The sequence below is a fragment of the Lepidochelys kempii genome, chromosome 2 (genome assembly GCF_965140285.1).
Source record: "Lepidochelys kempii isolate rLepKem1 chromosome 2, rLepKem1.hap1, whole genome shotgun sequence".
NCBI lineage: Eukaryota > Metazoa > Chordata > Testudines > Cheloniidae > Lepidochelys > Lepidochelys kempii.
This window is the reverse complement of record NC_136381.1, coordinates 92,754,313-92,898,491: the sequence shown is the minus strand read 5'-3', so window position 1 is coordinate 92,898,491 and position 144,179 is coordinate 92,754,313. Positions and strand designations below refer to the sequence as shown.

Here is a 144,179-nt window from a genome sequence, read left to right as displayed (position 1 = left end):
GAACCCCCATCCCCAGGCTCGAGTCAAAGCCCCAGCCTGAGCCGGAACTTAAAGTACCATCTACGCAGCTATTTTTAGAGCACAGCGCGATCCCCACTAGCCCAAGACTGTCAGGCCGGGTTGGGAGGCTCACTTCGGTGGGTTGTGTAGACATACCCACAGAGGTCAAAATGTTACCCTGCATATTGGAAGCAGAGGTCCCGCACTGCAGGGAAAGAGCATATATCTTCACTGCAGAGTTATCCTGAATGACTTCTCTTGAGCCAGTGAACAAGTGAGAGTGGCCACATTGAGAAATAACGCTTATGCTGGCACTGCATTCACTTGTGTATGATACTAAGACACCTGGGGGTACATCCCATGATTCTTTGTGCTGCAGTAAGCGAGCCACACTATACACTCTTTCTCTGTGTATTGTGGGAGAACATGTCTGCCCTTTCTGGACACTTGAGGAAATTGTGGGATGGCACTGGAGGATTAGTGGCACTTAAATAGAGCTAACCTGCATCCAAACAGCTGAGTGGTGATGTTATCAGCTGATGAGCTGTGCTAATGTAACACCAACAGACCCCGGTCGCCAGCGGGCAGGATTGAACCTGGGAGCTCAATGCATGAGCCTCTACCACATGAGTTAAAAGCCAACTGGCTGTTAGCTAAGGCTATGGAGCAGACTCATTTTATCTCTCTCTTTAAGTGGTCTCGGTGCCACTAGGTGGGACAGAACACCACACCCAGAACTTGTGTGGGTTACACTAACTTGAGCTTTAGTTTATATCCCCTTATTGGCCCATAAAAGGGCCACCACACTCAAGGGTTTTTATGACAGGACTTAAGTTAGGGGCAATACTTGAGTTATAACTCGAGCTAACTTTGCAGTGAAGGCAAGCCCAGAGTGATTTTCATGCTGTCCTGAACAGCAAGCTCTGGTTTCTGCAGTGTTAGTTATGCAGTTGTTCAATAAAATACTTTGGTTCTAATTGCCACTTCCCATTGCTTTAACAAGAAAAGCATAGCACAGATTGGTGCAAGAAAACAGAGAATCAAACTCAATGGTATTTCTAGCCTGAATGGATGAAGCAAATAAAAATCTCAAGAGAGACCCTGTTTTCTCAAGAAAAAAGAAAAGGAGTACTTGTGGCACCTTAGAAACTAACAAATCTATTTGAGCATAAGCTTTCGTGAGCTACAGCTCACTTCATCGGATGCATTCAGTGGAAAAAAAGCGGATACAGACTAACACGGCTGGTACTCTAAAACCTGTTTTCTCAAGGTATCTTCCCAATTTTTCAGACACTAGATAGTTGAGATAAAAATCCAGCATTTGGGTTCTGAACTAAGTCAGATCTCCTAAATCTGTTGGGCAAAATTTTCAAATTAACTACAACCCAGCCTATACTTGACAGTACAAACCACTGTAACGTGAATTGTATTGTCTACTGAGATGTGCTCACAAATGATAAAATATAAACAAGCTATGATTCATTTGGGCACAATTTGTGCTCAGTAAAGGTGTGTAAATAGAGTTTGTGGCAAATTCTATCAATAGTGTGCAAAAATGATAGTGTGTGATTGTTGTGCAACAGTCTCTTGCATGCAACAGAGACTATAAACCACATTCTCTTATGTAAATCAGGAATTACGCCATTAAGTAAATCGGGTTACTCTGGTGCAAAAAAGGTATAAGTGAGGGGAGAATCTGCCACCAGGTTTTGAAAATTTGGTCGTTGACAAATGTACATACTAATGTCGATAGCCCATAGCAAGCAAACATGTTATTTACTATGTAACTTAATATACTACCAGCTGGAGCTCTTCCTACTGTATACACACAAGCAGTGCTGGAAAGTCAGAAAGTCTGTTATCTCGGAAGTGAAGGAATGCTGAACTTTATTTAAAATGAACTTTTAAGAATTGGTTTTGGGATAACAAATGATTACTGCACATGTTAAAAAAACACTTGCCCTGCACTTGGTTAGAAGGGTATTCACGTGGGTGAAGATTGTCATCCTTACTGTGCATGTATGTCTCTGTGTACTTAGCAGCTGACACAAACGGCGTAGGGAGATAAAATTTAATGTACTTTAGAACATTTACATCTTTAGATGTTATAAAATAGGCTTTGTTTTCAGTAACCTTCACTATTACTTACATGTACTTTCCTACCCAGTGTTTTAAAAACCCTAAGGCTACCCAGCAACATTGTGTAATGTTCTTCACTTCAGTCAATGAACTTTAACAGAAACCTATGCATTTTAACTGAATTTTTGTTTATCTCAAGCAGCACACTTTAATGAAATCAATACATTCTTGCTGAAAGCCACATGAATCCATTGGAAAGAATACATTGTTACTGAAACCAATATACAGTGTTATAATGTCTGTATGTTTTAGTGAAAGCATGGCAATACATTTTAACTGAAACCAATATGTTTCTCCAGGGCTGATAGCAAAGAAACCTTATTTCATAGTGAAACCAATGCATTCTTACGGAAAATATTATTCTATATTCCTGAGCTCACCTTGTACAACTAAATGAAAACTATGTTTTATTTTTGCTGGAGAATTTACATACTTCCAAAATTATCGTAAAACGGAGAGTTTTGTAAAGTATATATTTTATGATGAAGATAAAATAAGAAGTAGATCATAAGAAGTGATTCTCAGATAGACCCATTTGCTAGGTTTTATATTTTATTTAGGACTGCAACAAATATGCACCTTGTTAAAGGATAATGATAGAAATAGGAGTTTACTTTCATTCCAAATCAACATTCACTTCATCTTCTTTCTACTTTATGTGCAAACTGACCTAAAATAAGTTGCATTATGGCTGATTTATTCTTCAGAGAAGAAGAACAGAACAGTGGTTAATGACTTTATTGTAGACTAGATGTGATTTATTATGCAAGATTTTTTTTTGTAAGAAGTGTTTTCAGTACATCATTTCTGCTGTTTTATCAGGACATTTTGACTAAATGTGTTGATCTGCATTACTTAGAAATATTTCAAGTAGTCTGGTTCATGCAGCTAATGATTTGTGATCCTTCTAAGTGTTTTAATCAATGCAATTAATGTGAATGAGAAGATTCTGTCTGAATTTCATCAGATCTACAGAAAGATGTAATCCCTTTTTAGTTTACACACAGCACTGCTTTCAATTACGGCAGCATACAGCAATGTGTCAGGCAATATAATATGTTACAACTAGCAATGGGGTGACATTCTACCAAACTCTTGGGGAAACAGGACCCATTTCAGTGTTATTGAAATGTATGTGGTGCAACACAAACCCACAGGTCTGTTGAGCAAGGAGGCACAATTTTTTACATTGTCACTTTTTTGACCAGAGCCACTTTTAACATATTATTACATGTGGAATGAACAATGTTCTGTTTATTTTCTACCGAACAGCCAAAGGTACAGAAGCATGGAAAACAAAGTTGTTACAGGAATTTTAGTTTTGTATGCTAAAAGACAGGTTTATAGACAGCAACTAAATATGTGCTAGCAATTCAGATCCCAAATCTGATCATTTGTGAATCATACCTTAGGAGAAGTGTTCTAATTCAGACCCTGATCCAATTCCCATTGAGGATCTACTGAAAGACTTCCATGGTAATTAGATCAGGACCTTATTTTTTTTCCTTGGGGTGTCTCTTTGAAAGAGGAAACATTGGGATCTTTCCATTTCAATGGCCATTTTTGAAGTCCCACATCCATGGGGATCCTTAATCAGACTGGTAAATCAGCCTTGAGGACCACAAAACTCTCCCCATAGGCTGAGCATGATGCTGTGTATTCATATGGAGGCCCTCCCAGCTCCATGATTGAGGAAAATATGTCAGGAATTTGAGTGCTAGTCTCCCCCGTGACAATGCAGAACACTATCACCAAGCCAGGCTGTAAAAAATGTTGACCTAGTTATAAACCTTATCAAAAGAAAATAGGCATAAATATGTCTATTCATTTCTGTTAAAAAAAATTCCGACTAATGGGATTTGTGAAATAATGAATAAAATGTAAATGCAATGGAAAGGTGAAAGGAAAACTACAACTTTCAGGAAAATCTATAGTCGAATTGAAATGATTAGCATAGAAAAGGGTTGTCTGTATTCCTAATGCAGCCACTCTCAGAATGGTTTTCTTCATGTACAGTGAGTTGCCTTGGAGGTAACTGATCCAGTTCCAGAAAGCATTATGATTGGTTTCCAAGAAATCTAAAAGACAAAGTGTAACAATACCATGCACTACACTAGTATCAGATTTTACCTCTCCTCATTATTTAGACCCCTCTAGCAATTTTCCCTTAACAAATGCATCCTATTGTGCTTTACTGCATTCCTTTTTATTTTAAACACGTTTTGTTCTTTCAGATGAATCTGGTCCACTTGTCTTGATGCTGACTTTATCACAGCTATTTCTAATCGCTGTTCTCTCTGCCATATCATTTCTGGCAGATTTGAAAGGTTAATCATCATTCCTATTTTTAGTTTAGAACTCATGCTTTTTGTAATAATAGTAATAATAATAATAATAATTAATAAAACAGTGTTTTCAGCTTTATCCACCTCTCTCATTGTTAGGAGATATTTTAATTTTAAAAGAAACTGAAGTTTAGGACTTTGAGCATAATCCTAGAGTAATATACTCATATACTACACTTTGTCTCTTAATTATTGAATAAAATAACTTGACTGGATTAAGGACTGTAAAAAGCATAAGAGTAAAGCACCTAAGATTCATATTAAGCACATTTAGGCCCTGATTCTGAAACAGGTTCCCTTATGTCCACAAGGACTGACTGAGTCATCTGAGATGACCTAAGGTGCCATGTTAGCAGATTTCCCCTGCACAATCAAGGCTTTAATTTCATTTTAAAAGACTCATGTGAACAGATTTATGAATGTTTGGGGAAAGTTCATTAATACAGAAATTAGTACATTGTGTCAAATCATAAATTGGTAATACAACCTAAAGGGACACTGTCAACTTGAAAACTAGACATGGTTTAAAAAACAAGTTCAGAGTAGTTTCAGATACTGCCCCCACTCCTGACTCCCTTTCCTATTTTTGTTTCTTTGGTTTTTATTCGTTTAAAAATATTTTTCTCCTGATAATGTGTGAAATCCCATAAAAACAAGAAAATTGGATGAGTAGCAGAAGACCTCAAATAATGTTTTAATGACTTCAAGGTACAGAGAAGCCACCATTTACATTAATTTAAACCTGAAAGTGACCCGTGACCCGTGTTGCAGAGGAAGGTGAACCCCTGACCCAAGGTCTCTGCCAATCTGACTCGGGGGAAATTTCTTTCCTGACCCCAAATGTGGTAATCAGTTAGACCCTGAGCATGTGGGCAAGACCCACAAGCCAGATGCCTGGGAAAGAATTCTCTGTAGTAACCCAGAGCCCTCCTCATCCAGCAGCCCATCACTGGCCAATGGAGATACTTGCTGTTAGCTCTTGCAGATCAGCTACATGTCATTGTAGGCAGTCTCATCATACCATCTGCTCCATGAATTTATCAAGCTCAGTCTTGAAGCCAGATAGGTTTTTTGCCCCCACTTCTCCCCTTGGAAGGCTGTTCCAGAACTTCACTCCTCTGATGGTTAGAATCTTTCATCTAATTTCAAGCCTAAACTTGTTGATGACCAGTTTATATCCATTTGGTTTTGTGTCCTCATTGGTGCTTCATTTAAATAACTTCTCTCCCTCCCTGATATTCATCCCTCTAATGTATTTATAGAGAGCAGTCATATCTCCCCTCAGCCTTCTTTTGGTTAGGCAAAACAAGTCAAGGTCTTTGAGTCTCTTCTCAGAAGGTAGGTTCTCTATTCCTCTGATCATCCTAGTAGCCCTCCTCTGCACCTGTTCCAGTTTGAATTCATCCTTCTTAAACATGGGAGACCTCCACCCCATCCTCAGTGCTTAAGGGTCCCACTTTTTCATTCCTTGTTTTCTTTTTACTTATATGGCGAAAGAATCTTTTACTGTTGGTTTTAATTTCCTTTGCAAGGTCCAATTCTGCTTGGATTTGGCAAAGACAGCAAATCCAAGACACAAGATATGTGACGCAAAATTCAAACCCATTATCAAAAGTGAAGGGAACGGTGCTAGCTCTGGTGTAAGCAAGTGGAATAGGTGGTACCTTCTGCCTAACAAGTTTTTCCAGCCTAGTCTTGACTGGCGTTGGGTGTCCCAGTTTAATAGTGATGATATTAATAGCATGAGATATCAGATAATCAGTCTAACTGGAATTATTTAATCAGAGATCATTACTCAAAGATTAATACAGCACAATAAAGAATACAGAAAATAAAAACATACTTTGCCAAATGCTCCGTAACTGGTGAAGCAATAGCAGCTTGTCCGTTTCCACTTCCGAATTAGCTTCCAAAAACTCTTCCCTTTTACCGGATATGAAACAAAGAAATTCTTTTGTGGAGAAGAGAAGCTATGTTCCCATAACTGATCCCACTATGTGTTCTGGTTTTGATAACTTAATTTACCTAATACCATAAATGAAGTTCCATAAATTATCTCCGTTTACATGATTGATAAGCTAGAGAGGTTTCTAACCCAGTCATTATTACTAAGAACATCTGTGGCAACAAGTAATTCCTAATAAATTAAAAACATTTTTCAGTGAGTCATTACTTTATAAGCCACAGAAAAACATCTGCAATAACAAATATCCCTTATCAATCACAGAACATATTTGGATTATAGGTACCCCTTATCTTGCACACCATCTTGTTCATTACAACACATATCTGTAGAAGCAGGCATCCTTTGTTAGTAGCCTCTGTGTAAACGTGGACACAATTTTCCATAGGGTTAGAGTAAAAGATTATACATATTCCATTTCTGACTACAAACATTTCTTCATTTGGACACCCACAATGGATACAACCTAAGAATTTTTCAGTTTGATAGGTACAGAGCACTAGATATTATAGACACAATACACTTTTGGTTCAGATACAGAAAGGAGTTTGGGTAACATATATATATAAAAAAAGAATTGTAGGAGCTTTAATATCTACTAACACTGGGTATATGATTATGGTTATGTTGTGTGGTTATGAGTGATTGAACTCTGATACAGGAAACCAACACCAGATTTATATACATTATGCGGACAACAGAGAATTGTAAGGCACTCCCAAAGGATGGCTGCAAACTTGGCAATGGGACAATTAGATGGTAGATGAATATAAAATAGGTAAATACAAACATAATTCCCATCAGAAGAAGCACCTTAAATTTTGCATAGTTTGTTTTAAATGAGCTACCACCTCTCTAGTGATGCTGGTCCAAGTTTGATAAGAAAATGCATTTAGTGCCGTATGCTCTGGGGTCCAACATTTAAATTGTAGCACTGCAAACACTACTGTTTCCCAAAAAGTTGGAGGATCATTTCATTTAAAAAAACATACTCAGATGTTGAAGCTTTACTCGAATACCAAGAATCCTTTGAAATGAATGGAATATCTGGAGATGACAGGGGTGTCTTCCTATCCTGGGTAATTATATGAATTGGATATTTCTTGGGGCCCAATTTTGAGACATGCTGAGTATCTGCACCTCCCATTTAACTTAAATTGAAGTTAATATGCTCCGCTTTTCTCATAAGCAAACAAATGTCGCTGCTGTTTCAGTCAGTCTGGCTGCAGACTCAAGACAGCATTGCAGTCTACATTCTAAAGGTCACCAGAAGGGGTGACAGCTTTTCTTTTCAAAATGAAAGCTTAGATTCTGAAAAGCATAACCTGTGGGAAATTCCTGCTTCTTTGGAATTTACAAATTGTACACTGAATACATTTTTATTGTTCCAGGTTATTCATTGATTCTAAGGCCAGAAAGAATCATTATGATCATGTAGTCTGACTTCTTGCAGAACACAGAACCTCACCAAACCATTTCTGTGTCAAACCCATAACTTGTATTTGAGCCACAGCATATCTGTTGGAAAGATAGCTAATCTTGATTTAAAGATTTTTGAGATGGAGAATCTACCACAGCCCTAGGTAAGTTGTTCCAATGAGTGATTATTAATGGGTCTTGAAGAAATCACTTGACTCATAGCCATATGGGGGTGAGGGAACAGGGGAGGTGGGAATCCCATGTCACTGGATGTCTGAGACTGATCTGATAAAATGATGTACAATCTTTTCATTGATATTGAAAACCTAGATTAAAGGCCCAGTCCAACTCCCTTTAAAATAATTGGAAATATTCCCGTTGACCTGACCCTGAGTGATTGACATTAGTCTGCTGTCTCTTGCTTTTTGGAGGACACTACATAATAATCTAGTAGCGTGGCATTGCACCCCATTTGATATATTTGCTACTCTCCGAGGTTTACAGTTTGTCCTATTGCAAGTATTCGGTCATGTTCTTCGTAAACAAGTACCTTTCTTGAAGTTCACCATTTAGTTATTTGGTCTCTTTATAATGTCATCTGTGTGCACCTCAGAGTCAACAAAATTTGCAAGCTGGCAAAATCTGGTGACAAACAAATCAATGGTTACATTTTGATTTTGGCGTGCCTGACAGAATACATGAATCTCAGATGTCACATTCTTCTTAGGCTGAATATATTGATCAAGTCTGTCCAGGGCTTTTAAAGTCTTCCCTTGGATTTTGAAGTATATGAAAAATTTCTTGCTTCTTCAAGGCTCCCTGATTTCTGCTTATCTTTAGTGATCCTAGTGACAACTGCATGGTAATCAGATCTTATTTTCCACTTCAACCAACTTCCATCAAATGTCCTTTTAGTGCCCATATATGTTAAAGGGATCTATGAGTGGTCACTCAACTGTTCTGAACATGTTGACTATAGTTGCTATTGTTGATTATCCTTTTGGGGACTTTCTGCTGCTATCTCAGCCACTGAGAACATGGAAAGCAAAGAAGAGAGAACCAGCAATCTTGTGTTCTCCAAAGAGTAGTAGTATTTTTTTGCTCTTTTACATGTGCTTGTTCTGATGCTTTGTTCTCTGCAGGATTTCATATTTTTGTCTCTGGAGAACAACCTCTGGAACGATTGAATCTGTGTTAAGTTTATATAACCAATGCTATGTCATCATTTTAGGAATCTGATGAGGCATAAATGTGGCAGCCTAGGCCACATCCTACAAAATAGCACTATACTTTATCTTTTACTTGCTTGGCTCAGCTTTACACAAAATGATCTAAGTCTACAGCAACCATCTCATGGTTACAGCATGTGCTTAACAGTAGGATACTGAAAGAGCAATTGATACCTTATATAAAAGTAATTGCATTCATGTTCCTGGGTGTGATAAGGTATTTGGATAATTTAACTGTATCTTTTGCAAGGTACTGTGAGGGGCTTGTGGATCACTGTCTCCCCAATGTGCTGAGAATGTCCTATTCCCATGTGAAATATATTATGTGCACTTCATGTATCGGTCTGTAACTTTTTGTCATCATCACAGTGTACAAAAAGGAGTTGTGTCTGTGCTATGAAAAGTATGGTCAAGTCTTGTCTGACTTGTTTTACTACTCACTTGCCAAGGCTGCAATGCATATAACTAACAAAGCTGTTCCAATTCTTAACCATCCTCATGTGCCTGTGTGTTCACATGCCCTAACTTTTGTCTGTTTATGTCTTTAGACTGTAAGCCCTACAGGGCAGAGCTTGTCTCTTTTCTTCATTCAGACAACACCAATCACAAGTTGGTTTAATCCCAGCTGGGGGCTTTGGGTACTACCATCATATAAATATGTTATGGTAATAATATAGAAGTGTTCAAAACTTGCTCGTCTCCATGGCAACCCATCTGGTGGGCTGCTGAGGAGCTTGGATTTCCAGGGTCCACAGCCCCAGGGCAGCCAACAAGGTGAACTTCCCCAGACTCCGGGACCCCAGGGCTTCCAGGGTCCACAACTCTAGGGCAACCAGCCAGGTGGAGCATTTGAGTCAGAACCCCACAGGCTTTCCCTTTCACAGAGAATTTCAAATTTTGGGGGGAAAGGGATTGTTCTGAATCAGAACATAACCAAATTTTGAAATATCAAACTTCTCTGTGAAACAATCACTTTTCTCCTCGCAGCTCTAGAAATGCTATTTGCTTTCTCCAAGCATTCATGAGAATAAAGAATAGTTGTCTGACTGTTCATGAAAGGCAAATATAAAGGCAGCATGACCAAAGCAGAATCACTTTTAGATTCAAGTGATTCTGCTTTGGTCATGCTGCCTTTCTATTTGCTTTCTGTGCAATTCACCTAGCTTCACTCTTCATTGCAACTATTCCCAATGATGGTTTCTTCACTCGGGGATGGAAATACTGTTGCAACAGCTTGAAAAAGAATAAGATAATCTGAGCTGACAACTGGCACCTTAATAACCCTTATTTTATGAGCCCAGTCCTGCTTCCATTGACGCTAATGGGAGTTCAGCCATCGTTTTCAACTGGAACAGGAATGAATGCTACGTGGGGGAGTGGCACGTTTGTAATCCATTTTGAAATGTTTGTAAGTAATTGGTATATCTTTTTTCATTACTCTTACACTTCATATCCTAGCAGAATGTTGAAAGGAGTAAATTATTACTTCTCTCTATATATACTAACTCGCCAATGAGAATTTCACAGACATTAATAGACTTAGGTTTCACTCCAGGAAAAGCATTGATTTCTGAGGCCTTCATTGGTAGAATCCTGATTCAAGTTAGTAATTATCTAATCCAAAATAACACTGCTGAAGTAGCTTGATAATGGAAGGCCTAGTTTCCTTCATTCCTTATAGTTACTATAAACATTTATTTTTCTGAGAACCACAAACTCCAAAATAGAAATTCCCCATTGAAAAACTTCATTGCATAGACAAAGGCACAGTTGTGTTACATATAACTCTCCCAGGCTGATCTCACCAAAAAGCTGGCCACTAAATGGAAGAGCTATTTAGAGACAGAAAAGTCAAAAACAAGAAAGGTGACTTTGCTCCCTCTGCCCTGCCTAGTGTAAAAAAATCTCCTATGTTTGAAGGCTACAGACCTGTATCTTACTTATACAAAAACCTCTTTACATTGTTCACATTAATGTAAATGAGAATCAGGTCCTTAGCTGTCAACCACAGGAGAACTTTTCCATTGTAAAGGGGCCTTTGTGTACATGAGAATCAGGCCTTAAGCATATATTTTCTGCTATCTCACCCAAAGTCCCACTATTTTCTACCTTTTTGTATTTCAGTTAGTAGCTCTGTTCTTCCAGTCTCTGCATTCATACCAGATTTATTCCAGCCACTGAAAATGAAGAAAATACATGGGTTTGTTGGAAACTGTATGAGCTGTCTACTTCCTCAGCCATTCCGTGACTTGGGGCCACTTAAATTCAGATAATTTTAAAAAGTTTTTGAGACCTATTAATTTTGTGTTGACTGAACTTGATAGATTCAGAACCAGAATCAACTGGTATATTTGTTGAGGAAAATTATGAACTGAGCCCTTAGTAATATCAATATCAGAAGAACACCTGACTTGGAGGAAGCAAAATATGGCAATCAAGCACTTGTGGCAATAGACTAAGTCTTTAATATCTAATTTGGGTGCACAATGGAAAAGGGAAACTTCTATTGATGCCACTTTTTTGTATGTCTCTGTTCCACCCTCTCTTAGTTTATTCTGACACTTGCTGATGCCTGCTTAGTTTATTCTGACACTCTGATGTATTGTATCTCTGAGAGACACGATTTTTTAGATCTAGTCCTGGTTCTGACCTTGACTCCCTGTGACTTTGGGGAGATGCCTTAGTTGTTTTGCATCTGTTAAATGGTGGTAATGATCATTACCCATCTCACATGTTTTTGTGAAGTTTAATTAGTAAATGTTTGTAAGGCAGTCTGAAAATGAAAAATGATAATAAATGTCCAGGATGTGTGAATGTGTGGGGTTTGGTGTTTTAGAAATACGCTGATTATTTTGAGTTCACAATACTATTTGAGTTTATTACTTTTATACTGTTAATTTATATGTGATTTGGGGGTTTGTTTTTTTTTAAAGGGGGGTTTTCAGTTGTTCAAAGGAACATTTTTTTTTTTTTGGTTAAAGGGAAGCCTGGTTATGAAATATTGATATAAATTAAGGATGAAACCCATCTATATCATTTCCCCAAAGCTAGACAGTGCATGTCAGTATAATATATGATGTATATACTGCACTTATCTTTCATTAGAATTTTTCTCCTTTAATAATCTTTGTACAGTTTAATATTATTAATTTTTGTAAGAAGCAGATCTGCCCCTACTGGTTGCTTATAGATTCCCCAGTAAAGAGATGACTGTATGTTGCATTTCTACAAACCGCCACTTCGCTGTACTCTCTGCTGTCATGAGTTCTGTGAATCCGACCCTCTGCTGTGTTGTGTAGCACCCATATACCCACGGTAGGGTAAAACCTGCTCGCTGAAATTTCATGTATATTTCCTGTAAAACAGCTTTCTAAATAAATATTGTAATTGAACTTTTTAAATCTTCCATGATCGTCATAAAGATTTCTGGAACAGCTGTGCATAGGCAGAGCAATGGTGACATCAAGTGGTAGTTTAGATTTATTCCCCATTACTATTTTTAGGACATTATTTGAACACAAGTTCAGAATAATTGGAATAAAGAACTTCGATCTTCCTCACTGTTTTTTCTCTGGTGATAAAGCTACCGCTCAGAACACCAGTTAAAATCACTGCCATCTGTATTTGGTTACTGTGTTAGAGAAGGGGACAGAAACAGCAGTTTTTCTCTTTGTACTTTCATCTTTAGCTGCAATGGGAACTTTCATTCTGGATCAGTCAGCCAAGGCCCCCAGATGCTCACCAGCCACAAAACTGACTCTACATGTCACAGGAGGTCACCTCAAACAGGTGAAATGTGTTTGAGTTCATTACTGTCATAGGTATGGAGGTATTTGATGGGGAGCCAGTCAGAGTGAGCAGAGGTCTGCATGTCAGTCTTTATACCATGGACCATGAATTAGAAGGCTGGAAACTTGTCTGTCTCTCTGTTATGTTGATAGGCACTCTACATAGGTGCCATTGTCCAAAGGCCACACACTCCTTGAAATCTCTCTGCACAGTTACTTTATGGCCTCTGAGTGCAATGGTTCTTCATAACTGGCTATAGAATTTGACCCATTAAAACATCAAAGAGAATCAAACTATTTCCAATCTAATCAGAACTGCATGTCCCACTGAACAATCAGACTTAAAATCAGCATACGGTATGTTCAAACATTTGCACCAATAAGAACAGTCTGTGGAATTTAACATGCAGACAAATGATCATTACACGCAGTGATCGTTAAAATCAAACTCCACTGCAACTGTTCTGTTCCATTCAGTTTCTTACCCAGTGGAATCTCGCTTGTTGTAAAAATGTATATAGGTGAAATGTACACATGATATGTTCTCTTTTTAGTTTGTACTGCCAAGCAGTGATGTGCCTTCAATAGTACAGCACAGATTATTTGGGTTTTGATCACTTATGCCAATATGTGGAAGGAGAAAATTGCCCTTTGCCTCGCTAACAAAAAACACAGTGAGCACTCCCAATGTTTATGATTAGCTACAAAAATGAACAATAGATCCCATTTTGTCTGGAAGGGCTGCCACAGCCCCTGTCTATTCTGCCTGTTGGCTTCTATGCTGCTGTTTATGTTGTGCAGCACTGGATTTCACACTCTCTATTTCTCTCAGCTCTCTGTTTATTATTAATAAAACTGTGAGATCTCTCCAGTAGCCTGAAAACGGCCTAGCTGTAAATAAATGTGATTTAAGCTGGTTACTGCCCAGAGGAAAGCTAGGGCCTAGCTCACAATACTTGGGATATACTCTGGGAATGGGCAAATACAACTTCTAGCCAGCAAGGTAAATGTTCCAATCCCTACAGCCAAAGGGCAGGTGAAGTCATTCCTGGGTTAGCAGGGTACTATAGGAGCTTTGTGCCTGGATTTTCCACTGTAACCACCCCGTAATGGACCTCCTGAAGAACAAGGCCCTGAGAAAGGGCCAGTGGACACTAATCCTGTGCCAATGGATTTGGCACAGTCAAGTGCATCCTGTGCAGTGAACCAGAGTTGCTGAGCCCAGGCTGTATGAAAGAATTCAGACTACAAACTGACACCTGTGAGGTGGGCTTTGGGCTGATTTTATCGCCTGTGGAGGAAGGTGGTGAACACCCCAGCCTATATCTCATTAGGAAGTTTCTCCCACAGGGAAAAACAATTCTGTGACAGAAAAAAGAGAATTTTGCAGTTAAGAGGGAATGGAGTCATTACAATACTACCTCCTGGGACCGCCCTTCGCTCTGGCCATGAACCACGCACCCATAAATGGCTGCTGACTATAAAAGATAATAATTTCAGATGCTTACACTGGTGTGGAGCCCTGCCACCATTCCCTTTTGTAGCACCATAGGCCTGGGACAGCACATGGAAAAACGTTTTTTTTCCCCTGGAAGGGCAAGTGTAGATGGCACAGTGTGTGCCCTCTGCCACACTCTCGGGGTTGGAGGAGTGGAGACAGGGTTCAAGGGCACTCCCTAGGCCAGATCCTAGAAGGTTAATGTGGCAGCCAATTAACCTTGACCTACAAAAGTCAAGGAAATATAAAGGGCTGCCTGGGTGGCAGCAAGAGGGAAACAGCTGGGTGTGTTGGAGTCCTGCCTTGAGGTTTGTACATGGAAACTGAGGGATTCAGTTGTTGTTTGTATTTTGTTACTACTGATTTTATTCTATTTGGTCTCTTTATAAGTTCTCACAAAGGTGTTTCTGGGAAGAAGGGACCATAACTAACTGAAGGCTGTCTGACTGTTTTATTTCATGGGCTGGGAAATCAGTGCACTAGCCACCACAGCCTCTCTGTGGCTTCCCCATCCTTTCTCTGGCTTCCCCTCTTCTCCACTATTCCATTCTAGCTCCTCAACCTAATTATAAAGACTCATGACAACTCTACCCCAACTAAATCACTGTTCTCATTTTTTTTCTGGGCTCCTCCTTGATCCCCAAGTTCTTCCATGCATTCTCCAAACTACCGTTTTGTGTTGTTCTCCCATTCTTCCCTTCGTGCCAATCCTTAACTTACAAACAGGCTTCTTCTGTCTGTATGCCAAGCACATTCCATTCATTGCTTTATATTTTTTACATCTATTTCCTTGGTAGCTTAGAGTCATACATTTTTAAGTCCAGAAGGAACCATTGTGACCATCTAGTGTGACCTCCTGCTTAACGCAGGCGATAAAACCTGACCCAGTCACTTCTGCATCAAGTCCATAATTTCTGTTTGATGTATGGCATATCTTTTTAAAAGATATCCAGCCCTGAAGTAAAGACTTAAAGAGAAAGAGAATCCATGCCATCCCTACATTAGTTATTCTAGTAGTTGAGTGTCCTCACTGTTAGACATTGGTACTTTATTTCTAGTCTGAATTTGTCTAGCTTCAGCTTCCAGCTATACGATCTTGTTACACATTTGTCTCCTAAATTAAAGAGCTGTTTACTAACAAAAAAATTTTCCCCATGTAGGTACTTGAATATGGTAATCAAGTCACCTCTAGTCTTAACCTTCTTTTGGATAACTAAATAGATTGAGCTCTTTCATAATAAGGCGTGTTTTCCAGACTTCAAATCATTCTTATCAAGCTTTCCAAATTAATGTTTCAGCAGCATTGTCTATGTCTACTTGCGCAGAGCTATTTGCATTCATATTTGTCTGAGAGAGGTTGTAAGTCCTATATAGTTTCAATAAAGTGTGTGTATACTTGTAGTACTTTATACATAATAAAAATCAACCTGGGAAAATTGGGTAACAATAACCAAAACAACTTAGCATTAAGTTTGCTACATTAATAGAAGATGACTCTGCAAGCTTCAACAGAAGTCTTCAAAACAATGTTTATTGCATAGTTAAAAGCAGGCTGAAATGCAAAAAGTGTCAAAAAAGTGTCAATCTCATTGGCTTTAAAAATGGATGAAATATTTGGGCAATCTATGTAAAGTGTAGTTCTAGTCTACAAAATGACAGCATGTGGTTCAATTTTTAATGTCTGTCAATTACTCTTGCATATTAAATGTGCTCAGTTTATAAGTAAAGAGGCTGCAGGCTAAATTCTGCCTCAGTGACACCTTTGCAGCCCCCATTGTCTGCAGATTATACCCTGGATGACAGCTGTTCATCTCTGTGCCTGTCAGTGGGTTTTCACAGATGTAACATTGGTTCTGTAACCAAAATTTAGTAAACAGAATTGTATGACACACAAGAGAGAAGAGAATCCAGCTCACTCTTCATTGCAAAAAAGGGGGTATTCTTAACTCGGGTTAGCTGTTAACATTATTATTATTGTTTAATTCAGTAGTGCCTAAGGCACAGCCAAGAATGGGGCCACATTGTGTTAGGCAATATACAGAATAGGAGATGGTCCATGTCCCAAACAGGCTATAATCCAAAATAGACAAGTCAGACACAGGGTTGAGTGAAGGGGTAGAACTCACCAGCAGAGCAAACAGTGTGATGGTAGCAAACATTATCCTTGTGCCATAATTTTTTTGGGTGGAGGAGGTTCAGGGGAAGTGGAATAGTGCTTACTTGGGAGGAAATCAGTAAATGGGAAGGGGACAGGGCAGGGGAGAAGATGGTATGGAATGAAGCTGAGATGCAGAGACTAAGGAGAAGGGTGGGTTCAAACAATCAGCCTAGGGCAGAGAAAGTCGGAAAACACTCTGCAGTTTTGACTGGGATGCTGAAAGGTGAAAAAGGTCCCTGCTTCAGCTGCTCCGACTGGTTGGACCCTCTGGTTGGCTCCTTTCTGAAGTTTTTCCCCAAGGCCGCATGCAGGGAAGGCACAGCCTGAGTCATAATACCCCCAGAGCGTGTGTGCAGGGGATCTCCCCCGCATAGTCTGGGGTGGCTGGAAGGAAAGGGGCCTCGGCTGGGCCCCATTTTAACTCCTTCTCCCCTACTGTAGCAGTTCCTATTTTGACTGCTTCCGTTCTTCCCAGCTGGAGTCTAACCCAAGCTCAAGCCTATTGAGGAGACTGGGGTTGAAGTTGAACTGCTAATCTGAGTTAAAACCAGAGTTGCCTTTTCTTTACTGCTATTTTAACCCAAGTTAGCTAACCAGAGTTAAGAACAGCCTTTTTTTAAAAAAAAATTTCCCAGTGAAGACGTGCCCTAAGTTGTGCTGGTTCTTCAGGGCTAAGAGGAGTAAGATGCAACATAAACTTTTTAGCCACTAAACTCAGCAGCTATGACTCAACATACAGTTGGGAATAAGATCTGAAAACACTACGGTGGTGCTTTTTTATCCTAGTACTCTTTCAAAGCAGACCTGTAATTTGAGCCGACACATATCTGACATCATCCAGTAACAGTCAAATATAAACCGCCATGATTTTATCAAGCAAATTGCAGCTCGCTTGGTGGGGTGAAACATTCATTAGCAAATGGTAGTTGTGCAAATTAATTGTGTATTGCTGTTACTTCTAACTGTCTTTAACTCTTGCGTTAAAATGATGAATAATGTCACTAAGTCATTCATATGGAATAGTAGAAAGCAGAGACTAGCATTAACAACAATATAGAAGCACTTCTTGATGGTGAGAGTTTCCTGATTTGGTAAACTGCTATCTAACAGCAATATTATGGAAGAGTACACAGTAGTGCCAGTAAGACAGAGGGAAACAGAAGCAAGACAGCTCAGCCATTCCCAGTAATTATAAAGTCCTCACAGATGGGTAAAGTCACCTGGATTAAAATATTCTTTGAATATCATTTCTTCAAGGAAAATGATTCTCCTCAATTTGAACAACTCTCGTGATAGAGTGAAAACTGTCTTCTGGCTCCTATACCTGAGACTGGCGCTCTTAGCTATGTCCCATATCAGGCAGCATAACAGCTATTATACCAAGAAAAGGAGTACTTGTGGCACCTTAGAGACTAACAAATTTATTTGAGCATAAGCTTTCGTGAGCTACAGCTCACTTCATCGGATGCATTCAGTGGAAAATACAGTGGGGAGATTTATATACACACAGAACATGAAACAATGGGTGTTATCATACACACTGTAAGGAGAGTGATCACTTAAGATGAGCTAATACCAGCAGGAGAGCGGGGGAGGGGGGCGTAGGGGGGAAGAAAACCTTTTGTAGTGATAATCAAGGTGGGCCATTTCCAGCAGTTGACAAGAACGTCTGAGGAACAGTGCGGGGGGGGGGGGAATAAACATGGGGAAATAGTTTTACTTTGTGTAATAACCCATCCACTCCCAGTGTCTATTCAAGCCTAAGTTAATTGTATCCAGTTTGCAAATTAATTCCAATTCAGCAGTCTCTCGTTAGAGTCTGTTTTTGAAGTCTTTTTGTTGTAATATTGCGACTTTTAGGTCTGTAATCGAGTGACCAGAGAGATTGAAGTGTTCTCCGACTGGTTTATGAATGTTATAATTCTTGACATCTGATTTGTGTCCATTTATTCTTTTATGTAGAGACTGTCCAGTTTGACCAATGTACATGGCAGAGGGGCATTGCTGGTACATGATGGCATATATCACATTGGTAGATGTGCAGGTGAACAAACCTCTGTTAGTGTGGCTGATGTGATTAGGCCCTATGATGGCATCCCCTGAATAGATATGTGGGCACAGTTGGCAACGAGCTTTGTTGCAAGGATAGGTTCCTGGGTTAGTGGTTCTGTTGTGTGGTATGTGGTTGCTGGTGAGTATTTGCTTCAGGTTGGGGGGCTGTCTGTAAGCAAGGACTGGCCTGTCTCCCAAGATCTGTGAGAGTGATGGGTCATCCTTCAGGATAGGTTATAGATCCTTGATGATGCGTTGGAGAGGTTTTAGTTGGGGGCTGAAGGTGATGGCTAGTGGCGTTCTGTTATTTTCTTTGGTGGGTCTGTCCTGTAGTAGGTGACTTCTGGGTACTCTTCTGGCTCTGTCAATCTGTTTCTTCACTTGAGCAGGTGGGTTTTGTAGTTGTAAGAATGCTTGATAGAGATCTTGTAGCTGTTTGTCTCTGTCTGAGGGGTTGGAGCTACTGCGGTTGTATCGTAGAGCTTGGCTGTAGACAATGGACCATGTGGTGTGGTGTGGGTGAAAGCTGGAGGCATGTAGGTAGGAATAGTGGTCAGTAGGTTTCCGGTATAGGGTGGTGTTTATGTGACCATCGCTTATTTAGCACCGTAGTGTCCAGGAAGTGGATCTCTTGTGTGGACTGGTCCAGGCTGAGGTTGATGGTGGCATGGAAATTGTTGAAATCATGCTGGAATTCCTCAAGGGCTTCTTTTCCATGGGTCCAGATGATGAAGATGTCATCAATATAGCGCAAGTAGAGTAGGGGCATTAGGGGACGAGAGCTGAGGAAGCGTTGTTCTAAGTCAGCCATAAAAATGTTGGCATACTGTGAGGCCTTGCGGGTACCCATAGCAGTGCCGCTGGTTTGAAGGTATACATTGTCCCCAAATGTGAAATAGTTATGGGTGAGGACAAAGTCACAAAGTTCATCCACCAGGTTTGCCGTGACATTATCGGGGATACTGTTCCTGATGGCTTCTTTTCCATCTTTGTGTGGCATGTTGGTGTAGAGGGCTTCTACATCCATAGTGGCCAGGATGGTGTTTTCAGGAAGATCACCGATGGATTGTATTTTCCTCAGGAAGTCAGTGGTGTCTTGAAGATAGCTGTGAGTGCTGGTAGCGTAGGGCCTGAGGAGAGGGAGTCTACATAGCCAGACAATCCTGCTGTCAGGGTGCCAATGCCTGAGATGACGGGGTGTCCAGGATTTCCAGGTTTATGTATCTTGGGTAGCAGATAGAATACCCCAGGTCGGGGTTCCAGGGGTGTGTCTGTGCGGATTTGTTCTTGTGCTTTTGACTGGGAGTGGATTGGTCTTTACACAAAGTAAAACTATTTCCCCATGTTTATACCTCCCCCAACCCCACACACACTGTTCCTCAGACATTCTTGTCAACTGCTGGAAATGGCCCACCTTGATTATCACTACAAAAGGTTTTCTCCGCACCCTCCCCCCAGCTCTCCTGATGGTATTAGCTCATCTTAAGTGATCACTCTCCTTACAGTGTGTACGATAACACCCATTGTTTCATGTTCTGTGTGTATATAAATCTCCCCACTGTATTTTCCACTGAATGCATCCGATGAAGTGAGTTGTAGCTCATGAAAGCTTATGCTCAAATAAATTTGTTAGTCTCTAGGGTGCCACAAGTACTCCTTTTCTTTTTGCGAATACAGACTAACATGGCTGCTACTCTGAAACCAGCTATTATACTAACATCCTGCTGTAAATAGCTTGCAATACAGGGAAAATGAAATGACACACTCAGTTTCTGGCTCTGCCTCCTCTTCCAATATGCAGAAGGTTGCATATTGGATTACTTTCACCCCTGTGCAGAGGGTCATCACACTTCAGTCCTGTCTTGAAGGTTAAGGATGGGATTTTCGTGCATAAGCCTCTTTGCACATGGGAGAATTTTGATCCTTGTGAAGAATTCACAACATAGAGGTGGCAGTTCTAGAAAAGACTGATGAATTCATTGTGTGGACTGCGGGGGGGAAAGGTGCCTTGACCTTGGTGAAAGTAGTATTATAAAGTTTAGGACAAACCAATGGGACTACTTTAAGTGCTACTGGGTGTGAGTAGTGGTTGTAGCCTATGGAAGGAAGGATCACATGAAAGACCGAAGTGAATAGTGACATGTAGACATGCACAGACTGGAGTTTTTAGGCTGAAGCATACTTTTAGCCCAGGAGAAGTACTTCACCTCTTGATCTCCTGGCTAGAACAGCACTTTTAAAAACATTAAATGTGCTGAAAAAAGGCACAATGATAAAATGTGTCCTGGAGATATGCCTGATTTGCAGCTGACACTGTCATGTTTCAACAACCCTTCAAACGATGGTAGGAGAATAGAACGTAAAAGTAAGGGAAATTCATATCACTACTTTAATATTTTAAATATTTTTAGAAAAAAGTGTAGATATTTTTGTACACTATAGACAACATATAGCCCAGTATATGAAACTTTCAAGAAATCCTGGTTTTGTAATGTAAACATATAGGCTGTCATAAGTAGATTGGATCAATTTATGGGAGACATAAAATTTTTTTATATGTGGTTATATGACTCACTATTTTATTGCCTTTATGTTTTTCCAATAACCCTGTGTCCTCTTCTCTTGTTGAATGCCTGCTATAGACATTATTAATATGTCATAGCAGCAGGAGTTATTGGAAAAAAATATTCTTCCGTCAGTAAATCCCTTGTGTCTATTAAATTGTTGTCTGAGACAGAAAATCTTGCAAGCTGCCATATGTGCTGAAAAATTAAATAGCGCAGAAGCCAGTCACACAGGAGATTGCTTAAGGTATGTTAAGTATAGTAGTACACTGAGAGTAGAAATAATAACTTGGGACCAGATTCTGATTCCTCTACTCATGCTGAATATATCTAATTCCAGATAAAGTCCTATTAAAGTCAGTGAGACTACCTGTGAGGTAAGGTTCTACTCAAAGTGTGTGACAATTTCAGAATCTGTACCTACATGAAAATGTATGTTATTTTATACTGTATACATGTAGAAGTTCTTATCTATTTATTTCCACAAGGGGGCATCAGTGAACTGTAAATATATGTACTTTTGCCTGAGCATTTAACGCAAAGATATTGATTTTCTCATCTGAGCAAGCAAACGCAGAACTGCTGTAACTCCTGATTATTCAGTGAAATTAACAAAATTTGCTAAAACAAGAGTGGCTGATCGGTGAAGTGTTGTATGTACAAAGAAAAGATTTCCAGTCCTAATGAACTGAAAATGAAAATATATCGGTTTTAGCGTTAGGGGCCCAGATGTGGTCAGAGCAAGAGTCCGGGTCAGGGAATAGAATTGAAGGTCAGCTCACAGTCAACGAGCAATTACAAGAGGCAGGGGTTGAGTCAGAGTTATGAATCAAAGCTAAGGGTCGGAGCCAGAGTCAGATACCAAATGTCAGAGCTATGGATCAAGCCAGAGTTGCAGTCAGAAGTAGGGGCCAGGGTCAGATCCGGGACTGGTAATCAGTGGTTGGAAGCAAGGTGTAAGGGAGGAGAACAGGAGGAGAGGCAAGGAGATCAAGATGGGAACTAGTGGTGAAGTCAGTGGCAAGGCATGAGCTAGGAGCAGGTCAGGAGTGGAGCAAGAATCAAGAACAGGATTGGGTACAGAATGCAGGGAGCAGGGTCCGATGCAGCAGCAACAGGGAATCACCTTGTTGCTCAGACAATTTCCTGTGCCTCCTTCTGGCTTAAACAGCATGGCTGGATCTAATGGTAGAGCCAGACAATCCTCCAGTCAGGGTTCCCGTGAGCAGCATCTTGACAAAGGCTGTAGTCCTGCTAGCTCCTCAGCCCACCACGTTTCAGCAGACATTGGGTGTTGGCCAGGATGAAAGGGCTCTCTGGGAACTCTCAGACCTGAAATCAAGACCTGGGGACATCAACGTTTAGTGAGATGGGCCAGAATCTGGCCCAAATTGACATTTCTCCATTGAGTTCTGTAGAACTAACCCAATTTACATTACCTGAGGATCTAGCTGTCATTTTATTTTTCCTGTGTTCGTCCACAGTGGGGTTTTGTAGTTTCATATTCTCCATGTGATGTTCAAGGTTTTTCCCTTGTAATATTTTCATTGATCAGTTATTTTTATTTGATATGTGTTTCCAGTCTCAGTTTCTACTCTTTGTATAATTGCCAGCCTCAAAATGGGTGACAGGTTAACCATCCTTGTTTCTGGCTTTATGGCTTTCTTGAAACAATTGACTTTTACATTGCAACATTTGTCACAAATATAGCTGAGTGAAATTTTTTAGCTGAAACTTTTTTAGCAGAAAATACAGTCAAGTCAACTGAAACATTTTGTGAATGTGTCAATTTTGGCAAATTGTTTTGGCAAAAAACCCCGTAAAAAACAATTCCAAAAGAGTCGACATATTTCATTATGAACATTTTGAAATGTTTCAAATTTTCAATGTCAAACAGCATTTTATGTTGGAATTTCCTTCAGTTCTACCATTGTAAAATACAAAAACCAGTGGGGGGAAAGTGCCCAACATTTAAATGAAAGTTTCATTTCAGGTCAAAAAACTGTTTCTTTCAACCTGAAACAAATTTGTTTTTACTTCACAGTTCACTGAAAAAATTATCAAGTCAATCCAAAATGAATTTTTTATTTTATTTTTCTGAACTGCCAGAAAGCTGGAAGACTCTGTTATTCACACAGCCCTAGTCACAAACACAGGGGAAGGAGACTACATAACTGCTTACAGCTAACTGCAACTTTTATTCTAATTATATGCAATGCCATTTTGATTTTTTATCCTTCTTAGTCTTACAGAGCTAAAATACTAAGTCATTGTTTCCACTTAGCAGCTATGGAATGAGAAGGGCATCTCTTTGGTGCCACTGCCCTATAGTTCAACATTTCTGTGGAAAAATGAATGACCTAATAAAAAAAATGACAGCATTCTCCCTTCCATTAGATCCAAAGACCTGTGTGTTTAGCAAGCGTCTACATATCTCATTGATATCCTATAATAAGGGTTCTGCTCCTACTTTAAATTAGCAGATGAAAGGGTATGAATCAGCAAATGAATGCTTTATTGTTTACAACCTTCCTTTTCAGGCAAGAGTGGCCTCAAAGACAGTAGAAAATTATCCATAAAGTAGTTTTAGATATTCAGCCTTGGATTTTCAAAGCTGCCCAAGAGTTTTAAACACCCAATGCCCTTAGGCAGCTTTAAAAACCCCAGCCTCTGAGCATGTGTCCATGGGATCTGCATTCCATGAATACATGAAGAGCAAGAGTCCTGTACCTCTGCACTGAGATCACACCGTCTAGACTACCCATATGTGTAAATGATGCATCATAGTCTACCGTGCTTTCCCCATGTACCAGACTACTCAATGCTTCAATGAGTGTATAACTGGAGAAGGACAAGGTACTTAAGGATACACCTATTAATTAATTTATTACCAAGTTGTTGGTTTTGGTTCTCTGCTGTACTGATGATCTCAGCAAATTGGCATGGGGTGCTGCAACTGCTGCTTATTACATTCAGTCATAATCATTTTTTTGTTACTTTGTGCGTCTCCATTTGTTTGTTGCATCCACCTGCCATCTATTGTCTTATAGACTGGAAAGTCTTCAATGCAGGGACTGTCCTTTATGGTGTGCATGTGTATAAAGGGAGTCCAATACCAAAACATGGCTACAAAATGTAATAATAATAATAATAATAATAATGAATAAATAACTAATAATGTAAGTAAGCCCAACCCAGAGATCAGATCTATAATTTCCCAATGTTCAGTGCTGTACAGATCCAAGGTTTTAGTTTGAACCTATCTGTTAAAAGCCCTAGATAGCCACAGGTATCCCCTGTGTGGTCGTAGTTTGTGGAAACTGTTAGTAGGAAAGAAACAGTGTTTTAGCTTATGTAGCTTCCTAGTCTTAAGCCCAGAAGGAACCATTATGATACTCTAGTTTGACCCCCTGCATAACACAAACCACAGAATTTCATCAAATGATTCCTTCATCAAGCCAATAATTTCTGGCTGAGCTAGATCATATCTTTAAAAAGACACCCAATCTAGATTTAGAGACTCCACCATAGCCCTATGTAAGTTGTTCCATTGGTTAAGTACCTTCACTATTAAAAATGTATACCTTATTTCTAGTCTATATTTACCTAGCTTCAGCCTACAATTATTATGCCTTTGTTTGCTGGATTAAATAACATGCCACTTTCAGAAATTTTCTCCCCGTGTAGGTGTTTACAGACTGTTAGCAACTCTTACATTTCTTTTGGATAAACTAAATAGATGAAACTTCTTTAGCCTCTGACTGTGACACCTCCCATCATTCTTATAGCTCTTTCTGAACCTTTTCCTATTTGTCAATGTCCTTTTCCAAATATGGACAGAAGTGGACCTACTAGTCTAGTACTAGTCTCAGTAATGCTGCACAGAGTAATATTGCCTCCCTACTTCTCCTTGATATTCCCCCGCTTATGCAACTGAGAATTGTGTTTGCTCTCTGAGCCACTGCACTACACTACAAGCTTATGTTCAGTTGATACACCATGACCCCAAGTCCCTTTCAGAGTCAAAGCTTTCCAGAACACTTATCTGTCAGACTGTAAGTGTGACCTGCAGTCTTTGTGCTTAGAGATATAACTTTGCATTTGGCTATACAAAAAGGCTTGTTATTCAATTGAGCCCATCATGCCATGTGAGCCAGATCACTCTGTAGAAATGAACTGTTCTTATTATTTACCACTTTATGAATTGATGTGTTAACTGCAAACTTTACCAGCAATAAGTTTATATTTTACTTTTATATTTTCTTCCAGATTACTGATAAAAATTTTGAATAACGATGACCAAGAACAGATTTCTGAGGAACCTTACTACACATATTTCCATTGGATGATGATTCCCCATTTACAATTACCTTGAAATCTTTCAGCCAGTTTTTCGGCCGTTTAATATGTGCTAACTTGACTTTGTGTGGTCCATTTTCTTTCACATTAGGGAAAGACCAGTAGGTCTGAAGGTATCCATTTGTTTGCTGTATGCTTTTTGGAAATATATCAATAGAGAGAAGAGAAAAAAGTACTAAAGCAAACTTATTCAAAAGAGCCCTATAAATTATCAAGGCTGAACCAACATATTAATTTCACTAGGTGGCTCTTTTAAAAAATAAATGTTTTTACCTAGAATCTGTTAACAGTATTGAATTAAGAAGCACTGAAATATAGAATAAGAAAGTAGTTTAGAAATGTTTATGAAGCACTCAAAAAGCCCACTCTGTGTGAGCAAAAGTAAAATCACATGAACAGAGATAAGCATTTGTTTTTCTGCTGTGACAGGGTCGGGCCAGATGGCTATAGGAGAGTAATTTTTTTTTTTGAAGCAAAAAAAGGTGGTTTTTTTATTTGCATAACACACTTACAAAACAAAACAACAGCATATGCAATGTGTAACACAGCAACCAATCACAATTGTTTTCTCATTAGCTTCAGGGGAGGGAAGTGTTCAAGCTTACCTGGGCCCAGAGCGGGGGGCTTCCTCGACTCTCATGGTCTTCCACCTTTCCAAGTTACCTGGTGGTCCAGAGCGAGGGGGCTTCATCAACTCTCAAGGTCTGCCACCCCCTCAAGTTACCTAGCGCCACACCCGAGTTTCACCAACAATTCGCTCCTCTGAAAGCACCCAACAAAAGGGGCAGGCTGCGGGATGGACAACCCGGGGGGGGGGGGCACATGCACCCATGTGTGAAAGGACCCCTCTAAGGTGGTGGTGTCCACAGCAGCAATGGCTGGGGCTGGGGTCCCTTACTCTCTCCCCCAGTCAAAAGGTCAAAACAAAGGGAACCGGATGGGGACACCTGCCCCACCTCGGACAGTGCCCACCGCTCCTCAAAAGCATCAAGGGAGTCGGTGGACGCCACCCAGAGGAACTCCACCCGGATACGTGAACGCACCGAGGATCAGAAAATGGCCCCACAGTCACAGGAAACTCCATCAGCCAACCTCCTCTCTGTGGTTTTATAGATGGTCATTTTATCCAGGGCCAGGAGGAGGTTAACTAGGAGATCCCGCGACTTTGTGAGGCCATGGATGGGAAGTGCATAAATAAAAAGGTGAGGGGAAAAATGCAACCAAAAACATAATAAAAGATTTGTGAGGAGCGGGAACAGGGGCTGCAGCCTGGTGCACTCCAAATATACGTGTGCCAGGGTTTCCCTCACATCGCAAAAAGGACAAGTATCTGGGATGGGGTTGAACCGCGCCAAGTACGTGCCCATGCTCACAACTCCGTGAAGGAGCCGCCAACTGATGTCCCCGACGGGCCTCGGAACCAAGGTGGAATATAGGCTGGCCCACTGGGGCTGCTCACCCTCCAAAGGTGAAGGTCTCGCCACTTTTTGTCGGGGCGGGACACTAGGGTGAGGGCGTGAAGGGTGTGGAGCACGAGCGTGTATAGATGTTTCCTTGGCGCGGTTTGGAAACATACCGGCTGTAGTTCATGCAGCCGGCTCGCCGTAAAGGGCTGAGGGGGTCAATTGGGTCTACGGGGCAGGGATCCAATTAAAAGGTCCGGCAGGCCTGGGGTAGAGGGTGGGCGGGGCGTGCCCTCGAGCAGGATCCAATCAAGGTAAGCTCTAGCAGCAAGCGGCAAAGCAGTGTCCCGCCCCGAGTACGCGCCGGGGGTACGAGGTCTGGAGAGCCCCATGCGCCAAGCGAGCATCAGGGGATCCAGCCAGTCTCCCCGGTCGTAGTCCAGGAGGTCTCCGACTCTCATGACTTCTGCCAGGATCAAGCTCTGGCGCACCGAGCGGGACTCCGCCACCTGCACACGGAGATGGGGGTTGTGTAGCAGGGGCTCCACGAGGAGATCTGCTCCCACGGTGGCCGCCACGGACCTGGTTGTTAGAAACAGTTTCCAGGTCCGGGGAAAGAGGGAAAGAGGGAGGACCCCGCTCTGCAGAGACTCAGCCCAGACGGTGACTAGGTCTGGGCCGAGGACATCCCAAAACACGCGGTAGAACTCCACGGTCAGCTCGTCCATGCCTGGAGACTTATTAGTGGACATAGTGGACATCTCTGCCACATCCTCCTCGATAGGCTCCGCTAGATTGTCAGCAGCGAGGGCGGGGCTCTCCCGCTAATCTGGGCGTTGTAGGGGAGGTGCCCCTTGGGCCTGAGTGGGAGTAGCAGTGGTCCGGGTTCGGGTACCGGGCAGCCAGGGGCGTCGGCAATGATGGGGCCGATGTCCTGCTGGGTCTCGGGGATCCCAGGTGTCCCTCCTTGCCGGGCTAAGGGGCAGTCTCTCCGGACATGCCCCGATGCCCGGCAGAGGTAGCTTCCCCTGTGGAAAAGTACACCTGGTAACGGGCCCCTTGGTGGGGGTCTAGGAAGGACCCTTCAAGCGCCACTCCATCACACGCCGCCAACAACAGTAAAAGTTGCACTTGCCGGCGGAAGGAAAAAATGTGACAGAGGGTGGGGTCCTTGCAGTCCAACGGGAGAGGGCTGATAACAGAAACAGGTTTCCCCAGGGTGGAAAGGGCGGGTAGCAGGGCGGCATTGGGGAGAAAAGGAGGGACAGAGGTCAGGACCAGGCAGACGCCTGGGTCCTCTAGCGGCTCTAGAGGGACAAACACCCCCCCTCACTGCCAGGCCCCTCTCCACCGCTTCCTGGGCAGCAGCCTCTGATGCTAAGAAGCAAACGACCTTCCCATACATTTTGGAGGCTGCCACCATGGCCGAGGGCCCCACCACCCTCGCCAACGCCCACACGTAGGTCTGCATGTGGGGCAAGGTGGGCACCAGGAGGCATCAGACACCATGCTTCCTTGTCATGGTGGGAAAGGGGTCCCAGCCGCTATTGATGGTGGCAGAGGCGGTGGGCGGGAGAGATGATGAGGCGGCAGGCAGCGGGGCTGCCGCCGCCCGGGCATACATCCTGGGGGCTGAGGGAGGGACATCCGCAGAGCTGGCGGAGGGGTCAGCGGGGGAGGACACCGTGGTCAGTGGCAGGGCTGCAGCAGTGGGGGTGGCCCCTGCCATGGAGGGCCCAGTGGTTTTAGCGGGGCCCTTCCCCTTTTTCTTGCCCTGGCCTTTCCCGCTGTCTGCGGGGGCTTCCCTAGAGTCTGGGGAGGCGATGGGCATGGCAGTGACGGAGGTCACTCCAGTGCCCTCCATTGCCAATGCCCCAGCGGGGGTGGTGGCAGGTGATTAACAGGAGTTGGGGTCAGGTAGAAAGGGACAAGCTGTGGGGTGGACAATTCGGGGGGGGCCACATGAACCACCGTACGCTTGTCCAGAGAGTCCTGTTTGGTTGGCTGGTGCTTCTGGCACACACGGTGGAATCAGGGCGAGCAGCTGAGTCCAGAGGCAGATGTTAAACAGCCAGCAAAGACGGTGGAGGGGCCAGTGGTAAAGATCGTAGTGTGGGGATTGGGAGGATACAGATGGATCAGGGGGCAGCTCCGTGCCACACCCCCTGTGTCCCTACAAACACAGTTAAGACACAGTCAAAAGCCTCCCCCCCACACGAGAGCACAGTTCAAAAGTTACTCAGTCTTAGGCCCCCTCCACGGTGATTTGTAGATTCCCCGGCGGTGTTCCTCCGGTGGACGGCTTTTTCTCTGTCTGTTCTGGGCTTTCTTTTTTGCATTCCAGAAGTGCCAGAGCAAGTGAAAAGTATCCTCTCACGCAGACAAGCAGCAAGCGGCTGGGTTTGGGGGCTGGGTCCTTCCACTCCCCCGCTCCGGGGAAGCGGGCCAGCAGGCCCCCCCTCTCTCAGTGGGGCGGGGTTTCAGCTGGAGTGGCAGCAGTGTCCAAGGGCAGGCCGAGGGGGCTAACAGCCGGCCGGCGGCCGGCCAGCACTCTAGCAACAGCAGAGAAAGAAAAAAAAACAACAAAAAGAAAAGAAAGGGGAGAGAGCCTCTGGCCCAGTCAGGGGGGAAGCCAAAAAGCAGGGGCAAAAAGCAAGGAAAGCCTAGGCCAGAGGGCAGCAGCAGGAGAGCAGGCTAAGTAGGTCCCTTTTCCCTGGGTAAGGTAACAGGGAAGGGTTTTTTTTTAAACAGAAAGAAAGTTTATTGGTAATGCTTACAAAATTACCAAAGGAAACAAAACAACTATGCAACAAAACAACGCAATCAGAAGGTATAACACAGCAGCTTTCAGGAGGGAGAAGTGTTCAGGCTAGCCTGGGCCCAGAGCGGGGGGGCTTCCTCGACACTCATGGTCTTCCACCCTCCTGAGTTACCTGGTGGCCTAGAGCGGGGGGGCTTCCTCGACACTCGTGGTCTTCCACCCCCTCGAGTTACCCAGTGCCGCGCCCAGTGTCACCGATCCTCCCTCTCCTGAGAGTGCCCGGTAAGATGGGCATGGCTGCGGGGTGGGTGGTTTGGGGGGGGTAGACACCCATGTATTATAGGACCCCTCCTAGATGACAGGAATGATGGTATCCACAGCGGCAACGGCTGGGGCTGGCGTCTCTCGCTCTTCCCCTCAATCAAAGGGTCAGACGGAGGGAACCGGACGAGGTCACCGAGCAGAGAACCCCAGACAGCGCCCACCGCTCCTCGAAGGCGTCAAGGGAGTCGGTGGACGCCGCCCAGAGGAACTCCGCCTGGATACGTGAATGTACTGAGGATCGGAAAACGGCCCCACAATCGCAGGACGTTTCATGGGCCAACCTCCTCTCTCTGGTTTTATAAATGGCTGTTTTAGCCAAAGCTAGGAGGAGGTTGACCAGAAGATCGCGCGACTTTGTGGGGCCACGGATGGGAAGTGTATAGATAAAAAGGTGGGGGGAAAAATGAAGCCAGAAGCGTAATAGAATATTTGTGAGGAGCCGGAAAAGGGGCTGCAATCTGGCGCACTCTAAATACACGTGCACCAGGGTTTCCCTCACATTACAAAAAGGACAAGTGTCCGGAATGGGGGTAAACCGTGTCAAAAACACGCCCGTGCTCACAGCTCCGTGAAGGAGCCGCCAACTGATGTCCCCGACGGGCCTTGGGACCAGGGTGGAATACAGGCTGGCCCACCGAGGTTGCTCACCCTCCAAAGGTGGCAGGAGATCCCGCCACTTTGTATCGGGGCGGGACACCAGGGTGTGGGCGTGAAGGGTGTGAAGCGTAAGTGTATATAAATATTTCCGTGAAGCAATTTGAAAGCTAACCGGCTGCAGTTCGTGCAGCCGGCTTGCAGTGAAAGGGTGAGGGGTGTGTTGGGATCTATGGGGTGGGGGCCCGATGGAAAGGTCCGGCGGGCCTGGGGTAAGGGATGGGCGGGGTGTGCCCTCGCACAAGGCTCGGCTAACATAAGCCCGAGCAGCGGGGGTCAAGGCGGCCTTCACCTCCTGAAGTACGCGCCGGGGGGTACGGAGGCTGGAGAGCCCCATGCGCCGAGCGAGCATCAGGGGATCCAGCCAGTCTCTCCGGTCGTAGTCCAGGAGGTCTCCGACCCTCGTAACTTCCGCCAGGACCAACCTCTGGCGCACCGAGCGGGACTCCGCCACCTGCACACGGAGCTGGGGGTTGTGTAGCAGGGGCTCCGTGAGGAGATCTGCCCCCACGGTGGCCGCCACGGACCTGGTTGTTAGAAACAATTTCCAGGTCCGGAGGAGGTCCTGGTAGAAGACCGGCAGCCCGGAGAGGTCTCGCGGAAAACCCCTCGGAGAAAGATAAAAGAGCTGCCGGTCATATCGAAACCCTTGGAAACGGCGCAGGAAGGCGTGCGCCAGTATGCTCCACGCCGAACTACTTGCACTATAAAAGAGCCTCTGCAGGGCCTGGAGGCGGAAGACGCGGACCTGAGTGTACAGACACTTCAGGCCCTGCCCTCCTTCCTTCAGGGGTAGATGAAGAACTCCAACAGGGGCCCAGTGCATTCCTGACCAAAAAAACTCTAGAATCAATCTCCGGAGATGGGTCAGGAAACCCGGGGCCGGGGCTAGGGTGTTGAGCCGGTACCAGAGCGTGGACAGGACTAGTTGGTTAAGCACCAGTGCTCTCCCTCGGAGGGAGAGACATCGAAGAAGCCTCGTCCATCTCCGGATCCGCTCTATCACCCCGCCCTCTAAATTTTGCCAGTTCTCCGGCGGGGAAGGATGCGTGGCGGAAAGGTAAACGCCGAGATAGAGCAGTGGACCCGCACTCCACCGGATGGTCTGAAGTGCGGGTGGGAGGGAGCTCACCTGCCGCCAGTCCCCCACCGCCAAGCCAGAGCTCTTGACCCAGTTGACTCGGGCGGAGGAGGCTGCCGAATAGATGGCTTGGCATGCCTCTACTCGCGCCAAGTCGCCCGGGTCCTGGACCACGAGAAGTACGTCATCGGCGTACGCCGACAGGACCAGCCGCAGCTCCGGCTCCCGCAGCACCAACCCTGTCATCCTCCTACGGAGGAGACAGAGGAAAGGCTCGATCGCCAGAGCATACAACTGGCCCGAGAGGGGGCACCCTTGCCGCACTCCTCGCCCGAAGCTGACCGGTTCAGTCAGGGTCCAGTTGAGCCTAACCAAACACTCCGCGGAGGCATACAGCACCCGGAGAAAACGCACAAACTGAGGTCCAAATCCAAACGCCTGCAGAGTGCTCAGGAGGTACCCATGGTCTACTCTATCAAACGCCTTCTCCTGATCAAGAGACAGGAGGGCGAACGATAGACCATCTCTCCGCCCGAGTTCCAAAAGGTCTCGGACGAGAAAGAGGTTGTCAAAAATGCTACGACCCGGGACAGTATAGGTCTGGTCTGGGTGGACCACGTCCGCCATCACGGACCCTAGCCGCAGCGAGATTGCTTTCGCTACAATTTTGTAATCCGTGCTAAGGAGTGAGACGGGACGCCAGTTTCGTAGATCGCGGAGGTCCCCCTTCTTCGGCAGCAAAGCGAGCACCGCTCGCCTGCATGACAGAGGGAGGACCCCGCTCTGCAAGGACTCAGCCCAGACGGTGACTAGGTCTGGGCCGAGAATGTCCCAGAACGCGCGGTAAAACTCCACGATCAGCCCGTCCATGCCCGGAGATTTATTGGTGGGCATGCGACGGAGGGCTTCCAAGAACTCAGCCAGGGTGAGAGGCAGCTCTAGTCGGTCTCGGTCGCCCACGCTGACCGTGGGGAGTTCCTCCCAGAGCACCTCGCAAGCGTCAGGATCGGTCGGGTCCGGGGAGAAAAGGCTTGTGTAGAAGTCACGGGCCCTCCCACACATCTCCTCCAGATCCGTGAGGGGGGTGCCGTCTTCCGCAAGAAGGCAGGTGACGCGTTTCTTGGCCCCCCTCGTTTTCTCCAGGGCATAGAAGAAGCGGGAGCCGCGGTCCATCTCCCGAAGGAGGCGGATGCGGGATCGAACGAAGGCACCTCGGGCCCGGTGGTCCTCGAGGGCCCGGAGTTCCTCCCGCTTCTCCCGGCACGCTCCGCAGAGGGACGGGTCCTCGGGATCGGCGGCCAGGCGCCTCTCCATCTCTAAGACCTCCCATTCCAACTGCTCTATCGCCGCATTTCGCCGTCGGCTGGTGCCCCGAGTGTAGTCACGGCAGAAGAGCTTGGCGCGCACCTTCCCGAGATCCCACCATCGCCGCACCGAGGGAAAGGCACGCCACTGCTCTCGCCAGGCCAGCCAAAACTCCCGGAAGGACATCACAAAGCTCTCGTCCTCCAACAGGCTGTTATTAAAGTGCCAGTAGGCCGGCCCCGGTCTCTCTGCACGGAGGGAGACCGTTACAGTGACTAAATGATGATCGGAGAATGGGGCCGGCCGAATGGCGGAGGAGTGGGCCTGTGAAAGATGGAAACGGGATAAGTAAATACAGTCCAACCGAGAGTGGTGTGACCGATGGGCCTCCACCCGGACAAAGATGAAAGTGGAGGTGTCATCTGGGTGATGGTCACGCCAGACGTCCACTAGGGAGTGATGGTCGACTATCCCTTGGAGAATATTCGCAGCGGCCGGACTCAGTTCGGCCCCTGAGCGGTCCCGTTCCTCGAGGGTGGTTTTAAAGTCCCCTCCCAGGACCAGGCACTCATGCGAATCCAGGGTGCTGAGAAAGTCGGACACCTGCTGATAAAATTGTGGCCGCCTGGAGCTCATTTGCGGGGCATAGATGTTAACAAGATTAACCACGAGCCCCTCCATACGGATTCGAAGGTGCAGCACGTGGCCCGGCACGGCCTCATTGACCCCTAGCACCTCAGGCCGTAGGTTGGGGGAGAATAGGGTTGCCACTCCAGCCTGCCAGGTCGCAAAGTGGCTAAAGTATACCCCGTCCCCCCACTCCAGCTGCCACCTGTCCTCGGCGGCCGGGTCCGTATGGGTCTCCTGCAGGAAAACTACAGTGTACCTCCCCTCCCGAAGGTAAGAGAGCACCTGGGACCTGCGGAGAGCCATCCTACAGCCCCTGGTATTCAGGGTCGCAATAATAAGAGGCGTCATGCGGAGGGCTGGGGGTGGTGGGGGCCTCGTATTGGCGGGGGGGTTCAGGGCCCCCGGCGGGTTGCATAGCAACCCATGACCCATCCCGTGGGTGAGTAGATCGCGTCGGAAGTTGCGGGCTCGCTCGTAGGCCGCAGCACCGCGCTTTCCTTGCCCCCTGCCCTCCTTTATAAGGGCCCTTGTGGCCTGGAGGAGTTGATCAAAGTCCCTCCATAGCCGAAGAGCCAGCTGTGCCCTATCGCGGGCGCCATGGGAGTGCTCTAGGAACTTCCGTAGCGCATGCCGCAGCTCATGGGGGGGTGGGGTTACAATTCCCGAGGTATTCCCTGATGGGCCTCTTAATACAGCCTCGTGGTCCGCTAAGGCAGGTAGACAGGGTGCGGCCCATCGACGGGGCGTCTGACAGGCTGGGGTTATTAAATTCATTTCACGCCTTGGGGTGGAGGGGGATGGCAGGGGAAAAATTGCCACTCCTAATGGGTCGCGACTAGAAAGTGCAAAGACTGCTCCCTGGGGGGAGTCTGCAAAAGGCGGAAAGGAAATAACCCCAGGGGCGGCATTAACATTGCAGGAGGAGGGACCTTGGGCAGGGGCAGGGGTGGGGGCAGGGGCAGGGGTAAGGCTCTGGGGTGCAGGAGGTGAGCAGCTAAAGGAAAGTGCCTCCTGAGCAGAGTCAAGGGTTAAGGGGGAAGGGGAGGGGCTCCCAATAATGCTAGGTGCTGGCTCCATGGTGGTCTTAGCGGTCATGGCATCAGGTGGTGGACCGCCTTCTGCAGGGTGCTCACCCGGGAAGGCAAATAGGGGGAGGGAGCATGGGGAAAGGGAGGCTGGGGTAAGGCTGCCCAGCTCGAGGCCAGCCGGCAGCAAATCATCCCCTCCCTGGGTGACCGGGGTCAAATCTAGGGCCTCAATCTCCGCATACACGGAGGAGAGGCCAACTCCTGCCACCCCGGGGGCCTCTCCTCTAGGGCCCGCCTCAACGGCCGCCTCGGGGTCCGCGGGGGGTTTGGGTAGCGTCCAGGCAGAAGGGGTGTCCTCAGAAGTCTCGGAGGGGAGGGTTTCCCATGGAGGGGGGATTCTGCCCTCCAATGCCAGTCCGTCTTCCCCTCCCGACACCGGCGGATGGATCTCGCTCGCGGCCGTGGCGGGAGGCTCGATAGCAGTGCCTCCTTTCCTGGTCTTCCGGGGGGCTTCCGCGTCGGGTGGATGCAGCGGAGCTCGAGCCTTCCACTTGCCTCGCTTCCCCTGGACTAGGGTCCAGCCCTCCATAGCATCATCTGGGGGCTGGTTAGCAGGGGTCGTGTCAGGGGGCGGAGGCGATGGTTTAGGGGTTCGGGGAGGTAGCGGTGGGGCAACATGAGGGGCGGGGGCTTCTCCTTGGGGAGGGCCCTCTCTTATACCCGATAATATCCTTGCCACACCCTCCTCCATGGGCTCTATTGGGTTGGTACTAGCAAGGGTGGAAACCCCTTGCTCGCCCGGGCATTGTAGGGAAGGTATCTCTTGGGCCCGGACGGGAGCAGCGATGGGTCGAGTAGGAGGAGGGTTGGTTTCAGGTACTGGGCAGCCAGGGGGTCGGCAGCGACGGGGCCGATGTCCTGCCGGGTCTCGGGGGTTTCGGGTGCCCCTCCCCCCCCAGCCAAAGGGCAGTCTCTGCGGACATGCCCCGCTGAACGGCAGAGGTAGCACCGGGCCTCTCCGGTAGAATAAAAGACCCGATAGCGGGCTCCCTCGTAGGGGACTAGAAAGGACCCCTCAAGCGCCTCTCCGTCACGCGCCCCTGCCGGTGGTAGAAGCTGCACTTGCCGGCGGAACGAAAAAATGTGACGGAGGGTGGGGTCCTTGCAGCCCAACGGGAGAGGGCTGATGACAGAAACAAGTTTCCCCAGGGTGGAAAGAGCGGGTAACAGGGCAGCATTGGGTAAGAAGGGAGGAACGGAGGTAAGGACGAGGCGAACGCCCAGGTCTTCTAACGGTTCTAGGGGGACAAACACCCCCCCCCACCGTCAGGCCCCTCTCCACCGCCTCCTGGGCGGCATCCTCCGAGGCTAAGAAGAAAACGACCTTTCCATACATCTTGGAGGCCGCCACAATAGCCGTGGGTCCTACCACCTTCGCAAACACCTGAACGTATGTCTCCACGTGGGGCGAGGCGGGCACCAGGAGGCAACGGACGCCGTGCTTCCTGGTCAAGGCGGGGAAAGGGCCTCGGCCGCTGGTGATGGTGGTGGAGGCGGCGGGGGGGCGAGATGACGAGGCGGCAGGCGGGGGGGAGCCCGCTGCCGCCCGGGCATACGTCCTGGGGGCCGGGGGAGGGACAATCGCAGAGCTGGTGGAGGGAAACGCAGGGAGGGGCACCTCGGTTGATGACGAGGCTGCAGCGGTGGGGGCAGCCCCTGCCATGGAGGGCTCAGTGATTTTAGCGGGGCCCTTTCCTTTCCACCCGCCCTGGCCCTTCCAGCGAACCGGGGAGGGTTTCCTAGAATCTGGGGGGGTAGTGGGTGCAGCAGCAGCAGCAATCACCCTGGTGCCTCCTGCTACCGGTGCCCCAGCAGGGGGGGTGGCAAGTACCTTAACAATAGTAGTAGGGGGGGGACCTTGGGGGTCGGGCAGGGGTGGTGGTGGGGAAGGGACAACTAATTTTATTGAAGCAGTCTCGCCCCTCTCATTCCCCGCCATTGTGAGCAGGGAGAGACAGGGAGACACCGAAAGGAGGAGGGGGGAGGGGAGAAGGCGGAATAGCCCCTCCTTCCGCTGGCTGCGGACGGGAAGGGAAAAAATGCCGAGGGGCGGGACTGGGAGGAGGGGGGGGGAACAAAATCGGGGTCCAGTAATAGGGGCAAGTTGTGGGATAAGCAATCCGGGGGGGGTGGGGTGCAGACCCACACACGTTTGTCCAAAGAGTCTCGGTTGGTCGGTTGTTAGGTCCGGTCCGGAAGGCAAAGTTCAAAGCAAACAGCTGGATCCGAAGGGAGATGGCAGGTTGCCAGCAGGGACAGACTGCGGGGGGGCCGTGACAGTTGTAATAACGATGGGGGGATAGGGGCACCGATGGATCGGGGGTGGGGGTCTCCGCGCCACACCCCCTGTGCCGCCACAAACGCAAGTAATCACAGTCAAACTCCCCCCCACGAGAGTATAATTCAGAAAGTTACTCAATCTTACGGCCTTCGTCACGATGATTTATATTATTTCTTCTGTCTGCTGAAATCTTCGTCTCCGGCCGTGTTGGCTGTGTTCCAAGCCCTGTTAAGAATGTTGTAAGGTCCGAGCTGCTGGCAAAACGGCTGGGTCTGGGGGTTTCCACTCCCCCCTCCGGACAGCAAAATCGGCAATCTTCCCCCCCCTCCTCCGGGGGCTCAGCTAAGGCAAATAGCTGCGCCCGAAAGCAGGCGTGGGGGGGATGGTTGGCGAAGGACGTAGACGGAAAAAAAACTCAAAAAATAAAAAGAAAAAACAAAAAAGCGTCTGGCCCGGTCGGGGGGGGACTAAGGCAGGTGTAAAAAGTAAGAAAAATCCGGGCCAGGGGGCTTTAGGAAAGAACAGAAAGCAGATAGCTGAGGAGCAAGCAAAAGACGTTCCGTTTCCCAACAAGGAAGGTTCCAGAACAATCAGGAACCTTCTGGAGACAATTAAGACAGGCTGATTAGAACACCTGCAGCCAATCAAGAAGCTGCTAGAATCAATTAAGGCAGGCTAATCTGGGCACCTGGGTTTTAAAAAGGAGCTCACTTCAGTTTGTGGTGTGCGTGTGAGGAGCTGGCAGCAAGAGGCACTAGGAGCTGAGAGTGAGAATGCGGACTGTTGGAGGACTGAGGTGTATAAGCATTATCAGACACCAGGAGGAAGGTCCTATGGTGAGGATAAAGAAGGTGTTGGGAGGAGGCCATGGGGAAGTAGCCCAGGGAGTTGTAGCTGTCGCACAGCTGTTCCAGGAGGCACTCTAGACAGCTGCATTCCACAGGGCCCTGGGCTGGAACCCGGACTAAAGTGTGGGCCCGGGTTCCCCCCAAATCCTCCCAACTCCTGGTCAGTCACAGGAGGAGTTGACCTAAACTGTGGGTTCAGAAAAACGGCCAAGCTGAGGGCTACCATGAAGCTCCAAGGCAAGCAAATCCACCAATAAGCGCAAGACCCACCAAGGTAGAGCAGGAACTTTGTCACACTGCATAGACCAGGGTTTATGCAGATGAAAATACTTAATGCTCTATTGTAGCAGCAAAGAGAAGGAGATTAAGAAATTCCACGAGGGCAATCAATGAGTCATTATTGTTGAGTTTGACATGCTCCTTTGGACTTTGGTTGATTTCAGTTACCATTCTTAAAGCCTTAGTATTATGCTGTACCCTACAAAGAAATCCCTGAAAATTCATCTCTGATCATGCTTCCACTATATAAAAGCCTAATTAAAAATAGATCAAAAACAAGTTTAAAAGCTGACACCCTTTTTTCTTTCTCCCTGCCCTTTCACATCAAGCACATCACTTCATTGCACACAGAACCTGTTTCTTTTGGACATTTTTCTTGATAATGAGAATTGGAGAATGATAATTTTCCACCCAAAAAACGTTAGCAACTTTGGGCAGCCACCCTAGTCCAACTTTGTAGCCCTACTTCCTCAGGATGATTTTTTTGCCTTCAGTTAGGATAACTGAGAGGAAGATTGTGATCCCAAAGATCAAAAATGTAATTCTTGGTGGAGTGGAATAAGTAACAGGATTGCAAGAGCAATATTTTTTCATATTTCATTCCAGAATGTTTTAACCTTTGAACATGGGTTCCAATTAAAGAAGTCAGTCTCATGATGAGAGAGAAGCAAGGTGTAATGGAGGGAGATGCTCCCGAGAGGGGACCTAGAGGTGAAAGAAGCTGATCATTCCTCATGCACCAAGGAGGTCACTCCAGGATGAGTCTACAGTTGTGAGATGTAGTCATCCAGTGTTGATAGACAATTCATTTGATTATGAGTAGTATTAGCTGGTGGCTAATTAAAACTGTTCAGTGATTTGCTTGCGGCAAAAAAGAAGTAAAGATGACAAGTCTCATGAGTCATCTAAACAAATCTCTAGGGAGTGCTGCAGAGGAGCGCCATGCTTTTGGTACATAGTGGTATTAATGACAAAAGGAGGTGCAGACGAGCAGGACAGCTGCAAATATCCAATAAACAGACCAATTGGCGGCATCTCTCAGCAGGGTGTGCTGGATAGCTGGTGGTGTGGCTACCTCAATAAAATGCCACATAGGACTTATGATGATGGCATCAAAGCATCTGTCATAAATATAAAGGGGATTTCAAAGGGGTTTACCCTTCCCTTTATATTTATGACAGCATCAAATAAAGACTGCCTTGAAATAAGTCATGCCAGGGCAGGTGGGGTTTGGTAGGCAGCTCACCTAGGAGAAGGGTAAAGGGGTGTAGAAAGAAAATTGGAAAGACAAGATATGTCATAATTGTCATCTATTGGGTTTCTTGCATATTCCTCTGAAACATCTGTACTGTCCACTGACAGGATATTGGACTAGATGGATCAGCAGTCTGGTCTGGTATGATAATTCCTATGTTTCCAATCATTACAAATTAGAGATAGGTCAGCTAGTCCATCCTTTTGCCAGTGCAGGATTAGTGTCTAATACTATCCTTGTCCTAAATTCAAACTGGAGATACAGACATTTATTATAGAATTGTAGGTTGTATATTTCTGCATTGCAGAACATTTTTCTGTGGTATGTTTGAAGCTATATAAAAAACATAGCACATGCAGTGATCAGTAAGTTAATGAAGATTCTAAATGTATATGGAAATATTGACAAAGTTTAATATGTGTTTCTGTGTTTCATTCACCCTAATCATGGTGTCTTAAAATTGATTATCAACCAGAATCCTAACAGACAATAATTTAGTAACTTAATTATCCTAATCAAAAATATTATAATGTGGCTGCAATCTCATTTGATTTTGAATCAGTGTTTGCCAAAGAAGATATCGCTATTCTTTTTATTAACATTGAGACAACCTGAAGTAGTGTGAATATTCAGTAATTGGATTGATAGTCACAGAACAATTCAAGAGACACTATTAATACAGGACCAAACCCAGTGAAAAATCATAATCAACTGCTGGGCACATTGTACACATCTATATAACTTGACATTTCTATAATGAAACACCACCATACAATTATTATAATTAAATGATTTGTCCAAAGTAAGTTAATAGAAGCACTGCCTATTATTAAAGTGCCTTGCACTTCCCATTATAAGGCCCTGTTTTTAGTTGCTTATAACTGTACCAAACTTTAACTCTTTGCAATTAAATTTCTCATGCTGGATGCCTGTTTCAGGATAAATTTGTTTGAAAAATATCATTCAAAACAATCTGGCCATTTCTGAGAAAGAGGCTAAGGAAAAATATGTCGATTTGCCCATCTTAATAAATTCTTGTGACCTTTTCTTTGAAATGCTCTAGCACCCCCATGCTTTAGAGAAGGGACTTGAAATTTCATGGGGGTTGACCTTTGTGTTGGGTTGTGCATTTGCCATCCCTGTGAAAATCTGCCCAATTTGGCCAAGTTATAAGCCTTTGAAAACTTGCAGTTAACGTGTGCCCAGTAGCGATTCCTTAGATTTAAGCAACTAAATTCCCAGATTTCCTTCTTTGCACACTCTTTCCTCCACTTTGCACACTCCAGCCCAGGGCTGAGCAGAACTTTCTCTGAAATTACAGCTCTGGGCTTCTGTGGACTGTGCTGGGTCCAGGTCCCTGAAATGAAAGCAGGGAGCCTGTCTCTCCTGTGATCTCAATGATACTTTGCTGGGCCCAGGCACTATGAGGGTAGAAGCTGCCTCATTAGAACACAGACAAGGCAAGAGTCAGACCAGAGGGGGGAAAAGCAGGGGGAATTGGGACAAGGAGTGGAGGTGGGAGAGGAAACTGGGACTGGATTCTGGTAGGTGGGAAAGGGGAACTTAGACTGAGAGCTGGGATGGAGCTCTGTCACAGGTTTTTCAAGGAGACTGGGCCTGCTGGCTGGGGGACTAAGACCAAATGTGGAGCCAGTGGAGGAGACTGGCTTGGCAAGGGGACCAGGATTGAGAACCAGTGGGCAGGGGGAAGGAAATGAGTGGGGAGGGGAGTCAGATCTGATGAGGACCCATGATGCAAAGAAGAACTGGGACTGATTGGGCAAAGAGACTGGGCCTAGGAGATGAGGCGGTGTAGGAGGGGAGTTAAGATTGGACAAGGAGCCCATAGAGTGAGATTGGGACTGGGAGCCAGTAAAGATGGGCAATATTGGCATGGGTGACAAGTGACTGGAGGCCCAAGTAGGGGAGTGAAATAGGATGAGGAGCTGGGATGGGGAGAACTGAGGCTGACTAGGCAAGAAGACTGGGGACAAGGAGCTGGGTATGTGGAGAACTTGGAATGACTGGGCAATTAGATTGGGAGTGTGTGGGAGAGACTGGGATAGAGAGTCCAGGTTTTCTAGACTAGGTCTCAGAACAGCAGATTCTCCCAAAAGATTGAAATGTATGGTAGTGTGGACCACCTAAAGCTAGATGAAATATTCATTGTAAAACAAAGTTGTAATTGAAATTTGCCTTTTGTCTAGCTTATGAAACTTCTGTGAAATTCCAGCAAATGTTCGTCAATGAATTCACACATAGAAGGGTTTCACTATTTGGTTCCCTGAGAAAATTTCATTACAAATATTCATATTATATTTTCAATTTGGTTTTGTTGGTTGTTGTTATTTACTGGCTCCAGAAGGTTAGAAGGAGTCATCTTTACTGTTTCTTTGAATGTAAGGATGGTGGTTGGCCCTGTCTTGCAAGCATTTAAGCACATATGTAATTTTACCCATGTGCTTAGTTTTGCTGAAGTCAATGAGGCCTAGTTGGAAGTCCTCATGCAGTATTTTAGATTATAAATAGTGGGAATTCATTCACAATCCTATTCTGTTGTGCTGCACTTGTATTGAAGTCAACAGGACTACTCACAAGTACACTTATGCATGTGCTTAAGGGTTTGCAGAAGCAGGCCCCTTGTCTACAGTTTTTGTAAAAACAAAACAGTGGATAATGTTATAACTTGTGAAACAGATCAATTGGTTCTTCATTTCATTTGCATAATACACCTGCTATTTGTCATCCTTCTTGGGCCATTATCACAGGCTTGCTTATTTTACTGAACAAAAAAATGTTATTTTGAGAGGCAGGTGAATTATAGTAACTGTTGCTTTCATACTTCAAAAATTACAGTACTTGCTGCCAATTTCCATCTTAGCCAGCAAAATATAGTTGTGTGATCTGTACCTAAGACCAATTCGTATTAATGGCAGCTGCACTTCCACTGCAGAGAAGACTTCGCATTTGCAAAGGCATTTCAAGAGAGGGACAGAATGAAAGAAGTGGAATGGAAATGGAAACTGCATGAATTCTGGTCACCCCATCACAGAAAAGATATATTAGAATTGGAAAAGGTACAGAGAAGAACAACAAAAATTATTATCGAACAGCTTCCATATGAGGTGAGATTAAAAAGACTGGGACTCTTCAGCTTGGAAAAGAGTCAAATAAGAGAGGCAACATGTTGTTGAATTTACTTGATCTGCAAAATATTTGTCTTCAACAACACACACAATTGACCATGAAGCACATCTGGAGATGTTTATCAACATATCTACTGGATGGATCGAACATCAGATGTACAAGAGTTTCTACTGAAAATAGTAGACTTTGATGAAGAACAAATGGAGAGATTTCTGAGCGGTTCACTTGATTCTGATGGGACACATAGCTTCTTCAGCCCATTCAATAACTCTGTTTGCTAACATGGCCAAGAAGACCAAATTTAAGTTTGGCAAGGGAGGGACAATCACAGGAGCTATCAGTTTAGAGACTGTTCAATGCAGAGCCCTGCTGTTAACAAGATGCAAGATGATGTTTCAATGACAGAATCATAGAATCATAGAATATCAGGGTTGGAAGGGACCCCAGAAGGTCATCTAGTCCAACCCCCTGCTCGAAGCAGGACCAATTCCCAGTTAAATCATCCCAGCCAGGGCTTTGTCAAGCCTGACCTTAAAAACCTCTAAGGAAGGAGATTCTCCCACCTCCCTAGGTAACGCATTCCAGTGTTTCACCACCCTCTTAGTGAAAAAGTTTTTCCTAATATCCAATCTAAACCTCCCCCACTGCAACTTGAGACCATTACTCCTCGTTCTGTCATCTGCTACCATTGAGAACAGTCTAGAGCCATCCTCTTTGGAACCCCCTTTCAGGTAGTTGAAAGCAGCTATCAAATCCCCCCTCATTCTTCTCTTCTGCAGGCTAAACAAGCCCAGCTCCCTCAGCCTCTCCTCATAACTCATGTGTTCCAGTCCCCTAATCATTTTTGTTGCCCTTCGCTGGACTCTCTCCAATTTATCCACATCCTTCTTGAAGTGTGGGGCCCAAAACTGGACACAGTACTCCAGATGAGGCCTCACCAATGTCGAATAGAGGGGAATGATCACGTCCCTCGATCTGCTCGCTATGCCCCTACTTATACATCCCAAAATGCCATTGGCCTTCTTGGCAACAAGGGCACACTGCTGACTCATATCCAGCTTCTCGTCCACTGTCACCCCTAGGTCCTTTTCCGCAGAACTGCTGCCTAGCCATTCGGTCCCTAGTCTGTAGCTGTGCATTGGGTTCTTCCGTCCTAAGTGCAGGACCCTGCACTTATCCTTATTGAACCTCATCAGATTTCTTTTGGCCCAATCCTCCAATTTGTCTAGGTCCTTCTGTATCCTATCCCTCCCCTCCAGCGTATCTACCACTCCTCCCAGTTTAGTATCATCCGCAAATTTGCTGAGAGTGCAATCCACACCATCCTCCAGATCATTTATGAAGATATTGAACAAAACCGGCCCCAGGACCGACCCTTGGGGCACTCCACTTGATACCGGCTGCCAACTAGACATGGAGCCATTGATCACTACCCGTTGAGCCCGACAATCTAGCCAGCTTTCTACCCACCTTATAGTGCATTCATCCAGCCCATACTTCCTTAACTTGCTGACAAGAATACTGTGGGAGACCGTGTCAAAAGCTTTGCTAAAGTCAAGAAACAATACATCCACTGCTTTCCCTTCATCCACAGAACCAGGCTTATGTCTCTCTTCCATGATGATGAAACAATGAGAAGAATAGATAAAGTTGAATTAGGCCATCAACTGGAAGCTCAGACTGAAAGAATTCATGAGCTAAGAGCATGCAACAAAGAAACCACAGTGTAGATATGCCATGGCTGTTATACAAATAATGGCTGGAGCCAAATTCCACACATTTGATGAATAAGCTACAGAATACTTGAGGCAAATCCTGAAAGGATTTGACAAAGTTAATTCGTAATCTAAGTCTTTGACAAACATGACAACAGTAATTCTGTAAAAGCTGCTGAAAGACAGCACTGAACAGGATCTAAGGTTGGATGCAAGAATCGCCAGGTGATTGGTGGAGGCCTAGGGTCTTCATGGAAAGAGTTCCTAAACGTGGCATCCAACAAGCAGTAAAATTCCTCTTTGAATATATGGTTCAGTATGCACCTGAGAGTGTAGGAGCACACCCACTACGAACACTCCTTCTTGCTGGAGGCTTTTTCAAAGGTGAAGTAGCAAAGTCCAGGTAGAAGTGTTGAAGAAGCCCAAGAGACCTGTACAGTACTCAAGAGGAAATAGACACAAGGATTCCTCTACTTGCTGTATGTGCTAATATGGCTTTTGTGTTGCCTGGTGTCAAAGGAACCATAGTAATTAGTAAACTTGATACAGTTGTTTTGGTCCTGCTGTTCATTACTGTCCAAAAATGGAACATGTAGATAACACACGTATTGAAACAGGCACTCTTACAAGCACAACTGGTGGGCATCACTTCCTACCTGTACATGCTATTTGTGACACACTCTCTTCTGAGTTCTGCAACATACTTCCTCCTATACACTCATTAAGAGGATGAAATCTGTGTTTAATGTTGTTAGACAAAGGGAGCTTACTGCTTCAAAGATGTCAAATTGGGAAAGAGTGGGGGCAAAACCACAATTTCTGCAGCAAGGAAGTTGGTAGCAGTGCTATGTTACCACAGGGAGAAAAAAAAAGAAACCCACAAAGAACTGAATAGCTTTCACTTCAATCTAGCGATCAGAAAGGACAAGTCACTGGCCAAACTCCCACCATGTGAGGACAGTTTTGAAGAGCATGTTGCAGGACCATCTTGGCAAACAAAGATTTGGATGTCTTAACACATAGGTAAATCATATATTGGATCTATCATTGCAACATGAATGGAAAAATGTGGATGATGAATTATTTCCTGTATTCTTCAAGGGCCCAATAGCATCTGAGATACTACAAGACCTTGTTTGTGCCTGTACCAGTAGGTTTGCTGCACAACCAATTGTCTGTAGTCAGAACAATCTTCCCTGCAACATGCCAAGGCAATGAAGACTGTAGTAACTCTCGACTGAGATCATAATAATGAACAAGATAATGATATGGATGTTGACTAGAAATGTCACCAGCATTATTACATTTCAGTGATACCGGTACAAATTTATTATTAGATTTTGTGTCACCTTTTAGATGTTGTGATGCTTTGAGGACATAAAGAAATCCAATGTTATGTTTTGAAATAATACATAGAGTTATTAAACTAACAGAAATGAATGCAAATATTTCAAAGTGATCATTTTAGCATCATGATGATGATGGTGTTATTGTCTATCCCTGTTTCCATGTAAGAATTCCATTTGACAGCTCCACATCATATCTCATCCTGAAGTAGACATAAGCTGTCATATGTTATATGATGTGTGTGTGCATAGAGAGAAGGTATGTTAAATTGACCAGATTAGTGGTGTCTGCCATTTGCCCATAATTCCACCCCAAGCAGAAGAAGGAAGGATCTGCATTTTCACAAGAAAACCTTGAGAGCCAAGGGTTTTGCTTTAAAAGGCATCAAGACTCAGTGGTGCTTATCAAAATCAAACATCTCTACCTCCACATTTACCTATTGCTACTCCAAACACAGAGACCCAGACTCTGCTCTTTTTGTCCATCTCCTATCCCCCCAAACCCCGCAGTGTACGTCAGGAGTAAGTTCATTGAAATCAGTGTAAAAACTGCTGTGAAAGCAAAATGAGCTCCAATGGTGTCATTCCACTAACTCCAAAGGAGTTAAACCAGGGAAGAATTTGGGCCATACCGTAGAATTCTGGATAAAATTTTCTCAATGCCAATCTATGGTTACAACATTCTTAGTTCCTATAAACAGTCATCAGACAGAGGCTAATACAAACTATGCACATGCTTGCTAGGTAAAAAGACAAATATACAGAGGAAAAAAAGGGAACCATTGAGTCCAAACAATCTGTATGTGTTTCAGAGTGGTAGCCATGTCAGTCTGTATCAGCAAAAACAATGAGGAGTCCTTGTGGCACCTTAGAGACTAACACATTTATTTGGGCATAAATAAATTATGTGGTATAAATTATGTGGTAACTTCTTAATTCTCCCTGTTGCTGGTATATTACTACTCAAGATTTTATATACATTACAAGTATGTCTTTCTCTATTGGCTTTTTTCCCTTCTGATTGTTAAGTCCAATGGATTGCTGCTAGCTTTCATTTCTTTCTTTTCCCTGTCTCCACTGCATGATGTTGTTACAAGGAGGAGGGAGAAAAAATGTTCTTCTTAACCTCTGAGGATAGAACAAGAAGCAATGGGCTTAAATTGAAGCAAGGGAGGTTTAGGTTGGACATTAGGAAAAACTTCCTGTCAGGGTGGTTAAACACTGTAATAAATTGCCTAGGGAGGTTATGGAATCTCCATCATTGGAGATTTTTAAGAGCAGGTTAGACAAACACCTGTCAGATCTAGATAATACTTAGTCATGCCATGAGTGCAGGGGACTGGACTAGATGACCTCTCGGGGTCCCTTCCAGTCCTGTGATTCTGTGACTCTGTGTTTGATCAAATTTGATTGTGTTGTTTCATAGATTCATAGATATTTAGGTCAGAAGGGACCATTATGATCATCTAGTCTGACCTCCTGCACAACGCAGGCCACAGAATTTCACCCACCCACTCCTGCCAAAAAAAACCTCACACCTATATCTATGCTATTGAAGTCCTCAAATCGTAGTTTAAAGACTTCAAGGAGCAGAGAATCCTCCGGCAAGTGACCCGTGCCCCATGCGACAGAGGAAGGCGAAAAACCTCTTCCAGTCTGCCCTGGAGGAAAATTCCTTCCCGACCCCAAATATGGCGATCATCTAAACCCTGCTTCTGAGTCTTTTTTATGGCTAATTGTACAGGAAAAGCTCATTTTAACTCCTACCTGTCTGTGAATATGAAGCAGGCACCAGAGCCTTCATGTGTCTCACATTCTCAGAACTTTCCACAATTGTTGCTACTCAGGAGATGTGTACTGGTTTTCCAAGTGTTGCATAATGTTGTTTTGCATGTAAGTGGAGTGTGCACCTTTGGAAAGTTAGATATTCCTATTTCCACAGTCCAGAATGAATAACTGGAGTTTAATGGTGGGTGGGATTTAATCAGCCCCTTTCTTGGTTTTGTTATGCGGCTACATAAAGCACACATTAAATGCCAGGATCTGTGTGGGTCTATGGAGGAGATCATAGAATCATAGAATCATAGAATATCAGGGTTGGAAGGGACCCCAGAAGGTCATCTAGTCCAACCCCCTGCTCAAAGCAGGACCAATTCCCAGTTAAATCATCCCAGCCAGGGCTTTGTCAAGCCTGACCTTAAAAACCTCTAAGGAAGGAGATTCTCCCACCTCCCTAGGTAACGCATTCCAGTGTTTCACCACCCTCTTAGTGAAAAAGTTTTTCCTAATATCCAATCTAAACCTTCCCCACTGCAACTTGAGACCATTACTCCTCGTTCTGTCATCTGCTACCATTGAGAACAGTCTAGAGCCATCCTCTTTGGAACCCCCTTTCAGGTAGTTGAAAGCAGCTATCAAATCCCCCCTCATTCTTCTCTTCTGCAGGCTAAACAATCCCAGCTCCCTCAGCCTCTCCTCATAACTCAAATATGATACTTTTCCTGATGTTCCCATCCTACAACACACCAACAACTGACTATAAATGAACAAGAGAAAAAGGCAGATAGATGTGTGAAAAATGGTGGGCATATGCTCTAAATAGCCTTCTGTATTTTAGCCTTCTGAAATTCAGTCACAAACTATAGGTCCAAACCTGCTCTCACTGAAATCTGTGGCCAAACTCCCATTGATTTAAGTGAGATTAGAACTAAGGGCTAGAGTCATAAAGGGGATGTAGGTGTTGCAACACTTAACTTCTGGCCACCCTACTGCCCAGTGGAGTTAAGAGCCATACATTAGACAGCCAGGCTGTCCATGCACTGTATGAGGGAGGTAGGTGCCTAAGAAAGGTATCCATGGAAGCTAGTGAGCTGAGCCGGAAGCCACCTAAGCTAACTGGGTGTGAAAAGCAGAGGAAAGGGATGGAGTTTAGGGCTCAGATACATAAAGGGACTTAGGCACCTGACTGAGCAGAGGGAGCCAACTATCTGTGCAAGATTCTCAGCCATGATCCCCTTCCTGGAGTTAGGCTTCTAAGTCAAATTAGCCCTTTCTCATGAAAAACCTGTGCCCCATATAACCAATAGCACAGTGGTTAGACTACTCTCCTGAGACATGAGAGACCTAGGTTCAGATTCTTGCCCCACATCAGACAGAGTAGGGATTCAAATCTGAGACTCCCACATCCACGGGAGTGCCCTAGCCACTGGGCTATTTGGATGCACATATGCCAGCCTGCCAATCCCAAATATTCCTGACCTGCTCACTGTAGCTGAGCATACCTACCAGATCAGGTGTGATAGGTGGAGGGACTCCTAGCTTGAGAATCCTGCTGGGCTCAGGTGTGAGCTAGGGCATCAAGCAACTGGGTGACATCAGGACTTGGGTAGTTTTTTTCATGCCTACTGGCAGAAATTATATTGGGGTGGGCAAACTTTTTGGCCTGAGGGCCACATCTGAGTATAGAAATTATATGGCAGGCCATGAATGCTCATGAAATTAGGGTATGGGAGGGGAGGGCTCTAGGGTGGGGCCAGAAATGAGGAGTTCAGGGTGCGGGAGGAGGCTCCAGGCTGGGAAAGGGGAGTGAGGCCTCTGGCTGGGGGTGCAGGCTCTGGGGTGGGCTGAGGATGAAGGATTTGGGGTGTAGGAGGGTGCTCCAGGCTGGGACTGAGGGGTTTGGAGGGCAGGAGGGGGATCAGGGCTGGGACAGGGGGTTAGGGTGTGGGGGGGTGGCTCAGGGATGCAGGATTCAGACAGTGCTTACCTCAAGAGGCTCCCGGAAGCAGCAGCATGTCTCCTCTCCAGCTCTTGTGCGGAGGCATGGCTCTGCTGCACGCTCTGCTGCACGCTGTCCCATCTGCAGGCGCCGGCCCTGCAGCTCCCATTGGTCGTGGTTCCTGGCCAATGGGAGCCGTGGGGACGGTGCTTGGTGGGCAGTGTGTGGAACAGACCCATACACATAGGAGCTGGAGGGGGGACATGCCGCTGCTTCTGGGAGCCACGCAGAGCAGCCCCCCAACCCTGGTCCCCAACTGGAGCGCCAGAAAGGGGCAAGCCCCAGATCCTGCTCCCCAGCGGGAGCTTGAGAGCCAGATTAAAACAGCTGGTAGCAGATCCGGCCCGCGGGCCATAGTTTGCCCACCCCTGAATTATATAGTGGCAGGGTTAGGGCTAAGTGGTTTTGAAAATGTCAGTAGCACCTAAATGTTGGGCTTTGCTACCTAAAGTCGCAGTTTGGTACCTAAATCTTTTTGTGGATCTAGCCCTAGGCATTTTGTGAGCAAAATCCAAAGGACTGAACCCCCCCAAAAAATCAAATGACCAGTTTTTAAAGTCCTTGCAAATAACCACACATTGATACAATATTTAGGTTGAAAAAACAGGTACTCAAAGTAAGGAAGTACAGAGTTAAGTCTGCATGTGCCTTAAAATAAGGCCAGCTCCTCAGCTGTTGTATATAGGTATAGCTCCATTGACTATAGTGCAGCTTCGCCAGTTTACACCAGTAAAGTATCCATCCTTTTTTATACTATTACGTATAATTTCTCAAGCTGCTCTCCTTATTAGAGCTGCCACCAACCTAGGTTGCCCTTAACTGAGGGAGTCAATATATAGCCATACAAATACAGTAGATGGCCTTGTGGTGGGGCCTGGCTCAGCTACGGTTAACTGCACCCTGTGGGCTGAAGAGGCCATGCCCCCTCACCCTTGCTGGGCATGCTCCAGCTGGAGAAAGAATATACAAGGAAGCAGCTCAGCTCAGTCTGAGCTGACTGAGGAGGAGAGTAGATGCATGTTGCAGGCTCCTACCAGGAAGTTGCTGTAGCCTCTGGACTACATTGCATTCAAACTGCATTCAGTCGATGACCCGCAAACCCACAAACACTCAGTCGATGACCAAGAATGGCAGAGAAGAGGCCACTGATGCCGGGAGACCACCAGCGCTGGAAGTAAGGGTAGGAAGTGAGCCAGGGAACAGGACCGTTGAAGCGAGAGAGACCAAGTCTGAACACAGGAGTATTGGTTCCTCAAAGTGCTGGGTCGGGACCTGGTGGAGTAGGGTGGGCCTGGGTCCCCCTACCCTGCACCACACTGATCATTGGGTGCAATCACTGCCCATGGAAGTACCTTAAAGACTAACAGATTTATTTGGGCATAAGCTTTCGTGGGTAAAAAGCCACTTCTTCAGATGCATGGATCTGATGCATAGATCTGAAGAAGTGGTTTTTTACCCATGAAAGCTTATGCCCAAGTAAATCTGTTGGTCTTTAAGGTGCCACCAGACTCCTCATTGTTTTTGTGGACACAGACTAACATGGCTACCCCCTGATATTTGTCCATGGAAGTGGAAGTCACCACTTAGGCCATGCTGCCCTGAGGGCAAGGGTGGCTCTATGCACTCCGGTCCCAGAACCCAAGTCACTGACCAGGGGATAGATTTCTAACCTGCAAACCCTGCTTTCTTCCTTTTACAGCCCCATGATGTGGTATACCAACCCTGAGACAGGCGTCAAAAGCTCAGATTGATCCAAAGGATGGAAAGCAAAATTCCACGGCATGTGCACAAAATTACTGATTTCTTGTAAGTGCTCATAACTTTAAAGTGACTCAATTTTCTTCAAAGTTGAATCTCAGTGTGATCTACACAACAAATCAAGGTTAATCTTTCTAGATTCTAGATTTCTAGCCATTTTTGAGTAAACCATGCAAACATTTTCTGATCTGAAGCATATGGGGAAGAGTGTATCTATCCAGGCATAAATAACTTAAATTTTGCTTAACCAATTTTTCAAAACATTCACCGCTAGGTTGAGAAGAAGCATGGAAAATTTCACTCCCAGGGGAATTTGAAGGAAATTCTTGAACAACTGAAAAATGGGTGCTTAGAATTGAATAAACTCTCTGAAGTGCAGTGTGCAGCACCCACAACTAATTTCATATCCCTGAGATCCACATGAATATACTAAAGCTATTAATATGTATGTGATGCCCCAATCTTTAATTATGGGAATTTTACTCAATGCTAAGTCACAAGATACTGTGTAAATGTTAAATATGCTTCCTTTTCAAGTGTGTGTGGCAGAGGGGAGGTGTCACAATTAGCAGACTTTTCCCAATCCATTTGCTCAGATAATTGATATATTTTAGGGACCCCAACGAACTTCTTGTTTCTTTGACACTACACTTTTAAGGATGTCAGAGGTCAAGAGTGGGAGGCTAGCCAGAGAGGAAATTGCCAGTGAAGAAGTCTAGGCTGGGAATATATAGGAAGCGGCCCTGGCACAGAGAAAACAGGGCAGTCTTGGATTGTGAACAGTCAGGCCAGTTATATAAGCTTGGGAACCCACAATAGAGGGTAGGACAGGATTATCCCTATACTCTGCTATTCTGTGAAAGGAAACTACCACCCCCGCATACAAGTGGAAGAATGGTCTGATTAAAGCCCAGGAGAAGGGCTAATGACAAAGTGAAAGAGAACAGACCTTCAGAAGAAGACCTGTGCCTAATTGAAGGGGGAAACAGAGATGCCAGGTTTGGGAAAATCTTCTGCATATAAAACTGCTCAAGAAAGCCCATCTTGCATGAAGAATTGCCAATAAGAATAGTGAGTACCAAGTAAATTTCTTTATACCATGGGGGAGAAATGAGGGAAATACTTATATGAGTCCTAATGCTATACAAGAAAACTATCAAGTAAACTAAATCTGTTGGAGAAAAATGTCTATTTCCTCCAAAAGCCATTTTTATCTGAAAAAGTTTCATTGACAAATTTTTCAACCAGTTCTAGTAAGAAACCCCCATAAAAACTAAGGGAAAACTGAAGTATGCTATTTTCTGTGCAATGTGGCTTAACTAAAAAAGCACCAAAAGAAATACAAAACAGAACTTGAATGTCATGGGGTGTGTATCCCATACTAGCATGAAAAGGGGTAGCTAGAGAGTTCAGTTAAGGTAACTGGCCGCATTGGCGGGTGGGCCAGCCCCAATTATTGATGAATTTCAGCTAGAAGAGGAGCTACTAAATGTTTGTAGCAAATAGGGACCTGTGGGGCAAGAAGCAGAAATTCTGCAGTCATGTTCTGGGATCACTACATAGAAAGAGCCTAAAGCATGTAGAGGGTGTTCAAGCTTGTACTAATGTACTGGGATTGATTGGGGAATTCCAGGGGAGAGCTCTGCAGGCCCTTAGCCCTGCAGGAAGGGTAAGCTTATAGAGGCCTGAGAGAGGCTGGGTAGGAAAAAGCCCAGGGAAGCAGCAGCAAGGAGTTGGACTGAGCAGACCTTGGCTGTTGTTTGCAGGGTCCCTGGGCTGGATCCTGGTGCAGTGGGAGGCCCTGGGCTCCCCTGCTAGCCCCTGGCAAAGCTGCATGAGTCTAGAGAAAGAGACAAGCATGACAGAGCCTTGAGAGAAGGGTTTGAGGACAGTAGTGCCTGGAGTTAGAGCTGAAGACCTTTCTGTAAGGGCATTGGACTATTTATTTGTGGGGCTTTGATACCCTGGAAGGGGAGAAACTTGGAAGTGATCTGGCCGAAGGCCAAGTCATGAGAAGAGAGACCACCACAGGGCCACAGCAGCTGCCTGCAGGGGGTGCTAGATGACAAACTAGCCGTTTTGCCAAACCCAGGACAAGGGATGTGCCTGCAGTGAATGCACTCTTGTACATTGTACAACTGATAGCAAAACTGTGCCAGAACTACAGGCGGTGGGAACTGGCATATCTCCATTGAAGTCAATGAAATTACACTAATTTACACAAGCTGCTGATCTGCCATGTAGTTTTCCCTTCTCTGTTCCTGACCAAAGCAGCCTGGAACAATTCATCTGAAAAATCCTAAAAAAACTGAGAATTTATGGCAGATAAAAACAAAGTTAACCCATTAGTTGGATACAAATTAATTTTCTCCCACTCTGAATCTGAAAAATTCCAGCTCTTTGAAGACTTTGCAGCCTGTTACCCTGATGAGAAATTGGAATAAGCTTCTCACAGGAACCCTGAGCTACAGGATGTGATAGACAAAGACATCCTTTTCAATTAAAGAAACCCAAGTCAACTGATAAGAGAAGGAAAAGGCCAAACCTAAAGTCAGGGAAAATAAAAAGCACAGAGCAGAAATAGTGAGCTAGCAGAATGAGGCAGAATAATTCTCTCAGCAGGCTTGGAGCTTCAGGTAGTCTATCCTTTTTCAGCTCAACATTAGACTGTGCTGGACTTTTTGATAGTAATAGGCATTAGAGGCTAAGAATATGAATAAACATAGGCGGTCATCTTCCAGGAAGGACATATCTGATCTAACAGGTGAAGTATTACCGTCGCTCGTAATAAAACTGTGGGTCTCACTAGGCCTAGATGTGATGCTTCTTAGTCCCTTGAACTTTGCCTGCCTCTGTTCTTATGACCGTGCCTTTCTCTGCTCCCTCCTCCTACCTGCACCACATCATTACATGATGTATCATCAGTTAATAGCTTTTGGTAATTAGTCTGAGTAACTGGTATCGAGAGGACTCTTTTCATGCCATCAGCTGCAGTCCTGCTGTGAGATTATCTTAAAGATGTTGTCATTTCAGTGACAGGCACTTATGTTTTCCTTCTATAGCTTATCCCTTCAGAATATCTCCTGGCTCAAAGATTAATTTCAGCCTGACTTTAAGAACTCTATTTTTCCAAGTCCCTAGATGGCTAGACAAGAATATTTTTATTTATGTCTTAAATGTTTATAGGGTACGCTACAAAAAATAAAATACACAAAATAAGGGCATGGAACGAAATGAAGAACTTGCAGTTGAGAGGCAAATAGGTATAGTACAGATAACAGCCAAGTCGTGGCATGTGATTATTGATCCTAGTAAGCAGCTTGGAAGTGTGGGATGATTTTTAGAAGTGACTTTTATGGAGGAGTGTGAGATCACTTGGAGAGGATACATCTTGAGAGGATTGGCATTAGAGCTTCATTTCTTAGAGAAATTGTAAAGAAGTGGCAGTATTTAGCAAGTGCATGTACATTCAGTGATAGTGGAAAAGCATGTATCCATAAATATCCATTTCAGAGATGGGCACTGGCATCAGCAATGGGATGAAGAGATGAATGAAATACAATGAGTATTCTCAGCAGAACTGCAATCTAAAAATAAGTATTTACTGATCAGAGGTGGGCGAATAACAACTTGTTGGCTGGAATTTTTCAGTATTCAAATTTCCCCTCAAAAATGTAATCTTCCTCAGAAAATCTAGCTGAAAACAACTTATTTTCATTTTTGTAATTTTCCACAGGAAAAATAAACATTTTTGCAACTATCTCTGCCCAAAAGGGGAAAACTGTAGGTCCGTTTTGGAGCTCTTAGCATCAATGATGGTTTACAGAAGCAAGTTTCATAGACTAAGCATTGTGTAAAATTTTTCTTATTATTTGTTTTTAAACTTGTTACCTGTCAGTTATATTTGATATTGCCTTGTTTCTTATATTATGGCTGGGAAAATATGGTGGACTACATTACTTGCTTCATCTATACCATTTGTCCTTCAATAGACAGCAATCATACTCCACATTGTTTGCCCTTAAAGACTATAGTTGCTGTAGAACTAGCATTGTGTGTGAGCAGTACAAACTATTCCTTAGAATCATAGAATCATAGAATATCAGGGTTGGAAGGGACCCCAGAAGGTCATCTAGTCCAACCCCCTGCTCAAAGCAGGACCAATTCCCAGTTAAATCATCCCAGCCAGGGCTTTGTCAAGCCTGACCTTAAAAACCTCTAAGGAAGGAGATTCTACCACCTCCCTAGGTAACGCATTCCAGTGTTTCACCACCCTCTTAGTGAAAAAGTTTTTCCTAATATCCAATCTAAACCTCCCCCACTGCAACTTGAGACCATTACTCCTCGTTCTATCATCTGCTACCATTGAGAACAGTCTAGAGCCATCCTCTTTGGAACCCCCTTTCAGGTAGTTGAAAGCAGCTATCAAATCCCCCCTCATTCTTCTCTTCTGCAGGCTAAACAAGCCCAGCTCCCTCAGCCTCTCCTCATAACTCATGTGTTCCAGTCCCCTAATCATTTTTGTTGCCCTTCGCTGGACTCTCTCCAATTTATCCACATCCTTCTTGAAGTGTGGGGCCCAAAACTGGACACAGTACTCCAGATGAGGCCTCACCAATGTCGAATAGAGGGGAACGATCACGTCCCTCGATCTGCTCGCTATGCCCCTACTTATACATCCCAAAATGCCATTGGCCTTCTTGGCAACAAGGGCACACTGCTGACTCATATCCAGCTTCTCGTCCACTGTCACCCCTAGGTCCTTTTCCGCAGAACTGCTGCCTAGCCATTCGGTCCCTAGTCTGTAGCTGTGCATTGGGTTCTTCCGTCCTAAGTGCAGGACCCTGCACTTATCCTTATTGAACCTCATCAGATTCCTTTTGGCCCAATCTTCCAATTGGTCTAGGTCCTTCTGTATCCTATCCCTCCCCTCCAGCGTATCTACCACTCCTCCCAGTTTAGTATCATCTGCAAATTTGCTGAGAGTGCAATCCACACCATCCTCCAGATCATTTATGAAGATATTGAATAAAACCGGCCCCAGGACCGACCCTTCCAACATGAATTACCTTGCATTTGTTAACATATTAATTCATCTGCCATCATGCTGCCTACCCTTATTAGTTCCCTCAGTCTTCTCTGGTCTTCACTAAACTAAGTACTTCTATATCACTTAAGTCTTCCTACCTAACTGGTCACTTCTTTCCTAGATAGTTAGTAAATGTTTAATATCAGCCCTATGGATCTTTGGAGTACCACATTGTTAATCCTTTGTCAGAATGAAACCTTTATGGTCCTTGATTGCCACAGCTGTCGATTGGCTCAGTTCCCAGGTCAAGCCAGAGCATGCCTTCAGGGCTACTGTAATGGTTTAAAGGAGCCATTGTACTGACCAGAGCACAGCAGCAGTCTGGCTATACCCCTTCTCTGTGGGTACACTTTATACTCCAAAGGATGCCATAGAGCTAGTGGGAATAGATTTATGCCACGTAGGGGTCTCCTTTTCCATCTACTGTCTGTTTAGGACAGCTTCACAGCCACTCTGCGCTGCTGGAGCATGGCCCCAAGATATGGTCCAATGTGTCTGGCGTCTTATTCTGATAATTGTGTCAATCAACTACTGCCTATAGATTGGTTGGTTTTAAACAGCTTGTCATAAATATAAAGGGAAGGGTAAACCCCTTTGAAATCCCTCCTGGCCAGAGGAAAAATCCTCTCACCTGTAAAGGGTTAAAAAGCTAAAGGTAACCTCGCTGGCACCTGACCAAAATGACCAATGAGGAGACAAGATACTTTCAAAAGCTGGGAGGAGGGAGAAAAACAAAGGGTCTGTATCTGTCTGTATGCTGCTTTTGCTGGGGACAGAACAGGAATGGAGTCTTAGAACTTTTAGTACGTAATCTAGCTAGGTATGTGTTAGATTATGATTTCTTTAAATGGCTGAGAAAAGAACTGTGCTGAATAGAATGACTATTCCTGTCTGTGTGTCTTTTTTGTAACTTAAGGTTTTGCCTAGAGGGATTCTCTATGTTTTGAATCTAATTACCCTGTAAGGTATCTACCATCCTGATTTTACAGAGGTGATTCCTTTATTTCTATTAAAAGTCTTCTTGTAAGAAAACTGAATGCTTTTTCATTGTTCTAAGATCCAAGGGTTTGGGTCTGTGGTCACCTATGCAAATTGGTGAGGATTTTTACCAAACCTTCCCCAGGAAGTGGGGTGCAAGGGTTGGGAGGATTTTGGGGGGAAAGACGTGTCCAAACTACGTTTCCCAGTAAACCCAGTTAAAGTTTGGTGGTGGCAGTGGAAATTCCAAGGGCAAAGGGTAAAATTAATTTGTACCTTGGGGAAGTTTTAACCTAAGCTGGTAACAGTAAGCTTAGGAGGTTTTCATGCAGGTCCCCACATCTGTACCCTAGAGTTCAGAGTGGGAAAGGAACCTTGACATGGTGGCAGAGTGGTGGGATTAACCTGAAATCCTTTTGAGATCAGTTTGAGATTTTTTGAACCAGAAAAACAAATTTTAAAAAGGAAATATTTTTTTTTCCTTTGGGGCTACTGGAAAGGAGGTCCAACCGAAAGCAGCTAGTTTTTTCTCTGCTTTGGGGCCAGAGCAGAGACAAAAGGGGATTATCTTTGTGAATTGCAGGTTTTCTTTGCCTAGAGGCAGAGTAATTAACTCCTGCAGGGAAATTCACAGTCTTTGCAAACCAGAGGTTTTTTTTTTCCCTAAAAGTAAATGGGGGGGGGGGTTCTACCCATTTGCCTGGAGACAAAAGTGGCATGGTTTTTTTTTTTCTTAGGATTTTGATTTTTTTTTTACAAGGAGCACAGGTTTGAAAAGGAATTTTTTTTTCCTTTGGGCTGCTGGTAAGCAGGTTTCCAAGTAGTTGGAGGTTTTTTGCTTTGATTTGGGGCCAGAGCAGAGACAAAGGGAATTGTCTTTTTCTGTAGGCCTACAATCACTATCAGAGAATAGGTATTCTACTCCAGCACAGCAAAATTTTACAGCCAAGTTTTGTTTGTTTATTTCTAAACCTCAGGTGTAAAGTTAGTTAAAAACAGAGAGGTTAGGATGACAGAATCCACGGCACAACAAAAGCTGGAATTAGCCAGATTTCAGGCTGAGGAAAAACAAAAGGAACATGAAAGACAGATAGAACTCATGCGGCTGGAGAAGGAGGTACAGGAGGCTGCCCACAGGAGGGAAATGGAGGCAAGGAAGCATGTGGAGGAGGAGAAGGAAAAAGAGAGGAAGCATGTGGAGGAGGAGAAGGAAAAAGAGAGGAAGCATTAACTGGAGATGGAGAAGGTAAAGGCTCAGCAGAATATACCAACAAACCCTAGCAATCCTTCTCCAGGTACCACTTCCCATTCTAGAAAGTTCCCCACCTACAAGGCAGGCGATGATACTGAGGCCTTCTTAGAAAACTTCGAAAGGGCCTGCCTTGGGTACAGCATCTCTACTGACCAATACATAGTAGAGCTGAGGCCGCAGCTCAGTGGACCCTTAGCTGAGGTGGCAACTGAAATGCCTAAAGAACACATGAACAAGTATGAACTGTTTAAATCCAAGGCGAGAGTCAGAATGGGGATAACACCCAAGCATTCTCGCCGGAGGTTCAGAGCCCTAAGGTGGAAACCAGACATGTCATTTACCTGACATGCCTACCACATTATGAAACATTGGGATGCCTGGATATCAGGAGCAAGTGTTGAATCTCCAGAAGAGTTGCCCTTCCTAATGCAAATGGAACAATTCTTAGAGGGTGTTCCTGAGGAAATAGAAAGATACATCCTAGATGGGAAGCCCAAAACTGTAATCGAAGCAGGAGAGATTGGAACCAGATAGGTGGAGGTGGCAGAGAAGAAGAAAACTGGTCGCAGTTGGAGCGGAGACCAGAAGGGACAACCCCAGACCACACCCTATTACCGGATGCCACCCAAGGCCCCACCTACCTCCCAAAGAACCCTCCAGACACCTTATCGTCCCACCACCCCGTTCTCCAGCAACCCACCTCACCCCAGTGACCCGTCAGCTGGACGATGTTTTAAATGTAATGAGCTGGGGCATGTAAAGGCCAACTGCCCCAAGAACCCCAACAGATTACAGTTCATTGCACCGGAATCACACTAGAGATCCGCAGGCCCAGATACCTCCCAGATACCCTTGGAGCGGAGGGAAACTGTGAGTGTGGGCTGGAAGAAGGTCACCGCATGGAGGGACACTGGAGCACAAGTGTCAGCTATCCATGCTTCCTTAGTGGACCCCAATTTAATCAACCCAGAGATCCAAGTGACGATTCAACACTTCAAGTCCAACTCTTTCAATTTGCCTACAGCCAAGTTGCCTGTCCAGTACCAGGACTGGTCAGGAACGTGGACTTTTGCAGTCTACGATGATTATCCCATCCCCATGCTGTTGGGGGAAGACTTGGCCAATCATGTGAAGCAGGCCAAGAGGGTGGGAATGGTCACCCGCAGCCAGGCTAAACAAGCCATGAGGCCTAGCTCTGTTCCGGAAACTTCTATCAGGACCCGGTCAGAGGTGATGGACCCGGACCCCAGGCCAATGTCTGCAACAGCAGCAGTGGATCCAGTCCCAGAGACCAAGAGGGAACCAGTCCCAGAACCGGAACCGGCCAAACAACCAACACCAGACCCATTGACAGCACTGAATCCAGTACATGCAACCTCAACACCAGAGGGCCCCACCGAACCTGAACCAGCAGCAGCCCATAACCCTACACAAGAGGCTCAGCCGGAGCCTGAACCCCAACATAGTGTCCCAGCGGAGAGCGGTTCACAGTCAACGGAAACAGCCCCATCCCCTACATCGCTTCCAGAGGGACCAAGCCTAGGTCCACAATCCAATGAGGAACTGATGTCCCCAGCATCAAGGGAACAGTTCCAGACCGAACAGGAAGCAGATGAAAGCCTCCAGAGAGCTTGGACGGCGGCACTCAGCAACTCACCGCCTCTCAGCTCTTCTGATCAATCCAGGTTTGTTGTAGAAAGAGGACTTTTATACAAGGAAACTCTTTCTGGTGGACACCAGAAAGACTGGCATCCTCAGAGACAGTTGGTAGTTCCAACTAAATACCGGGCCAAACTCTTGAGCTTAGCCCACGATCACCCTAGTGGCCATGCTGGGGTGAACAGGACCAAAGACCATTTGGGGGGAGCCATTCCACTGGGAGGGAATGGGCAAGGATGTTTCTACCTATGTCCGGTCTTGTGAAGTATGCCAAAGAGTGGGAAAACTCCAAGACCAGGTCAAAGCCCCTCTCCAGCCACTCCCCATCATTGAAGTTCCATTTCAGCAAGTAGCTATGGATATTCTGGGTCCTTTTCCGAAAAAGACACCCAGAGGAAAGCAGTACATACTGACTTTCATGGATTTTGCCACCCGATGGCCGGAAGCAGTAGCTCTAAGCAACACCAGGGCTAAAAGTGTGTGCCAGGCACTAGCAGACATTTTTGCCAGGGTAGGTTGGCCCTCTGACATCCTCACAGATGCAGGGACTAATTTCCTGGCAGGAACTATGAAAAACCTTTGGGAAGCTCATGGGGTAAATCACTTGGTTGCCACTCCTTACCATCGTCAAACAAATGGCAGGGTGGAGAAGTTTAATGGAACTTTGGGGGCCATGATACGTAAATTCGTAAATGAGCACTCCAATGATTGGGACCTAGTGTTGCAGCAGTTGCTTTGCCTACAGAGCTGTACCACATCCCAGTTTAGGGATTTCCCCATTTGAACTTTTATATGGCCGTGAGGTTAAGGGGTCATTACAGTCGGTGAAGCAGCAATGGGAGGGATTTACGCCTTCTCCAGGAACTAACATTCTGGACTTTGTAACCAACCTACAAAACACCCTCTGAACCTCTTTAGCCCTTGCTAAAGAAAACGCACAGGATGCTCAAAAAGAGCAAAAAGCCTGGTATGATAAACATGCCAGAGAGCATTCCTTCAAAGTAGGAGACCAGGTCATGGTCTTAAAGGCGCTCCAGGCCCATAAAATGGAAGCATCATGGGAAGGGCCATTCACGGTCCAGGAGCACCTGGGAGCTGTTAATTATCTCATAGTATTCCCCACCTCCAACCAAAAGCCTAAGGTGTACCATATTAATTCTCTAAAGCCCTTTTATTCCAGAGAATTAAAGGTTTGTCAGTTTACAGCTCAGGGAGGAGATGACGCTGAGTGGCCTGAAGGTGTCTACTATGAAGGGAAAAGTGCTGGTGGTGTGGAAGAGGTGAACCTCTCCATGACCCTTGGGCGTATGCAGCGACAGCAGATCAAGGAGCTGTGCACTAGCTATGCGCCAACATTCTCAGCCACCCCCAGGACTGACTGAACGGGCATACCACTCCATTGACACAGGTAACGCTCACCCAATTAAAGTCCAACCTTACCAGGTGTCTCCTCAAGCTAAAACTGCTATAGACCGGGAAATCCAGGATATGTTATGTCCAGGGTGTAATGCGCCCCTCTGGAAGTGCATGGGCATCTCCAGTGGTTCTAGTTCCCAAACCAGATGGGGAGATACATTTTTGCGTGGACTACCGTAAGCTAAATGCTGTAACTCGCCCAGACAACTGTCCAATGCCACTCACAGATGAACTATTAGAGAAACTGGGACGGGCCCAGTTCATCTCTACCTTGGACTTAACCAAGCGGTACTGGCAGGTACCGCTAGATGAATCCACCAAGGAAAGGTCAGCCTTCATCACACATCTCGGGCTGTATGAATTTAATGTACTCCCTTTCGAGCTGCGAAATGCACCCACCACTTTCCAAAGACTTGTAGATGGTCTCCTAGCGGGATTAGGAGAATATGCAGTCGCCTACCTTGACGATGTGGCCATATTTTCGCATTCCTGGGCAGAACACCTGGAACATCTACAAAAAGTCCTTGAGCGCATAAGGGAGGCAGGACTAACTGTTAAGACTAAGAAGTGTCAAATAGGCCTAAACAGAGTGACTTACCTTGGACACCAGGTGGGTCAAGGAACTGTCAGCCCCCTACAGGCCAAAGTAGATGCTATCCAAAAGTAGCCTGTCCCAAAGTCAAAGAAACAGGTTCAATCCTTCTTAGGCTTGGCCGGTTATTACAGACGATTTGTACCGCAATACAGCCAAATTGCCGCCCCACTGACAGACCTAACCAAAAAGAAACAGCCAAATGCCGTACAGTGGACCGAAAAGTGTCAGAAGGCCTTTAACCAGCTTAACGTGACACTCATGTCTGACCCTGTACTAAGGGCTCCAAACTTTGACAAACCGTTCCTAGTAACCACAGATGCGTCCAAGCGTGGTGTGGGAGCAGTGTTAATGCAGAAAGGACCTGATCAAGAATTCCACCCTGTAGTGTTTCTCAGCAAAAAACTGTCTGAGAGGGAAAGCAACTGGTCAGTCAGTGAAAAAGAATGTTACGCCATTGTCTACGCCCTGGAAAAGCTACACCCGTATGTTTGGGGACGGCGTTTCCATCTGCAAACCAACCATGCTGCGCTACAGTGGCTTCATACCGCCATGGGAAATAACAAAAAACTTCTTCGGTGGAGTTTAGCTCTCCAAGATTTTGATTTCGACATCCAACACATCTCAGGAGCTTCTAACAAAGTGGCTGATCCACTCTCCCGTGAAAGTTTCCCAGAATCAACTGGTTAAAATCGTCCTTGAGATGTGGAAAATATTGTTAGTCTTTTTATTGTTAGGTGGCAGTGGAAATTCCAAGGGCAAAGGGTAAAATTAATTTGTACATTGGGGAAGTTTTAATCTAAGCTGGTAAAAGTAAGCTTAGGAGGTTTTCATGCAGGTCCCCACATCTGTACCCTAGAATTCAGAGTGGGGAAGGAACCTTGACACAGCTGCAGTTCCTCCTTTCTGCCTCCAATAATATTAACGAGCCTGTAGGTTGAATCTGGCTAAACATAGTATCTAGCAGTGAGGATGAGTTAATAAGGACGATAAACAAAACACACAAACAATAAAAGTGTAGCTGCGTTCAGTGGTATGTTAATTTAATTATAGGGATTCAGGAAATGGATATAAGGGAAAAAAGGAACAGAACTAGTCAGAGCACTAAAGGCCTAATCCAGAACCCACTGAAGTCACTGGAAGACTTTCTAATGACTTAAATTGATCTTTCAGATCAGGCTGTCAAGTTAGTGACAGAAGTTGCAAATATGCCTTTATTGTCTTTACAAAATATTTGAGCCCAGTTTTGTGTATCCCAGGATATAGAGCTCTGTTCATTTCTGAAGGTGTGACTGTTACTACTACTGAAACTGACATAAAGGAGAAGACCTCTTCATTTACCATAATTATTGCAACACTCAAGAAAAATGTAGAGAGATAGGAGTAGAACAGCAGAGCCAATAGGGAAAGTGTCTCTTCCAGCAGCAATTTAAAAAAAAATTTTTTTCAGATTTCAGGCAAAATTTTTCTATTTTTGGCTGTCAGAGCCCACAATTTTTAGTCTTTAGACAAAACTCTGAAAATATTTGTCAAATAGACACTTCCTACAAGAAATAAGCTACTTTTTTAAAAAGCAGAATTTTTGATTCAACCATTTTGAATGAAAAACTTGAAGCAGCTCTAAACAAGTAGAAGGCAATCGCCAGCTGTGAAATGTCCAACTCACTTATCCTGCACTCTCTATCAGTGTAGCACTGGGATCATCGCTACACAGGGTGTAATAAAAGGTATTCTCTTCAGAGCTGAAGCAAGCCAGTTTGACAAAGCTACTGAAAGTCTCAACATAACTCTTTTCAATTATTTTTGCTTCAAAATACACATACTTCAAATAAGAAAATTGGTCTTGTGTTTGGGAGCTTGAGTTTCTTTCTTCATGTTGGCTATCATGTGGTTTCTCTCTTCAGTCATTTTTTATGCAAAGCATGACTTGCAGAAACCCACTCAGCCATTCTGAAATGGAGCACGAGAAGTATTGGTGAATCAATGAGAATTTAAAAGAAATAGAGTGCCTGAGTATGGCAGGGGAGTAAACAACACAGTGAAGTGAGACATGAAAGACTTGCCACATCTGATGTGAAGTGCATCAGGTTTTTTCAGTCCATAGTATCTAAATTCACATTTGAAAAACCACCATAAAACCAAGCTTCAGAAAGAAACAGTGGCTATTGTTTTGTGCCAGGAATCAAGGCTTGCAACAGAGCCAGGCCCCAGGTGACCTAATGTGAACAGCAGGTCTGTATTTGGCTCCCTGAATCAGCTACATCACCTGATTGGTTGGCAGAGTCAGCAGACCGTCTGAAATCCAGCAGCAGTTCAGGAGTTCCTCAAAGCATTCACCCATGGCTATAATAATCCCCTATCCCTGCCTTGTTCCTAGCCCTGCTCGTGCATTGCCTCTACACCCAGTTCTGACCCATGGCTTTGATTTCTGATGGCTGGTTCCTGTTCTAAGCACTAGGTATGACTCCCCATGTCCCAGTCACTGATACTCTGACACAAATTAAAACAGTTTTGAGTTAGGGTTGCCAGGCGTCTGGTTTTCGAATGGAACACCTAGTCAAAAAGGGACCCCGGCAGCTCTGGTCGGCACCGCTGACCAGGCCGTTAAAAGTCCAGTTGGCAGTGCAGCCAACTGTTTGTGGTTTGTTGTTGTGGTTGTCTGGCCACCTTGAGTTTGTACCTTTTAGTGGTCAATTGTGCATCTGAATGATTGTGTGTGTGTGTGTGTGTGTGCATGTGCATGTGTGTGAACTAGAATGTAAGGTTCTGGGGGGAAAGAACTTTCATATTGTATATCTGTAAAACATAAAGTACTGTCAACTTTCAATATATAAACATAGAATAAACCTTTAGAACAATTGATATTAGACCAGAGAAATTATGTTTTGGAAAGAATGTAAGCACATAGATAAAATTAAGCACATGATAAAAGTCCCATAGACATTTCTGACTTCATGCATTCAATGGCACTTTACCACATGCTTAAGTCGTTTGCCTTAAGGGTGGACAACTGATTCAGGCCTCACTGCCTAACCTCTAAAGCTGAAAGGAAGACAGACTTTGTAATATAGTGAAGATGCAATATTTTTGACTATCTTTAAACTATTGGTGGTGACCTACCTACAAATTATTGAATTGTAAGGGCCAGATTTGTAGTCAGGTCTCTATCTAACCTCCTTTTGTGTTTGGCCAAAACTGCACTGGAATTTGAAGGTGCAAGTACCTGCATACACTTGTTTTAAAAATCCCACTCCTGTGTTCACACGAGTGTTATAATTTGCATCCAGAAAACCCTGTGAAAGTTTACACGTGGAAAGTAGGGGCATTCATGCAATTTTGTATAGGAACGAGTGGAAGCTGGAGGCTGAAAATTAGGTCCTACTACCAAAAATTCAAACGTCTATGCCTATCATTTAAGCTACTGAATATATACTTACCACCTATAAATTGGTGGCAATCTCAATGATTTAGATTTCTTCGTCTTTGGAAAACAAGGCCACTTATTAATTAATATGTACTTAAATGCCTCCAATAAAAGGTATTCCCTCACCCACCTTGTCTCTCTAACTTTAATCATCTAAGTTCGAAAATTCTGGCCCAAATATTAATGGTGAAGAGCAATTATTGAAAAATAAAACCCTTGGTTTCTGCTGAATGCCACAAACTTTTTTGACATCTTATTAATATAAAGCAGAGTAAACCCAATTTCTCTTTAGGTCCTGCAGTGTAGAATCTAGATCACTGGCTCACACTTAGTGTGATACCTCAGCTTGCTTTCTCCTGTTGATGGCACACATACCACAGAGCCACTCTGAAGCCTGTCCTGTTCTAACAAATTTTCTAAAAATTTTCAAATTTGTATGTTAGAAGATTTTTTTAACTGTAGAAAATGGCACAATACTGAGAATCTTATTACAGGTCAAATAACTTTACCTCTAAACATGTGATTATTATTTTCAGTCTCCTACCCTAACATCAATTATTGTAACTTACTATGCCCTGGTCCACACTACGAATTTAGGTCAAATTTAGCAGCGTTAGATCGATTTAACCCTGCACCCGTCTACACAAAAAAGCAATTTTTGTTGACTTAAAGGGCTCTTAAAATCGATTTCTGTACTTCTCCCTGATGAGGGGATTAGCACTGAAATGGACATCGCCACGTCGAATTTGGGGTAGCGTGGACGCAATTTAACGGTATTGGCCCACGGAGCTATACCAGAGTGCTCCATTGTGACCGCTCTGGACAGCACTTTGAACTCAGATGCACTAGCCAGGCATACAGGAAAAGCCCTGGGAACTTTTGAATTTCATTTCCTGTTTAGCCAGCGTGGCGAACTCAGCAGCACTCAGCAGCACAGGTGACTATGCAGTCCACCCAGAATGTTTCTACGCTCCCCCTATCATTTCTATCCCTGAGATTATCACAGATTAGAAGGCAAAAAAAACACACTCACGATTACATGTTTTCCGAGCTCATGCAGTCCTCCCACACTGATAGGGCACAGCTTAATTCATGGAGGCATTCAGTGGTGGAGGCCAGGAAAGAATTGCTGTGTTTGCTTAACAGCAAAAGTAGCGTGCCTCGCTAGTTATTCTGCCTGAGCCAGGTCGCTGTGTCACATGCACTCCGCGCAGTGTCAGCCTTGGGTGGAGGCATGACCACTTTGTGAGCAGAAAGGCCATAGATATAGACATTGCATTAGGTAGCTTCTGTAGCTAGAGAAAACATTCCTGTGCATTCGGCAAAGTCTATGGCAAAAAAAGAGAAGCCCCATGACACACCAAACTATTAATAATACACAACCACATGTTACATAAAGTATAATAGGGACCACGTGAAGGATCTGTTTAAATTGGGTTTCCATAGTGTAGTGGTTATCATGTTCACCTAACATTTGAAAGGTCCCCAGTTTGAAACCAGGCAGAAACAGGTCACTGTTCCTTTTTCTGACTCCTCTCCTGCATTTTTAGTCTTGGAACAGACCGCGCTGTGAAATTTTACTTTGAATTATATCAATTATGAGTTAAATAATATGGAAGTTCTCTCTAAGTTATAGTCCCAGCTTCCTTACCCTTTCAGCTGCTCTGATAAATTAACACTTTTGTTAGGGGCAGGGGGAAATTTTCATGAATCCTTTTATAGGGACTTTTATAGGGGCAAGCACGGCAGCTGGCTGAGCGGGGCTGGCAGCTGGGACCCCAGCTGACAGGAGCCAGCAGATGGAGCCCCAGACTGGCAGCAGGCTGAGCCGGTCAGCCCGCTGCCAGTCTGGGGCTCCGTCCGCCAGCCCCGCTCAGCCTGCTGCCTATCTGGGGTTCCAATCATCCAGGCAGACAGTGGGCTGAGTGGGGCCAGCGGATGGGACCCCCGGAAAAAGGAGCAAAACAATTGTCTGCCGTTGCTTTCACAGAGGGAGGGAGGGGGGCCTGACGACATGTACCCAAAACCACCCACAACAAAGTTTTGCCCCATCAGGTATTGGGAGCTTAACCCAGAATTCCAATGGGCAGCGGAGACTGCAGGAACTGTGGGATAACAGTGCACCACTCTGTAAGTTGATGTTAGCCACGGTAGTGAGGACGCACTCCGCCGACTTAATGCTCTTAGTCGGACATACGCAATCGACTGCATAAAACTGAATTCTAAAAATTGACTTCTATAAAATCGACCTAATTTCATAGTGTAGCCATAACCATATGACACTTCTAAACCCCTGGTAAAGTAGATATTGCTATCCAAATTTACGAGTGGGAAAACCAATGCAAGTTATATGCCAAAGCCAAAAGAAATACTATGTCAGAGCTGGGATAAGAAATCAGGAGTACTTGGATCATAGGTCTGTGCTCACACCACTAGACCACACTGTTCTGAGCCAGTCTGAAGGCTTTGACAGTAGAGCTGGTGAGGAATTATTTGACGCTATTTTGGATTTGACTGGGGGGAGGTCAGAAAATGCCAATTTGACTAAACAAACTTTTCCACAAAAATGTATCTATCTCATAAAAAATTCATTAGGAAGGTTTCTCGGGTCTGGATGGAATTTCTGGTCAAACAAGACACCTCAAAATAGCCACTTGCCCCCTAGTTGGGGGACTCACCTGCGATGTGGGAGACCCACGTTCAAGTCCTTTCTCTGCCTGATTTCAAGCAGGTTCAAGTCCCTGCTCCAAATCAACACCGAGAGACTTCTGCATCCCAGGTAATTGTCCTGGCTATTCTGGGGTCTCTCTACTTCATGAAATATTTTGAAAGGTCTAGTTTTTGTTCCAATGCAGAACCACAACAAATGTCAACCCCTCAATTTTTTGTAAAACATAATGCTTGTTTTCCAGCCAAAGCTCGTTCACGAGGTCCAATCTTGGCAGCTGAAAGCAGGCATGGGACACTAGACAAGTTGCATGTCGCAAGTAGGAACTCAAAACCTGAAAGTAAAGGGAAAGGGAAGTAAATTGATATTAGTTACCTGCTAAAATCTCCCATCATGCTTCTAAGGTGGCTAATGGTTTTCAGTATAATTTGCTCATCACCTTGGAATGTCTAACATTTGTAAATAATGTAGCTAATGTGTTAACTGGAAATGAAAGCTACAGATGAAGTCTAGCCCAGAGTGCCTACTGCATTTGTAGTTCTATTGAGTTACTAATTAGGTGTGTCAACTTGATGGTTCCTTTTGCCCCATAATATTCCTATTGGCCTAGGCTTTCAAAAGTAGATGGTAATTTTGGAGGCTTGAATTTTTGGGTAACCAATCTGAGACACTTTAAAGGAGCATAATTTTTAAAAAGTGTTTAGCACCTACCATCTGAAAAAATGAGCACCTTTAAATGTCTATGGCTGACACACACAATGACTAGTCACTTACGAAAATCTTAGCCAATTTTCCTTTATGGTCACATCTGGTAGATGACTTTATTTACACACTTTAATCATGTGTGACAGAATGCGACCCTGTATTCACACCCTACAAACTGTATTGGTAACAATCTTTGTACAAAATATGCCTTGTCAGGCATCATTTGAAAACTAATAACTTGCTGGGCAATATCATGGTGATAATATTCAGGTCTCCTTGCTCTCAGCTAGGAAGAACTTTATCTAGGAGACACTCAAGGGGAAAATGCATTTGAAAGGGTGACTGAACTATAAAAGTGAGGGGCAAAATACCCCATCACTTTCTTTTTACCTAAGAAGACAACAGAAACAGCTGTTGGACATTGGGAGCGGATCCTGACCTGAAATTTTGTCAGCAATGCTACTGAAAACCTGTGGTAAGAATTTCACCTTGAACCAGGTCTAGTCCAGGGATAGACAATCTTTGGCATGTAGCCTGCCAGGGTAAGCCCCCTGGTGGGCTGGGCCGGTTTGTTTACCTGCAGCATCTGCAGATTTGACCAATCGTGGCTCCCACTGGCCGCAGTCCACCGCTCCAGGCCAATGGGGGCAATGGGAAGAGGCATGGGCTGAGGGATATGCTGGTCGCTGCTTCCCGCAACCCCCATTGGCCTGGAGCGGTGAACCATGGCCAGTGGGAGCTGCAATCAGCCAAACCTGCGGAAGCGGCAGGTAAACAAACTGGCCCGGCCCAGGGCTTACCCTGGCGGGCCGTGGGCCAAAGGTTGCCGAACCCTGGTCTAGTTTGTTAAGTTTAGTACTAGGAAGATTTTTATTTTTCTTGTAACCATTTCTGACTTTAATGCTTTAATTACTGTACTCACTTAAAACCTCTTTGTCATTAAATAAACTTGTTTTATTCTTTAATCAAACCTAATCTGGCATGATGAACTATGTGGGTAACTCTATTTAAGGTGGAAAACTGTTGTATCTTGATCCGCTTAGAGGGGCAATAGTCATAATATATCTGGACTGTCCAGGTGAGGGCTAGACAATTTAGACCCCACATTTGTGGGAGAAAATCTGGAACACGGGAGTATTTGGGGGTCACCCTGCATAAGCAAGGCTGCTGGAAGCCAGATTGTGGTTGGTCTATGCTAACAGACTGCTGAGGTCAAAATTGCTGCACCAGGGCTATGGCTATACACACACTCAGGGTGCAACCTGCATGTTGTTTGGCTATTCATGAGGAGCCCAGCTTGGGAGCCACACCAGCAAGGCATTGTGAGATACCCCAGGTTGCAGGGTCGGTGGTGACACAGCCCCTCACTAGTCTGGATTACACCCAGGAATGTCATGTCATATGTTAATATTAATATTTCATGATCACTACTCTTTATCCTGAAAAGGTTATCATACACAGAACACTTCTATTTCTCTGTTTTATTTCCCCAAGTTCAACTCAGGTTGTCCATCAGTTACAGTCACTACAAAGATCACCCTAATAACCAGGCTACATCCACAGCATTTCCGTGTCATTTCTGTCATTCTACAGCCAGCAAAACATAATATGCCTACGCTTCAGATCTGAGTTTTGCTTCATCTTTGGCCAGCAGTCCTGAGAGGGAAGCAGCACATCAATGATTCTAAATCTCCTCTAAGGCTATTTTTCAAATTGGAACCATAGTCAGAAACCTGCTGGTTTACAGAGGCCTTTCTGATTGATGTAGTGTTCTCTCTGAAGGGGGAGTAGGGGGTGCTGGCCTATCAATAATTCAGTCCCTGCTCTTAATGTCAGGCTAGCAGAAAAATGAAGGCCTGTCACTGCTTTCACCTAAGACTCTTTTTGGCTTTCACTGACTTGATTAGAAATGCAAGTTGTGGGCAATAAGGACAGACCAGGGAATATCACGCAGCTACAGTAGACTATAGCAATCACAGGATGATAAATATTTTGACCAGGTCAACCCTGGCAAGATTTTTCTTTTTTTCAAATGATTGCTGCATTAGAGGGCAACAATTTTGTCATTGAGAAACTGAATACACAGATCCACGTTTGTTCTCAGTTCGTATTCATTCTGCTCTCCACACAGATTAATTCATTTTTATATTGTAAATCACCCATAATATGCTCTAAATTCTTTCACTTGGTAGAAAACTACAATTATTGGAAAGAAGCTATTTTGTATCATAGTAACAATTTCAGACTGACAGATCTGGGGATGTTCCATTTCTGTAGCTGTCTCTTGCTAAAGGCAATGGCCCTGTGTTTCTTTGAATAGAATGGGATGGTATGACAGTAATACATTACTAGGAATAAAGTGGCCTAGGGGGTGATAGGTTAAGGCTGAATGGATAATTGGTATTCACTTCCTTTAAATGCCAAGGCATTGGGAAGGTAGAAACTAACAGCAGTGTTTGCTGTACGGGGTCAGCTTTCCCTTTCTTCAGAGATAATAAGTCTCCCTTGGGGAAATTATACTGATGGTTGAACCTTCCTGAAATTGAGGGAAAGTTAAGAGCTGCAGTGTTTGCTGCTAGATGAGAGGATACATGTTGAGTCAGATAGATATTGATTGGTCAGAGACTACTAGAGGTGGGGTTAAGTTCATATAAAGCCTGCTCCAGCTTTAACAGTGTCAATCTAGCCTAGAAGACTGGCAGAGGGTTACAAGTTTTTCTGCAGCTCTGAAAGACTTTGACTGGGACCTGAAATGTCATGAGACTGCCATGGGAATTTTGGTAACTTTAAATTATTTCAGTTACTATGGGACTTAAAATTTAAAATGTTTCCCTGTATGTTAAGGTCCTTAAATACAGCTGGGTAAAAATTTTCAAACAACTTTTTTCTGCAAAAAATGCAGCTTTAGTTTCAGTGACACTTCACAAATGTGTGATGATTTCGCTGAATTATCTTGATTGAAAAAAAATTCAGAAAATAATGAAACCCCTTTTTAAAAAGTTGAAATAAAATGTTTTGATATTTCAATTCAATATGACTGTTCCAAGATTTCCTTTAACTTTATTTTTAAATCCAAAACCACTTTAGAATGCTCATTTACCCCAAAATTATTTTTTGTCCTCTTGGGAATTGCCAGTAAACTAGAAAAAAATATTATTCACACAATTCTACTGCTGAATCTTTTTTTGCCTCTTTGCCATTCACAGTGTTTGGGTCTACAGCCCACACTTTACATGCATTAGATTGCTGTGTGATATAATCCATCTCTCCCCACTCAAACTACAGCTGGATATCTTGTGGCTGTCGTTACTGTGGTATTTCAATCCAAGGGATCTGTCACCACAAACACAGGGAAGGACCCAGAACCGCTTTTGGAAACTGCAGCATAGGATTATCCTCAAATGTGTGGCACTAATAATATGTACCCAAATAAAATCTAAAAAGAGGAAATTGTTGCAGTATGGGAAAGTTAAGATGGGATACAGCCAGGAAAAAACAGTACCGAGTATTGCTCCTGTACAACTTACCTTCCTAAAATTCCCAAAGTCTCAAACTCTTAGGACCCTTCTAACAAATTTTTGAATAGGTTAGAAATTAAGGCTGCAGTCCACCAAAGTGGTGATGCATGGGCAGACTACTGCCCCACTGAGCTCAGTGAAGTTCTGCAAAGCTGCAGAAACCACACACACACACACACATACCCACCCCATGGGGGATGGGGACCTTCGCACTCGAAATAAGGGGCCTGGAACACCAAATATAATTTGTCTGACTAGACATAATGGTGCCATATATAAATAACTGCTTGTAAAGCAATGTTGAAAGTGATTGTCAAAAAATGTGTTGCTAACCTGAGGCAAAATAAACTAATGAGCAAATTGAGAGCGTGTCAGCCTTTCAGTCCTGATTCTTCACCTGATCTTACTGGGATTTAGGTGGTGGTGGCATCATTTAAAGACAGCAAAACTTATTCCAAGGATGAAGGGAGAATAAACAAAAATGGTTCTTAAATGCTGTACACAACTCCACCAGGATGGTGAACCCAGTAGACTGAGTTTTAAGAATTTCCATTTGGTTAGGATCACCCTTGAAAGGAAATACCTCGTTTTATTTCTTGTAATGTCTTGACTCTTCTGGAAACACTTTGGGTGCTATACAATATAGTAGAAGAACATGGGAAGAAATCTTGGCACAGATATTTTCAGATACTATGGTGATGGGGTCATTTAAGTATCTAGACAGATAACCAATGTGAAAAGACTGGAGAATATCTGCAGTAGGTCAAACCAGGGAAAACAGCACCTATGGATATATGGGCCCTCATCAGCCTGACACTGTCCTCCCCGGAATACCTCACTGACCCATGGAAGTAAGGGTCATGGTAAGCAACTATCTAGGATACTTTATTGTTTCAAGGCAGAATGGGACATGAGGTTGAAGTGTTACAGGAAGATTTGAGATCAATTATATTGAACCAATGAGTTTCTCTATTCCAGTAATTAAGGCTGTGGCCCACCTAAAAGAAATTCCAGGGAAAGGTGCAGCTAGCTAACTTCCCCTTGAAAGGACACGAATACAGCCCTCTGAACAGGAATAGACAGTCAAGCAGTAAATCTTTAAAAACAAAAGTAATATTTATTTTGAAGTGATGGTTACAGTAAAAGAGTAGAGATAGATAAAATAGGGTTACAGTTAAGAAGGGAATGAAGTGATGCAGCAAATAAAAATGCAACACTACAATAACAATTTCAGTTAACTCTGTGGCATATAACAATATAACATTAGAATAATTCACATAATACTCTATACCTTATAACAACAACAATATATTAATGAAACATTCAATATTAAATACTTAAAACTAAGCATGTAGTAAGCGCTGGCTTGGCGGTTACTAAATGGGTAGGAGAAGATCTCTCTCAGGCATTCAGCTTTATTTACAGTCGAAACACAAATGCTATTGGATGTGAAATAGAGGAAAATTAAAGGCTTACAGAAGCCTTCTTAAAAATCCCTCTGAACCATCTTACAAGGTCCTTCTGCTCTGTCTCAATTAGGGATCACTGGGAAAGGTAGGGAGGGCAGGTTCTCTGGTGAGTTCACCGCAAGCTGCTGCTGAGACGGAAACCCATTCGTAGCTGCTGTGGTGGCTGCGGCGGTGGCCTCCTGCTGGCGGGGTAGCAGCAGCGGCCGTTGCCCGGGGCAACCTGGGAACCCTGGGTGGGCGGCGGCGGCTGCTGCTGCTGCTGCAGTAAAAGTGCTGTTACCTGGGCTACTCACAAGAGCCGTTGCCGTGGTGACCCGAGAATTCTGTGGTGCCGCTGCTGTAGCTGCGTGGGAGCGAGGCGAGCGAGCGTGGGGCGCGGCGCTGTTCTGGCGGCTTTGGAAGGCGGAAAGGCCGTTGGCTGCTTACGGAAGCCGTTGCTGCGGCTTGCAGTGCCGCTGCCATAGTAGCTGCTTTGTGAGTGGTGGCCGCGAGTGAGCGTTGTCTGATGCTAGTGAGCGTTGTTTCGGAACGCCATAGCCACTGCCTTCGCGGCAATGCAATGGCTATTAGTGAAGCAGTTTCTCACCTAGTGAGGTTCTGCCGGTGTTATGGCCGCAGCTTTGTGAACACCGTCTAGGGTGACCTGACAGCAAATGTGAAAAATCAGGACAGGGGGTGGGGGGTAACAGGCACCTATGTAAGACAAAGCACCAAATATTGCGACTGTCCCTATAAAATCAGGACATCTAGTCACCCTAGCGCCTTCCTCTTTCCCGGTGTCCTGCAGCACTCCGTTTTCCTTCAGCTCCCTGTTCCCTACAAGGTTTTAGCCTGCTGGCTGTCGCCTTTCTATATGATTTGCAGCTCGTTAGCTATCATTTATTATCATTATTCAGCCAATCAGCTTTTAGGGATTTGCATATGCTAATTTATGTCATTATATCGCGTTCACACCCAAGTTCAGCCAATCAGCTTCCAGGAATTAACATATGTTAATTAGAGGCTAATGAAGACATGTACCGGACATGATGCAGTCCTGACTTCCTGATTGCATTGTCCCTATCTCCCAATGGGAATCTCTCAGCTGACCTTTGGATGAACCCTAGCTACTTCCTGTGTGAAAGTCCCATGTATTCCTATGGGCTACAATGTATCTCTCTGGGATTTTGCTGAGTCATTCCCCACAGGAAGTGGAATTTACCATTGCATCACAGGAAGTGAAGTTTTACATCATATGCAATGGACCCCTCTATGCCCTAGAAATGGGATATCCCACTATATTATATCATCCTATGGCCTGCATTACTAAATTTTCTAATTTTAAACTATTCTTAATTTTTATTTAATTAAAGATTTATCCCTAAAGCTAATTACTATTCTAAGGTTTCAGAGTAACAGCCGTGTTAGTCTGTATTCGCAAAAAGAAAAGGAGTACTTGTGGCACCTTAGAGACTAACCAACTTATTTGAGCATAAGCTTTCGTGAGCTATAAATTCGTGCTCAAATAAATTGGTTAGTCTCTAAGGTGCCACAAGTACTATTCTAAGCATTCCAAAGGATCCATTCATTTGATGTCTAATTAAGCCAACTATAATTTTTCCAAATTTTAAACCCTTTCCTGAGGTTTTTCTGCAAATATCCAATTTAAAGTGTTGTAAGGCATTTTGGGCACTGAGGCAAAATCTCTGGTCACAGAAGGAACTATAAAGTGTGGCCTCGACGTCCCTTCTTTTAGGCTATGAGAGTGCAGCCTTGTCAGCTACCTTTCTTCTGCATCTTTCAGAACACCATCCCTTATTCTCTACAGCAAGCTCACAGTTCACATTTGGAGCATTTCACGTCTCTGCAGCTAGGGATGCCTTTAGGATCTACTATGTTTTTTTGACCACCCTCTTAGGAGTGGCCCCATTGGTAGCTGCTCTTTATTGCTTACTTTAGTGAGCGTTCTACAAAACCTACACAGCCAATGCAATCTTCTGAGGCTTTTAACACAATTTATGTTATAAATCATTGAAGACATTGTTCTGAGAGAACAACTTGTTGTCCAGGATTGCAATTTCATTGCTACCTTGCATTCAGAGGTAATGTGGTACAGAGTAAGTTCAAAATGAGCACTTTATTGATGACAGGAAAAGCCCAAAATGAAATTTAAAGTTTAACTATTCACTCAGAGGCATGAATTGTCTTATGCACAATTATCCATATAATTAGAGAGCACTTATTCCATTTCAACATAACCTGCATGGCCAGGCTGGAGAAAGGTTACAGTAGATATAGCATGGCAAAGCAAGTAGAGAAAAGGTCTGAGGGACAGGAAAGTGTGAAATTCAAGAGCTGAGGGGTGCTCAGCAGTAATCATTAGGTGCAGAAAATGTGTTATTGTGCATGTAAGTTTTGAGAACAAAAAAGTAGCAAATAAGAGGCATGCGAGAGGGTAATGTTGCAAACTTTTTTTCTGAAATCTTTTCAAAAATTCAAAAATTCACTTCAGTGGGTCTTTGTGCAGGTACAGCAGATCTTCTGCATGTAACAAATATCATCGCCCCATCCCTTCTCCGGGGTCCTGTCCCTGCTCACTCCAGCCCCCCTCCCTCCACCGCTCACTCCCCCCCACCCTCACTCACTTTCACCAGGCTGGGGCAGGGAGCTGCGGTATGGAAGGATATGAGGGCTCTGGCTGGGGGTGCAGACTCTGGGCTGTGGGGCCAGAAATGAGGGGTTCAGGGTGCAGGAGGGGGCTCTGGGCTGAGGCAGGGGGTGGGGTGCGGGAAGGGGTGAAGGCTCTGGCTGGGTGTGAAGGCTGTGAGTGGGGGATGAGAGGTTCAGAGTGCAAGATGGGGCTCAGGGCTGGTGCAGGTGTTTGCGATATGGGAGGGAGTTGTGATGTGAGAGGGGGCTCAGGGCTGGGGCGAGGAGTTGGGGTGCAGGAATTTGGGAATTTGGTGCAGGACGTGGTTCCGACCTGGGGCAGGGGGTTGGGCTCTGGCCGGGTGGCAATTACCTCAGACAGCTACCGGAAGCGGCTGGCATGTCCGGATCCTAGGCAGAGGCGCAGCCAGGGGGTCTGCGTGCTGTCCATGCCCACAGGCGCCACCTCCGCAGCTCCCATTGGCCATGGTTCCCAGTCAGTGGGAGCTGTGGAGCTGGCGCTTGGGGTGGAGGCAGCTGGCCACTTCCGGGAGTCAAGCGGAGCGAGGGCAGGCAGGGAGCCTGCCTTAGCCCTACTGTGCCGTTGACCTTAACTTGTCAAATCTTTTTTTTAAACTGTCCCTTTATTTGTTTAGTGGTTTACATCTAACACAATAGTGTACTGTATTTGCTTTTTTCATTTTATTTTGTTTTTTGTCTCCTACTACCGATTGCATACTTCCGGTTTCAAATGAGGTGTGTGATTGACCAGTCAGTTCGTAACTCTGGTGTTCATAATTCTGAGGTTCTTCTGTATGTGCTTTTCTGTTGAAATCCTCTTTGGCTCCTTTATTAGCAATATAGTCAGACTTCTCTGGCTGTGTGGTAAGCACCTCAACTTAAGTGACATTTCCACATTTTCCAAAAAATCTACTGAATACACAAGGTCATGAATAAGTATTTTGAATGATTCATTACCTTCACTGGTACCACTTTCTTTCTTCAAAAGACTGTAATATCAGAATAATTTCCTTCATCAGCCAACAGGCACCGTCACCTTATTTTATTTTCTACCCCAGTCTTACAAATGGAGCATTCATGCCAAGGTACTTTCTATAGCTTATAATTGTAAATCATGGGATGACAAGTAGATGCTCCAAAACTAACTATACATTATAACTGTCCAGCAGGTATGCTATGATTGCAAGTAACTCATTTAAATAAGAATATCGGAAGTATTTGAAAAGATGCTTAAGGTCTGACACACGGTTGGTATAATTTCTCTATATTTAAAGCACTAGAATTTGAGAGAATGCACTTTCTGTAGAACTAGTAATACTACATAGACAGACCGTGCTTAAAACAATGTGGCTTTCTTATTTGTTGTTCTCCAAAAAGCAAATCACTTTTTTTTTTTTTGGGTCCCTGTAAATATTTTCTTTAGGAAAAAGAACAAAGTGTATTTAAGCCTTTTCTCCTCTACTGCAGCAAATTCAGACACTTTGCTTAGCAAGTGTAGAATGTAAATTCTTGATCTGCTTTAAAACAAAACCCTCAGCCAAAGTCTTCTGATTTCTAGTGTTAACCTGTGCATGTGCAGCAACATTATATGCAGTAATCTGAGATTTCTAATTCTTTACAGGCCTCATCTAACATTACTGAAATCAGTAGAAAGGTTCTCGGTGACTTAGTGGGTATTGGATGAGGCCCTGTATTTATTTTAATACTTCAACAGCCTTATTATGTGGGGTCATTTTGTTAGATAGCTCACAGGCACTAATGACTTTTCTTCCATGAAAGTCTTCCGAATGAGTCATTACTTCTATACAAGAAGTTGTGATCAAAAGGCTTGAGCACTGCACTGGAGGGCCATCAACCTGTGATTGTTTCCTGATTACCTCCATTGCCTGATATTAAGCACATCGCACAACCCCTTTGCTTCAGTTTTTCCATCAGTTGCATGGGGATAAGAATGAATTATACATGTTGCTTTTCATCAATAGCTCTCAAAGTATTTTGTTTATTTTAAAATATTTGTAATACTGTCAATTTTTAACATTTCCTGTTCTGAAGCTGTACGGCTGAATTCTGTCCTCAGCCAGTTGCACCAGTCCAGAAAGAGACTTTGTCCTTTAATTCTCTTATTTGCCTTTTTTAAAAAAAAATATTTTCAGGTAGGCTGTTAATCTGCTATCATGACAATGTGCGTTTTTCCCCCCTCTAATTTCTTAGCCACATTTTCACTGGAGAGTGACTGAAGGTTCAAAACAGCAGATTCATTTAATCGGTCAGGTGTCATCACATAACAGGTGGTGAAAGCAACTAAAATACACTCATCAACGTGAAAAACAGTACATGGCAAGTGACCTGAATTCAATAATCAATTATTTGGGAATGTAACCAATAAATCAGTCACAGGAAACTGCTATAAATTCTGGGTCTAATTTTGATCACAGATACTCCAGTTTAAGCTAGAAGTACTACTGATTTTTCAAGTTAGTTCAAATTTACTCCAGTATAAGAGAGTAGAATGTCTCCCTGCACTGTAAGCTGTAACTACCTCCAGAAAAAGTAATATTTTCTTATCCTTTCTCCTTTGTTAGATTTTTTTTATTGTCTAGTGCGCCAGTCCTCATCTTGTACCATAGAAGCATTGCAAAACAACTTAAAACTGGCCAAAGATTGGGTTGCAAAATTACCCCTATGTAAAATATATCTCAGCTCTGGTGGAGCATCCAAGCAACAGAGTCTAACCTAACCTAAACCTGATCTTGTCAGGCTATTTGGTCTATCTTTATTTAAAACATATTTCTCTAATACAAGAAAGGCACCTTTCCATTATGTGTGTAAAGCTAAGGATAAACAGCATGTAATCATTTATTATTCATTTATCATTACTACAGTAGCTATATTTTCAAAGAGGTGCTCCTTTTGAAAAATTTACCTAATAGAAAACGAGCATTATTAGTTGGCTACTACTTTGGGTTTAAATCTCACCACAACTAAAGAAAAAGACATTGTATCCTCGTGTCCTGGCCAAAATTTCTTCAATCATAAACCAGGTTCTAATCTCCCAGTGCCTATGTGCATTGGGGTCAGGGCCAGACCTTGATCAAAAGGCACCACGGGAAAGCCAGCATTCACATACTTTTCTAGTTAAGCAAAAACTTGCATCATTCTAATAGTACACATCAGTTTTTAGAGTCCTGAGGAGCTGCTTAAGACCAGCTCTATTTATTGCTGTGTGAATAATGTCTGTGGTATTTCCCTACAAAATATTTGCACTACCCAAAAGCTAAATTGAGATCTGTGGGATACCTAGAACATGAAAAATACATTAAAATTCTCAGTTTGATTTCATTACATAGTTCATTCATGACAAATATATTGCAGATGTTCACTAAAATTTATAGTAAATTTAACCTAATGAATTTGCAAATTCAGTCAGCAACTTACTAGAGGGGATTACAGTAATAAATTTGCTTCAGGAAAATGTTGACATAATTACTCTACAATATAAAGATGTAACTCTCTGAAGCTAGATATGGCTGTGGCACAAATTCAGCCATTTCAGACCTAAATATCCCAAAGAACACAGCCCTGAAAAAAAACCAATGGGTAAATCATAGTTCTAACAGCACAAAGCGCTTAGTCCTTGGCAGCTCCATGAGAGGACTGAGATCCATCAGTGAGGACTCTCTCACAGATTCTGTGCTGCATAAAACTTAATGTAGCCATCCATCCCATTTGCCAGTCTGTGACTTCACCTATCTTTAGAACTGCCAAATATGGCAATTGGTGCTATGCAATGCCCTGTGTTGTCCGAATATAGGAGGAGAGCTGCAGAGTATTCTCTGGCTTCCTAAGACCTGGAGAGACTGAATGGACTTATGCATCCCAAAACAGTTGACATTGTCCTGGCTGACTACTCTAAAATGGAGCCAGCAGCCAAAGAGTATAGCCAGGCATGATTTGTCCTGATATGGGGTGTCCTTGTCCCCTCCTCTTCCCAATGATCAACAAGTAATAAGAGAGCCTTCTAACAGTTAAGATAAGGCCCCATCCCAAGCTTTTCTTTTCCCACAGTGGGAGCTATGAAGGGCTATTTCAGATTGCTCCTGTAATCTCCCAGTAGAAGACAAGATGGGGAAGGAGGATTTTGCAAGTGTTGCTCGGAGCGGGAAACACCCCATCCTCCATTCCATAAGCCACACTACACCAGCTCCATGTCATCAGAGTGGGTGTGTCTCCCTTTCTCCTTCCTGTTTTCTGGGTCTGATTTTGTCCTTTGTATCAGTTGACCAAGGATGTAGTTGGCACATGTGGCCATACCAAAATAGCATGCCCTGTATGTAAACCAGGGCCAGGATCTAGTTCAACTGAAACACTTTCCCTCCACCCCCACCCCATTTGTACATTTTTGTTACTGGTTTGGGTTTGTTTTTTTATATATGCTACAAACCTCATCTTAGCACCTTGTTTGAATGCAAATTGTTATACAAATAATTTATAATGAAGCAGCGTCTCCGTCAGTATAATGCATAAATTTGACAGTACGAGGGCTTTTTGACAGATTCAGGTTAAAAGTAGAGCTATCACTGCATTTTAACAACACCCTTTCTATGGCAAAAATCATCATGTTGCTATTTCAGTTTTACTTAGAATGTGATACAGGATGTTCACATTACCAACCATCTGGATAGGTTCATGGAGGATAAGTCCATCAATGGCTATTGGCCAAGATGGTCAGGATGCAACCCCATGTTCTGGGTGTCCCTAAGCCTCTGACTACCAGACTCTGGCACTGGATGACAGAGGCTGGATCACTTGATAATTGCCCTCAGCATCTGGCACTGGCCACTGTTGAAAGACAGGATACAGGGCTAGATGGACAATTGGTCTGACCCCGTATGGCCCTTCTTATGTTCAGCCAACAATTTATTTCATCTGTGCATCAAAGAGCTATAAGCCAGTTCGACACAGAAGGCCCATGGGGAGTTCATGCTAAGAAAATGTTCATCAGAACCTCAAAATAAACCTCTTAGTCACCATAGGAAGTTTGCCATTGATGAGACATAATCTCTGTAAATACAGGGTTATTCCAGAGATGACAAAAATGGCTATTTATATTAGTTTCACTCAATATTTTTTCTGTCTATGGAACATAGTACCAATATCAAATGTTTTGTATTTAACCTATTTGCACTAAATTAACAAATTGTCCCACAAATGTCTTTTGGAGCTCAAATACTCTGGATACACCCTATTTATGAAAAATGGAGTGGTGGTAGCACACTACATTTGATATCATTACCTGCTTTAGAATTATAGGCAATTCAGAAGGACCTGACTGAGAATTATAATTAACTTTTACCACAAAAAGTAGTGCAACCCACTTGTAGTACTGACAGATAAAGATGAATTGATGACTGAACTATATGCAGACAGAATATAGTCCCAACAGGTAATATAGATGTTTGGTTCTTTTAAAAAGCAATTTTCCTGACATTGAAAATAAATATGAACAAAACTGAGGTGGAAGAAATATGTAAATGTGAGTAAGTGATTCCCTGTTATTAGATGCCCCCAAAACCCCACAATTCTGCATTCACAAAAAAGGTTTGTATGTTTGTATGTATTCTGGTTAAGAGGAGAGATGAAAGAAGTAATGTAGATAAAATTGATATTGATAGATATAATTAGTTGTTAGGAAATGCAGATAGCTGATAATGTAACAGTAAAAAATCTATGACCAGTAGAGTTAAGGACACAAAGGAATTCTTTATCTATGTCTGGAACAAACAAAAACTTAGCAATATATAGGTCAGACACTGGACAAGAATGGTAAGTAGTGATGGAGAAAAGGCAAAAATATCAAATTAATATGTTTATATTTGGAAATAAGCAGGACAATGTATTTAAATCTGACAGTAATAATGAAATGCTTTCTTTTCCATCAGTATGTAGGAAGAACGTTAAACAGCAACTATTTAAGTTAATATTTTTACATCTGCAGGACCAGATAACTTGTACTGAAGAGTATTCAATGAGCCAAGGACCTCTCAGAACCATGAATGTTGTTGTTTTAATATCTTGGAACACTGAAGAAGTTCCAGGGGAGGGAAGGGGGTATGGTGTGAGGGTGTGGATGTGTGTGTTTAAAAAAAAGCTAATGTTGTGACAATATTTAAGAGAACATGGAATGACCCAGGAACTATAGGCCAGTTAGCCTGACATAGATCCCAGGCAAAATCATGAAAAGGCTGATATGGGACAGACACAAGCAATAAAGAATTAAAAGATGGTAGCATAATTACAATGGTTTGATAGAAAATAGATCTTGTCAAAGAAACCTGGAGGGCTCTTGTCAATCTGCAGAAAGCAAAAATGTGAAGAGCCTTCCAGCCCAGCTGCCAGAGAGGCAGAGATCAAGGGCCTCCAAGCACTGGCAGCCAGAGAAGTATGTCATTGCCTTTCTGGCTCCCAGGGAAGAGGCAAGAAGGCTGTGGGAGCCAAGCTTTCTTTTCCTCCATCTCCCCGAGACAGATTGGGGGGTGGGGCAGCTGACAGTCAGGGCATATAGCCTCAGCGGCCCTCCTGGAAGGCTTTTGTCAATTTCACTTGCTGGAAATGAAATTGGCAAGACCCTTTGGTGCCAGGCGGGTAGCTGGGGAGCCATCATTTTCATTTTTCCTGTCAGAAAATGGAAAAATTCCCAAAGCAAACTGCAAAAAGACATTTGCCTTCAGAAAATCATTCCAAAGGAACATTCCCGACATACTCTATTAAGAACTTGATTAATTTAGCTTATTAAACAAAAGGTTCAGAGGTGGCTTGGTTACAGTCTGCAAATACCTATGTGGAACTTCTGACAATAGACATCATAAAAAAAATAACAAATTTTCCCAAATTTGGCTGGGAACTGAAACTAGAGAAATTCAGATGAGAAATAGGGTGCAGATTTTCATCCGTGAGGGTAATTAACCATTGGAACAACTTACCAAGGGTTGTGATGGATTCATCATCACTAGAAATCTTTAAATTAACACTAGATATGTACAAAGAGATACTATAGCTCAACTGGAAATTATGGGTTTAAAATCTATGAAAGAAGAACTGAGATTTTCTCTACTTCTCATTAAACTCCAAATCCAAGAAAAAGGGTTTGATTTGCTTTGAATCTAGCATGTTAGCCATATTTTCTTAGGTTCTTAATGGCTTTGTTTTATGGGTTCCCCATCTTGTTTCCTGAGGGAAACATTCCCATTATTGTTATTGGACATAAGGGCAGTCATTGAAGATGTGTTCACACCTCTTTGTTCAAACACATGCTCTTTTCCATGAGTAATTGGTGTCCTTGGAAGGCAAGAGCATTTTTAATTAAGACTTCTATAGAGTACATGGAGGGATAATGATAGACATGAATGGGTCCCTCTGATCCAGAATGAGAGGACTTGACAAGAAAGGATTAATTCCAGAATTTTCCTGAGATGTTGCTGATGAAAAGCGAGGTGGGGAGAGGGGGAAGGCGGACAGAATAAGCTATATATCAATGGTTCTCAACCTTTCCAGACTACTGTACCCCTTTCAGGAGGCTGATTTGTCTTGCATACCCTAAGTTTCACTTCACTTAAAAACTACTAGCTCACAAACTCAGAAATAAAAATACAAAAAAAGTGTCACAGCACACTATTACTGAAAAATTGCTTTTCCCCCTCACTTTTACTGCCATATAATTATAAAATAAATCACAACCCCCCTGCTGAGAAACACTGATATAGTATATAAAGCTGTATAAATAAATCCTTGCCTGTATGAAATTTTAGCTTGTACTGACTTCGCTAGTACCTTTCATGTAGCCTGTTTTAAAACTAAGCAAATATCTAGATGAGTTGATGTACCCCCTGGAAGACGCCTGCATACGTGGGTGAGAACCACTGCTATAGATTTATTTTCCTGAAGTTTTGCATCAACAGAAACAGAAATGGTCTCCTCAAAATGCAAACAAATAATTTCAATGCAAATTATTACCATGCAACATTTCCACACAGAGTAAGACAATGCAGTGACCCTCTTGCCTTTATCCCTGAAATATAATATAGTAAACAGTGCTGGGCAAAGGGGTTTTAAATTGGATCAGATATTCAGACCTGGTAAGGCACTGCTGTGGCAACGCAAACCAGCCTTAAAATTGGATTAAGTGAGCAACTGGGGATTTCCCTGGAGTATGGGAATCCCTGGATGGTGCAGAGCCATCAAACTTGGCTCTGCATAAGAGACTTACTGGGAACATAGCCAAAGCCTAGTGCACTTCTGGCAATTCCAAGCTGTCACAACACTTTATGTTTGCTTTAGAATCATAGAATCATAGAATATCAGGGTTGGAAGGGACCCCAGAAGGTCATCTAGTCCAACCCCCTGCTCAAAGCAGGACCAATTCCCAGTTAAATCATCCCAGCCAGGGCTTTGTCAAGCCTGACCTTAAAAACCTCTAAGGAAGGAGATTCTACCACCTCCCTAGGTAACGCATTCCAGTGTTTCACCACCCTCTTAGTGAAAAAGTTTTTCCTAATATCCAATCTAAACCTCCCCCACTGCAACTTGAGACCATTACTCCTCGTTCTGTCATCTGCTACCATTGAGAACAGTCTAGAGCCATCCTCTTTGGAACCCCCTTTCAGATAGTTGAAAGCAGCTATCAAATCCCCCCTCATTCTTCTCTTCTGCAGGCTAAACAAGCCCAGCTCCCTCAGCCTCTCCTCATAACTCATGTGTTCCTAATCATTTTTGTTGCCCTTCGCTGGACTCTCTCCAATTTATCCACATCCTTCTTGAAGTGTGGGGCCCAAAACTGGACACAGTACTCCAGATGAGGCCTCACCAATGTCGAATAGAGGGGAACGATCACATCCCTCGATCTGCTCGCTATGCCCCTTCTTATACATCCCAAAATGCCATTGGCCTTCTTGGCAACAAGGGCACACTGCTGACTCATATCCAGCTTCTTGTCCACTGTCACCCCTAGGTCCTTTTCCGCAGAACTGCTGCCTAGCCATTCGGTCCCTAGTGCATTGGATTCTTCCATCCTAAGTGCAGGACCCTGCACTTATCCTTATTGAACCTCATCAGATTTCTTTTGGCCCAATCCTCCAATTTGTCTAGGTCCTTCTGTATCCTATCCCTCCCCTCCAGCGTATCTACCACTCCTCCCAGTTTAGTATCATCTGCAAATTTGCTGAGAGTGCAATCCACACCATCCTCCAGATCATTTATGAAGATATTGAACAAAACTGGCCCCAGGACCGACCCTTGGGGTACTCCACTTGATACCGGCTGCCAACTAGACATGGAGCCATTGATCACTACCCGTTGAGCCCGACAATCTAGCCAGCTTTCTACCCACCTTGTAGTGCATTCATCCAGCCCATACTTCCTTAACTTGCTGACAAGAATACTGTGGGAGACCGTGTCAAAAGCTTTGCTAAAGTCAAGAAACAATACATCCACTGCTTTCCCTTCATCCACAGAACCAGTAATCTCATCATAAAAGGCGATTAGATTAGTGAGGCATGACCTTCCCTTGGTGAATCCATGCTGGCTGTTCCTGATCACTTTCCTCTCATGCAAGTGCTTCAGGATTGATTCTTTGAGGACCTGCTCCATGATTTTTCCAGGGACTGAAGTGAGGCTGACTGGCCTGTAGTTCCCAGGATCCTCCTTCTTCCCTTTTTTAAAGATTGGCACTACATTAGCCTTTTTCCAGTCATCCGGGACTTCCCCGGTTCGCCACGAGTTTTCAAAGATAATGGCCAATGGCTCTGCAATCACAGCCGCCAATTCCTTCAGCACTCTCGGATGCAACTCGTCCGGCCCCATGGACTTGTGCACGTCCAGCTTTTCTAAATAGTCCCTAACCACCTCTATATCCACAGAGGGCTGGCCATCTCTTCCCCATACTGTGCTGCCCAGTGCAGTAGTCTGGGAGCTGACCTTGTTCGTGAAGACAGAGGCAAAAAAAGCATTGAGTACATTAGCTTTTTCCACATCCTCTGTCGCTAGGTTGCCTCCCTCATTCAATAAGGGGCCCACACATTCCTTGGCTTTCTTCTTGTTGCCAACATACCTAAAGAAACCCTTCTTGTTACTCTTGACATCCAGGTGCGATTTGGCCCTCCTGATAACATTCCTACATGCTTTAATTCATGTTAGGGTCCTAACTAGTCTGTCGCAGTCCTGGGGACTGGAGGAATGCGAAGGCTGTGTACAGCCTCTGGTTTCTGCGCAACGCACAACTTTGTTGAACTCAAGAATTGGGGCCTTTGTTCTTTTACAGCCAAATTCAAGGTTATCTCCTCATACCACCTCCAGATTTTCTGTTGACATTACCTGGAGTTCTGCACACAGATCAGGAGGAGAATGTGCCCTTTAGAAAATGTGATTTATGGTAAACAGGCCTGTGAAATAAACTTCCTAAACTGAATGGTCATCACTACCTGACAGCAAGGGGTTAAGGTTGTTAGCATTCCTTGATCACATCACTCCCCACAGGACTCTTTGCAGCGGTAGAGGCTCTCCCATTTTCTTAAGTTATTGCCAGAAGTACCATCTTCGGAAGCTAACTGATACATTCCACTGGATAGCCATTTATTTATAACTTTTCCAAAAGGGTGGTTGCATATTCCTGCTCATGGGCAAACATCAAAAGGTTTGGAGGTTCAAACTATTTTTATGGCTATGTTATTGGCCCCAGCTGAGCCCTGCCAAACCACATTACCTCTATTTTGTTTTTTCACATGCACAAGTGTGCAAGGGACTCAGACATACCCAATCCCAAAGTGAAGGTGAATTCAAAATGTAGTGGCATCAGAGTCTAGAAATACAGACTAAGAGACAAGTCCTCTTCAAAAGTAAGTGGGGGGACCAGAGGCTAACAAGGGTCAAAGAGAGAAGAGAACTGTCATGATGGACTAGTTCAAGAAGCCAAAAGCACACAGCAGCAAACAGGGAAGTTATGCCTGGTGTCTCTTGATCTTGGCTCCCACCCAAAATGATGGGTAAGGAGGCATGGCAACAAGTGATTGGGTTCTTTTAGTAGGAAGATGATAGAAAGGGTGAAAGTGTTAGGAAGGAGTGAGGCTTCTGTGGGAGAAGAGGTGTGGGCCCAAAGAAATGGGCACTGAACTGTAACTAGTTATCCCTGTTGGGGTTATAATGAGGATGGTAGAATCTCTTTAGAGAAAGGAAATTAAAGAGTTAGCACTGTTGTCTTGCCAGGAAGCCCTAGGAATGGCTAAGTTTAGGGAGGATGTTTATCATGCATAGCCGTGAGTGTCATTTTTGGTGCTGGTAAAGCCAAACCCAAGAAAGGTTGGGTTTTAAATACTGATACCACATCTACACTTACTTCAATCCACACCCCTGAGCAACATAGTTATACTGTCTTTAACCCTCCCTGTAGAGAGTGCTATGTCGGTGGGAGAGCTTCTCTCGCCAACAAAACTACCGCCTCTCGTGGAGGTGGCGTTATTAAGCCCTCTCCCATTGGCTTTCAGCACCTTCATTAGAAGTGCTACAGCAGAGAAGCTGCATTGGCACAACTGAGGTGATGCAAGTCTGTAGTGTAGACCTGTCTTAACTCAGACAAGAACTCAGCTTGTTGACAGGGCCCTGTCCTGTGAGATTGTTGCCCTAGTCTACACTACGAGTTTAGGTCGAATTTAGCAGTGTTAGATTGATTTCACCCTGCACCCATCCACACGACGAAGCCATTTTTGTCAACTTAAAGGGCTCTTAAAATCTATTTCTGTTCTCCTCCCCAATGAGGGATTAGCCCTGAAATCAACATTGGTAGGTTGAAACTGGGGTAATGTGGATGCAATTCGACAGTATTGGCCTCCGGGAGCTATCCCAGAGTGCTCCATTGTGACCGCTCTGGACAGCACTTTGAACTCAGATGCACTAACCAGGTCCACAGGAAAAGTCCTGGGAACTTTTGAATTTCATTTCCAGTTTAGCCAGCATGGCGAACTCAGCAGCACTCAGCAACACAGGTGACCATGCAGTCCACTCAGAATGTTTCTATGCTCCCCCTATCATCTCCATCCCTGAGAGTATCACAGATTAGAAGGCGAAAAAAAGATGACATGTTTTCTGAGCCCATGCAGTCCTCCCGCACTGACAGGGCACAGCTTAATGCATGGAGGCATTCAGTGGCGGAGGCTTTGTTTGCTTAACAAACAAGAATTTGTTTGCTGTGTTTGCTTAACAGCAAAAGTAGCATGCCTCGCTAGCGATCCTGCCTGAGCCAGGTTGCTGTGTCACATGCACTCTGCACTGTGTCAGCCTTGGGTGGAGGCATGACCACTTTGTGAGCAGAAAGGCCATAGATATAGACATTGCATTAGGTAGCTTCTGTAGCTAGAGAAAACATTCCTGTGCATTCGGCAAAGTCTATGGCAAAAAAGAGAAGCCCCGTGACACACCAAACTATTAATAATACACAACCAGATGTTACATAAAGTATAATAGGGACCACACGAAGGATATGTTTAAGTTGGGTTTCCATAGTGTAGTGGTTATCATGTTCACATGACAGGTCCCCGGTTTGAAACCAGGCAGAAACAGGTCACTGTTCCTTTTTCTGACTCCCCTCCTGCATTTTTAGTCTTAAAACAGACTGCACTGTGAAATTTTACTTTGAATTATATCAGTTATGAGTTAAATAATATGGAAGCTCTCTCTAAGTTATAGTCCCAGATTCCTTACCCTTTCAGCTGCTCTGATAAATTAACACTTTTGTTAGGGGCAGGGGGAAATTTTCATGAATCCTTTTATAGGGACTAAATACTATCTAGGACTCTGAAATAATCTTAAAGTGGCCCACAGAGTGCAATCCTTCATTCTGGATTGTCATTCCACAAGTTGAACTGCTCCTTACTACTGTCCATGGCTCATGGCTTCATGAGCCATGGGAGCAAGGGGCAGGCTGGGGTAGGTGCGACCGCGCAGTGCTGCCAGCTGGGAGAGCAGCCTGAGGCAGAAGCCTCCAGCTCGCATGATATTCCAGGCAGGACTGAATCTCCATGAGATGAAACTTAAAGAAGAGAATGACCTGGAGTCACTCCCATTCGGTGCTCTAAGAGGAGGATAGCCATGTCTGTCCAGGCACCCTGATCAACCTCACCGAGATCTGCCAGGAGCACCCAGGAGATGTATGACGGCTATCAGTCCTACTGCACCATCTGCCAAGAAGGCAAGGAGCTGCTGCTGTGTAGCAATGCAGTACCGCGTCTGCCAGCAACACCCAGGAGACGTACGGTGATGGTGAGCTGAGCGGGCTCCATGCTTGCCGTGGTATGGCAAGCATGGCAGCGGGCTGAGCGGGGCCGGCAGCCGGGACCCCGGCTGACAGGAGCCGGCGGACAGAGCCCCAGACCAGCAGCAAGCTGAGCTCAGCCCGCTGCCGGTCTGGGGCTCCGTCCGCCGGCCCCGCTCAGCCTGCTGCCTGCCTGGGGTTCCAATCATCCAGGCAGGCAGCGGGCTGAGTGGGGCCGGTGGACGGAACCCCAGAAAAAAGGCGCGAAATGACTGTCTGCTGTTGCTGTCACGGAGGGAGGGGGGCCTGATGACATGTATCCAAAACCATACATGACAAAGTTTTTGCCCCATCAGGCATTGGGAGCTTAACCCAGAATTCCAATGGGCAGCAGAAACTGCAGGAACTGTGGGATAGCTACCCACAGTGCACCGCTCTGTAAGTCAATGCTAGTAGTGAGGACGTACTCCGCTGACCTAATGCGCTTAGTGTGGACATACGCAATCGACAGTATAAAATCGAATTCTAAAAATCGACTTCTACAAAATAGACCTAATTTCATAGTATAGACATACCCGTTGAAGTCAATATTCAGCACCTTCTAGCCAATATGCTTCCTCTCCTAGAATACATACTTCCACAGTCCATACTCCCTTCCTTTGCCCTAACAGGCCAAGTCAATTTAATTAAAATTAATATCCTGCTCTCAGTCCTCCTCAGCTATTATGAAGAGAAACCTTAGCCTGTATGTTTAACTTCCCTTGGCAAGGAAAGAGGTCCAGTATGAGTTATCAAGATTACCCAGTCCTAAGGAGGAGAGCTGGAAATTTTGGGGGCGGCGGAGGTTGGGGGGAGTTTCGGTATTCTTCTCCTTGTCCTTCACAAGAGGCAAAAGGAAGCCAGTCCCTACCTGGAAGAATTCATACTCATGAGTGTCATTTTGGGGAAAGGCAGGGGAACCCCCTCAAACAGGGCAGGCCTCATAGCGGGGCGCTGTGGTCAGGGGGTTGCTGTGGTCAAGTGGGTCGAGGCTCGGTGCATTTAACTTAATGCATGAGGATTGGCTATGCCAGCAGCCCCCTTGACCCCTGACTTCCTCCTCCCCTCCCACTCGCCCGAGGTGCCTCCTGTTTGGGGTCCCAGAGAAGCCCACCCTGCTGAGCCTCAGCCTGAGGCATCCCCTTGGCAGCGGCAGCAGCAGCAGCCCCGGGAGGAACCAGGGAAACAGCAGCATCAAGTCCAGCTGCAGAAGCTGCAGCATTCAGGTCTCCACAGTGGACAACAGCAGCAGCAGCAGCTGGGACTCCCCAACTAATGTGTCTCCCCCAAACACATGGCCCCATTGGGCTGGCTGGAGATGCCCCCACCCCCGCAAAAAATAGCAGTCAAACTACTCCCATGCTTACAGTCCGATAGACAGAAACCAAAACATGGAACTAGTGGGACACCAAACAGGAAAAAAATTAAATTAGGACGAGGGTTTTGGTTTTGTTGCCCTTCTAAAATTTTTGTTTGTTTGTTTTCCTTTTTGAGTAATGAGGAACCTGGACACAGGGAGAATGGCGCGTGATGAGCTAGCTTGAGGAAGGGACCTTATTAACAATGTATAACAAAGTGGTAAGGGGTTCTTGGCAGCCAGTATTCCAGCCCTTCTTTGTTTGACAAATGTATTTTCAATAGTAGAACCCAAGGGGGAGAACTTTAGCAGTCATTTTATTTAAAAAAGCTTCTTTTCAATGGCATTTCTAATTGTACATGTATTTTCATACATTTTCTGTTCCTGGATGATATTACATGGCATCTTGCTTTCACTTTTTATTTTTTCAGTTCGCCTTCATATTGGTTTTGTATGTGTGTCCTATTTTTAGAGCTATAGTCAGCATGGCTTCTTTATTCTGTAGATAGCTCATTACTGAACTTGTTTTTATGGCCATTCATTAAGAAACTGCTAATAATTTGCCCTTTGCAGTGACTCCTAGCTGGGTGAATTGTTTGGCTTTTGATTGAATAGCACACATTCAAAGCCTCAGCTGATGGTTTTAATTTGCATGAAGGCTGCTAGAATTAATACTTCAGGAAGGACACAATGGTTCATTGTTGAACTGGCCCACATTTTAGGGGACTGTGAAGAATGTGGGAAACTTCTGTCTTTTATGAAAATTAGATGTAACTCAGTTTACCCACTCACTTTTGTATTGCTACCTACTTCATGTCAAAGGATTAACTTTCCAGAGACATTCCTTTGGAGCAGGGAAAATAAGCAATGAATGGAATAGGTGTGGGTCAGCTATACTTGTACTTGAGTTGGTATGAATGAGCTATCAAATCAACTTGTGAGTTACAATGGAGACTAATGACCAGACCATTAACTTTTAATGACTGCCAATCAAGGGGAATTCTTGGTGTGTGGATGGGCAATACCTGTCTGACCACAACTCCTCCCCTACTTGAACTTGGAAAGGGAGCAGTACACATGAAAACAGCATGACTAGGATTTGAGACAAAGGATTTAGGTGTTCTCCCAGCATAAGAGGGCTAATCTAATCTTGGTTGCTTGGGCAGGGAGAGGTAGGGAGATTTTCTCCAGGGATGCAGTTGGTCTTCCAGGCCCCTGGCCAGTGCAGGGAAGAACCCTCCGAAACCAAGCAAGGGGAAACTGATAGGTTAGGGATGAGCTCTGCGTTTAGGGTTGGCTTTACCATTTTAATATCATGTCCCTGAACAATGTTTTCACATGGACTAACAGATAATATTTTATTTTGAAAATGCTGTCCTGCCTCACTGCAAACAGCTGCTGGTTGTGTACCTTCCAAGAAGGTAAATCTCCAATCACGGTCCAACTTCATTTAGACCTGCCACAATAAGAAACAGAGGTGCTGGAGGCAGGGATCAAGTATCAGAATAGCAGAGATGAAGGGCATACCACTGAGCAAGTGCAGGCCCTGGGACTTTTTTCCAGTCTAGTTAGTGTACATTGAAATGAAAAGTCATTTAACTGAGTGATGGAATTTCTCATTTTTCAATTGTCAAAATGACAAAACATTTCAACAATTTCAAAACTTTTTTTCCTCTACCTTCTTTTGAGTTGGAAAATTATGAAACTGTTTCATGAAGAGTTTTTGATTCTTACAAACTGGCATTTTTTTAATTGAAAAAACAATTCCTCAAAAAAAAAATTCTTATACTTTCACCTCCACTTTCGCTATTGCTGCATGAATACAGGTGCCAGAAGGTTGGCCATGGCCTGTTTTTATAATACAAGCCATTTCCTGTCTGCACACCCTTGACTGAGCTTTGTATTGCCTGTTCATTGTGGATGTTCAGAAGGGTGATTCTTGCATCCAAATACAAACTTCTTATAGGTATAAAAAGACCAACTTCTACATAAAAACTTGTTCCTATTACTTTTGTGGGAATAATTACCAAGATTTATGAGCAAAGAAATAACTGTGCCTGCAGTTTTAAATATCATGCTTTTCTTCCCTAATCCTTTGGCCTGGTTACCTAAACTGATGTTTAAGAATGGGGTTAGCAGCTTTAAAAAAACACATTAAAATCTTTAAAAGAAAAGGGTTCAATATTAAACAAATAGAATTCAAATTTTTGGGGTAAAAAAAGTAGAAAACTGGAATTAGACTTAATACAAAAAATTTACAAAACTCTTAGTAACAAATAAATCAGAAGGGTGATACCCTCTTTTTCATAAAGTACCTAACATCTAAAGGAACTGAGGTGGGATTTTGGGGGAGGAGAACGAGCAAGGTATTTGTGGCCTCTCCTTTCCCTTCCCAGAATCTCTGAATGGCTCTAGCACTTCCCGTGCGGCAGGAAGTGGGGAAAGAAGAGTGTTACAGTTACAATGCATAGAGAGGAAGGCTGTTCTTTCATCCCCAGGGTGGGATTCACAAGGACATCTTAGGTACCTAAGTCCAACATTTAAGCACCAGTGACATTCACAGAACCTTAGCTCAGTTGCTGCCTAACCCCATGACACAGCAAGGATATTCCTCAAGTGCCTGGAGGAGAGCATAAAATAAGGGCCAGTGACATCACCAGGCCACCTCTCCTCCCCCATCCATACTGCAAGCAACAAGATCATTTGGAAGAGAGAAACATCATAGGCCTGGGAGGCAGGTATAAGTGGCCAGAGGAGGCTTAGACTGCCCAAACAGGTTGCGGAGCATCTCCCTCGGGAGGCGCACTGGCCCGTCGCCTTTGGAGCACAGCCACTGAAAGGGCTTCCGGGCAGTAGCCCGACCTGCGCTCCGTGCCAAGGCTCCCCTCCCACTCATCCTCTTCCCACATGGCCCTTCCTACACTGCTCCTCTTTCCTCCCCTGCTCCGCCTCTTCCCCCTGAGAGCCACCCCACCCGCTCCTCAGGGCAGAGAGGTGCAAGCAGCAGGTGGGCAGAGCCTCAGAGGAGCAGGCCAGGCCTGGGGTGGAGTGGGGGTAGAGTGTGGGCTGGGCCTCAGGAGAAGGAAGCCAAGTAGGGGGGTGGGCCTTGGGATGGAGCAGGAAGCAGGGCCACTGTCTGGGCACCAGTGGCCGCCCCCCACACGCACTTCTAGGGAGCTTCTGGCACTCACGCCCAGCCTCCTCAAATGCAGGAGTCATGTGCTGCCACTGGAAATGTGTGGAGGGGCCTAACTGGAAAACCTTTCCAGTTAGCACATACTGCTGTAGGCTTTTAGGTAAGAGAAACCTTATTGCTTCAAATTTGACTTAGCCTGGTAAAGTTTAGGAAAGAGCTTACAGTTTTTATCTTTTATTTCTTTTTGTAACTAATTCTGATCGTCTATGTCTATACCACTTATAATTAAGGCTAAGTTTTAGTCACGGATATTTTTAGTAAAAGTCACTGACAGGTCATGGGCAGTAAACAAAAATTCACAGCCCCTGACCTGTCCATGACTTTTGCTAAAAATACCCATAACTAAAACTTGGGGGAGGCGAGCCCCTGCCTGGGTGCGGGGGGGCACGGGTGGTGGCACATGGCCCAGGACCCCCATTGGTGCTGGGGGGCGGGGATTGGTGGGGCCAGGAGGCTCTCTACCTGGCTACATGCCTCCCCCAGCCCCTTGCAGCAGCAGAGTTTGGGTGTGGGAGGGGGCAGGGGGTTGGGGCATGTGACAGGGTGAGGCAGGCTCTGGGCAGCGCTTACCTGGGGGCTCCCTGGAAACAGCGACATCCCCCTTGCTCAGCTGCTAGGTGGAGGCATGGCCAGGGAGCTCTGCATGCTGCCTCTTCCCAGAGTGATGGCTTCACAGCTCTCATTGGCCAGGAACCGCAACCAATGGGAGCTGTGGGGGCAGTGCCTGTAGGCAGATGCAGCACGCAGAGCTGCCTGGCCACACCTCTATCTATCAGCTATGCAAGGGGGTTGTCACTGCTTCCAGGTAAGAAATGCCAGAGCCCACCTCACCCCGTCCCGTGCCCCAACCCCCTGCCCCCTCCCACACCCATACTCTGCTGCTGGAGGTGGGGGAGGAGGGCATGGTGGCCCTAGACTTCCCCAGCACTGGCCGGTGCACCTCACACAGGTGATGCCTGAGCTTCCCCTGAGCCAGGCACACTGGCCACTTCAGAAGTCACGGAGGTCACAAAGTCACGGAATCCGTGACCTCTGTGACAAACTCGCAGTCTTACTTATAGTCACTTAAAATCTATCTTTCTGTAGTTATTAAACTTATTGTAATGTTTTATCTAAACCAGAGTGGTTTTGATTGACATTTGGAGAATCTACTCAGGTTACAAAGGCTGATGCACATTCATACCGTTTGATAAAGGATGAATTAATTAATGAGCCTGCTCTGATCAAGGGAGTCTTGAACAATGTAAGACGCACGATTCTGCAGTTTCTGGCTCGGACTAGGGATATGCAGGTGTCACCCTATATGTAATTCAAGAGTGGCTGGGCTTAGCACTCTAGTATTTGGTCTGTGGGGTGACTTGTATGCTAGAGGCTGGGGTGAGTGGGCAGAGTGGCAGCTCACACAGCAAAGCAGGACATAGTGCATACCAGACTGGGGAGTTAAGGAGGGGTGCAATGATCCAACAGTCCAGATTGTACCCTGAGCCATGTAACAACCACCACCTATGAGCTGGCATAGGTGCCTAACTCCAGGAAAGGGTTCAATGTGGAGCAATGCAGTGCCTAAGTCTCCCTTGTGAATCCCTCCCAAAAATGCTAAGATCAAAACCAAGAATTAAGGAATTATAATTAATTAAGGAAGATAGATGAATACTGAGACAATCAGAAATTATAAAATAAAATGCACATAAACCAAGAAAGGAAAAAAGGTAAGCCATTTATGGTACCACAGATAATTAAAGCTGAGCTACACCAAAAACAAAAACAAAACAAACTAAAAACAGTGCATTGCTGAATAATGTACAGGTATCAGACTCCTCACAGTATTGATTTGTATATATCCATTTGATTGTTCCCTCGCACCTCCCCCATATGAGAAAGTTTATAGCTGTTGCATTTGATTCCTGGCTACCATGGCAATTGATTGTCTAGCTTTGATAGGTACTCTGTGCAAGATGAACTAGGGAGGATCAATTGAGGTGGTGTAGGTGTGTCATATGCAATTTAGGATGTTGCTCCCACAACCAACAACAGAAGACCTGGATTTACAGTGCATCCATATTGTGTTTGCCAGGATAGAATTAAGAGTTAAGATAGGCTTTGTATGACTGTACAACTAACTCTGTCGCATCATGAAAATCCTATCTGACCTGAAGTTCCTCATCATGGTGACTGACATCTACTTGAACTATGAATTTTCTGAATCAGCTCAAGATTTCCTGATCAGCAAGGAACTATTCCAGGTACTCAGATGCCATCTGATGTGGGGTTGGGGCTGACTGAGGCTGGGCAATTGATGACTTTGTTTATATATGGATTGTCCGTTGCCTCTTGTCATTTGTTCAAAGAGATTAAATTTTGGGAGCATTTAACTGTTGTTGGTTTTGTAGTTTGAAAAGGGTTTAATTTGGTTTTTAATATCTTGCTTCTTACATAAAATTTCATCTGGAATTGTTTTGTTGTTGGGTTCTTCATATGTTCCCTTGAGAAATATGCTGCTGCCAGTGAGACATCAAGGCAATATCGTGTGTTTATGTGGTACTGTTATGTCCTATGCAAGATGCAATTAAGTTAGACATTGCATTTCTTGCACTGGTTCCATTTATATGTGAACACATTGACTATCTAATCTCACAGTGTCATTAAAATGTAGGTTTTGTTTCACTGCCTTTTTTCTCCTGTCAACATTGTACAGGTGTGATTTTAGGTATAAAAAACATTTCTTTAATGTGGACATTTCAGGAACTGTGCCCCTCAAATAACATGAACATAACATTTGACCTTGTGCCTAATTCCTACGTACACAGAGGTGTAAGAATGAGACATCAGTACAGTAAGATTGCTGATGAAATTAAGTTATGCAATCACTGACCTTATTGTTAACCTTTTGTAGAGAATGGTAATTGGGGAAATCTTTGTAATGTGCCATGTTCCATAACTTGTTAGCTCATTTTTAGCAACACCCACTGTTCATGGAAATGAGCAGAACAAAAATCAAACAAGTTCCCTTATGCACATCCAAAAGTGATATGAATGATGCAGTGTTCTTCAACAATTGCACAGTAACTCCCCAATTGCTCATTGTTCTCACTGTATGTGTGAAAGGTAGAAGAGTCCAATGGTACATATAGTCTTGTACCTTTCAGCATTAATTTTTGTTCTGTGCACAGGAGTGTAGAGACAGATCAAACAACATATTGCAATACCCCTCAGTGCCAGCTAGTAAAGGGTTCACTGTTCTGTAATTGTAATTCCTGAGAGGCCTAACAAACTCACTATACCCACCAGATTACTTTCATAATATTTAGCCAAAAAAGCAACATGCAATTATGTTAAGGCCCCTTCTTGCATCATGTGTACCAATCACCTCCTAGCATTACAAGCACTGCAATTCCAAGCATAGCAACAAATATTAGTGGCTTTCAGCTTCAAATTGCTGCTTCAAGGCATCCCTGATCCTTATGGCCCCGTACTGTGTCCCTCTAATAGCCCTGATCTCTGGCTGTTCAATCAGCCTCCAGGCGCTGAGCCTCTGCAGTCCAGTCCTGAGTGAAGCTTTCACCCTTCTCTTCACAAATATTATGGAGCGTACAGCACGCGTCTATAAGCATAGGAATATTGTCATTGGCCATGTCCAGCTTCCCATACAGGCATCACCAGCAGGCTTTTAAACAGCCAAATACACAACAGTCATTCTGCACTTGTTCAGCCTGTTGTTGAACCGCTTCTTGCTGCTGTCAAGTTGTCCCGTATATGGTTTCATAAGCCACGGCATTCAGGGGTAGGCGGCGTCTCCCAGGATCACAATGGGCATTTCAACTTCCCCTACAGTGATCTTCTGGTCCAGGAAGAAAGTCCCTGCTTGCAGTTTCTTGAACAGACCAGCGTTCCAAAAGATGTGCGCGTCATGCACCTTTCCAGACCAGCCTGTGTTAATGTCTGTGAAACACCCAGGGTGATCCACAAGTGCCTGGAGAACTGTTGAGAAATACCCCTTGCAATTAATTTACTCGGTGGCTAGGTGGTTTGGTGCCAGAATTGGAATATGCGTGCCATCTATCACCCCCCTCAGTTAGAGAAGCCCATTTGTGCAAAGCCATCCAGAATATCACACACGTTGCCCAGAGTCACGGTCTTTCAGACCAGGATGCAATTAATGGCCCTGCACACTTCCATCAACATGACTCCAACGGTCGACTTTCCCACTCCGAACTGGTTAGCGACTGATTGGTGGCAGTCTGGAGTAGCCAGAGCTTCCACAGTGCAATCACCACACGCTTCTCCAATGGCAGAGCAACTCTCATTCGCATGTCCTTGCACCGCAGGGCTGGGGCATGCTCATCACACTGTCCCATGAATGTGGCTTTCCTCATGTGAAAGTTCTGCAGCCACTGCTCATCATCCCAGATGTGCATGACAATGCGATCCCACCACTCAGTGCTTGTTTCCCGAACCCAAAAGTGGCGGTGCACTGTGGTCAGCACCTCCATGAATGCCACAAGCAATCTTGTGTTGTAGCTACTACGTGTGGAGAGATCACTGTCTCACTCCTCTTGCCTTTATAATTTAAGGAATAACTCCACTGCCACTTGTGACATGTTGGTCAGAGCGAGCAGCATACTGGTCAGCAGTTTGGGATCCATTCCTGCAGCCCAAAAGAGTTGACAGATGGTGCCAAATGCAGATGGAAGCACAAGGATTACTGGGATGCAAAGCAATGCATCATGGGGCATTGGGACTGGACCCAGGATGCCCCGCTACCCCCCTCCGCCTTCCCACATGTCTCAGCGGCAAAAGAGAAAGAAGTGTTCTGTAGGATAGCTGCCCAGAGTGCACCGCTCCGAATAGCGCTGCAAGTGTCACAAGTGTGAACACGCTACTGAGCAGGCAGCTGTCAGTGTGAACACACAGCAGCGGTTTTCCTTTTGTGCTCTCTGAGCGGCGCTGTAACTGCCGGTGCTGTAATTTTGCCAGTGTAGACATGCCCTAACTGATAATGAATAGATATTCCCCTGGTTATACAGCTAAGTCCCAAAATTTATCTTCTTTGTTTTACCTCTCCCAACTCACTAAGTTATATATTCACGAGCTGGGGTTAGGACATAAAGAAAAATATCTGCTGGTTCCTGGTAGTAACAGACACATTATGCATCTATCTATGATATAGGTGTATAGATTCTGCGTATGCCCACAGTTTGAAGACCAGCCTACTGTTAGACCCCAAACTTTGCATGTGTGGTTTAAAAACTAATCTCTACTTCCATTAAGAGTGTGGGCTTTGTGTCTTTAGGGCCGTCTCTCTCCGCTGTGGTCCACTTACACACAAAGGACTGAATGGCTGGAAGCCGTCTTGAGATCTAATTAGTTCATCAGCAGTAAAGCTGCTGTTTTGGGCATGGGGAAGGGAATGAAGCTGTTTTGGGCATGGGGAAGGGAGATTGTTCTCTTGCAGTTTCACAGGAGCTGTCAGTAAATTACTGTGTAATCAAAAATTTAATCCAGCTACATAATTAGTGAAATAAATACGGTCATTCTCCACACAAGGGAGGAAAGTTTCTGTGTTACTGCATAGCTTTTTAGATCTTTATTTGTGAGACACAGATTACTATGAGGAAAAAACTGAAATGGTTGTGACATTGCTGCCCTTAAACAAAAGACAGTGAATGCATTTGGATTCTCTCCCTCTGGAATTAATACACACTTAATCAAGTCTCTCCTGAAAGCAGACTGTTCTTTGCCCTTGTGCAGCTTGATTAAGGAAAGTGCAAAGAGCACCATGCAAAAGGCCATTGACAAAAGCAGTCCCTGTGCTCAGAGTAAAACATGTACTGCTCCTTCTGGGCACTCCTAGACATGCACTGCTTACAAAATAGGGAAGGATAGGCCCATGGCTTCATCTCCTTTCTTCACTAGCCCAAAGAGAAGGCCAGACACAGAGAGGGAGCAAGCTGTATAGCTCTCCTGTGCACAGGGAAGCTCGGAATGGATTTAATCTTGTTGCCTCCTCAAAGGCTTCATTTGCTGAAAGCCATTTGTATACTGAAGGCTTGTCTACAAGCTGGGTTAGTGCACTCAATGGAGGGTCTGATTTCAAAAGCACACTAACATGATGTACATTTATTGGTCTGTGTAGATTCTGCTGGGGCACTTCAAGCTAGGCTCTTTGAAACAGTATTGTATTAAAGCACACTGGGAAACCAGGTCCTCAGCATGGAAACTGTGGAAGATACCTCTAAAGATCCAAGTGATCCAAGAGAATGGAGAGGTGTACAGGACATACCTATTGATGGCAGCGTGGCCCAACGTATAAGAAAAGCCACCATGCCCGCAAAGATTTCTCCAACTGTCCAAGGAAGACAAACAATCCTTATTGGGGATTCAATATTCAGAAGAATCTAAAGAACATTCTGCAAGGGACAAGCAGACAACAGGATGGTGTACTGCTTCCCAGAGGCAAGACACGAGTCATAGCTCTAAAACTGAATGGGCTGCCGAAGTTGATGGGCAAAGATCCATTGGTAATGGTTCGTATCAACAGTAATGATGCTGCATTGATGGATATCTCACAGATAATAGATCACTTCAGGGATCTCCAAAGCATGCTGAAGAATGTCCAAGCAATTTTCCCATCAGTGAGTGAAGGAAGGCAGAAGATCCTGGAAATGAACCACTGGCGAGGTTATTGGTATAGAGTAGCGGGTTCTGGTTTTGTGGAACATTGGTCCACCTTCTATAGGGAGAGGGGGCTGTATAGTTTTGATGGGCTCCACCTCAGAAGAAGGAGAACCAATCTCCTCAGGGACAGTCTGCCTAGAATAGTCAGGAGGAAGTTAAACTAATAACAAAAAGGGAAGGGTAAAAAGAGGGAAGATATGCCCTCTGCTGGTGTGACCCTCCCCCAACAGCAGGGAAGGAGAAGCAGCAGGCTGCAGCTGTAGGTGTGGGAGGGGCGAAGTCAGCTGCCCTGCTTCTTCCTCCCTCTCCAGGCTGCAGGAACACCCAGAGATTTGGGAGTGCCCCTGCTTCCCCCCCTTGTGCACACCTCTTCCCACAGCATGTTTCTATATAAAATGGCATTCTCCATGTGGCATGACCTTGCGCGTACAGTGTGTGTGAGGTCAAAAGGGCTCAGAAGTGCAGGAACACCATTCCCACCCCACTACCTTACTGCGCTCAGCACAGAATCACAGTATTGAGACTGGTTTCAGAGTAGCAGCCGTGTTAGTCTGTATCCATAAAAAGAAAAGGAGGACTTGTGGCACGTTAGAGACTAACAAATTTATTTGAGCATAAGCTTTCGTGAAAATTGACTATACAGCAATGCTAGAAGCCTAGGTAACAAATGAGGAACTGGAATTGATCGTTTATGAGCACAGATTTGATTTAGTTGGTATTACTGAAACTTGGTGGGATGATTCACACAATTGGAATGTCAAAATCAATGGTTATAACCTATTTAGGAACGATCGAATGGGCAAAAGGGAAAGGGAAGCAACACTGTCAAAAATGGCATTAACTGTTTCCAAGTCATTAATAACTCAGAAGAAAATGGTCTTGAATGCTTATGGATCAAAATCATAACCTGCGTTCCCTCTAAGGTGTGCACAACTCGGTGGCCGCACAACAGGGCATTAAGGGTCGCGCACCTAATTAGTGGAGCTGCGCAGGTGTGGCTCCACTAATTAAGTGCCTGGACCCTGGAGAGGACACACATGTAAGAAGGTGAGGTGGTAGGGCGAATAGAGGGTAGGTGGGGGAGTAATGGGGTGAGTTGGGGGTGGAGAGTTTGGGGTATGCAGGAATGTAGCAGCTGGGGAGAGATGCTCCTCTCCCCCAGCTCACGGGTTGCAGCAGCTGGGGAGAGCTGCCCCTTGCCCCCAGTCCACAGCTCCAAGCTGCGGCAGCCAGGTAGAGACGCCCCCTCTCCCAACCCTGTTGGCTGGGCTTTGGTGGCCAGGGACTCAGGAAGAGAAATGCTTTGCTGAATCAACCTTCCTGAATATGCCTTACTGCATAACTTTCTGCTTCAGTCACATAAATCCTTAGAAATTCTGACTCCTGCTCCTGACATTCCCAGCCATGTATTTGCCTTCCTGCCTCCTTCCTCCCTGTCTCCATGTCCTTGTTTTCTTCACAAAGCAGAGTTCATTGGATTTCCTGTACTTCTTCTCAGGCTGTTACCCTTAAAGTGACAGAGTGTGACAGCAATCAGGACCTCCTCAAAATGGGGAAAGCAGTACAGACAAGACCAATTACAGGCAGCCAGGGTCTTCTCTCAGAAATAGGCATTAGGGCTCTGACAGAGAAGGCATGCAGCAGCTTCTGAGCTGCTTACCAACCCCTAGAAATTAAATAAGCCTGAATGAATGCCTTTTACAGCCTGGGGCCCCAGTACAGCACTGGGAAGCGTGAAAGGGTCTGCGGAGTATGGACAGGCCACATAAGGCTGTTTGGGGAGGCTCAGCTTTCCCTGGCCTTCAATACCCACCGCCATGAGGGAGGGGATTGAACGAGACCCATAATATTGTTATACTTCCAATTCTAATTCCAAAAGTGAAGCTGCAGGAACACAATTTAAATATAATTTAAAACAGCTAATCTATTTTTGACATTCCTAGTAAAGGATTAATCTATCTTGTGAGCAAAGGTGTAGACAGAAGGAATATTCTTATTTCATCTTGACCACTTCCCTCAACCCAAATGTGAAATCTAAATTATGAACATGATAAAGAACAAATTTAAGAATTAAATTTCTCTAAAGAAAGACAGCACAAGAAACAGTAATTAAACCAGGCTGTTTACTTTAATTACTGTGAGAATAGCTGAATAAATAGAAATGGCATTTACCCAGTCAATGTGTACAGGGTATCCTTGGCTACAGATTGTCAGCTTCTGCTTGTAAATACAATGGTAGTCAGAACTAACATGTCTTTTATATTTGCCTAAAAAAATAATGGCAAGTTTTGGTCTGACACAGCTGAAGTGACAATAGAATAGGTTCTGTTTCCTTGAATACAAAACAGATGATTTAAAGATGAATGTTCAAACAAGATGTAGAAATATTATTATTAGAGAAGCCTGAATATGTAAACATATATTTTCTTAAATACAGTTTTATTAAGCAATGAAGAATGCTCCTTTATAAAGCTATGGTGAGTACTAGTACTTGCATGTAGTACATTCAGGGCCGGCTCTGGGCACCAGCAAAACAAGCAGGTGCTTGGGGCGGCACAGTTCTTGGGGCGGCATTCCGGCGCCGGCCATGCCGCCCCTAGAAATGGGCCCCAGCTCGCCTCCGCCTGCTCCCCAGGCTTGCTGCGCCAAACAGCTGTTTCTTGCCTGGGAGGGAGGAGAAGCCGAGGGGCGGCGCACTCGGGGGAGGCGGCGATGGTGAAGTGGAGGCGAGCTGGGGTGGGGAGCAGTTCCTCTACCCCCCCATTACTTCCTGCGCTCTCCCCCCCTCGCTCACCTCCGCTCCGCCTGCTCTCCTGAGCGCGCTGCCTCTCCCTCGCCTGAGAGGGAGGGGGAGAAGCGGAGCGGCGGCTTGTTCAGGGGAGCAAGCGGAGCAGAGGGGAGCGAGGGCAAGGGGTTGCGCAGGGGAAGCCGCAGGAAGCAATGTGTGTGTGTGGGGGGGGTGAAAATGCGGCACGCCCGGGGGAGGAGGCAGGGCCAGGGATTTGGGGAAGGGGTTGGGAAGGGGCAGAGTTGGGGCGGGTGAGGGGGGCACAAAAAAAAGCCCGAGCGGCCAACAATTTTTTTGTTTGGGGCGGCAAAAATCCGAGAGCCGGCACTGAATACACTGCGAATAGATTTGAGGGCATACAAGTAAAAAGTGCAAACTCTTATGAACTGCCAATAACAACAGTCTTTTGTGAAGATCCTGAGGCATGGTTTCACCAAATGAATGAGTCAGATATGCAGTTTAAAGTAAACAGAAGTGGAACATCTTTATTTTACTTTAAAACGTACAGAGAAAGCTCCAGCACTGAACTCCTCTGCATATTATAGAATCCTAATTAAGCAATCCTTTATCATGATCTGCTCTCTAGTTGCTCTTTGTCTAGAAGACCATTCATTACACACTGTTAAGTTACAGATTGTTCTCCACCATTGTGCATATTCATCAGAGTGCCATGATAGATAATATCATGCCTGATATTGTAAAACACATTTCTTTGAAACACAACAGTACTGTATGGGTCTTGGGTCCTACACTGAACATGCAGGATTTTCAAGTGATCCTTGCCAATAGCTCCATTCATATATGTCCCAAGGCCCTTGAAAGTCCGTTAGGTAACATAGGAGTAAGATTATAATAGTCTGAAGAGGTAAGATGTATTTTTAATAAAAAGGTTGCTATAGCAAATCACTCATATAAAATTTCTTGCTGTATATCTGACTTTATACGTATATAGCTGTTCTCTTAGGGTATGGGGAGAAATGTACAATTGTTTGGGGTGATTTATTGTTCATTTTAAATAGAGTTAAGCTTCATATCCTATGATTCCCTCCCCAACAGAAACAGCAGTGCCAAAAGATCATCAGAGAGGTGATTCCTAGCTCAGCCACAAATGGAAAGAAAAAGAAAGTAAAGATGTCTGTCAGTTAGAAAGTCACAGCTCAGTTTAGATGAGGATCTAAACAGAAGAATTCTCCCATTACTAGGAAAAAGTAGTTCAGCCCCTGGCAATAACAAGTGTGAGCTGACACACCACGTTGGTGGTTCTATATCACTGGTGCCATGTGCAAGTAAAAAGGGCTTTAATGTACTCTGAAACACTCCTCCCAGAGGAAGCCCCAGGGCACGAGAGATGTAAATGGAGTGGTGCCACATGGCCACAGACACACCATTAGATTTGAGATTCTCTGCTGGATTGCAACATTAGAGACCTCAGAAATTTCATTATGGGAATGAGGGACCTGGACATTTCAGTAAGTTTATAAATTGAAAGGGTGTATAGAAGTCTCATGGAAACTCAGAGGCAGGTAACTGAGTACAAAACCCAAACTTCTGTTGTGTATATCAGCAGAAATACAATGATGCATTGGCACCCAGCCAACTGATTAATATGTACTGTAGCTAAAATTCCTCTCATGTTATGTTAAAGTAACAAAACCAGTGCAGTCCATTTTAACATGAGCTAAGGAAATGGCTGGTCATTGCTGAGGATTTTCTATATGCAGTTTTTTTTTCTCTTAAGTTGATGTCCCAGGAAAATCAGCATGCAAAAACTAGTGATGCAGAAAAATGAGAAACAAAATTGAAATACATGTGACATTTTTGTATGCACAACATTTCATTTGTTGGTGATAAAACCTATTTCAAATATGCTGGGCCAGTTCCTCAGTTGGTGCAAATTGACATAGCTCCATTGAGGATCTCACCCATTATCCTCTAACACATAGAAGTAGAGATACACCTGTTAGGAGGTATGTGAAGTGATTATTAGAGTTGATCTTAGAGCAGAAAGAAATTGTTCATGAATATGTGGTCAATGTCCAAATTAATATCTATTCAAACGTGTTATGACTGTTTCAAAGTGCTTAAATAGTCTCAAATAGTGCATTTTGATTGTAGGTATATTCACCCCTAAAATTTCCAGTTTATGCTGACCAGCACAGCATGAATTGCACTTCTGAAAATGAAGCCCCTTCTAACCAAAGTGGACAAATATACCACTTCACGGGGGAGGGCTATTCCTCAGTCTAAGAGCCATGCGTGTTAATGTTTCCTGATATTTATCTTAAATCTTCATGTGCATAGTTTCATCCCATTACTAGTCAGTGTTTGCATTCTTAATCTATCATTTCTCACTTACACAAACAGACCTCGGGAATATATTTTCCCTAAAGTCATATATACATTTACATAAGTACTTAGGCAGACATTCTCAAAGGTATTTAGGATCCTAATTTCTACTGAAATAAATGGAAGTTAGGAGCCTAAATACCTTTGAGGATTTGGGCTCAGAGATAATCTGCCTTTGAATATGTTCTTGTAATTTCCCATTGCTTTGGTGGGAGCTGCCTCCAACTGTCTGAAGGTAGAATTTGGCCCCTCAGAGCCGTAGGTCCAGAACCAAGTGCTCCAGTGCTAACACAAAATGCATTACACTTCTCTAATCAACAATGGATGTCTAAACATCAGTTTCACTTACATTAATACAAAACCAAATGAAAGCATTAAAGACAAAATAAAATTAAGAATAAATTCACAGCATCACAACGGAAGGGACGTGACTGCCTCTGAAAAACAATGTATTCTTTTCACAAATTGAAATGGTAATTGTGCTTTGAAATCCATATCTCTGTACTTCTTTATCTCTATTGGTAGTTTACTTTTGTCTAAAAGCAAAAGCCTCCTGAAGGGAAGCTGATGAGGAATGACTCATTGTAAAATGTATTTCATTAAGAAAAAAACACAGAAATGGTCTCAGGGAACAGTTTCTGGAATCTCCTAGAATGAAACAAAGGCTGTTGAGAAACTTTCTATTTAAAATAAGGCTGTGATATTTCAGAATGTGGTTTGCAAGGATCACACAGATTGCACTTCCCTGGTTTGCTGCTGACTTTATTCTACAGGGCAGTATGGGATTTGGCAGGGAGGGATAGGGTGGGCTGATCCTTCTTATATGCCTGATCCCTTTGCACCTGCATCCTGGGCAGATCAGAGTCTCGCTCTTAACCACCACAAGCAACCTAACAGGTGCTGTACTGAAAAACTGAAGTCTTTTCTCCGACAGAACTATATGTGCTTTCAATGGGAGCAAAAACAGGCTCTGAATCAGAATGAGGCCCTAATCATTTAGCACCCACGCTGTTCAATAGCCTGAGCTATGGTCTCAATTATTTGTAACAGAGCCAGTTATTTGTAAGGAACAGCAGCTTGTCACCATGGAAATCCTTGTTTAAGATTATGGCTGGTTCTGAACAAGTGTTACTTACAAATGTAAGCTGCGAATCGTAACAAAAGGAATGAGTGTACGGTAAATTAACATATATGAGATTTCTTTTGAGACCATTTTATTTGATTGAAAGAACAACTGTCATTATCCTTCTGTTCATTGAGAAAAATGGAGTTGACTGTGAAAGTGCTGGCTCTCCTGATGATAAGAGCTGTAAATTATTACAATATTTTTTTTGTGAATCTGCATTATATGGATAGCCTTGAGGGTGCTCCATGTTTATGAAAGAGCTGCATTGTGGGCTGATTAAGGACAGAGGCAAAAGGCTTAGCAGTTTATTATTAGGATTTATAGAAGCTATGTGGTTTGCAACGTACCCAGTTAAGCACTTCACTTAATTTTATGTGAATAAAGCAATAACCTTGCTGAAATCTGAGCCATTTTATCTGTACAAGCTCTTATGAATCTTATGAGGTTTGCTGAAGCCTGGGTCTTCTCCTCTGTGGCCCCCATATGAAGACCTAGGAGACTGATGTCCTATAAAATTCAAAGCACTAAGGCCCAGATCCACAAAGGTACATAGGCTTCTAAGCTCACTCAGCGCCTACGTTTTTGAAGAAAAACTTCCCTAGGCACCTATGTTTCAGACGCCATCTTGGGCAAGTAACTTTCCACGCACCTGGGCTGTGAGCTTTGTTTGGAACAGTATAGTTCCATGCACATGGAAAAAGATATAAAAGACCTCTGAGACATCTCCATTTTGCCATTTTACTATAGGAGGGTGGTGCCTGCAGGCGAGAGCAGTGCGCAGAGCCTCCTGGCCCCCCGCCTAGGAGCCAGACCTGCTGCTGGCCGCTTCTGGGGCATAGCATGGTACCAGGTCAGGCAGGGAGCCTGCCTTAGCCCTGCTACGCCAGAACACCCAGTTGAAAAGGGACTCTGGCAGTGCCAATCAGCACTGCCAACCAGGCCATTAAATGTCCGGTCAGCGGTGCTGCACAGCTAAGGCAGGCTAGTCACAGAATCATAGAAGATTAGGGTTGGAAGAGACCACAGGATGTCATTTAGTCCAACCCCCTGCTCAAAGCAGGACCAATCCAAACTAAATCATCCCAGCCAGGACTTTGTCAAACCGGGCCTTAAAAACCTCTAAGGATGGAGATTCCACAATTTCCCTAGATAACCCATTCCAGTGCTTCACCACCCTCCAAGTGAAATAGTTTTTCCTAATATCCAACCTAGACCTTCCCCTCTGCTGTTAGCCTTCTTGGCAACAAAAGCACACAGTTGCCTCATATCCAGCTTCTCTTCCACTGTAATTCCCAGGTCCTTTTCTGGAGAACTGCCGCTTAGCCAGTCAGTCAGATCATTAATGAAGATGTTGAATAAAACCGGCCCCAGGACCGACCTCTGGGGCACTCCCTTGATACCAGCTGCCAATTAGACATCGAGCTGCTGATCACTACCCATTGAGCCCAACAATCTAACCATCCAATCCATACTTTTTTAACTTGCTGGCAAGAATACTGTGGGAGACCGTATCAAAAGCTTTGCTAAAGTCAAGATATAACACGTCCACTGCTTTCCCCATATCCACAGAGCCAGTTATCTCATCATACAAGGCAATCAGGTTGGTCAGGCATGATCTGCCCTTGGTGAATCCATGTTGACTGTTCCTGATCACTTTCCTCTCCTCCAAATGCTTCAAAATGATTCCTTGAGGACCTGCTCCATGATTTTTCCAGAGACTGAGGTGAGGCTGTAGTTCCCCGAATTCTCCTTCTTCCCTTTTTTAAAGATGGGCACTATATTAGCCTTTTTCCAATCATCCAGGACATCCTCCAGTTGCCACGAGTTTTCAAAGATAATGGTCAATGGCTCTGCAATCACATCGGCCAACTCCCTCAGCACCCTCAGATGCATTAGATCCGGACCCAGTGACTTGTTCATTTCCAGCTTTTTTAAATAGACCTTAGCCTGTTCTTTCACAACTGAGGGCTGCTCACCTCCTCCCCATACTGAGCTAACCAGTGCAGCAGTCTGGGAGCTGACTTTGTCTGTGAAGACCGAGGCAAAAAAAGCATTGAATACGTCAGCTTTTTCCACATCATTTGTCTCCCCCGTTCAGTAAGGGTCCCACAATTTCCCTAACCTTCTTGTTGCTAATACACCTGTAGAAACCCTTCTTCTTACCCTTCACATCCCTTGCTAGCTGCAACTCCAACTGTTCTTTGGTCTTCCTGATTACACCCCGGCATGCTCGAGCAATATTTTTATACCCCTCCCTAGTCATTTGTCCAAGTTTCCACTTCTTGTAAGCTTCCTTCTTCTGTTTAAGCTCACCAAAGATTTCTCTGTTAAGCCAAGCTGTTTGCTCCTCATATTTACTATTCTTTCTGCACCTCAGGATAGTTTGTTCCTGCACCCTCAATAAGGCTTCTTTAAAATACAGCCAGCTCTCCTGGATTCCTTTCCCCCTCATATTAGCCTCCCATGGGATCCTGCCCATCAGTTCCCTGAGGGAGTCAAAGTCTGCTTTTCTGAAGCCCAGGATCTGAAGCCAGCAGGTCTGGATCCTAGGTGGGGGGCGGGGCACGGGGCTTCACGTGCTGCCCCTGAGCACCAGCTCTGCTCTCCCATTGGCCAGGAACCGTGGCCAATGGGAGATGGGGGGCAGTGCCTGCGTGTGAGAGCAGCACGCTAAGCCTCCTGGCCACCCACCTAGGAGCCAGCCCTGCTGGGCACTTCCAGGGCACAGCGCGATGCCAGGACATGCAGGGAGCCTGCCTTAGCCCCACCGCACTGCTGACCAGGAGCCACCCGAGGTAAGCCTGAGCGCCAACCCCAAGTCCCAACCCCCTGCCTCAGCCCTGTGCCCCCCCACCAAACCTGGAGCTCCCTCCTGCACCCCAAACCCTTCATCCCCGGCCACACCCCAGAGCCTGCACCTTCAGCTCAGAGCCTGTACTCTCTCCTACACCCTAACCCCCTGCCTCAACTCACAATCCTCTCCCACATTCTGAATCCCTGAGCCCCACCTCCCAGCCTGGATCCCCCTCCTGTACCCCAAATCACTCATCCCCAACCCCACCCTAAAGCCCGCACCTCCAGCCGTAGCCCTCACCCCCTCCCACAGCCCAACTTCCTGTCCCATCACGGAGCCCCCTGCCACACCCTGAACCCCTAATTTCTGGCTCCACCCTGGAGCCCGCACCCCCAGTTTAGAGCCCTCACCCCCTCCTGCACCCCAACCCACTACTGCAGCCCTGTGAAAGGGGGTGAGGGTGAGGGTGATTAGAAAGTTGGCAACCCTATTTTACTGCTGCAATTCTCTGGACTGTGGATTTACAACAAAAAGGAGCATCTTGAACTATAGACTGAGGACCTTCCAATCCTTTGGAAGTTACCAGACTTTACAAGCCAGCAGTCTATTCCATCACTGCTAAAAACCTGATATAAGGACTTTGCAATCATTTGTATGTATATAATGTATTAACCATTTATAACTCTCTTCTTTTCTTTTATTAATAACTCTTCAGTTAGTTTACCAAGGATTGGCTGACAGTGTGATATTTGGGTAAAATCTGAGATCCCCAGGTCAATATGAATTTGTCTGATCCTTTGGGATTAGAAAGAACCTCACATGGTGAAATGGGCTTTCAATAACCTCCCATTCAATTAGATTTGGTCGCCTGGATGGCAGCTAAGGGCTGGAATACCTAAAGGGGACCATGTTTGGCTTCTGGTTAACCAGTGTAGTACTACAGAAGCTCTTTTGTTACTGTTAATTATGGAATAGACCACCAGGGGCGGGGTGGGGGGGAATTGTCTGCCCTATTTCTTGCAGTCTTCCCCCAGTGGCCCATCCAGACAAAGTGGGGAACTGCTATTCAATTCCTCTCTCTTTCTGATTAGGAGGAATTTGAATAAGGGGTCTCCCATGTCCCAGATGAGTAACCTAACCACTGGGCTAAAAGTTGTGAGGGAGCTCCTCCTCCTCTTCCTCTGAGTTTTGTGCGGAGTTACATGTCTGCCTAACTCATTCTCACAAAAAACTACTCAGGTGACTAAGCTGCCTGAAGACCAGGAAAAGGGCTTCCCCATTGTGGACTGGAAGCAGAGATAGGTTCTGATCTTTGTGAGAGGGGCAGGGCTTAAGACACACCCCTCTCATCAGTATCTCCCATTGGCTGTTTTAGGCAGCTCCCCACCTAGTGTGCTGGATTTTGTGGATCGCATTCCTAGGCACCTCTCTCTCCCCATGTGTTGTATAACAAGCCTTGGCACCTCACTCAGGCTTTGTGATCAGACTGTTGTTCCAATGATTTTTCTGGCACCTAAAAAATAGGTGTCATAAAGTCTAAGTCCCTTTGTGAATCTGGGCCTAAGGGCAGATCGAGCTATGATTGAAGTGAATGGGAGTCTTTCCACTGATTCCAGTGGGAATTGGGTCAAACCGAAGATATACAAAGATAAGAACAGACATTCATTTTTTCCAATATGAGAGTGCTATCCACATGAGATGATGTATTATTATCTATCTGACATTACTGTGTTATGATTCTGAGACTGCCGAATGTGAACTGTGGCTAAAATTTTCAAACCTGGATGCTTAAAATTAGGCTCCTATATCTAGATTTAGGTACCTAAATCAGCACTTTTGAAAATCAGGCCACATATTTAGGTGCCAAACCATAGATTTAGGAGCCTAACTTTAGACATGCAGATTTGATAATTTTGGCCTAAATGTTGTTTTTTTTTTAAATTGAGCAGATTCAGACTGAGCTGAATGCTCATCCTGTGCCTTCTTTCCTGAGAGACCTGAATCCTGAGTAATTCACTACAAATTACACAAGCCAGCTGTAATTAAGCTTCATCTAAGGTTTTTAAAGTAACTTCACACAGCAGCAACTGGACCCACACCTCTTTGTAAATGAGAAGTAATATAGAATTGTAGGCCTGGAAGGGACCTCAAGAGGTCATCTAGTCCAGTCCCCTGCACTCAGGGCAGGACTAAGTGTTATCTAGACCATCCCTGGCTGGTATTTGTCGAACCGGCTCTTAAAAATCTCCAAGGATCCATTACACACAAGACAATGCTTGACAGCATTTTGAGGGAGGAAAAATCTCTCTCTTGAGAAATGCATTCTAATGAGAAATATTCCACTGAGTACAAAAAAGAAAAACTATCAAAAATAATTAAGGCCCTAATCCTGCTCCCACTAAAGTCAGGAAATTTTATCATTGACTTTGTCAAGGTTCCTCCCCCACTCTGAACTCTAGGGTACAGATGTGGGGACCTGCATGAAAAACCTCCTAAGCTTGTCTTTACCAGCTTAGGTCAAAACTTCCCCAAGGTACAAAATATTACACCCGTTGTCCTTGGCCTGGCCGCTACCACCACCAAACTAATACTGGTTACTGGGGAAGAGCAGTTTGGACGCGTCCTTCCCCCCAAAATACTTCCCAAAACCTTGCACCCCACTTCCTGGACAAGATTTGGTAAAAAGCCTCACCAATTTGCCTAGGTGACTACAGACCCAGACCCTTGGATCTTAAGAACAATGAACAATCCTCCCAACACTTGCACCCCCCCTTTCCTGGGAAATGTTGGATAAAAAGCCTCACCAATTTGCATAGGTGACCACAGACCCAAACCCTTGGATCTGAGAACAATGAAAAAGCATTCAGTTTTTTACAAGAAGACTTTTAATAAAAAATAGAAGTAAATAGAAATAAAGAAATCCCCCCTGTAAAATCAGGATGGTAGATATCTTACAGGGTAATTAGATTCAAAACATAGAGAACCCCTCTAGGCAAAACCTTAAGTTACAAAAAAGATACACAGACAGAAATAGTTATTCTATTCAGCACAATTCTTTTCTCAGCCATTTAAAGAAATCATAATCTAACACATACCTAGCTAGATTACTTACTAAAAGTTCTAAGGCTCCATTCCTGGTCTATCCCTGGCAGAAACCAGCATACAGACAGACACAGACCCTTTGTTTCTCTCCCTCCTCCCAGCTTTTGAAAGTATCTTGTCTCCTCATTGGTCATTTTGATCAGGTGCCAGTGAGGTTACCTTTAGCTTCTTAACCCTTTACAGGTGAGAGGAGCTTTCCCCTGGCCAGGAGGGATTTCAAAGGGATTTACCCTTCCCTTTATATTTATGACAGACTTAAATATCAGTAGGTGCATACCCTTAAAAACAAAAATGAAAGAGAGCAATTGTGGACAAATACCATAGAAAGAGTGACTCAGATTGGTAGAGGAGAGTTTTCAAGCAATAGAATCATAGAATCATAGAATATCAGGGTTGGAAGGGACCTCAGGAGGTCATCTAGTCCAACCCCCGGCTCAAAGCAGGACCGATCCCCAATTAAATCATCCCAGCCAGGGCTTTGTCAAGCCTGACCTTAAAAACTTCTAAGGAAGGAGATTCCACCACCTCCCTAGGTAAGATTCCACCACCCTCCTAGTGAAAAAGTTTTTCCTGATATCCAACCTAAAGCACCCCCACTGCAACTTGAGACCATTACTCCTTGTTCTGTCATCTGCTAATAGTATAATAGTGCAAGCTTCTTAGCTCTAGACGTCTGCTTGGTTTCCAATTATAAATTAAACAGAATACAAGTAATCACAAAGGAGGTTGACTATTAACAAGCAGTCAGGTAAAATTGGAGAAATAAAATAATGCCATGGCCAGTGACCATGTTAGAGTCCTGGGTCCCAGTACAGTTTGTCTGTTTTAAAAAAAAAAAAAAGAAAAAAAAAGCTGTACTGTCTAGAAATACTCTGTATTTGGAACCAGTTTAAAGTGACTCAGAAGCATAGTTGCTGAATGGAAATAATAATGAGGAGAATATATAGCAAATGTGTGTGGGTAGCAGTTGTTTTGTCCTTTTGTCTCAACAAAGACAGGTAATTAAAGTTTGCAGGGATAATAATTTAGAAAAGATGCCTACTTTTGTGTCGACCACAAGGAATCTTCAGAAAGGGGTTCATCTGAAGAAGGACCACCTATCTACCTTCTAGTAAATCCATGGCTGTTTTATATAGTACAGTCTTTGTTCTGAGCAGTTTTACTTGTCAATGAGCAGTTTGCAGTCCAGCATGCATATCCCGCTACTTGTTAACTGCTTCCTGGGCCATTGAAATACTATATTATTCTGGAAAGTTCCACACTAAAACTTTGAAACAGGAAATTTTGCTATGATTGAAGAATAGTTCTTCCATATCACTGGAATCTTTTAATAAGATCCTTTTGTTATGGAAGATGATGAGGCTTTCACTTGGATTGCTTTGGAAACCATCCTTGGCTTAGGCGCTAGGTGTGCTCAACAATCAGAGGAGAAATAAAAAGGGAGTCATCTTGTTTGAAAAGCTGTTTTTGAAACTTAATTTTCTTTTTTTTTTAAGTCACATTTTTGTGCATTCAGGTGTTCCAGTAATTCTCAGGTTGAACATCAGTGGTAGTTCTTGAGTTCTCCTACTTTGTCTCAAAGATAGAAAAAAAGAACAACTTTGGTTCTCTTGCAATAAAGTGTTAATATCCTCTTCAGCAGTGGTGGTGCAATCTTCAGAATCTGCTTGGTTGTCATCCTACTTTAAAATTGCTGAACTGCATTTAAATCTGCTTTAATTTCTGCAAAATGGTCTCTAGAATTCAGACTACTTTTCCTTACTTTATTGGTGATGAATGGCCATGATCTTTAAAGTTATATGGATCCTATGCGTTGCCATCAGAGCATCCTGCACCAGGGTGTAACTCTCTTCCTCATGTAGTGACTGAAGAAGATATATAGAAAGTTAGGTACAGAGTGACACACACTAAATGTACTGCTAGGACTATATGTACTATCACTGTTATCAGAGATTGCCTGAGTTCATGTTTTTTGTTACTAACAGTACATTAAAGACGCAAGTGACATGTCACACAGCAACTCCACTTATACAAAGAGTGTGCAGCTCACAAAATATCCCAAATTCCATATCTTTCACAGGAAAAAGGTAAACTCTGGTATAACAGGACTCAATAGCCTTTGAGGCCATTGGAAAGACTCTCATTGACTTCAGTAGCCATGGGATCAGGACACAAATGGGGAAAGTGCAATCATAAGCTCTTCAAATACATTATCTAGCACTAAGGGGTCCTCAAAGGGGCTTCTAGGCACTACTGGAATATAAACAATTACATCCGTAAACTAGAAACAAAACAGACATAGCTGTTATCAAAGGATTTTATTCACAGCTGTAAAGCTTCCTAAAACAGCCAAAAATATAGTTATGCATCAGTATGAAATAGGTATAAATTGCATAAGTTAAAACTGCAGGTGGTATTCTAAGGACCTGCTAAAAAAAGTAGCCTGACAATAAACCCTGTAAAGAGAATGTTGTTTTGGAGCCAAATGACCTGCATGCTGATTTGATGACGCAGGTGAAAAAAATAAGCTGTCCTATACCTTCTGTTGCATGCAGAGATTTTTGTAAATCCAATCTCTGTGGAAATCAAGTAGCCTGCACTGACTCCTCCACTTTGCAGTCTGAATATTATTAATACTTTGGATGTGGGCCACAAGAGGAAGAATATGCATATCTACAATATTGATCAGAGGCTCTTAAATACAATAATCTTTACCCTCTTTCTAGAGTCTCAGTATCAAAAATACACTTACCTCCAGATTATACAGATCACAGAAACCCACAAAGTGAAACATGCTGGACAGACATGGTCTCAAACTCTGTCTTCTCTTGCATGTATGATTCTTTGCCAAGCTGTGTAAGAAGGAGACAAGATTCAGAGAGGCTATTCTTTTGGCTTTGTTATCCTTAAATTGTTTAGCTATTATACTTGTTAGAATGACTTCAGGGCTCGGGTCAGTAGAGTCCTACTGTATTTCTCCCTAATGAAAGGAAATGTTGTTTGTGTGGATTCTAGGCTGGCACGTGAACGTTAACTAAACTACTAGCTGCTAACTTATATGTTGTTTGTTTTAAGAGGCATATGCGGGGTTGGGAGGGGACCTAGCTTTTTATTCCTTTGCTGTTTTTCTAATTCAGAGTTTTAGAAACTGATAGAATGAGAGCTTCAAGAATGCAATATTTTTGCTCATTGATACAGAGGGAAGATCATGTTTCTTTTTCCATCAGTGGCCAGTGGGTTTTATGTCATAAGTAGCTGGTTGAATATTTTTTTGATGGAACAATTTTCCTTTGGAATCTGCCATTTCATCAATTTCAAAACTGTCCATGGGAATTTCATTTTGTGGAAAATTTCAGAACTTTATATTTTTTGTTCCAGTTCTGAATAGAAACTAATTTTGAAATCATGGAAAATTTTCTATGAAATGGAAATCCCAGTTCCCACATAGCACTAATCATAAGATGAAAAAGTTTAAGGCCAGAACTGTCTGTGTATTTGTTCTGTTCCTAGCAGTTTGGCCCTCTGAGTGCTACAGGGATGCAAAAAATTATTAATTGTGAAGAGGGGTGACTCGTCATTTGAGCACCTTCTTGTGGCTGGGTGTGGCATTTGGTGTTCCCATTTGGCACCCCCCTAACAATGACTGCTCTGGTCCTCTGGTGGTCCACCTCTCCCCGTGACTTGGCCCTTCAGCCAGATCACAATTTAAATCTGCCCCTTCTGGGGTAACAGTCCAACAAGTAAATACTCAAAAAGGTCTTCAGCCCCAACTCCAAATGTCTGACCAGCACACCTCCTTCCCAGCATGCCTACAGAGTAATGGAAAGGTGGATTCAGCTGTAAAAACAGCTCAAGAGACTGTCCGACAAGGCTGTTTCTTCTCATTCAAACCCCTTGTTAGTATTTTTGGCACACAGGAATATCCCATCACTGCGGTGCCAAAACAGTCTAGCACAGGCATTGGTGTCATGAAGGACCCGAACCCTGTTACCAAGAAGGGGAGACCTGTTGCAGCCAGAAGGACGGAAACACCAGACAGAGGAGATGGCCAACAATCAGAGAAAGCAGGCACAAGAGTACTACAGGTCAGCCAAGGACCTACCAGCCCTGGAGACAAGTACTCCTGTAAGGATCCAGCCATTAGAGATAGGTTCGTCATCTGCTTCATATATGAACTGCTTCCTCTTTTTTCTAATATGGATTGGATCTGGTTCAAAAAGTGCCGGTACATCCAACTCCTCCGCAAGTTCACCTGCATCTACCAATGTTTTCTCAAAGTCTGTGTCACTTCTGCGGCCCCCAAGAAACTTCTTGGTTTCTCCAAGTTGATTAATGGTGTCACGTATGTCGAATTCTTTCGCCTGAAGTTGTTTGCTAGTCATGTTGATCTCAAACAATATGTCATACCAAACAACAAGAGAAACAAGAAACTTGAAACTAGAAATGGCTTTTGCAAGATCCTTTCCATCAACTCGTGACGTATTGCCAGATGATCCTGTTAGAGTAGTGTCATCATAGATCTCTGTCGAAGAAGGCTGTTGCCTCCAAGCAACGCTTTGCAGCATCATTAACAACCAAATTCAATGTGTCTGTATTCACACTGTCAGTCTTGGCAGGACCATCCTGGGATGGATGGAGAGACTCAGCTAGGAAGTACTGCAGCTCCCTGCTTGCCCTACACTCCTCTCCCTCACCAATACCACATAGTTGGAGCCAATCAATCGCTATTTGCATTTGAAGCCATTAGTGCAGCTCTACATTTCCCTTTAGCCCTGATCTCTCTTTGGGGCACCGTGTCTCTCTGGCTTTGTCCTTCTCTCCTCACCTGGGTCCCAGTTTGCAGAAAGACCCAGCCCAGGGCAGCTCTGACCGTTTCCCTGCTTACAGAGGCTGGGGCAGGGAGAGGGGCACCAGGGCAGCTCAGCTCTGTGGGCTGCCGTCCCCTCCAGTGGCCCCAACTGTGAGGAAGAACTTACCTTGGCCAATGCACCGGTGTCCTCTTCCTCCGCCGGGCTGCACAGCAAGGCTCTTTTGTTCTTCGGGGGGGGCAGGAGGGGTGAACAAGCTCTCCGTGCCCCCTGCTGGGGCTGAGCGTGGAGGCTGAGCCGAGGCAGCTGCCTGTTTCCTTGCTAAGCCCTGCTGCCGGCAGGCTCGCTTTTTGGCACCTCCAAATTTTGACACCGTAGATGGCCGCCTAGTTCGCCTAGTGGTTACACCAGTTCTGATCTAAGGGTATGTCTACATGTGAAGGCATACTGAGCTAGTGCTAATGTAGGTAGCATGGGTCCCATAGCAGTGATGCTGTGGCAACATGAGCTTCAGTGCAGGTTGGACAAGCCTGCCTGGCACTCTGGTGCAACAGCTTCATTGCTATTGGTATCTGTGCTAGCTAGAGTACGTCTACATGTGCTGCAATCACACTTCCAGTTGCAGTGTAGACCTATCGTAACACAGATCTTCTTTTCTGTCTGTTCACATAATCTCATCTCAGTTAGGTGAGCCCCTTCCAATCCATATTGCCTGTCTCTCCTTACCAGAGAAAGTTTATTTTAATCCTCTACCATGTCTTTGCACCACTGCTGTCTGTAATTTTATTCCTGGAGGAATTCTGTGCCACTCTGCATGTGCATATTTCATGTGCCATGCATATTTATAATTTTTTTTGCATAAAATAGCTTCTGCTGGAAAGTTACTGAAAAGTTGCCACAGTTCCACCTTTTTCACACCAGAGGGTGCTGCGGTCCTCAGTCTAGTCCCTTCCTCCAAGGGCAAACTGCAGTCTGGCTTAGCCCCGTTCATCACTGGCTCCCAATAAGCCTTTTCATGATTGGCTGAGGCTCTGCGCAGCCTCTCTGGCTTGCTTTAACCCCTTCCACACCAAAGTGGGGCAGCTGCCCTACTATAGCCTCATTACTTGTAGTCACTCAAAATCTATCTTTCTGTAGTTAATAAATTTATTTCATTGTTTTATCTAAACCAGTGTGTTTGGACTGAAGTGTTCGGGAAACTCCATTTGGGATAACAAGATTTGTGCATATCATTTTCTATTAATAAATTATGGACTTTATATGAGCTTGTATTGTCCTGGAGCATGCTGGGCAGTACAAAATGCACATTTCTGGGCAAAAGCTGCTTCAAGAGGGCACTGAGAACACAAACACCAAGGCTGCACGCAGCTCTGAATAAAAAATAAAAATAAAAATAAAAGAAACCATCTCCTTGCCAGTTCCTTCAGCACTTGCCTTCAGGCAGCGTTTGGGGAAATTAAAGCTTTTAAGGCTCAGTCTGTTGAATCACTAAAATAAAATTCTTCTTGTTAACTTCTGTTCTCCTTTTAATGTAAAAATGTTATTTTACAGGAGAGCCTGTAATTAGAAATGAAGATTTTCATTTTTTTTAATAATGTATGAAGATGCTCATAGTTAATGATGTTTTGTTCATAAAACACACACATCACACATGCGCACACACACACTCCCAAGTTTAATACATAACATATCCACATACAAGTGAACTGATCTGCAGTTATGGGCCAAGCTGAAAACAGTCACAAGCTAATGTACTCATGGTGGATACGTATACATTATATACACACATGTATTTACACCCAGCCATCTGAATCTTTGAACCATGCTAGCTTATGTTTTGTATCACAATCAAATTAATCAGAATAATCACTTGTGTAAATTATATATCCCAATGTAATTAGAATTAACTAAGACATTTAAGACAGTAGTCTGAAAAATTATTTACTCCTGGGGGAATTTGTGCCAAAAAATAAAAAATTCTGCACACAATATTTAAAATTCTGCAAAGTTCTGCATATTTTATTCATCATAATAACAGACTATAATCACACCAGTTTCAGTTATTTTGGTAATTTATTTCAAAATACCTGAGAGCAAGTATGTCTGTAACAATACAGACAACAAAAAAAGATTTAGGAAATGCTTTTTGACAAATAGATTCCTTACTAGGCATATTAATACAGAACTCTGAGAAACAATTCATGTAAACTACAATACAGAACTGTATTTCCCACACCCCTCAGAAGCAGTGCAAAGACTTAGGGGAGTCAGGGATAATGGAGGTCCTGAGGGAGAGGGAAGTAATTGCTAGGAAGGAGCCTGGGTATGAACTTGAAGGGCTGTTGTGTAGGGGTGGGGAAAGTATGGAACAGTGGGGGTTTTTGAGGGGTGGGGGGTGGGGACAGATTGTTAGAGAGGGTCCCCCATGCAGACCGTGGCTGACCCTAGCCTCTCCCATTCAGTCAGGCACATCTGCTCCTCTCCCCATGTGTCCCTGCCCCGCTTTCTCCATGTAGCTCTGCACCCCCTCCTCCTTTGTCCGTGTGTACCTGCACCCCCTCAGTCAGCCCCCTCCCCTCCTCTCCATGTGTCCCTGAACCCCCTGTCTCCATATGTCTCTGTGACCCAGCTCAGCCATCCCTCTTCCTTCTGCCCACACCCCCTCTGCCCATATGGCCCTGCACCTCCACTTCCAGTTAGCCCCTGGCCCAGTCTGTCCTTCCCCACTAGTCCTTATGAGCCCCTGACTGACCCGCCCAGCACCCCACACTGTCTCCCCACATCCCCTGTCTCCTGTGCTGGACAGGAGTGGCTGCTCTGTTCTAGCACCGCAGCACCCTCTGGTGTGAAAAAGGTGGAACTGTGGCAACTTTTCAGTAACTTTCCAGCAGAAGCTATTTTATGCAAAAAAAATTATAAATATGCATGGCACATGAAATATGCACATGCAGAGTGGCACAGAATTCCTCCAGGAATAAAATTACAGATAGCAGTGGTGCAAAGACATGGTAGAGGATTAAAATAAACTTTCTCTGGTAAGGAGAGACAGGCAATATGGATTGGAAGGGGCTCACCTAACTGAGATGAGATTATGTGAACAGACAGAAAAGAAGATCTGTGTTACGATAGGTCTACACTGCAACTGGAAGTGTGATTGCAGCACATGTAGACGTACTCTAGCTAGCACAGATACCAATAGCAATGAAGCTGTTGCACCAGAGTGCCAGGCAGGCTTGTCCAACCTGCACTGAAGCTCATGTTGCCACAGCATCACTGCTATGGGACCCATGCTACCTACATTAGCACTAGCTCAGTATGCCTTCACATGTAGACATACCCTTAGATCAGAACTGGTGTAACCACTAGGCGAACTAGGCGGCCATCTACGGTGTCAAAATTTGGAGGTGCCAAAAAGCAAGCCTGCCGGCAGCAGGGCTTAGCAAGGAAACAGGCAGCTGCCTCGGCTCAGCCTCCACGCTCAGCCCCAGCAGGGGGCACGGAGAGCTTGTTCACCCCTCCTGCCCCCCCCCCAAAGAACAAAAGAGCCTTGCTCTGCAGCCCGGCGGAGGAAGAGGACACCGGTATATTGGCCAAGCTAAGTTCTTCCCCACAGTTGGGGCCACTGGAGGGGACGGCAGCCCACAGAGCTGAGCTGCCCTGGTGCCCCTCTCCCTGCCCCAGCCTCTGTCAGCAGGGGAACGGTCAGAGCTGCGCTGGGCTGGGTCTTTCTGCAAACTGGGACCCAGGTGAGGAGAGAAGGACAAAGCCAGAGAGACACGGTGCCCCAAAGAGAGATCAGGGCTAAAGGGAAATGTAGAGCTGCACTAATGGCTTCAAATGCAAATAGCGATTGATTGGCTCCAACTATGTGGTATTGGTGAGGGAGAGGAGTGTAGGGCAAGCAGGGAGCTGCAGTACTTCCTAGCTGAGTCTCTCCATCCATCCCAGGATGGTCCTGCCAAGACTGACAGTGTGAATACAGACACATTGAATTTGGTTGTTAATGATGCTGCAAAGCGTTGCTTGGAGGCAACAGCCTTCTTCGACAGAGATCTATGATGACACTACTCTAACAGGATCATCTGGCAATACGTCACGAGTTGATGGAAAGGATCTTGCAAAAGCCATTTCTAGTTTCAAGTTTCTTGTTTCTCTTGTTGTTTGGTATGACATATTGTTTGAGATCAACATGACTAGCAAACAACTTCAGGCGAAAGAATTCGACATACGTGACACCATTAATCAACTTGGAGAAACCAAGAAGTTTCTTGGGGGCCGCAGAAGTGACACAGACTTTGAGAAAACATTGGTAGATGCAGGTGAACTTGCGGAGGAGTTGGATGTACCGGCACTTTTTGAACCAGATCCAATCCATATTAGAAAAAAGAGGAAGCAGTTCATATATGAAGCAGATGACGAACCTATTTATAATCTGAAAGAAAAATTCAAAGTGAACTTTTATTTTGCTGTCATTGACACAGCAATACGTTCAGCTGAAGAAATATTCATATTGATGCAGCAAATTAGTTCAGTATTTGGCTTCCTATATGATATTTACAGTTTGCAAAATACAACATCAAAGCAAATTATGGAACATTGCTTGAATGTGGAGCAAGCTTTGCAACATGGTGAATCCAAAGATATCGATGCCTTTGACTTGTGCAATGAATTGCAAGCTATTGCAAGACGAGTCCAAAAGAGTGCATCACCACAAGATGTTCTGAACTTCATATGGAAAAATAAGCTGACAGATACTGTCCCCATTACAGTTATTGCTCTTCGCATCCTCTTGACTCTCCCAGTCTCTGTGGCCATTGGTGAGCAAAGCTTCTCGAAGCTCAAGTTGATAAAAACAAACATGCGAACATCAATGTTGCAACAAAGACTTGTTGGGCTATCTACCTTGTCAATAGAACATGACATTGCTCGCAGCATTGACTTGGAGGAACTGGTTTCTAAATTTGCTAAACTGAAAGTGCGGAAAAATAAATTCTAAATTATAACGTGTTACTCTGTGACAGTGTATTGTGTATAATGTATATGATTTATTTTAAGATCCATGCTATGTTGTGCAAAGTGAAAACAATAACAATGTCAACACAGTCAGGTTATTCATTTATTTTCATTAAATATGTAGACTAATGAAATTAATAAATTTTCAAGCCGAATCTGCATTAATTCTAATGAACAATGCCACATTATGCAGTATTCATTTTTGAAAGTTTATAATAAGCGATGCTCTGGGGGGAGGGGAGGGGAAGGAGGGGCGCAAGGTGGAGGTTTCACCTACGGCGAAAAATATCCTTGCACCGGCCCTGCCTTAGCTGAGAAGAGGGAGCAGGAAGGACATAGAGCAGCTGGGTGTCCTTGAATGTAAGCTGAGTGTCCTTGAGTGTAAGCTGAGGCAAGGAGGTCAACTCTGAATTGCTTTCTAACATAAGGAAAATCAATAAAGTTGTTTCAGATGTATTTCTTTGTGTTCCTGAGAAGGTGGACACTTAGGTCACGAAGAGCAGGAACTTGCTGATAGCATAAAGGATGATATTGAAATAAACATTATGTGAGGGGAGAAAGACATGTCAGATAATTCCAGTAGAAGTGGCATTGAGGACAATGTGATGAAGACGGTGATCAGCTGATACACAGATATAGATGAGCTGGAGTAGTCCAGCATTAAGGTGAATGCCCAAGAGACCAGAGACAATGAGGCAGAGCTTCAGCCACCCATTTTTTAGATAGGACTTTAATGACAACATGCTTATCAAATAGTACTGAGAACCTTGAACCATGACTAGGGCTGACTGTGTGGAGTGCATCATCTCAAGAATAAAACAACAAGGTTGTGACGGGTTGGATCACAGAAACCCTCTTGGGACTGCCAACTAATGTGCCAAGACTACTTCTGCCCCTGCTTTCCCTGCCAGCTTGGGACTCCTGCACCCTGTCTTGCTGAGCCAGATGCAACAGTCTGCTCCAGCACAGACCCAGGGTCTGAACCACGTGCCCCAAAGCTACAGACTTAACTGAAAGCAACTTAAGTTTCCTGTCTTTGACACTCAGATGCCCAACTCCCAATGGAGTCCAAACCCCAAATAAATCCATTTTACCCTGTATAAATCTTATACAGGGTAAACTCATAAATTGTTCGCCCTCTATAACACTGATGGAGAGATATGCTCTGCTGTTTGCTCCCCAGATATTAATACATACTCTGGGTTAATTAATAAGTAAAAAGTGATCTTATAAAATACAGAAAGTAGGATTTAAGTGGTTCCAAGGAGTAACAGACAGAACAAAGTGAATTACCAAGCAAAATAAAATAGAACACTATGTCTAAGAAAACTGAATACAGATAAAAACCTCACTCAGTAAGCTTCCTTTTACAGACTAGTCTCCTTCTAGTCTGGGTCCAGCAATCACTCACACCCCCTGTAGTTACTGTCCTTCATTTAGTTTCTTTCAGATATCGTTGGGGGTGCAGAGGCTCTCTCTTTAGCCAGCTGAAGACCAAATGGAGGGGTTAAATAGACTTTCTCTTGTGGATGGAGACCCCCTCTTCTCTCCTAAGTCCAGCTCCAAGATGGAGTTTTGGAGTCACGTGGGCAAGTCACATGTCCATATGTGACTGAGTTTCTTACCAGCCAAGCCACATTCCTGGGAAAGCTCAGATGTGGATTGGTGTCTTCAAGATCCATTGTCTGTTAAGTGCTTCTTGATTGGGCATTTAACTTTCACATTCCTTTCTCAAGAAGCTGACCAAATGCTTACTAAGTCTACTTAGAAATCAAGCAAGTCCATAGCCAATATTCATAACTTCAAATACAAAAATGATACATGCATACAAATAGGATGAATAGATTCAGTAGATCATAACCTTCACAGAGATATGTTACATTGCATATGTCATAAATATAAAGGGAAGGGTAAACCCCTTTGAAATCCCTCCTGGCCAGGGGAAAGCTCCTCTCACCTGTAAAGGGTTAAGAAGCTAAAGGTAACCTCGCTGGCACCTGACCAAAATGACCAATGAGGAGACAAGATACTTTCAAAAGCTGGGAGGAGGGAGAGAAACAAAGGGTTTGTGTGTCTGTCTGTAGTCGTCTTGGCCGGGGACAGAACAGGAATGGAGTCTTAGAACTTTTAGTAAGTAATCTAGCTAGGTATGTGTTAGATTATGATTTCTTTAAATGGCTGAGAAAAGAATTGTGCTGAATAGAATAACTATTTCTGTCTGTGTATCTTTTTTGTAACTTAAGGTTTTGCCTAGAGGGGTTCTCTATGTTTTTTGAATCTAATTACCCTGTAAGATATCTACCATCCTGATTTTACAGGGGGGATTTCTTTATTTCTATTTACTTCTATTTTTTATTAAAAGTCTTCTTGTAAAACACTGAATGCTTTTTCATTGTTCTCAGATCCAAGGGTTTGGGTTTGTGGTCACCTATGCAAATTGGTGAGGCTTTTTATCCAACATTTCCCAGGAAAGGGGGGGTGCAAGTGTTGGGAGGATTGTTCATTGTTCTTAAGATCCAAGGGTCTGGGTCTGTGGTCACCTATGCAAATTGGTGAGGCTTTTTACCAAACCTTGTCCAGGAAGTGGGGTGCAAGGTTTTGTGAAGTATTTTGGGGGGAAGGACGCGTCCAAACAGCTCTTCCCCAGTAACCAGTATTAGTTTGGTGGTGGTAGCGGCCATTCCAAGGATAACGGGGGTAATATTTGTTACCTTGGGGAAGTTTTGACCTAAGCTGGTAAAGATAAGCTTAGGAGGTTTTTCATGCAGGTCCCCACATCTGTACCCTAGAGTTCAGAGTGGGGGAGGAACCTTGACATGGTGGCACAGTGGTGGGATTAACCTGAAATCATTTTGAGATCCAGTTGAGATTTTTTGAACTAGAAATACAGATTTTAAAAAGGAATTTTTAGGAAGTCCAGAAGGCAGCTTTGAAACTGAAAGCAGCTTGGTTTCTCTCTGCTTTGTGGCCAAGGAGAGACAAAAGGGGATTATCTTGTGAATTGCAGATTTTCTTTGCCTGGAGGCAGGGTACTTAACTCCTGCAGGGAAATTCACAGTCTTCCAACCCAGAGGTTTTTTTTTTTTTTCTCTTTTCTTCCTAAAAGTAAATAGGGGGTGTGTGCTCTACCCATTTGCCTGGAGACAAAAGTGGCAGGGTTTTTTTTTAGGATTTTGATTTTTTTTTTTGTTTGTTTTACAAGGAGCACAGGTTTGAAAAGAAATTTTTTTCTTCTTTGGGCTGGGTAAGCAGGTTTCCAAGTAGTTGGAGGTTTTTTGCTTTAATTTGGGCCCAGAGCAGAGACAAGGGAATTGTCTTTTTCTGTAGGCTGACAATCACTATCAGAGAATAGGTATTCTATTCCAGCACAGCAAAATTTTACAGCCAAGTTTTGTTTGTTTATTTCTAAACCTCGGGTGTAAAGTTAGTTAAAAACAGAGAGGTTAGAATGGCCAAATCCTCAGCTCGACTACAGCTGGAATTAGCCAAATTTCAGGCTGAGGAAAAACAAAGGGAACATGAAAGACAGATAGAACTCATGCAGCTGAAGAAGGAACAAGAAAGGGAGGCAGAACAACACCAAGAGGCTGCCCACAAGAGGGAAATGGAGGCAAGGAAGCATGTGGAGGAGGAGAGGGAAAAAGAGAGGAAGCATGTGGAGGAGGAGAAGGAAAAAGAGAGGAAGCATGTGGAGGAGATGGAGAGGATAAAGGCCCAGCAGAATATACCAACAAACCCTAGCAATCCTTCTCCAGGTACCACTTCCCATCCCAGAAAGTTCCCCACCTACAAGGCAGGTGATGATACTGAGGCCTTCTTAGAAAACTTCGAAAGGGCCTGCCTTGGGTACAACATCTCTACTGACCACTACATGGTAGAGCTGAGGCCGCAGCTCAGTGGACCCTTAGCTGAGGTGGCAGCTGAAATGCCTAAAGAACACATGAACAAGTATGAACTGTTTAAATCCAAGGCGAGAGTCAGAATGGGGATAACACCCGAGCAGTCTCGTCGGAGGTTCAGAGCCCTAAGGTGGAAACCAGACATGTCATTTACCCGACATGCCTACCACATTGTAAAACATTGGGATGCCTGGATATCAGGAGCAAGTGTTGAATCTCCAGTAAATTTGCCCTTCCTAATGCAAATGGAACAATTCTTAGAGGGTGTTCCTGAGGAAATAGAAAGATACATCCTAGATGGGAAACCCAAAACTGTAATTGAGGCAGGAGAGATTGGAGCCAGATGGGTGGAGGTGGCAGAGAAGAAGAAAACTGGTCGCAGTTGGAGCGGAGACCAGAAGGGACCACCCCAGACCACACCCTATTACCGGGGGCCGCCCAAAGCCCCACCTACCTCCCAAAGAACCCTCCAGACCCCTTATCGTCCCACCACCCCGTTCTCCAGCAACCCTCCTCGCCCCGGTGACCCGTCAGCTGGACGATGTTTTAAATGTAACGAGCTGGGGCATGTAAAGGCCAACTGCCCCAAGAACCCCAACAGATTACAGTTCATTGCACCGGAATCACACCAGAGGTCCACAGGCCCAGATACCTCCCAGATACCCTTGGAGCGGAGGGAAACTGTGAGTGTGGGTGGGAAGAAAGTCACCGCGTGGAGGGACACCGGAGCACAAGTGTCAGCTATCCATGCTTCCTTAGTGGACCCCAATTTAATCAACCCAGAGATCCAAGTGACGATTCAACCCTTCAAGTCCAACTCTTTCAATTTGCCTACAGCCAAGTTGCCTGTCCAGTACAAGGGCTGGTCAGGAATGTGGACTTTTGCAGTCTATGATGATTATCCCATCCCCATGCTGTTGGGGGAAGACTTGGCCAATCATGTGAAGCAGGCCAAGAGGGTGGGAATGGTCACCCGCAACCAGGCTAAACAAGCCGTGAGGCCTAGCTCTGTTCCGGAAACTTCTATCAGGACCCAGTCAGAGGTGATGGACCTGGACCCCAGGCCAATGTCTGCAACAGCAGTAGTGGATCCAGTCCCAGAGACCCAGACGGAACCAGTCCCAGAACCGGAACCAGCCAAACAACCAACACCAGACCCCGTGTCAGCACTGAATCCAGTACTTGCAACCTCAACACCAGAGGGCCCCACCGAACCTGAACTGGCAGCAGCCGATAACCCTACACAAGAGGCTCAGCCGGAGCCTGAATCCCAACATAGTGCACCAGCGGAGAGCGGTTCACAGTCAACAGAAACAGCTCCATCCCCTATATCGCTTCCAGAGGGACCAAGCCTAGGTCCACAATCCCATGAGGAACTGATGTCTCCAGCATCAAGGGAACAGTTCCAGACCGAACAGGAAGCAGATGAAAGCCTCCAGAGAGCTTGGACGGCGGCACGGAGCAACCCACCGCCTCTCAGCTCTTCTAATAGATCCAGGTTTGTTGTAGAAAGAGGACTTTTATACAAGGAAACTCTTTCTGGGGGACACCAGGAAGACTGGCATCCTCAGAGACAGTTGGTAGTTCCAACTAAATACCGGGCCAAGCTCTTGAGCTTAGCCCATGATCACCCTAGTGGCCATGCTGGGGTGAACAGGACCAAAGACCGTTTGGGGGGGTCATTCCACTGGGAGGGAATGGGCAAGGATGTTTCTACCTATGTCCAGTCTTGTGAGGTGTGCCAAAGAGTGGGAAAACCCCAAGACCAGGTCAAAGCTCCTCTCCAGCCACTCCCCATCATTGAAGTTCCATTTCAGCGAGTAGCTGTGGATATTCTGGGTCCTTTTCCGAAAAAGACACCCAGAGGAAAGCAGTACATACTGACTTTCATGGATTTTGCCACCCGATGGCCGGAAGCAGTAGCTCTAAGCAACACCAGGGCTAAAAGTGTGTGCCAGGCACTAGCAGACATTTTTGCCAGGGTAGGTTGGCCCTCCGACATCCTCACAGATGCAGGGACTAATTTCCTGGCAGGAACTATGAAAAACCTTTGGGAAGCTCATGGGGTAAATCACTTGGTTGCCACTCCTTACCATCATCAAACAAATGGCATGGTGGAGAAGTTTAATGGAACTTTGGGGGCCATGATACGTAAATTCGTAAATGAGCACTCCAATGATTGGGACCTAGTATTGCAGCAGTTGCTCTTTGCCTACAGAGCTGTACCACATCCCAGTTTAGGGTTTTCCCCATTTGAACTTGTATATGGCCGTGAGGTTAAGGGGCCATTGCAGTTGGTGAAGCAGCAATGGGAGGGATTTACACCTTCTCCAGGAACTAACATTCTGGACTTTGTAACCAACCTACAAAACACCCTCCGAACCTCTTTAGCCCTTGCTAGAGAAAACTTACAGGATGCTCAAAAAGAGCAAAAAGCCTGGTATGATAAACATGCCAGAGAGCGTTCCTTCAAAGTAGGAGACCAGGTCATGGTCTTAAAGGCGCTCCAGGCCCATAAAATGGAAGCATCGTGGGAAGGGCCATTCGTGGTCCAGGAGCGCCTGGGAGCTGTTAATTATCTCATAGCATTCCCCACCTCCAACCGAAAGCCTAAGGTGTATCATATTAATTCTCTAAAGCCCTTTTATTCCAGAGAATTAAAGGTTTGTCAGTTTACAGCCCAGGGAGGAGACGACGCTGAGTGGCCTGAAGGTGTCTATTACGAAGGGAAATGTGCTGGTGGTGTGGAAGAGGTGAACCTCTCCATGACCCTTGGGCGTATGCAGCGACAGCAGATCCAGGAGCTGTGCACTAGCTACGCGCCAACATTCTCAGCCACCCCAGGACTGACTGAACGGGCATACCACTCCATTGACACAGGTAATGCTCACCCAATTAGGGTCCAACCTTACCGGGTGTCTCCTCAAGCTAAAACTGCTATAGAACGGGAGATCCAGGATATGTTACAGATGGGTGTAATCCGCCCCTCTGAAAGTGCATGGGCATCTCCAGTGGTTCTAGTTCCCAAACCAGATGGGGAAATACGTTTTTGCGTGGACTACCGTAAGCTAAATGCTGTAACTCGCCCAGACAACTATCCCATGCCACGCACAGATGAACTATTAGAGAAACTGGGAAGGGCCCAGTTCATCTCTACCTTGGACTTAACCAAGGGGTACTGGCAGGTACCGCTAGATGAATCTGCCAAGGAAAGGTCAGCCTTCATCACACATCTCGGGCTGTATGAATTTAATGTACTCCCTTTCGGGCTGCGAAATGCACCCGCCACTTTCCAAAGACTTGTAGATGGTCTCCTAGCGGGATTAGGAGAATATGCAGTCGCCTACCTTGACGATGTGGCCATATTTTCGGATTCCTGGGCAGACCACCTGGAACATCTACAAAAAGTCCTTGAGCGCATAAGGGAGGCAGGACTAACTGTTAAGGCTAAGAAGTGTCAAATAGGCCTAAACAGAGTGACTTACCTTGGACACCAGGTGGGTCAAGGAACTATCAGCCCCCTACAGGCCAAAGTGGATGCTATCCAAAAGTGGCCTGTCCCAAAGTCAAAGAAACAGGTTCAATCCTTCTTAGGCTTGGCCGGTTATTACAGACGATTTGTACCGCACTACAGCCAAATCGCTGCCCCACTGACAGACCTAACCAAAAAGAAACAGCCAAATGCTGTTCAGTGGACCGGAAGGTGTCAGAAGGCCTTTAACAAGCTTAAAGCGACACTCATGTCTGACCCTGTACTAAGGGCCCCAGACTTTGACAAACCGTTCCTAGTAACCACAGATGCATCCGAGCGTGGTGTGGGAGCAGTTTTAATGCAGAAAGGACCTGATCAAGAATTCCACCCTGTAGTGTTTCTCAGCAAAAAACTGTCTGAGAGGGAAAGCAACTGGTCAGTCACTGAAAAAGAATGTTATGCCATTGTCTACGCTCTGGAAAAGCTACGCCCATATGTTTGGGGACGGCGTTTCCACCTGCAAACCGACCATGCTGCACTAAAGTGGCTTCACACCGTCAAAGAAACTAACAGAAAACTTCTTCGGTGGAGTTTAGCTCTCCAAGATTTTGATTTCGACATCCAACACATCTCAGGAGCTTCTAACAAAGTGGCTGATGCACTCTCCCGTGAAAGTTTCCCAGAATCAACTGGTTAAAATCGTCCTTGAGATGTGGAAAATATTGTTAGTCTTTATGTACTTGGTAGTATATTTAGAGATGCATGTGTCTTATTAACTCTGTTTTCCTAGAGCTCCAGGAAGAAATCCCAGCCAGTGTTTCACCCTAGCTGAGATTTGGGGGGCGTGTCATAAATATAAAGGGAAGGGTAAACCCCTTTGAAATCCCTCCTGGCCAGGGGAAAGCTCCTCTCACCTGTAAAGGGTTAAGAAGCTAAAGGTAACCTCGCTGGCACCTGACCAAAATGACCAATGAGGAGACAAGATACTTTCAAAAGCTGGGAGGAGGGAGAGAAACAAAGGGTTTGTGTGTCTGTCTGTAGTCGTCTTGGCCGGGGACAGAACAGGAATGGAGTCTTAGAACTTTTAGTAAGTAATCTAGCTAGGTATGTGTTAGATTATGATTTCTTTAAATGGCTGAGAAAAGAATTGTGCTGAATAGAATAACTATTTCTGTCTGTGTATCTTTTTTGTAACTTAAGGTTTTGCCTAGAGGGGTTCTCTATGTTTTTTGAATCTAATTACCCTGTAAGATATCTACCATCCTGATTTTACAGGGGGGATTTCTTTATTTCTATTTACTTCTATTTTTTATTAAAAGTCTTCTTGTAAAACACTGAATGCTTTTTCATTGTTCTCAGATCCAAGGGTTTGGGTTTGTGGTCACCTATGCAAATTGGTGAGGCTTTTTATCCAACATTTCCCAGGAAAGGGGGGGTGCAAGTGTTGGGAGGATTGTTCATTGTTCTTAAGATCCAAGGGTCTGGGTCTGTGGTCACCTATGCAAATTGGTGAGGCTTTTTACCAAACCTTGTCCAGGAAGTGGGGTGCAAGGTTTTGTGAAGTATTTTGGGGGGAAGGACGCGTCCAAACAGCTCTTCCCCAGTAACCAGTATTAGTTTGGTGGTGGTAGCGGCCATTCCAAGGATAACGGGGGTAATATTTGTTACCTTGGGGAAGTTTTGACCTAAGCTGGTAAAGATAAGCTTAGGAGGTTTTTCATGCAGGTCCCCACATCTGTACCCTAGAGTTCAGAGTGGGGGAGGAACCTTGACAGCATATGTAACATAACACATATTCAAGTTATGTCATATATATATACATTCATAAGCATATTTCCACAAAGGTAACACAGGGTATGTCTACACTGCAGTACAAGCCCAGGCTCAGATTCAGGCCTGTGGCCAAATCCCCCTTCCATGTACGACAGAAATCTCTCAGGCTCAGACCCAGGGTCGTAGGACACTACAAGGCTGGAGTGTTTGAACCTGAGGAGATTTTTGATGCCTTTCCCTTGAGGAATGGCCTGCCACAGAACTGTCAGCAGACATGAAAGGAACAGAAGTCACTCTGGAACCTGGCATGGTTCTGGATCAAATTTAATGTTTATTAATATAGGAATAGGAGGGATTTCCATTGTATGAACCAATGCAAAAGTTATTACAAGCCCAAGGTACCACAGGTATCGGCTAATGGTGGATTCTATGCCAATACCTTGGCAGCCTCCCAGCCTCACCCCACCACATGGAATTTACAATGGTGACTGGGAAATGCAAACAGTAAAAATACCTTGAAAATGAATTTTTACTGGAAAGGCACAGATTTTTGCTAGAACATTCCTATTTCTTTAAAACGATAACCTTATATTGCCAGGCCTGTAAATACATCACTCTGTAACCACCCAACTGTGTAATGAACTGTCTGGAAACAAAAAGAAAAGGAGTACTTGTGGCGCCTTAGAGACTAACAAATTTATTTGAGCATAAGCTTTCGTGAGCTACAGCTGACTTCATCAGCTGTAGCTCACGAAAGCTTATGCTCAAATAAATCGGTTAGTCTCTAAGGTGCCACATGTACTTCTTTTCTTTTTGTGAATACAGACTAACACGGCTGCTTCTATGAAACCAAATACAATTGGGGTTTGAAATTTTGTCCAGAAATATGCTTGGAGGGGGAAGGGGAAGGGCAGTGGATTTATGTGTGCTTGCATGCAGTCATAAGATGCTAAGCCATGTGGAAGCTAACACAACATCCTGTTGATTCCCTCATGAATTCTGACCCAATCCTGGGTGCTGTTAGCTCCAAACTTTTCCTATAGCAGGAATTCCAAATAGGTAGTCACATTTTGGAGAAGGGCATATTTTCCAGAGCCACTTCCATAGCTGACCCAGTCCCCTCCATTCATGAATGTGCTGATCAGTCACCATACATTTGAATACTTTGCTGCATACACTGCTGGTTTCCTACTAGAAGCTTGAAATAACATCTCCCTTTGCAAATTGGGCACCACAAGAATTGTTATGTCCTCCAAAATGTGGAAGGCCTGAAATGGTAGAGAAACTTTTTGTAGCATGGCTGCTGACTGCCACCATGACCCCAAATTGTTCTGCAATTTTTAGAAAAAGAAAAAAGCAGCTTTGATTTTTTTTTAAACTTACCAGTGCCTCTGCACTTCTTTTGCTTCAGTTAACCCAGCTTCTGTGCTCTGAAGTATTCCTCTCACAATATATTAAAGTTCAGTTTGGAAAAGTAACATTTTAGGTCCTTGAAATTCCACACATTTTTTTTCTGTGCTCCTGCACTGAGCTATTTGAGAAAATAACCCCCTGTGTCTTGTCCAATTGCAGGCTTCTTGATCTCTACAGGCTGTCATACCTCCACAGCTCACCTACACTGTAGCAGAAGCCTGGGCCAATGGACCTTCATGGACCATTCCAAGAGGAAGCGTTTCTGTGATGAACTTATGGTTGAGGTTCTGGACAGGGCCAACAAGCAGGTCCAATACCACAGATAGACGGTCTTACGGCTAGAGAAAAGGCATGGTGAGAGGCAAGAGGAAAGGCTGAGGTCGGCTGCATAGCGTGAGGACAGGGTTGCAGCACAGGAGAGGGCACTTGCTTCACAGTTCCTGGAATATGAAAGGCAGCTAAGAGAGGAGGACAGAGCTCAGCAGAGAGGACCGTTTGAGCAGCTGATATCAATACTGGCTACAAGGGCTGCAAGAGTACTGGCTCATGATGCATCACCCACATCATGGTTCCCCTCCACGGTACCCTGGGATTCAGTCCAGAAACAGCTTAAAAAACTTTATGGCTGGGTGGTCCATGCAGTCAAGCCCTATGAGCAGCTGGGCATGATAACTTTGCCCCATGCAGTCCTCCATATTAACCCCATCTCTCCTGGATGCCTCCACTACTCTCCCCCGGCACCAAGTGCACAACACATGTGGAAGGAAGGGAAAGGAGAACGAAGGCCAGGAGACGTGAAATGGTGTGCGGGGGGGGTTCTATTTTGTACATTGTTTCACCATTTGCTCTTTTTCATACACTTTTTCTTTTTGAACCTGATGTTTCGGTGTAGTAATGGCATCTGGCCTGACTGGCAAAGGGTGAATGTTGTACTTTTCTAATATGTGTTTATAGATAAATTTCTTTATTTCATCAAGAAATATCACTGCATCATATTGTACATTACCTTTATTATTTGAAACACAAAAACAGATCCTTTGAGACAACTGGGAATTAGTAAGCAAGCACTATTTTGCAATACTGTTAGCTACATCAATCCATACTGTGAATTAGCTCCCTCCACATTTGATAAGCAGTCTGGTCATTCCTAAGTACAGTGCATATCAATAAACCCTCCCACCACTGAGAAGGTGAAGCACTGAAACCCCCACTATCAGTCAGCCCCTTCCCCCACCCCCTAGAAGCCCATTCATAAAGGTACTATTTTCCTTCTTCCATTGGGCCATGCAAATTCATAAGGTGGGGGCACAAAGCATCTCTGATGTCCATTGCCCAGGTGGATCCAGCTCCAACTGTGGTAGGTGCACTTTCTGGCTGAGGGTGCAGATTCAGCAGCCCCTCACTGTCATAGGTCAATTTGGGGGGGGTGGGGAGAGAGAATGGATCACCTCTGGCTTTACAAAGATTGTGAAGAACACAGCATGCCACAGTCATGCACACAGCATTGATGACACTGGAATCCAAATGGGTCTGTAGGCATCTACAATGGGATTTCAATCTGCCAAGAGCACATTCAACAACCAATCTAAACCTGCTGAGTGTGTAATTGAACCAGCTTTGCCAGGGCCTCTGATATCAGGGTATGGTTTCATAGGCTAAGACAAAAGGGTCCCCCAGAATAACCACGGGGACAGTAACGCTGTTTATGAAACTGTCATTTGGTGGAAATAGTGTCCCTGCCTGTCTATGAATGTAGACCCCCGAGCAGGGAAAAAACCCTGGCATCATGAACTTTTCCAGTGCAACCCACATCAACAGTCATAAATAAACCTCTGTGGTCCACAAGGGCCTGCATAACAATGGAATAGTGCCCCTTGCAGTTTAGGAACTCATGCATCTTGAGGAAGGTAGAATGGGCGTGAATCCCATCAGTGGCCCCAGCACAGTTTGGAAATCCCAGGCTCTGAAAGCCAGGAATATCTTTTATGTCCGCCACTTTAGGGTAAACCACATGCCTGACTGCCTCAGAAACCTCTGCCCCCACTTTATGTACAGTGATTTCCCACCATCAAACTGGCTGGCAACAGTCATGTGGCAGGCTGGGGTAGCCAGCCTTCAGATGTATATAGCAACGCACTTCTGGACCAGCATGGCAGCCCTCATGTGTGTGTCTTTACACTGAAGGGTCAGGGCAAGCTGTTCACAAAGCGCCAGAAATGTAGCTTTCTTCATATGAAAGTTCTGGACTCACTGCTGGTCATCTTGTGATAGATTTTTGCTACCAATCTGCCTGGGGCCACAGATGATCAGGCTGGGGCAACAGGATCTTTTTGGGGAGGAGATGACGAGACACACCAAGTGTCTAAATTTTAAAGCCTTATTAATAAAATAATAAACTAACAGCAGAGAGGGTTGGGAATGCTCCCATGTCACTCAGGGGAAGAAAGAAAGCGTTAATGCCCCAAGCCCTAACCCACTTTCATACTCACACACGCATGACCCAGAGTGGCCAAGTCTGAGTGTAACTTCAGAAGAAGGGTGGGGGAGTGCTGTCCTGGGCCCAGGCCATCCAAGGATCTTCTGTGCTCTCCGAGTTGCTGCAGCTCTCAGGAGGGTTTTAAGTCCTGGGCTCCTTTGGGAGTGTTCCATTCCATGACCTCTGTTCCTGGTGCTCTTTGTGCCAGTCCAAAATGGCTTTCTGTGGTCTCTTTCCCTTTCCCAAAACACCTGGTTTCAGGGCCGGGAGACAGTTCTGTTTGTTCCTGGCTGGCCTTCGCCATCTTTTTGCTCCTTTTCCCAGCCCCTACATTTTGTTCAACAACTCTCCTTTCTCATGGCTGGTCCGGGGGGGGGGGGGAGAAAGGGGCAGTTGGACTTCCCCCTTTTCTGTCTTGGCAGGTAGTAGCTGGCCTTGAGCTGGAATCAGCTTCTTATCTGGGAAACGTAGTTTGGACACGTCTTTCCCCCCAAAATCCTCCCCAAAATCCTCCCAAAAATCCTCCCAACCCTTGCACCCCACTTCCTGGGAAAGGTTTGGTAAAAATCCTCACCAATTTGCATAGGTGACCACAGACCCAAACCCTTGGATCTTAGAACAATGAAAAAGCATTCAGTTTTCTTACAAGAAGACTTTTAATAGAAATAGAAGTAAATAGAAGTAAAGGAATCACCTCTGTAAAATCAGGATGGTAGATACCTTACAGGGTAATTAGATTCAAAACATAGAGAATCCCTCTAGGCAAAACCTTAAGTTACAAAAAAGACACACAGACAGGAATAGTCATTCTATTCAGCACAGTTCTTTTCTCAGCCATTTAAAGAAATCATAATCTAACACATACCTAGCTAGATTACTTACTAAAAGTTCTAAGACTCCATTCCTGTTCTGTCCCCAGCAAAAGCAGCATACCAACAGACACAGACCCTTTGTTTCTCTCCCTCCTCCCAGCTTTTGAAAGTATCTTGTCTCCTCATTGGTCATTTTGGTCAGGTGCCAGCGAGGTTACCTTTAGCTTCTTAACCCTTTACAGGTGAGAGGATTTTTCCTCAGGCCAGGAGGGATTTCAAAAGGGTTTACCCTTCCCTTTATATTTATGACACCTGTTCTCTGTTCTCTGCTTTTCTTCTTTCCCCGCCCCACCAGCCTCTCGTACCTGCAAAGGAAACTTCCACTCCCCACTCATACACCTCTGACCCTCCCTAAAATGCTTTGTGATGCGAGCAACAGCATTAGCAATATACAATGCTGATCTGCCTTCCCAGGGGACTCCCTGAGGGAGGGGGCCTTGGGGTGTGACAATCCCACATCTGCAATGCCATGTGGGCCCACCAGTCTGTGCTTGTAGCACTGCTCCAGAAGCGCCGGACTATGTTGAGGGCATCAGTGCAGGGCCGGTGCAACCACTAGGCGAACTAGGTGGTTGCCTAGGGCACCAAGTGGTTGGGGGCGGTGCTGGTGTGGAGGTAAGCTGGAGCAGGGGGGGCGCGGGGAGGGCCACCTGCAGCAAGTAACGGGGTGGGGTGGTGCACAGGGGAACTACTCCCTGCCCCAGTTCACCTCTGCTCTGCCTCCTCCCCTGAACACCACCCTGCTCTGCTTCTCTCCCTCCCAGGCTTGCGCGCCAAACAGCTGATTTCTGTGTCATCTAGTCCAACCCCCTGCTCAAAGCAGGACCAATCCCCAATTTTTGCCCTAGATCCCTAAATGGCCCCCTCAAGGATTGAACTCACAACCCTGGGTTTAGCAGGCCAATGCTCAAACCACTGAGCTATCCCTCCCCATATGGCTCCTGGGTGCTGGCAGACATGGTACTGCATTGCTACTCAGCAGCAGTTTATTGCCTTTTGGCAGCAGACAGGACAGTATGACTGGTAGCCGTCGTCGACATAGTCCTGGGTGCTCTTTTAATCGGGCACCTGGGCAAACATGGGAGTGACTCAGCCAGGTCATTTCCCTTGTTTCGTCTCATGGTGATTGAGTCCTACCGGCAGTGCACTGTCTTTTAATCTGCAGCTAGCAGAAGACGATGGCCAGTAATCATACTGCACCGTCTTCTGCCGAGCACCCAGGAGATGACGATGGCTAGCAGTCGTACTGCACAATCTGCTGCCAGCAAGATGTATAAAGATAGATGAAGTGGCTCAAAACAAGAAATAGACCTGATTGTTTTGTATTCATTTTCTCCTCCCTCCCTCCCTCTGTGAAATCAATGGTCTGCTAAACCCGTTTTGAGTTCTATCCTTGAGGTTTTGAGTTCTATCCTTGAGGGGGCCATTCAGTTTCCCGCAAAGCCACCCCCTTTGTTGATTTTAATTCCCTGTAAGCCAACTCTGTAAGCCATGTCATCAGTTGCCCCTCCCTCTGTTAGGATATAGATATTCTGGCTTGTCGGTAAAGGCCTGTACTCTAAGAATTTAGGTGTATTCTTATCACTTGGCTAGTTATAGAGGTATAAAAGAAAGAATCAAAATCACTGTCTGCCGGTGTAAGGTCCTTCTCTTACTGTGACAGTCTGAGGCCCTGTTCTTAGGCTAAGGCCTTTGGCTAAGCAGCAGAGGCAGCCATAAGCTGGGAAGCGACCAGTCACATCCTCACATTCCAAACTAGTCACATTGAAATAAGGTGCTATTGGGCTGTTAGGAATACAATCCTGTCCTGATAATGCCGATCGCCTCCAGAGAAAGGGAAGTGCCTAGAAAATGTAAAAGAAAACTTAGTTTGATAGCATCCTGTCTGGCAACAACTCACTTATCAATAGCTGGGATGTGAAATCCTCACTTCTGTATTGTTTTGTCATTATAGTTCCCACTTTGCTATTGTTTGTCTGTATAATCTCTGTCTGGTTCTGTGATTGTTCCTGTCTGCTGTATAATTAATTTTGCTGGGTGTAAACTAATTAAGGTGGTGGGATATAATTGGTTACATAATCATGTTACAATATGTTAGGATTGGTTAGTTAAATTTCAGGAAAATGATTGGTTAAGGTATAGCTAAGCAGAACTCGAGTTTTACTATATAGTCTGCAGTCAATTAGGAAGTGAGTGGGTGGGTGTGTGTGGGGGAAATGGGAACAGCGAATGGGGGTGGGGAAATTGGAATTCTGTTTTGCTAAAGGGGGAAATGGGAACAGGGAATGGGGGTAAGGAAATTGGAATCATGTTTTGCTAAAGGGGGAAATGAGAACAGGGAATGGGGGTGGGGAAATTGGAATCATGTTTGGCTAAGGGCAGGAGTGGGAACAGGACACAGGTGTAAGGCTCTGTGGTGTCAGAGCTGGGAAGGGGGACACTAAGGAAGGAAACTAGAATCATGGCTTGCTGGAAGTTCACCCCAATAAACATCAAATTGTTTGTACCTTTGGACTTCGGGTATTGTTGCTCTCTGTTCATGCAAGAAGGACCAGGGATCTAAGTGAGTGAAGGAATAAGCCCCCTAACAACCTCCATCAGGGCAATGGCAGACAATCGTTCCGAGCCTTTTTTCTGTGCAGACGCCATACCGCAGCAAGCCATGGAGCCTGCTCAGATCATTTTGGCAATTAGGAGCACATTAAACACCACACGCATTATCCAGCAGTATATATGCAGCACCAGAACCTGGCAAAGCGAAACCGGACGAGTAGGTGATGTCAGCGCGGTGACAAGAGTGATGAGGACATGGCCACAGACTTCTCTCAAAGTACGGGCTCTGGCAATGTGGGCATCATGGTGCTAATGGGGCAGGCTCATGCGGTGGAACGCTGATTCTGGGCCCAGGAAACAAGCACAGACTGGTGGGACCGCATAGTGTTGCAGGTCTGGGACGATTCCCAGTGGCTGCGAAACTTTCGCATGCATAAGGGCACTTTCATGGAACTTTGTGACTTGCTTTCCCCTGCCCTGAGGCACAAGAATACAAAGATGAGAGCAGCCGTCACAGTTGAGAAGCGAGTGGCAATAGCCCTGTGGAAGCTTGCAACGCCAGACAGCTACTGGTCAGTCGGGAATCAATTTGGAGTGGGCAAATCGACTGTGATGCAAGCAGCCAACGCAATCAAAGTTCTGCTGATATCAAGGGTAGTGACCCTGGGAAATGTGCAGGTCATAGTGGATGGCTTTGCTGCAATGGGATTCCCTAACTGTGGTGGGGCCATAGACAGAACCCATATCCCTATCTTGGCACCAGAGCACCAAGCCAGCGAGTACATAAACCGCAAGGGGTACTTTTCAATAGTGCTGCAAGCACTGGTGGATCACAACATCAACGTGGGATGGCAGGGAAAGGTACATGACGTTCGCATCTTCAGGAACTCTGGTGTGTTTCAAAAGCTGCAGGAAGGGACTTTATTCCAAGACCAGAAAATAACTGTTGGGGATGTTGAAATGCCTATAGTTATCCTTGGGGACCCAGCCTACCCCTTAATGCCATGTCTCATGAAGCCGTACACAGGCAGCCTGGACAGTAGTCAGGAGCTGTTCAACTACAGGCTGAGCAAGTGCAGAATGGTGGTAGAATGTGCATTTGGACGTTTAAAAGCACGCTGGTGCAGTTTACTGACTCGGTTAGACCTCAGCGAAACCAAAATTCCCACTGTTATTACTGCTTACAGTGCCCTCCACAATATCTGTGAGAGTAATGGGGAGACATTTATGGCAGGGTGGGAGGTTGAGGCAAATCGCCTGGCTGCTGGTTATGCACAGCCAGACACCAGGGCAGTTAGAAGAGCACTGGAGCGTGCGGTACGCATCAGAGAAGCTTTGAAAACCAGTTTTATGACTGGCCAGGCTACAGTGTGAAAGTTCTGTTTGTTTCTCCTTGATGAAACTCCCCTCCCCTTGGTTCACTCTACTTCTCTGTAAGCTAACCACCCTCCCCTCCTCCCTTCGATCACCACTTGCAGAGGCAATAAAGTCATTGTTGCTTCACATTCATGCATTCTTTATTAATTCATCACACAGATAGGGGGATAACTACCAAGGTAGCCCAGGAGGGGTGGTGGAGGAGGGAAGGAAAAGGCCACACAGCACTTTAAAAGTTTAAAACTTATTGAATGCCAGCCTTCTGTTGCTTGGGCAATCCTCTGGGGTGGAGTGACTGGGTGGCCAGAGGCCCCCCACACCGCATTCTTGGGCGTCTGGGTGAGGAGGCTATGGAACTTGAGGAGGAGGGCAGTTGGTTACACAGGGGCTGTAGCGGCAGTCAGTGCTCCTGCTGCCTTTCCTGCAGTTCAACCATACGCTGGAGCATATTAGTTTGATCCTCCAGCAGCCTCAGCATTGAATCCTGCCTCCTCTCATCACGCTGCTGCCACCTTTCAGCTTCAGCCCTTTCTTCAGCCCACCACCTCTCCTCCTGGTCATTTTGTGCTTTCCTGCACTCTGACATTGTCTGCCTCCACACATTCGCCTGTGCTCTGTCAGTGTGGGAGGACAGCATGAGCTCAGAGAACATTTCATTGCAAGTGCGTTTTTTTCGCCTTCTAATCTTCGCTAGCCTCTGGGAAGGAGAAGATCCTGTGATCCTTGAAACACATGCAGGAGAAAAAAAAGGGACAGTGGTATTTAAAAAGACACATTTTATAGAACAATGGGTACACTCTTTCATGTAAACCTTGCTGTTAACATTACATACATAGAACATGTGCTTTCGTTCCAAGGTCGCATTTTGCCTCCCGCCAGCATGTGGCCAGCCCCTCCATCCTCCCCGTGGCTAACAGTGGGAAACATTTCTGTTCAGCCACAGGCAAACAGCCCAGCAGGAACTGGCACCTCTGAATGTCCCCTTAAGAAAAGCACCCTATTTCAACCAGGTGACCATGAATGATATCACTCTCCTGAGGATAACACAGAGAGATAAAGAAGGGATGTTGTTTGAATGCCAGCAAACATACATTGCAATGCTTTGTTCTACAATGATTCCCGAATACGTGCTACTGGCCTGGAGTGGTAAAGTGTCCTACCATGGTGGATGGAATAAGGCTGCCCTCCCCAGAAACCTTTTGCAAAGGCTTTGGAAGTATATCCAGAAGAGCCACGAATGCCAGGGCAAATTAATCATTAAACATGCTTGCTTTTAAACCATGTATAGTATTTTAAAAGGTACACTCACCAGAGGTCCCTTCTCCGCCTGGTGGGTCCGGGAGGCAGCCTTGGGTGGGTTCGGGGTGTACTGGCTCCAGGTCCAGGGTAAGAAACAGTTCCTGGCTGTCAGAAAAAATAGTTTCTCCGCTTGCTTGCTGTGAGCTATCTACAACCTCATCATCATCATCTTCCTCATCCCCAAAACCTGCTTCTGTGTTGCCTCCATCTCCATTGAAGGAGTCAAACAACACGGCTGGGGTAGTGGTGGCTGAACCCCCTAAAATGGCATGCAGCTCATCATAGAAGTGGCATGTTTTGGGCTCTGACCCAGAGTGGCCATTCGCCTCTCTGGTTTTCTGGTAGGCTTGCCTCAGCTACTTAAGTTTCATGCGACACTGCTTCGGGTCCCTGTTATGGCCTCTGTCCTTCATGTCCTGGGAGATTTTGACAAAAGTTTTGGCATTTCGAAAACTGGAACGTAGTTCTGATAGCACAGATTCCTCTCCCCATACAGCGATCAGATCCCGTACCTCCCGTTCGGTCCATGCTGGAGCTCTTTTGTGATTCTGGGACTCCATCATGATCACCTCTGCTGATGAGCTCTGCATGGTCACCTGCAGCTTGCCATACTGGCCAAACAGGAAATGAGATTCAAAAGTTCGCGGTTCTTTTCCTGTCTACTTGGCCAGTGCATCTGAGTTGAGAGTACTGTCCAGAGTGGTCAGAATGGAGCACTCTGGGATAGCTCCCGGAGGCCAATACCGTCTAATTGCATCCACAGTACCCCAAATTCGACCCAGCAAGGCCAATTTCAGTGCTAATCCCCTTGTCAGGGGTGGAGTAAGGAAATCAATTTTAAGAGCCCTTTAAGTCGAAAAAAGGGCTTCGTCGTGTGGATGGGTGCAGGGATAAATCAATTTAACGCTGCTAAATTCAACCTCAACTCCTAGTGTAGACCAGGGCTTAGTGGGCTGGTCAAACTTCCTGTAACATGCAGGGCAGACAGTCAAGGTTTTCCGCACTGCACCATGTCAAAGGACTAGAGCAGCCACTTGTCAGGAAGGCACTAGGGAGTCTGTGATATGATTGGTTTGACTCAGGTCTGTGTGCTGCAGAATGGACACCAGAGCCCCAGGTTAGAAAATGCTTAACCTTAGGTTGACAATCAGCGTAGATGCTCAAGCGTTGGCTTCTCTAACCCAGGGTCTGCTGAAGGGAGTCGTACTAACAATAGTCTTTACACTGCAGTGTAGACATACCCATACAGAGAGACAGCCATATTTACCTTGCTGGTGCACTCCAATAACTTCATACATCAGTTTTCTTTGGAAAAATACCCGGTGCTTTGCTGTTTCAGTACAAAGAACATCTAGAGTTTGTGTTAAGCTTCTCGTAGTAGAAGGAAAGGTGGCAGCAATTTTTCCTAGTGAATGTGTTTGCCAATCCCAAAATGATGTTTGTACTTTATTTTGCAAAAGTGTATCTATAACCATTTTTCCTTCACGAAAAACCACTGTAGTGCCACAATTCTGTCACACTAATTCAGTACCATATTTGTAACGATCTATGGAGATGCATGTGATCATTTAAGATGTATCTGATTTAAGTCCCCATTATATAATGATTATGTAAGTACTCCAGCCACATCTGCTGGTAGAGAGGAAAGCTACAATTGTTGCGGTTCAGTGATGAGACAGAACACAGCTTTATGCAAGCAAACAGGCTGGTCAGCGGAGATGGGCTGTTCTGCCCCCCCCCCCCCGCCTTCCACCTTCTCCTTTTATTATATTTCTCCCCCTAAGCATTACACACTGCTACACAAAGGAATGTATGACGTTGATTCATATACTTAGTTACCATCCTTTATCTACTACAATCCTGGTTCTCAGGCCTTGAGCCCAGGCTAAGAAAGCCTCCCACAGTTGCTGTCCAAACAATC

At 44.8% G+C, this 144,179-nt stretch overlaps 1 protein-coding gene across 1 annotated transcript; it reads left to right on the top strand.

Moving 5' to 3' along the window:
- Positions 1 to 122,117: 122,117 nt before the first annotated feature.
- On the top strand, positions 122,118 to 123,107 carry LOC140906120 (zinc finger MYM-type protein 1-like). The gene has a single exon (XM_073329625.1). The coding sequence runs from the start codon at positions 122,118 to 122,120 to the stop codon at positions 123,105 to 123,107; it is 990 nt and encodes a 329-aa protein (XP_073185726.1).
- The last annotated feature ends 21,072 nt before the right edge of the window (positions 123,108 to 144,179 follow it).

Bases quoted from the DNA above. Each gene is read 5' to 3' on its own strand.
- LOC140906120 (XM_073329625.1), top strand. From the start codon at position 122,118: ATGCTGCAAAGCGTTGCTTGGAGGCAACAGCCTTCTTCGACAGAGATC.